The sequence below is a fragment of the Onychostruthus taczanowskii genome, unplaced genomic scaffold, assembly GCF_017590055.1.
Source record: "Onychostruthus taczanowskii isolate IOZ18803 unplaced genomic scaffold, ASM1759005v1 scaffold18, whole genome shotgun sequence".
Classification (NCBI taxonomy): domain Eukaryota; kingdom Metazoa; phylum Chordata; class Aves; order Passeriformes; family Passeridae; genus Onychostruthus; species Onychostruthus taczanowskii.
The window spans coordinates 12,238,502-12,377,169 of record NW_024499017.1 but is presented as its reverse complement, the minus strand read 5'-3'; the positions used below and the strand labels follow the sequence as shown (position 1 = coordinate 12,377,169).

The window sequence follows — 138,668 nt, the reverse complement described above, 5'->3', positions numbered from 1 at the left end:
TCAAACCCAAAATTCATTTGCTTGCGGGTTTGCTACAAAAAAAGATTCTGCAGGGAGGAAGTAAAATGAAATTTAAACCGAGTTTAACATCCTGACATCACAAGCTGTTTGTACATCTCCTTATGAGCTGTTTGTGATCATGCAGCCACTCAAAGCAAATCGTTGGTCAAATTTCAACCTGCTCTTACTCAACTCAGTACTTTAAACATATTATACTGTGAATGCAATGGAAACTTCTTATGCAATGTTGGTAAAACAGGGTAAACACTTCTTGGTTGACTCTAGTTGGTCCTGTCTTCATTTCAGTAAAACATTCTCAGTGTTACATCAGGTTCCTTGTGAAAATTCAAAAGTACAAGATAAAAAAAAAAAATCCCCAAAAGAGAAATGAAGATTTTAAAAATTATTCTAAGAGTAATTAAGAAATATGATTGTGCAGCAAGATGAAGGTCAGGATCTAAGTGACGTGTTCTGCTCCTGGCTGCCCAAGGAGGACTGGCAAAAATTAGAGCTCTTGCTTTATCTCTGTGCTTTCAGCTTTCTACAGGCTTTCCTTTTCTTCTTTAGTTTTATTTTTTGCTATGTGTTTTTTACTGGCAGCTGGAACAGAAGGAGTGATGAAGGTTTTAGCCAGTTTCATTGAGATTTCTCTGCCTCAGGCAGTATCAGGTGAATACTGAGTTCAGTTCAGTTGACCCTTTCACCATCCAAGGTGGGACTATTTTGGCCTCTTGCCATTGGGCCAGCCAAGAAAAGTAACCACAAATATTAACTTTTCATAACTTTTCCATGTGTGGCTTGGAGAGGGGACCCTGCTGCCAGGGCCACTCACCTCTGTGCAATTTTTTGTTCCTGCGTGTGAGGGAATAAACACTTTTTTGACGTTAGGGGATGCATTTGGTGTGAGGAGAAACACTTTGGTGCGAGGGAATAAATACTACTTTGGTGTGAGGGGATGCACTTTTGACGTTAGGGGATGCACTTGGTGTGAGGAGAAACACTTTGGTGTGAGGGAGTAAATACTATTTTGGTGTGAGGGGATGCACTTTTGATGTGAGGGAGTGCTTTTTTGGGTGAGATGATGCTCATTGGGTGTGAGGGGATGTACTCTTGTGAAAGAATCACTTTTGATGTGAGGGAATAAATACTCTGTGAAGGAAAGCACTTGATAAAGGAGAATCGCTTCGGTGTGAGGGAGTAAACACTATTTTGGCGTGAGGGGACGCTTTTTTGGTTGAGGCGATACTCTTTTTGAGGGGGTGTTCTCGGTGCGAAGGAATCCCTTTTGATGTGAAGGGCCACGCTTGCTGTGAGGGGACGCGCTTTTGACAGGGCCATGGGGACCACCCTGAGCACGGGAAATGCCCATCCCCACCCGGCACGGAGCTGCTCCCGCTGCTCCGGGGCTGTCACAGGCTCAGCGGCCGCCGAGGGCAGGCCCAACCCGCCTCCGGGCCATGGCGGGGAGGCCGTGCCGGAAGGGGCCGCGCCGGGCCGGGCCGGGCTGGGCGGCGGCTCCGCGATCTCCGCCGCGATGCTGCCGCTGCTCCGCCGCGCTTGGGCGGCCGCCGTCACCTCCTCCTCCTCCTCGTCGTCCTCCTCCTCACGGCGGGGCAGCCGCCGGTGCAGCCTCGGCGCCTGCTGCTCCTACCGCCTGCGAGACGCCCGTGAGTGCCGCTCTCCCTCAGCCCCCCTGCCCGCCCTGCCGCTGTCCCGCCATCGCTGCCAGCGCCCCGCGCTGCCCAACTTTGTGTGGGAAAGGGACGCCGAGCCTGGCTTTGTCCCCGGCTGAAACATCAGGAAGTGACTGTTTGAAACATAGGGAGTGTTTTGTGCCGCCTTTGCCTGAGTTGACCTTACGGAGCTCCGCAGTTTGCGCCTCACTGAGGGGAAACCGGGGCGGGAGGGAAGTTTTTCGGCCACCTCTTGTGTGAGTGGTTTGAAGGTTTAATTTTTTTTTTTTTTTCAGCTGCTCGTTTACAAGACCCTGAGCAGTCGTATTTAGTGAAGTAGCCTGTAAAGTGATGCTCGAAGCATCACGATTTGGGGCTGGGCAGAGGCACTGTGTGCGGGTCGCGGTGTGAACACAGGCGGCAGTGCTGGTTTTAAGCAGAATAAAGTCCTGTGGAAACCATTCATGTACCTGTCCTGCTTGTGCCAGTTTGAGGGACCCAAGCTGCCCCAAAATTGCTGGGTTTGGGTTTGACAGGTGTGGGATCAGCAGGAGCCGTCTGCACGAAGCAGTTTGGTCAGGATCGGTGTGGTTAGGGTCAGCTCCTGTGCAGGAGCTCTGAACCCCCCTTTGTGGAGTAACCCCTGTGCTTGTGTTTTCTTCTAGAGAATGTTTTGCTTCCCAGTGGGAATTATCCCATGTCTGGAGCGCTCCCAGCTCAGCTGATGGTGCTGGTGTGTAAAGAAAGCTGTAAAACAAAGCTGCCTTAAAGCCTGGCAATAATAGGAAAACATTCTCTCTTTCTGGCAGATAAGGGGACAATTTCTTTGCAGAGCATTCTGCAAAGGCAGAAGGTACTGACATGGTTCTAAGTCAAATTACTGCGCTTCCTTGTGTGCCTTTGAGTCATGCAGCTGGAATGTTTTATTTTTCTTTTGCTTTCCTGGGCACCAGCTGACTCGAATTAGCCTTTGGTGACACAGCACCTTCCCTTGCCAGAAAGTTCTGTATCCTGCATCAGCCTGACTCTGCCCCTCGTCTTGCAGTGCATCCGCTGTGGCAGAGCCCGCTGACAATTCCCGGAGGCACCCGCCAGTCTCCCATCAACATCCAGTGGAGGGACAGTGTTTATGATCCCTTCCTGAAGCCTCTGAAAATCAGCTACGACCCCACCACCTGTCTTCACATCTGGAACAATGGCTACTCCTTCCTGGTGGAGTTTGATGATTCTACTGACAGATCAAGTAAGTAAAAACTCAGGGAAGAAAAAGAATCTATTTAATGTCTTGTTAATGCAAGAGAGGAGAAATACTTGTGTGATGTAAGACCTGATGTTGAAAATGAAAGTACAGTAAAAATGCTGGGTTTAAAGTGGTGGGAATCACGATGAAGAAATTCCATATAGGCTTCACATTTACAGTGTTTTTATTACCATGGGCATTGTGCACAAATCCCCTGCTGTGTGTTGAAACTCCTTTCACAAGCCTCAGTGCCCTGCTGTAGGTTTTGTAATAAACTTTACCCACACGAGTCAATCTGCAGTCATTTCTATGTCTACCTACTCAATTTGAAACCTATTCCCTCACTGCTTTTTATTGAAGTAATCTGCCACTTATCTTTTCTGGTGTTAATAAAGATATTTACTGCACTTGAAATAATCAGCAGCCAAATGAGTTGCAGTTGGAAAGCACACAGGCTTATCTCCGTGGGGTTTTAGGGAATGCAATAACACTGAGCTCTGCCCTCGGGAGCAGGTGTGTGTGTCCCTGTTGTTTTAGGGGAAGCAAGAGAGCATGGAAAATCCAACCGTGCATTCCAGCAATTTCATGTGAATAAACCTCTGACCTGAGCGGCACAACCTTTTTAAAGGCTCAATAGAGTAAAAAAATTGACTTAAAATCAAGATATTGCTCCCAAATCTCAGATTTTCTGTCCACTGTTCCTTCTAAAAGCTGCCTTTTACCAAAGGCTATTGCAGAATATGAAGGTATTTCATAAGGGTGGGTGAGCTGCTAGCAATTGGTCAGAGCTGTTGTGAAGCACAGGATTGCTCAGCTTGTCCTGCAGGGCAAAACTGAAGGACCCCGAGCAAGTTTGAACCTGTTGGATTTTGGAGTAATTTATGTTTATATGGCTGCTCACCATGAGAGCTCCTCCAGCTTCCTGAGGGATTCAGCAATGCCCTTGGGGAGGGAGCCTCCAGCACACAAACAAACACTTTGTCTTCACAACACCAACATTTGTGGTTGATGTTTGGGAAGACGCTGATAAAACACTGCAGCAAAAAACGGTGGTGGTGGAATGCAGGGAGCTTGTGTGATGTTTGGGACTCGTTTTTCTTTTCTTGTTTCTAGCTGTTCACTTGGAATATCATTTGCAAGAGGGAATAATCCATTTGGAATAGGGAATATCCTTGCCCTTGCTCATTTAAGCACTGATATCATGAAAGTGCTGTTTTTTTCAATGAGGTTGGGTTAGGGGACAGACATCACTTGTTACCTCATCAGTGGTTTTAATTTACTAACTTTAGATTGGCTTTGCTTTTCATTAAACAGCCTCTTCCTTTATAAGCCACACCCCACTATCTGTTGAGGACAAGATCCTGAAAAGTGTTTAGTGGAAAGGGGAGTTGTCTGTAGAAGATTCAGAATTATGCAATATTTAATTGCACAGGCACAGTTTTTGTGCAATAAAGGCACAAGGCTGGAATCACCAGGCCTTTGAGACTGGTGCTCACCTCTGGAAGATCTTACCTGCTTTGTCTGTGAGACTTTCCTTCAGGTAAATCTTTCCCTGTGAGCATTTGCTGCCTTCTCATCATCCTCATCTTCCTTAAATGAATTAAAGTCCATCAAGGGTAGGGTGGCATCAATCAGTCAGTGACAGAGGAGCAACAGACAGTGAGGTGTTGCTGTGTAACCCCCAGTTTTCAGGTGCCTGCCTCTCTCCTCCACCTTTCTCTCTTTCTGGTTTTTCTCACTGCCAGCTTCTGTCTAACAATCATAGAAATCCAGAGGAGAAAGCTTGGGAACAAACCAAAGCACCACAGTCGAAACAGAAGATGAGAAAGACACCCAGGATAGACAGAAATGCCTGAATCCTGAGATGGGGTTTGCAAGACTTGGGCTAAAGCTGAAGGTAGAGCAGGAGGAAGAAGAGGGTGAGGGGAAGGTATGTACAGCATGTGGTCTGTCTGTCTGTGGTGCCACCAGAAACGAGGCTGAAACAGAGCCAGAGCTGCAAGAGACACCTGAAGTGGTTCTTATTGTTAGAGCCCCTTAAACTTCAGTTTTGCTTTGAAATTGTCAAGGTTGTAATTTGAGGAGAAATGCTTCCCAAGGGACTCAAGTTCCTGTTTGTTTCCTGTCACTTTCTGGTGGCTGCTACAGGAACTTGAGTCTCTCCATATGTGTGTCTGTGCCTAAAGTTATTAGTGAGGCAAATATTCAAGTGGATGTCGTTAATAACACAAATTTTTAGTCATTTGTGAGTTTGCATCATCACATACACAGGAGTGGATCGCGTTAGAACAGAAACTGCACTTCTGAGAGGCTTGGCTGTGTGACCCACATGTTTATCCCACCCCTTCTCCAGCACAGAACCCCAGCATGGTTTGGGTGGGAAGGACCTTAAAGCTGATCCCATTCCCCCCCTGCCACGGGCAGGCACCCCCTCCACTACCCCAGGCTGCTCCAAACCCTGTCCAGCCTGGCCTTGGGCACTGCCAGGGATGGGCATTGTGATTTCCCAGTGATGGTCAGCATTGCAATCATGCCCAGAGCTCAGCAGCAGGGGATGAAATTAATTCAATGTCACTCTGCACAGCTCCTTTTAATTTATTCCTTTTTCACAGACAGGCCTGTCTGGTTAGGATTTCAAATCTGCTGGCTGGCTTTCAGGAAAAAAAAAAACAAAACAAGAAAATCTCTTAATGCCCCTCATTGTTTTCTCCTTAGCATGGAAGTGATTAACTTATTTCCAAATGCAGTGTTGGGATTAGGTGCTTTATACCAAAGTTTGCTGTAGAACTTTCCCATGTCCTACAGTTCAGTAAAAATCAGCAGATGCTGATGGTTTAGTGCTGGATGAACCCTTGGAAAAGCTCTTTTCCAACCTAAATGGTTCCCTGATTCCGTAAGTGTTATTAGCCCTTGGGAAGCAATTAGGGTTTCTCATTTACCAGATGTTCTCATTTCATAATTAGCAAGATGACTTTGCAGGATGGTTTTGGTCCAGCTAGGAGGGAATGAGTGGAAGCAAAAAGCTGGGCATGGACTTCATTCATGTGTTTGCAGAAGGCTGAGAGGCCTTCTGAAATCAGGAGAGCAGACTGAAGTTTTACCTTTACTCATTGATGAAAAGGGCATTAAATCTTCCAGAAACTTGCCCAGTGGCAGTCTGGATGTTTAAATCCTTCCTGAACAGCTTGTAGGCACAACAAAACATATTTCTGGCTGACCTTTGCTTGTGCAGTCTGGAAGCTGTGCTGAAGCAGAATAAGATGTTTGGATTTTTGTAGCTTTCAGGAGGCTTGAATGTTTGACTCAATATACTGATTTGTCTGGCAATATTTGCTTTTTGAAGTCTTGTCATGAGAAATGTCAACATTTTTCACAGATCCTTGTAGGGATGTCATTGAATACATTTAATAGATGTGTCACCTGGTCAGGCAGCCCTGACACTCCTGCTCTGACAGAGGGGTGAGAACGTGACACTCATCACTGTGACTGTGCCAAACTTGTTGTCAACTGGGAAAACATTCCCTCAGGGGAGATGGATGAGGAGACTTCACTCATCTCCCGTTTGGTGCAGGGAAAACCACAATGTGTGTGCTTGATTGAGTGATTTGGTTATGGCAGAGTGTAGATAGGCACTGTTTGAGTTGCTCCACCTGACACTTTATCATGGGCAATTTTTTTTCCGAGGATTTACTTGTCTGGCCAATTCTAAATCATATTTATTAACATGTGTGTCCTGTTTTGTTTTCTAGTCATCGTTGGAGGCCCCTTGGAAAACCAGTACAGGCTAAAGCAGTTCCACTTCCACTGGGGAGCTGTCAATGACTGGGGCTCAGAGCACACAGTTGACTGTAAATTTTACCCAGCAGAGGTATGAGATGAAATCCTCAACAATGCAAATGTCTCAGGTGTCTGTGAAAACTCCCAAATTGAGGAGTTGTGGTTTATTTTGAAGCGCTACACCTCATCTGCTGTTTTATTCTATAAAAATTAATCTCCACTGTGTTTCCTGGAGAAGAACACCCTGAAAACTGGACATTGGCCCCATTGCTGAAAGTGCAAAATCACTTTGTTTATTTCTCTGAAAAATTTAGTAACAATAACATATACTCTTAAAAACATCACTTTATTTTCTGTTTGCAACTGATGAACAGTTACTAAAATAGCAAAACTTTGATGCTTAAGTAACTGCTAAGGAAGAAAACGTCAATAAAAAGGAGTAAGTCAGTGAAAATGTGAAACTGTGACAGCTTTGACCACAGCTCTTTGCCAAAGGAGAAGAATTTGTCAAGTGATGATGGGTTATTTTTAAGGAGAGTTTCTCTCCTGTTGGTGTGTTCATGGTGGTGCTGCCAGCTGGGCAAGATCCTCAGTAACAGGGAGGCTGTGACTCGGTTTTTGGGCTGGGGTATTTATTTTTCACACAAACCCCTCAATGTCTTGGCTGTCAGCAGTGCAGAGGAAGATTGTTGTATGCAGGATGTTTCTCAGGAGGACAGGGTGCTCTGCTCCTCCTGGGAAGAGAGGAAAGAGATGGAAGACTGGGCTTTGTCTGTGCCTTTGACCAGCATTCCTGGAGGCAGACTGCCACAGACGAAATCTCTTAAATGCAGTGGGTCTTAACTATTGTTTAAAGCAAAAGAGAAAAAAGGAAGGGAAGGACCATTATGCACCAAGAGCACTTTGTTCCTCATTTCTGTGGTTTCTGAGCAGCTCCCTGCAGTGCCTCACCCTGCCAAGGAGCAAGTGCAGCCAGGATCAGGAGTCAGGTGTGGTGTCTGTGCTCTGGGCAGGGGCTGATTTCTCCCTCACTCCTCTTTCAGCTGCATTTGGTGCACTGGAATGCTGTGAAGTACCCGAGTTTTGAGGAAGCTGTGATGGAAGGGAATGGCCTGGCTGTTATTGGAGTGTTCTTAAAGGTAATTTTGTTCTGTGGGACCAGCTGTGATGAGGCCTTTCTGTTTGCATTCTGTTAAAGGTCAGGGTAATTAAGGGAAGGCTGAGAGGGGATCCCATCAATCCATATCAGTGTTCCCAAGGGCTGTCAGAGGATGGTGCCAGGCTCTGTTCATTGGTGCCAGTGACAGGATGAGGAGCAATGGCCAGAAACTAAAAAATGTGAAGAACTTTCTGTTGAGGATGGAACAGCTGCCCTGGCAGGATATGGAACCTCCCTGTCTGGAGACATTCCAAACCCACCTGGATGTGTTCCACCAGCTGCCCCTGCCTTGGGCTGGATGATCTCCAGAGATCTTCCAACCCTATATATCCTGTGATTGTTGTTATGAAAAAATACTAAGGCTGATAGGTAGGTAGAACTGATTGATTATTGATCAGCTTATTGATTCTCTAATCCCTCCCTGTCCCTGCAGCTGGGAGCACGGCACGAGGGGCTGCAGACCCTGGTGGATGCCCTGCCAGCAGTCAGACACAAGGTCAGTGCTCTGAGGTGTCCCACCCATTGTCACTCAGCAGGAAGAACACTTGGAGAACCACAAAAAACCCAGAAAAGCTTTCTTCCTTAAATTTTACCCACCTTGGAAGTGGGAAGGGAAGCTGATTTTTCAGGAGGAATTGGATACTTGAAGCTTTCCAAACCTCTTGAAAAAATGCTGCTCTTGAGACTGTTTCCCTTACAAGGACATGCTTCAAGTGGGTGTTTATTTACTGTGGGATTAAGGCTTTTTGATTTGTGTCTGATCTTCGAGGAGGTTATTTGCTTTTTTATAAACACTGAATTTTCTGCGGGAGGGAATGGGATCGTTCCTGGCAGGCTCCTGCCAGGAGAGGGAGCGCTGAGTCTGACAGAAGCATGGACATTCCTTCTTCCCGTGCCCGTTCCCTTCTGAAAGTACTCTCAAAAAACCACATCGATCTCTTCAGCTTCTAATCTCATCCAGCTGAAGTCGCTGTGCCACTGCTTCTCACAGGAAGGAGTTTTTAAAATCCGAATAAAACAGGTTTTTATATCACAGCAGTGACAGCTCTGCCAGATAAACACCAAACATGTCAGTTCAGTGCCACAAGACCTCCCCAAATCTGAATGTACATCTATTGTGATAATATAGTAATTTACAGCATGTGAATTTAAAAGAGATTTAGCCAAGATCCCCCAGTATATCCTCAAACTCCCCTTGGAGCAATGTTTGTATGTCAGATCCTGGGTTTTGAAGCTCCTACATTCTGATACCCCACATGTGAATGAACATTCTGGAGATGGGACTATTTGATTTAAATAAAATTTCAGTCCTCTTCCTGCTGCCTAAAATCACATGGTGAAAAGTAAAACACTTTTTGTTTGCAGTCTTTTAAGGATCTGACACAGCTACCTGAATTTATTCCACCATTTATTCCCTCTTTTTCCTGGTTGCATCCAGCTCCCACAAAGCCTTAGGCTGTGGAATCTTCTCACTCCTTGTTTCTCCTGCACTGAATTCCTAATGGCTTGTGGGGACAGCAGAAATATTTCACTTCTGTCTGCTCAGGAGGTGCCCCTTACACCTCAACCCCAGTTTTACACTAGTTTGAGGGATTAAAATAATAAGATTATTAATATTCCCAACACCCCATTTCCCACGCACACACAACACACAGTTTTTAACCTCACTGTCAAGATCTTTTTCAACTTTCTTCTGGTTTTTTTTCCTCAAAACACCATCCTTAAACATGTTTTTTTTCCTGCTATTTAGGACACTGTGATTGAGTTTGATGTCTTTGATCCCTCATGCCTGATCCCTTCCTGCCCTGATTACTGGACCTACGCTGGCTCCTTGACCACTCCCCCCCTCACTGAATCAGTCACATGGATCATTAAGAAGAAGCCAATCGAGGTGGATGAGGATCAGGTAAATCTCAATTTTCCTTTCGGATCACACCTCTTGCTGCTACAGAGATGCTCAGAACCTCAGTTACCAGCAATTCTCTGGGAAAAGACAAAAATTCTCAGTGTTTTCAGAGATCTGTGACACTTTCAACCCAGGATTTGGGGAGGAATCCTGGCATTAACAGCCAGTAATACTGAAAGACCTAAGACCTCCCCAAGATGTTTTTCCAGCTTTATTCAACTTTTCCATCTATTCTCAAGAGTTTTATCTTGATCTGTGATACACAATTCTGGAAGCTGCCTCTTGAAAACTTGGGGAGTTTTAGGAACTTATTGGAATTCTCATAATTTTGCTCTCTTTAGCATGATGCAGCCTTTTCTGTGGAGGGAAGGGAAAAAGGGAAGATTCTGTGAGATGGAGATGGTTAACAGAGAACTGCAGGCACTGTGGCATTCCTTTAAATTGAATTTCTCTTTTTTTCTTGGCTCTTTTTACTCAGTCATAGCAGTGACTTACCTTTGGAATGGCCTTGTGAGCATTAAAAGCTGATCTCCTGCTGCTTTATTTTAATCCCAGTTATAAACCAGTGAGAGGAGAACAACTTGGGGGTTGTTGGGGTTCCCTCTTTTCTGGGTGCCAGGCAGGCTGTAAATGGAGGTTGAATGAAGTATTTGGGTGGCAATAGCTCTCTCAGGTGTGCCACATTTGGGATTTAATTTCCCTGAGGACAGCAGATGAGTGATAATCCTTCCATGCTGGTGTGGATAACGGGACAATCTTTACCAGCAGATGTGTGTGCCAAAACCCCTCAGAACTCAAACCTAGCGCTACCTTTGATTTTACCCCCCCTCTCCAAGAAGAAACTCTTGTCCTTCACCACGAATTCCCAACGTGGGGGATTCTTGGGCAGTGACCGGGGTGGCCATTTGTGGTTCCCAGCTGGAGGCCTTCCGGACGCTGCTGTTCACGTCGGACGGGGAGGAGGAGAGGAGGATGGTGGACAACTTCCGCCCGCTGCAGCCGCTGATGAACCGCACCGTGCGCTCGTCCTTCCGCCCCCAGCTCAGCCCCTAGCTGGCCCAGCACCCTCGGCATGTTCCAGCTTTTCCCCTTCTTTCTGTGCCCTCCCACTGCCGGTGCTCCTTGGCTGTCCCTAGGGAAGCTGTGGGGTTTTTTAGTGTTGGTTTTTTTATAGACGTGAGGGATATTAACCCTTAATGAATTGACTTGTTCTGAGGCAGGGAGTCAAGAAGGAATTAAGATAGTTAAAAATAAGGACAGGAGAGCTCGTCCCCTGCTCCTTGTCTGAATTGTTCTGTGGTTCTTCAGATGCTCTTTCAGTGCCTTGCGTGAATTAATAATCCTGGGTAAAAATTGTTAAGAAGGAGGAAGTGGGAAGAAAAGAAAGATATCAGTACTTTGATATCAGTACAGGACTGATCAGGTCCTTTTGGGGAATTGTTTGATGTCTGGGAAGAGAGCTAGAAGGGAACCAGCTTGTCTCAGAGACATTTTGCCTTCTTCCTTTCTCCTTGGATGAGAGGAGAAGGACAAAGATGACTTCCAGGATCTCTTTCCATTCTGTTGGCTGCACATTCTGTTTGATGTGGGTGCCACAGAATGCCCACTGTAAGGACACCAGGAGCCAGAAGACTTTTTTTCTAAAACCTTTTAACAACTGTAGAAGCTTTGGCAGCTTTTGTTTTCTGTGTTAATAATCTATCAGGAGAAGGGAGGAGATGAGAATTCACCAGTACCTCAAGATCAGCAAATTAAGTGAAAATGTTCAATTGATCCCAGGAAACTGATCACATCAAAAGAAAGAAAGATTAGATAAGGCCCAGCTGACCCTTCCAGTGGGATTAGGAGGCCAAAAACCCCAAACCAATTCCTCAAATCAGTGCTAGGAGAGTGTAGGCAAAACACAGCACTGAGAAAGGGCTTTTATTTCAGTAACTCAGAGAGCACCATTGCTCTCTTCCAAGTTTTGCCTGGAGATGTATTCTCCTATAAAAACACTTAGCCAGCTTCAGGAGCAGTGGGGACCAGTTTCTTTTTATTGCACCTTGTGGTAACAAGGTCCAGTGGGGGTTAGAATTGATTTGTGGACCAAGCAGAGCTGCTGTGAGAGCTGCCAGCTCTGAGCCTTTCCCAGGAGCTCTGTGGTCCAGCAGCCCCAGGGATCACTGACCTCTCACATCCTACTAAACCTAATTTTCTCTCAGGCACCTTTCTCTCTGGCCCTTTGTGCTCTGCTGTATTTAGCAGATTGAATTCCTGTCCCAGATTTCTGATGAGGAGCAGCTCTGCCTGTGTGATCTCCATGGGTCCAGTCTCTTTCCTCCCTCTGATTCCTGGTAGGATTCAGTGAAGCCAGGACCTGGTTTGGCAATCCAGACCTTTCCAATTGGTACTTTGGTTTTTTTTGAAGTCCAAGTATTCAGTTTCAAAGCACCTTAACACTTTTCAGTGTGACCCTGATGATTTTAAGGGTTTGAGATAATCTTGTTGAAGCAGTTGAGTGCCCAGATCCTGCCTTTCCTTCCTCAATAGCTCTACCTCAGGCTGTTGTTCTGGTGCCACAGTTGTGCCTTTGTCCCCTGCATTGTGGTCACTTCAATTGAGTGACTCTGGGTGCTGAAAGGAAGGAAATCTCCCTCCATCTCAGTGCAGGATATTTTTCCTGTGGGGAATTCAGTGGAGCTCTTTGGTTTATCCTGCCTTTCCTTCTTCAATAGCTCTACCTCAGGCTGTTGTTCTGGTGCCACAGTTGTGCCTTTGTCCCCTGCATTGTGGTCACTTCAATTGAGTGACTCTGGGTGCTGAAAGGAAGGAAATCTCTCTCCATCCCAATGCAGGATCTTTTTCCTGTTGGGAATTCAGTGGAGCTCTTTGGTTTCAGCACTTCCCCCAAGCCCTCCCTGCCTGGGGGAACATTTCCATTTTGGTTGTGCTATCTCCCTTTGGATGTGGCTGGGATCATCCTGGGACAGTGGAAGGTGTCCCTGCCATGGCAGGGGTGGCACTGGATGAGCTTTCACGTCCCCTCCCCACAAACCATTCCATGATTTTCTGATTCCATTATCTCATTTGAACTCTGCAGGCTTTGCCATCATCACACAGATTTTTAGCCACAAAACCACATGATGATTTTGCTGGAGAATGATACATTCCAAAACAAAGCTGGAAGGAATATCTACAGTTCTGGGAACAGGAAAAGAATTATTTTACTTTTTGCCTGAATATATAATAATTATGATCCTGTCATGAAGTTTGAGATATTTATTCAGTTTTTTGCAGACACTTTCTGAGGAGGACTCTGGAGTAAGATGGCAGCAACTCAGATATTTTCTACTCATTATTAGAAAAAAATTGTAGTACAAAGACATTTTAATGTTGCCTTTTATTTAAAACCAGAGCTGCCTCAGCAGCACTGGGCTGTAGGTGCATCAATCTCCTTATCATTTATGAATGAATCTTTTAAAAGCTTTTGTTTTAAAAGCTCAGTTTTTAAATTGCTTTTGTAATTTCCACTGAGTTTTTGGATTTCCCTTATCCACTGCGAAAAATCACTAGTTGATCCAGCTTTCCCAACAAACCCAAAAACCAGATTATTTTAGGGAACTGCCAGGGTTTAACTGTTCAGCTTCAGCTGCTCTGGAACTCTGTAGCAGCCTCACAGCCTCTGAGTTCTCCATGGCTTGCTCCACTCAATCAGATTTTCCTCCTGGATGTGTAAATCCCTTTTGAACCACCCTTCATCCATCAGAGGGAATGTGGGATATTCCCTTCCCAGTGATCCAGTTCAAGTTCTCAGAGAGATTTATTTAAAGTTCTCACAGAGATTTGCTTTGTTCAAGTATTGCCATGGAGGCTTTGTTAGAGAGTAGTGAATTACTCAGTGATGCAGTTAAGCTGTGTCCATATTTCCATCAAATCACACCTATTTTTACTGACAGAAAATGAAGAAAGTCCAATTTCAGCACTGATCACTTCAAATACCTGGAAACAGGGTTAATGTAGATAAAAAATACTCTGCTACAAAAAAAAAAAAAAGTTTTACAGGGGTTTTACATTTATTTTGCTGTTTCTTCTTTGAGCCCTGCATTTATGTGTAGTGTTTTAGCATCTCCTAAAGGCAGGTAGGAGCTCAGCTGCAGGGCAGATTGTTGGAATTAATCTGGAAATGAACACACTAAGGTTTGTTTGTTTGTTTTCCAGTTCTAACTCTCCTGTTACAATGACTTTATTTACCTTGTGAATGTAAACTTTAGGAAAATAATTGTGTTTAAATCAAGAGATGGGATAGAATTCCTGTGCCTTATTCTCTCAGATGTGTGTGGAAAAATTATTTGATTGTTGGGTTAGAGCTGATTTTGCACAATTAAGTTAAAAAGGCTCTTTTGGGTGGCACAGTACAAAAGGGCCAAAGCACATATTTGTATTTTCCTTGCATAAGAGTCACTTTATTAGTAAACACTGCCCTGGGAGGCATTCCTGGGGCAGCAAGTCCCAGGAACTAAAGACTGTCACAGGAATGATTCTGGGACAACTCCCTGCAAAGGCAGGAGGAGGTTTGGAGGTCTGTGCTGGTCTGATTCCAGCTGCCTTTCAGCATTCCTCTGAAATGCTGCTCTCACCTCGTCCTGGGTGACTTCACAGTGGGGACAACTTCCTCTGGTGTTGGAATGCTTGATCCCTGCTCCTGCATTCCAGAACTTTCACTCTTCACATGTTCCTGGCCACTTTTGTGCTGCCTTTTCTGTCAGGGATGACAGGAGGGTCTCCCCTGGCTTTGGAAGCTGCAGAATTGGAGTTTGCTTTCATCTCCACAGGGTTTTAGAGGACTGGAATTCTGCTTTGGATGAAGGGTCTCCTCATGCCTTAATTTGGGATGTTTTAACTTGTATTTCCTGGCACATCTTGGCTTTTTCTTTTTCTTTTTTCCTTTGTGTATCTCTTTGTTTTTGTGGCCTTTATGATGTTGTGTATTTAATGTGTGTTACCTGCCTGGCCATAACTGAAATCACTGTCTGCAGACAACACCTGGAACAGGGAATGTTTTATGTTTTCCAGGGATACAGGCCCTTCCCCAGAGTTTTTCCCTGATGTATAGAACCCTTCAGCTGCTGCATTTTACATTGTTAGTGTGCAACTACAATAAAGGAACAGAGAAACTCATGCCTCTATCTCGTCGTGTAATTAAGCTTTTCCAGTTAAAAAAATCAGATTTCCTATCAGAAAAGATTAGAACTCCTGTTTGGGAATGCCCCAGTTCATTAGGAGCAGAGTCTGATCAGCTGTCAGATGTTCTGTGATACTTCCAAGCTCTGAAAGACTCTGCTGAGCTGTGTTAGAATGAAAGCACAAAGAGCTCTCTGTGCTGCTGCAGGGTATCCCATGATTGATCACACCCAGCCAGATGCCACAGGCCATCTCCAGCAGCATTCCAGGCTTCCAGGACCTTTCCTGAACTCCTTCACTGGACACTGCCCATTGAGCTGGACCTGTCAGCTGAGCTCCTTCCTCTGTCCTGTCATGAAATGGAGCCTTGAGCTGTGTGCTGCGACTCAGCTGGTGCTTGTGGCTACAAAAATGCTATCAGATAACCCTAGAAAACCCTTTAAGTCGATTAAATTACTGATACAAATTCTAAGTTGATCTAAGAGAGTGGGTTTAGATTAGATATTGGGAAGGAATTGTTCCCTGTGAGGGTGGGAGGCCCTCACTCAGTGTGCCCAGAGCAGCTGTGGCTGCCCCATCCCTGTCAGTGCCCAAGGCCAGGCTGGACAGGGCTTGGAGCAGCCTGGGACAGTGGAAGGTGTCAGGGTTGGAGCTGGATGAGCTTTAATGTCCCTTCATCCCAAAGCATCCCATGATTCCATGAACTTTGGGTGAAATAAGTGTTAATTTGTCTCACAGCTGAACCACACTTGGAGTCCAGCTGTCAGCCAGACAGGTTTTGTTCAGCTGGATTAATTCAAAGAAGTTTCTTTTGCTAAGAAAAACAGGAGATTCCATTCCTGGTTAAGGAAACCGTCTAAAATAATTGTAGATAATGTTTCTAGAAGGTTCCCCAAGTGTGCTGGTGGGTGGGGAGCCCATTTTCTTCTGGAGAGAGAGCAGCCTGGGTTAGGAGTGAGGCCAGCTCTGCTCTTGTGGCCATTTAATGGTTCTAGAAGCTGCCACCGCTTCCATTTACGCAGGAAAAGCAGCTCTGAGGTCTTTATCAGCACAGCTGAGGTGTTTGCTGAAGAAATGGGGGATTTATGCCAGCAGGATCAAGGCAGTTTTTCCAAATAACTGGTTCAAAACATCCCCATCCCTCCTCACAAATGGCCCATTTGCTCCTGCTCCTGCTCATTGTTTGTGCTTCTGACAAATCCTTCCTTCCCTCCTCCTTTTTGATGTGCCTAACTCTGAGTGTTAGCACATGGAGAGCTGATTGGATAATCAAATAGTCTTCAAAGATCCTGCGGAAGAACTCGGGGGCCTGAGGAGAGGTAATGCTCAGGGCCGGGCTGATAACAACACCGCCATTGGCAGGTGCTTTGAAGATATCGGCTCTGGGAACACACCCCAGTGCCAGGCTGGTGTTTTCTCAGGAATACAAATGGAAAAACAGCAGAAAGAACCCCATGCAATAATTTGCAATAGAGTCAAGCACGAGGTTGGCTTGGAACAGGGCAGTTCAGTGGCTGCCGTCCCATGGCCTCTGGAGCGTGGCGTTTCCAGTCCTCAGCTGTGAGTCCAGGAAGAAATTCCCCTTTGGAAGAATTAGAACGGGATAACTCTGTCCCATTCCCGTGGGAGTTCATGGAAATGTCTGTGTGGGCTCATATCAGGTGTAAAATGCCCATGGTGGGATTCTTGGGGCCAGGAATTGGACTTGATCCCTGTGGGTCTCTTCCAGCTCAGGACATCCTGGTTCTAGGTCATTATTTGCCTTAAGGAGCTTGGCCTGGAGCACTGGAGAAGTAAATCCTTTGATAAATTATTTTATTCCCCCAAATATATAACTGAGTTTGAGTATTCATCTGGAAACACCTGAAGCAAATACTTAATTTCAATCCCTGTCCTGTCTGCTGTATCCTGATGTAACAAGGCTGACACAGGGATAATCCCATTTGTTGTAAGTATCTGGTTCTTTTCCTGATTTCACGGTCCTGGGATAAATCATGAAATGCAGTAACAAAAATGGCCTGTAATGGTAAACAAGTAAAGTAAAAAAAGGCTTTTGAGGTTACAGAAAACCTGTGATAAATGTTTTGTTGCTTATTTTTAATTAATTGTCAGAGTCTTTTCAGTCTCTTCAGGATCCCATTTCTCCTTGAAAACTGGAGGAACGTGCTTAGTGCCAAGGTAATTTCTGTTTTTGCTCTGTTCTAGAATTTGGATGTTTACCTAAAGTCAGCAGCAGATTTTTGAGCCCCTGAGCAGCCACTAGATGTCAGGTTTGGACTAGTGCTCCAAGGGTTGGGCTGGTTGGGACTCTGGAATGGCTGGAAGTGCTCATGATGGAAATGAAATGTAACTGAAATGTGCCCTTTCCCCCCAGGATGTCCATCTCACGTTTCCCTGGAATTCTCTTGGAGAAAACCTTCCAGCCCACCTCCTGCCTGTCTGAACTGTGCTCAGAGGGGGCTCCAGGAGGATGAACCAGCCTTGGGTTTGGAGCTCGGGCAGCACTCGTGGTGTGACAGCACTGCCTGGGAGGCAGCTCCTCACAGGTACCACTTCCACCCTCAGAGGGAGTGTTTGGAATCAGAGCTTCCAGGCTGGAGCCTCTGAGCTCCTCTCCTCCCACCAGGGCAAGAGGGAATCTGAGTTTGCTGAGGGATTGGCTCCTTGGGCATTACTGTAGTATCCCAGTGATTCTCCTTGGATGCAGAACCTCTGCCTTCAGTGAGGCACACATTGCCTTTTTTGCCTGCACGACTGCCAGATGGCTGAATTATTTTATATTTTCGTTTCACAAACAAGCATTTTGGTGACTTTGCCATCCGTCAGATTTGAGATTGGTGACTCATTAATGTTTCAGAGAAGCCTTTTTGGCGATTTTGGTGTCTGCCAGGAGGGGCTGATTCCCCGCAGCGCCTCTGCAGAGGTGCAGGTGATGCAACACCGGGGCCTTGCCCTGTGCTTGTGAACTGGGATGGAAAAGTACAGCAGGATGGGGCTGGGGGAGCTGGGAGAGGCAGGATATGCATACATACACGTGTGTATGTCCTGTGTATCATACATACACGTGTGTATATCCTGTATATCATACATACATGTATGTATGTCCTGTATATCATACATACATGTGTGTATGTCTTGTATATTATACATACATGTCTGTATATCCTGTATATCATACATACACATCTGTATATCATACATACACATGTGTATATCCTGTATATCATACATACATGTATGTATATCCTGTATATCATACATACATGTGTGTATGTCTTGTATATTATACATACATGTCTGTATATCCTGTATATCATACATACACATCTGTATATCATACATACACATGTGTATATCCTGTATATCATACATACATGTGTGTATATCCTCTATATCATACATACATGTGTGTATGTCCTGTATATCATACATACATGTGTGTAGACATGTATACATACACACGGACCCGCTCTCCTTTACAGGAACTCCTTTACAGAGCACACCGAACGCACAGCGCCCATGCAGGGCGGAGAAGCGCCGCTAACACCCCTCCCCTGCGGGCACCGAGTGCCACCCGGGGCCGAGCTGCGGGGTGGCACTTGCCTCCTTCTGTCCCCTTTTGGGGCTCGGGGACGGTCGGAGGGGCCCGTGCTGAGCGCCATGCGGGGCTGAGCGGGCACCCAGCGGCTGCCGCGCACCCCGGGGGCGCTGCAGCATCCCCCGCCGCTCCTGCCCTCCTCCTGCCGCTCTCCTCCTCCTCCTCCTCCTCCTCCCCCCGGAAAGCAGCCCGGCCCACCGCCGCCGGAACAAAAGGGGCGGCCGAAGGTGGCGGCGTGGCCGCGCCCGCTGCTCCCGCCGCTCCGCCACCATGTCCGCCAGCGGCGGCAGCTCCCCCGGCAATGCCGTGAAGAAGCGGAGCCCCGCCGGCTCGGCCGCCTCGCTGGCGCAGGAGGACGAGAAGCAGGCGAGGGAGAAGATGCTGGAAGGGGCGCAGGAAAACGGCTGTGCCCGCTCGCCATCGCCCTGCGGCTCGGCGGAGGGGGTGACCCTGAAGCGGAACATCACCCTGCTGAACGGCGTGGCCATCATCGTGGGCACCATCATCGGCTCCGGCATCTTCGTCACCCCCACGGGCGTGCTGCGGGAGGCCGGCTCGCCGGGGCTCTCGCTCGTGGTCTGGGCCGTGTGCGGCGCCTTCTCCATCGTGGGCGCTCTGTGCTACGCCGAGCTCGGCACCACCATCACCAAGTCCGGCGGGGACTACGCCTACATGCTGGAGGTGTACGGCTCCCTGCCCGCCTTCCTGAAGCTCTGGATAGAGCTGCTCATCATCCGGCCCTCCTCGCAGTACATCGTGGCTCTGGTGTTCGCCACCTACCTGCTCAAGCCCATCTTCCCCACCTGCCCCGTGCCCGACGAGGCTGCCAAGCTGGTGGCCTGTCTGTGTGTCCGTAAGTAGCGGCTCGTGGCGTTCGGCTGACAGGCACGAGGGGTAGATGGGGTTTAGGGAAGGAATTCCTCCCTGGGAAGGTGGGGAGGCCATGGCACACGGTGCTCACAGAAGCTGTCCTGCCCCCGGGTCCCTGAAGTGTCCAGCTTGGAGCATCCTGTTCTGGTGGAAGGTGTCCCTGCCCATGGGACGGGATGACCTTTAAATTCCCTTCCCACCCGAGCCATTCCATGACTCAGTGACCCTCTGCAGGTCCCCGCTGTCCTACTCCACGTGGTTCCTCACTCCCCATCACTTTCCCCTAAAGATCTGCACCATCTCTCCTGCGCTACGCTGGCTGCATCCTGGGGGATTTTTGGCTACTTTGAATAGCCACAGCAGAAAATGTGTCTCCACCCGTAATAAATTGAGCATAAAATTGCCCAAACCCCAGCTGTGGGCTAGTGAGGCTCCCTGATTCCCGAGCAGCGTGTGATAAATGCAGCGTGCGTTTTTCCCGGGAGCTGGAATAGGATTTCTTGTGCTTTCCCACAGGACCATGCAGGGTAAAACCCCCTGGTTCCCAGGCTCTGCAGGGCCGGTGGACGTTGGTGTGCGGCTTTGGGTGAGGATAACAATTATCTGTCACCAGCAACTGGTGCTGAACACGCCCCTGAGCTGAGCTGCTTTCAGCACCAGTTGTGACAGGAGGTATTTCCATTTCCCGGCCGTGTGCGCGCTGATACCGCGCTCAAAACCTGATGTTGTGGGGTTTCTTTTTGCAGCAAACTGTCTGTCTGTCTGTCTGTCTCTGGGGCGGTGCCTTGCAGAGAAGTTCGGTCACGATGGGGTGAATTCAGGGCCGGGGATGCCAACCTGGGCGCACATATCTCTTCTGATGCACTTTTTATCACCTCTCTGCTCTTTTGGGGTCTGCAGTTTTGCCATTCAAATCCTATTTTCATCCTATTTGCTGTTTCTTTGATGACTGCAAAGTCACCCCATCCAAATTCCCAATCCTTTAAATACAGTACCATGCCCTGCCTTTTCCCTCCTGATTTCCCATTCAATCTGTTCTGCTCCACTGGAATTTAATGCCATTATAAAGATGTTTTTTGGGAGAAGATATAATTTTTGTGAGAGCTTTATGAATCATTTATCCACTGTACAAAATCACAGCCAGGTGGTCTCTACATTTTTGCATTTTGAGTGATGAGGAGGAAGCTGCTCATTGGTGCTGCCCTTTCCTGGGATTGTGTGAGATTCCTTCCCCCTCCGAGGATCTCAGGCATCCCAAAGCTGCAGCACATGGTCGTTATGGGAAGATATATTGTCTGGAAATGTCTCAGAGCCAGCCTGACCCGGGCTTTGGGAGGTAAATTATATGGCTAATTATAGGATTGATAACAGGCATGGCACGGGGTTGTGCTTTCTTCAGGCAAGATTGAAACTTCTCAGTCCCCAGCTGAATTTTTAGGAATATAAAGGCACCTGGGCAGGCATGTGGATTTCCATCCAAATTTTTTACAGTGTGGAGAGTGTTTATTAGGGAAATCTAACAATTTTTTTAACTAAGAAAGCTGTAAGGTGGTCAGGGAATAGTCGTGCTGATGGGTGTGTTGCCTTTTGGAAATTTGATTTTCAGGCTTTGCTGCCAGTCTGCACTGTGCTTTCCTCAGGAGAGGGACTGGGATGCACGTGGCATTTGTGTTCCTTGCTGATAAACCAAGGAATTAGGATATAATTTAAGGTTTTCTTGCTGTCTTATGGCAAAGTTTTGCCGTGCAAGCACGGATGGAGGAGGCAAAGCCTTTGAGGATGTGTTTCTAACCAAAAGTGACTTTTCATCTTCAGGACCATTCCCAAAACAGGTCTCTGTTCCCAGGGCAGGGCTAAACAGACCTGCCCACCTTGGCATCTGTTCGCTGGTGGGGATTTGCAGCACGAAACTCCTTGGAGCCAGCTCTCATTCCTGTTCATGCTCCTCCAAGGAAAGTCTCCAGCCTTCCTTTGGTAGCAATTAGGGTTTCCCTGGGGCAGAATTTGTTCTTGAACCTTTCTCCTGAGCTGCCAGGGGAAGGGTTTGGAGTTCTCCAAATCTGCATCATCCCCATGTGTTTCTCCTTTAAGCTCTGTTTCCCCTTGCACTGCTGGCTCTTGGTTTGTTTATGCTTTGGGTTAAGTTTGGGGTTGTCTCCTTTGCTCCAGGAGGTTTCTTCATCCTGCAGCGCCTTCAGCAGGGCAGCTTTTGGGAACTTTGATTCTTGGAACTTTGAGTTTTGGAATCAGCTTTTCATCTCCCCGGTGCCAAAACCACACCGTGACCCAGGAACAATAAATGAAATAAATCTGCTCCAAGGGCTCAGGCAGCCACACAACACTTGTGGGGACTCACAAACAGCTTTGTTCAAACAGAAACTGCCCAGAGAGAGACTTTTTATTCTTTTCAAAAGCTCTGGAGTAGAAAAAAAATGACCTATTTGTGCGTAGGCTGTAGCACATACATGAATGAGTTACCTCAAAATGGGGGAGAGCAGCTTGGGAAGCAGCAGAGGAATTTGGGACCTGGGGCTGGAGTACAGTAGCCAAAATCCAGCCTTGCAGAACAGTCCCAGCTCTATTCCTTGCAAAGTTTGTATCTCCACACAAAATGCACTTGGCTGCACAGTTTGTAGTAAGAGGAGGAATAACTGAAGTTATTTGTTTCTACTCTGCTGCTGCTGAAGGGTTGAATAAATCATGTGTTGTTCAGAATTTGCCACCATGAACTTCAGAGAGTGAATTAATGCATTAAGAGAATCTAAATCACAGCCTTGAGTGAAAGGAAAAAATTGTTGGAAGAGGGAATTTTGTTCCCCTGGAAGGTGCTGAGGAAAACAAGGTGGGTGGTAAGGAGAATTTACCTACAAATGGGTATTTTCTGCCCTGGAGGTTGTAATCTACACACAGTTGGTGTGCAGGGCTTCTTTCATGGGCACCCGGAGTGCCTGTGGTGTTTGCCACAAATAACAGCTGGGAATCCACTCCAGGGAAGTCTTCCTGGAGCAGGAGGGGTCAGGCTGTTCATCCTTAGCCTGCCTCATTTCATATTCCCCAAAAATTTGGCTGAAGACTTTGCAGGCTGCAGGTTACTTGGGTGATTCAGAAATTGAGCATCTCTTTTTAGCTGTGAGATTGGATGGTTGATACTTTAAAACTCATAACACAAAATCCATCCGTGTTTGGTACACAAAAATTGGAAGTTCAGGAAACAGAGTTTGTGCATTTGTGTGAAAACCCAGGAATAATTTGAATTCTCTCACTTCTGAGTTAATCTCTAAACCAATTTACCCCTTCTGTCGTGGTTGGAGGGACAGTTATTAGGTGCTGAATTTGCATATTCAATGATCTACATTACAGTGTCAATATTGGACATGGCAAAGAATTTAACTTTGGATTGTGTGCTGTGTCTCAGGTGTGAGTGGCTCAGGTTTGCTTTCCATCCTGCTGCCACTTTCATGAACATTTCTTCAATTTCAAGCTGATAAATCCTAACAAAAATCAGTAAAAATGACCAGTGCCCCCTGTGTGTTCCAGAGAGGGCTCAGGGATGGAAAGTGTTAAACTGATTCATTAAAGATGCTGTGGCTATTCCTCATTTCCATTGTTAATTTGCAGATTTCCTGCTTGCACAGAGGCACCTTCCCAGGTTTGGGTTGTGGTGCAGTAAATCCATTCCCTGTGCACAGGGAGACAGGAATGAGGCTGCTGCCAGCTCTGAGCTGGTTCTGGTGTTCCACAAGTGCCTGAGCTGTTCATCCCACACATCCTCACACCCTGAGAGCCATACACAGCTTCTAGAATTCCCTGATTTCCTGACAAGAAAATGTGCTCCACAGTGGAAAACTGGGATTGGACTTGGTAATTAATCCTTATGGATCCTTTCCAGCTCAGGATATTCTGTTGTTTTAATTTTGTTCTTGCTCGGTAATTAATCCTTATGGATGCTTTCCAGCTCAGGATATTCTGTTGTTTTAATTTTGTTCTTGCTCCTCACTGTCAGATCAGCAGTTTCACAGTTTGCTTCTGAATTTGTGTCTCACTTAGAGACATTTAATTAGATATGCAAATGTGGCACTAATAACCCCAGCACAGCAATATCAAAGCCAGGGAATTTTAATCTTCCTCAAAATTTATCTAAACTTCCCTCACTGCTTCTGGGCTCTGCTGTTGGACATTCCTCCTGCAGGGCTGGAATTGCAGGGAATGCTGATGAACTCCTCATTTGTCTCTTCTGTTCTGAGCAGCCAGAGAGTGGAAGGATGAGCAGGAGGCAGGTCTGAGAGCCCTTGTCCTGTGGAAGTGCCTGATGCTCCTGAGAGAAGGAATCCAAGCAAGGGTAGCTGCCAGGTTGTCCAGGAGTGAATATCCAGTGTCAGCTTTCCACCCAGAACTCACAGATCCTGTGGGATGCAGGAGTGTCTTTATTTGACACCAAGCTTTTGCTGCCAGGCTCAGCTCTTTTACAGGTGTGTGGATTTTCACCTCATCAGATATTAACTGGTGAAGAGCAAACACAAAACACACCCAGGGCCTGTCTGCCTGAGGTGGGTTCGTTCTGCAGCATTGCTGCTTTCAATTAATCAGCCAGGACAAGCTGGGTGTGAAGCTTTGAAGATTTATTCTTCCTCCTCCAGAAAGGTGGATTAAGGGACTAAAGCTCCATCAGCAAATTGCCCTTGTTGGAGTGGAGTGGAAGGAAGGGGTCTGTGGAATCCCTGCTGGATGGCAGAGGCTGCAAGGCTGAGGTTGCTTTTTTAATCTGTGTTTAATTAGAGCAGCATTAATGAAAACAGGCTCTGACACTCGCAGGACTCTCCAGAAATCAATGAGAGCTTGGAGGGCTCTTGAAACACACAGGGAGCAGCCACTGCAATTCCAGCACCCCTCTCCTGGCTCTCACAACAATTATCCCATTAAATGTTACTGTGTTTGAATGATTTATGTTGGACTCAGAAGGATCTCAGTGATTTCTTCTCTGGCATGAACAAATTGGGAAGGCTTTTGTGGAAAACCCCTCCAGGGTCAGCCTCATATAAAGCAGCATCATTTGTTTTGAGTATTCCAAGAGTTCCATAGTCCCAGGGTCAGATGTGGCCACAGGTCCAGTCCAAGGGATGGGAAATTCAGGTTTTCCAGCCAGGATGCAGAGCTGAATTCCGTGCACATAAAATAGCAGCATGTGCTGCTCCCTGTTGGGAAGATGCTTCTGTGAGGTGAGCACGGAGGTAGTTTGGGCTGGTTAATATGCTGGGAATGGGAGAAATAGGGAGAAAGAGCTTTTCCATATCTTTCTCCCTGTATTTGGTTTGTCTTCCTGAGGTAAAGGGTCCTGTTGGTGGAATTGCTGTGTCATGTCCTCTGGAAACCTTGGCAGTAAATCACAGCCTTCTTCCTAAGGAGCCAGAATAGCAACTCCTGCCTCTAGATTGGAGCCACCTCTCCCAACACTGAGGAATTCTTTGGAGTTTTCCTGTGTCATTGTCCTGCTGTTATTATGGGATAGGGGTGTTGACCTGTTCAGGGTGCCTGGGGTTGTTTGCTGGGACATGCAGAGCTCCTGGCCTCAGTGTGGGTTTGGAGACTCCTTGGTAGGGCAAGTTTGCCTCCTCCTTTGTGGATGCACCACTCCCTGATTGCTGTTTTGGGAAGAGGAATAAAAGAGAACTGGGAAGCATTGCCAGGGATGTTGATTATTATAAGTAGATTTTAATATAGACACGTTTGCTCTGGGGCCAGGAGCTTTCCAACAGCCTCATGTGCCCCCAGGCCTTTCCATTTCCAGGACTGACTGCCCTGGGTGTTAAGTTTCTCCAGGGATTTGTCCTTGCAGAAATATCTGCAAAGATTTTTCCCTCTGCTTTTTCCCTTCCCCACCTTGCAGGGCACAAAAGTCTCCAGTCAATACCTGCCAAGTACCTGAATATCCTGAAGCATGTGCCTGTGACCTTGCCTGTCACATGTTGGAATGTGCAGTTGGAAACAGTCACCATAGATTTTTGGGAGACACTGTAACATCCTAGCTGCTGGAATACAAAATTGGTGGGGCATTCTTGCCTTGGTGAATTGATTTTCCCATGGGTTTAATCCACTCTGGTCAGTATAACTTAATTTTTCCTTTGTCCTTTGTGGATTAACTGTCACCTGCACTTCATGTGGCAGGAAAGGAGCAACTTCTGTTGTGGAGTGGGGAAAGGAAAGTTCTGGGAGTAATTGTGAGGGAAAATCAGCATCACCCAGTGGCAGATGGTAAATGGGAGCATCATCTTACAGTGGTGAGGGCCAGGCATTTTGGAAATGTGAGTTACAGAGTCATACATGATAGAACAGTTCACAGTCCTTGTTTTCCTGGCAGGGAAACTGATGGAGGGGATTTCTCTTCAATTTCCCTTCAATTTCCCTTCAATCTGTGGCTGTTTCCATAACTTCCCAACTTGCTGCATGTTATCACTGGGTCCTGTGATACCACAAACAGGAATCCCATGGGAATTAAGAGCAAGTTAATGAGTTTAGTGCCTTAAAGGCAGCTAATTCCACACACTTATCCATGTTCAGAGGTGTACATGGAATCACACTGCCAGCACCACAGGTCGGGCCCAGGAGGTGACATTAGGGACAAAAGGGACATTGTGCAAGAGTGTGTGACCCCACAGGCAGCTGTGCCAGTACCTTGGGAATTCATTCCTGTGCTCATTCCAGAGATTTCACCTGCAGAGCAGCTGAGGAGCATCTTGGGCTGAGCAAGCTCCTGTCACCCCCAGGCAGTTCCATGTGGAATTGGATCTTTGTCCATCTCCCTTGTCCTGGGAAAGCTGCAGCTGTGCCTGTGGGACAGGAGTGCTGCCAGGGCTCTTGCATCAGAAGTGGCAGCCCAGGTTCAGCTGTGTCCAGCTCCATTCCCACTGTTTGCTCTGGGCACAGCCTCAGCTCTCCCATCCTGCCTTTCCCTGGACACGCAGGAGCTGTTGTTCCATGGATGTGTTCTAGGAGGGATTGATCCATTTATCTGTCTGCAGTTTTTCCTGTTGTCCTCGAGTTGTGTCTGGGAAAGAGCTCGGGAGGCAGCTTCAAAGGGATACAGCTATAAAATGGGAATTGTGGGTAAAGTCCTGGGTCTGGTGTCACATTAATCAGTTTGTCCTTGTTCCTATCAGGAATGGGGAATTCCCTGCCTGTGCAGGTGAGTGAGTGCCAGTGGAGCAGGTTCAGTGAGATGCCTGAAGCCAGCAGGGACTGCAGGACAGAGGAAATACTGAAGCCAGACCTGCTGGTGTATTTAGAAACTCAGATTTCCCTCTGTGGTTTGAGTTGCCTCGGAATGAGGCTGGGCTGGAGCAGTCCCAGAGGTGAAGGGATGAGAGAGCAAAAACCAGGATCTTCCCTGCCAGAGTCATGAGTAATTAATAACCCCAGCTAGATTAGGTGTAGGGGAAACTTTTGTTATTGTGAGATTGGAGAGGCCCTGGCACAGGTGCCCAAAGCAGCTGTGGCTGCCCCTGGATCCTGGAAGTGTCCAAGGCTGGAGTGGACTTGGAGCAAGCTGGGATAGTGGAAGGTGTCCCTGCCCATGGGATTGGAACAAGAGGAGCTTTAATGTTCCTTCCAACCCAAACCAGTGTGGGATTCTCTGAAAAGTCACCCCCTGTCCACCTGCCATCCCTTCAGCTTTCTAACATTTATTATCCCGTTATGTAAAGCTTTGGAGAGGGGCTGCTGGCTCAGCCAGGCCGTGGCACGTCAGGTCACGCTGAAATCCTTGTTCCTCGAATGATTCCTGAGCACAGCCCTGATGGGTCACTCCAAAGCTCTGCCTGGCTGCTGGCTGACAGGGGCTGGAGCCTTAGGAAAACACTGCAGGAATTAGGGCAGCACAGCCTGCTCTCTGTGTCAGTGCCCTGATTTGTGGTGGAGCTGTGCAGCTTTGCTGTGTTTTTCCTGGAGTGATTCAGCCGAGGCGAGGGAGCGCTGCCAGGAGGATCCCACAGCCCCTGCCTGCCAGGGATCTGGGATCAAAGCAATCAAACTTGCTGCCCTAAGAAATCCCAGCCTCCTGAGAAGCTCAGCAGCCACTGGAATTTGTCCTGGAGTTTTATGGAAAAGCTTTCATCCTGTTTGTTGTCTGTAGGATTCTTCCTGATGGGCGAGACTGGGGGATTCAGTGGAGTAACTCCACTGTGCTCCTTTAGGAAAGACAAACATTATTGTAAAGAGGGAAGAGCAAAGCAGAGGAAATGTGACTGATGACCACGGCAGAAACTTCCAGCCCTGTTTACTTTCTGATCCCAAAGTGTTTTCTCATTTTTAGGGAGTCTGTTTATCTGGCACTGATGGGGCTTTGGGGCTGAACACAGACACTTGGACTGTGGAGGAGACTTTTGCCTTTTTATTTTCAACACCACCCTCCAGGGGCCTCTGTACAGAACCAGAGCAGGGAAAATAGCCCCTAAAAATGAGTGTTGAAGTGGGGGTGAAACAGTTATTGTCACAGACACAGAATGTCTAAATGGGGCAGGGAATGTCACTGTCACACCTCTCAGGGCTGTCCTCACCACGACAGCAGCGTGGTTCCAGATGGGTGAGCTCATCCTCCAAATATCCCTCCGTAAACAAGGGCAGATTTATTTTTAGCATAATCGCTGGTCAAAGGGAATCCTGCTCCAGAGGCTGCTGCCCTGAGGATTCACTGGAGGTGCTTTCACTGGCTGAGTTGGGAATTTTGCTGGGAGACATTCCCTGTGTTTCCTTGTCCCCTGTAGCACTCTAAGGTCACTTGGTTAAGCTGTGTTTCCTCCTTGCTGCTGTCTGACCGTGTCCCTTTGGCCTGTCCCCAGAGGCAGATGTGTCCCAGTGTCCCTCTGTGGGGACAGAGCAGTGACCTCACAGGACAGGGCTGCTCCAGGTTGGGAACCCTTCAGGCCTGTCCCTGTCCCATATCTCCTGGAGGGGCCTGGCGCAGGGACAGTGGTGTGGCACATTGTCACCACAGTCACTCACCCCTGCTCCTGGCCAGAGCCCAGCTCGTGCTGTCCTGTGACCCCAGCACGGCTCTGCTTCCCCAGAAACAGCTCAGGGTCATTTCAGCCTCAGCCACACTCCCAAAGGGGCTCCAAGGGCACGGTACCAAATCCCTCTCCAATCTCTGTTTGCTGCTGGCTGTCACCCATGTGGGATGGGTTGGATCATGTGCTTTCCTCCCTGACACACGCCGCTCTCACTTCTCCACACTCGAGGTGCTCCTGTGTTGGAATGGCAGCAGATCCTGGAGATGGGAGGTGGGGCAAGGAGCCAATGATCCTGGAAGCCATTGGATCCTGGGACACTGGCACAGGCTGCCCCTGGATCCCTGGCAGTGCCCAAGGCCATCTTGGAGGGGGATTGGAGCAGCCTGGGACAATGGAAGGTGTCCATGCCATGGCAGGGCTGGGACTGGACCTGTGAGATCCTTCCAACCCCACCCACCCTGGGGTCAGCTCCGGGCTCTAAAGTGGGTGTGCAGCTCCAGCTCACACCCTCAGGAGAGGCACTGGGATGTTCTGGGGAGCAGTTGCTTGGCTCTGATCAAGAGCTCCTGTGAAAAGGAGCTGCAGGCTCTGGGAAAGCTTTTGCACGGGGGCAGAGTGAGCTGGGAAAAGATCCTGCAGGGAAAAGCCTCCAGCTCCAGGAGGAGGTTTGGGATCTGCTCCTCCCTGAGCTGCTGGTGAGTGCTCAGGCTGGGGCTGGCCAGGGGACAGCCAGGGGGACAGCAAGGGGTCACTGGGCTGGAGGGAGGGCATCCAGCATGTGGGCACTGTCACCCTCAGTGTGACATTGCGTGTGTCCATAACAAGCAGCAGGCTCTGGGGAGGGAGCAGGGCACCAAAATAGTCAATGATTTGTGAGGGCAGCAGAGCTTTGCCATTATTTGCTCTGCAGCGGGTGAAGCTCAAGCAGAAGCAGAGGCTTCAAAGCCTGGTTCAGGCTGTGCCCTGCCTGGCAGGGATGTCACACTGCCAGGAGTGAGATACAGAGGAGCTGGGGGGAATGTGGCACCAAAATACCAGGAATTAATCCCCAGTAGCTGCATTAACCACAGGGCAACTTGTGGGCAGCAGGAGCTTCTCAGCAAGCAAATACTGCTGGGGAGGCAGTGCCATGCTGGGAGAGCTTCTCCTGCATCCCTAGGAGCCCTGGCACTGCCCCACAGCGTCCCTGGCACTGCTGGCTGAGCAGGGATGGGTTTTTCCCCAGCTCCTCTTCCCACCTGCCCCAGTGCCCTGCAGGTTTTTGTCTCTGGCCCACGGGCAGGGCAGGACCATGGTGGTGTGGCCTCAGAGCCTTTGGGGTGCTGCTGTTATAAAATCACCACAGATCAGTCCTGGAGGCTCAGCCTGACTTCCCTGAGGGGTTTCCACACACCGGCAGCACTAAGTTGGGCTAATGGGACAGGCACTTGGGTGCTCAGGGCTGCAGTCAGTCCTTTTATTTACAAGCCCTCAGGAGTGTTTTCCGATGGAAAAAGTGTCATTGCCACTTCTGGAGCATGGAGCAGTGCCATGCCATGTCCCAAGGACAGCAGGCATTATTCAAAGCACTTCCTGCCAAAATAAAGGTGCAATTGAGAAGTGTGAGGCTGCAGAGATCTCAGTGAGTTTTGCTTCTGGAAGAGGCTCTGGTTGGTTGTTTTAGCAAAAGGGAATCACTGAATGGTTTGGGTTGGAAGGACCTTGGAGAACATCTCATTCCACCCCCTGTCATGGCAGGGACACTACGCCAGGGTGTCCCAGGTCCCATCCAAGCTGGCTGCCCAGGGATCCAGGGGCAGCCACAGCTTCTCTGGGCACCCAGGGCCTCCCCACCCTCACAGGGAGGAGTTCCTTCCATGTATCCCACCTAAAGATTCCCTGTGATTCTTGCTGCATTTGGTGTGTCTCCCTGGGTGCTGACCTTGTCCCCGTGTGTCCCCTCAGTGCTGCTGACAGCTGTGAACTGCTACAGTGTCAAAGCTGCCACCCGTGTGCAGGACGCCTTTGCTGCGGCCAAGCTGCTGGCGCTGGCTCTCATCATCATCCTGGGCTTCGTGCAGCTGGCAAAGGGTGAGTCCTGCTCCTTTTCCTCCTTTTGGGGCTGTGCAGGTAAAGCAGGATGAGGGGCAAAGCCCAGGACTCCAACCCCAGGTGTTCCAGAGCTTTACAAACCTCCCTGTTCTCTCAGGTGCTTGGGGGATGTTCCCAGCTTGGCCAAAGGCTGGGGTTTTGTGTTTTATTTGTGTGATTTTATATTTTATATCACTGCCAGGCTTGATTTCATGCTCCTGAAAACACTTGAGGTCTTTCCCACTTACACAAAGACTGTGCCTTCTCCCTTTGGGATTGAAAATGTTGGTGCTGCTGCACTGGGAAATCTCTTTGTAACATTTTGCTCACAGAGAATTATCTGCATGTGCAAACCATTCCCAGTCATCTTAATCCTTCCACAAACTCCCCCTGCACATTTCCCTTCATCCTGTTCCAGGTGTGCAGTGGCTCAGGCCAGCTCTGGGTCACCCAGGGACACAAGAGCCCACGAGGAACAGAGGCTGGAGCTCTCAGCTGGCACTGGCACCTGGAAAAGGAGATAAAAATGGGAAGATAAAGCAGATTTTCTGGTGGTTCTGCTGGTTTGCTTCATGCACCCATAAAATCCTCTCAAAGCAGGGAGATGGTTTGTTCCAAACCCATCTGAGTTTGTTCCAAACCCATCTGAGTTTGTTCCAGACCTGATTAACTCACAGTTAAACCAAAGTGTGGCTTTTTTTGTGCAAGTTTTGTGGGAATAAATGTTTCTTGGGGAACAGTCCTGTCCTTGTTTGCTGAAAGGGGATAAATCTCCAGGGGCTCATGTCCCTGCACAGGGGTGTGTCTGTGTGTGCTCGTGGGTCTCTAATTCCTGTCTCAGCTCTGGGAGCCAGTGCTGTCTTTGCAGAATTTCTTGCTTTGTCAGAGGTTTTATTTTCTTCCAGCTCAGTGCAGACACTCAACAGGGACATTGTTTGAGGCTTATCACAAAACACACCTCCTCCCTCTGCCCAGCTCCCCAGCCTGCTCTGCTGGACCTTTTGATTCCCAGGAGGAAAAGGATAAATCATGATAAATCTCTTTTAGTTGGTTAACATTTTACCATGAAGATCTTTACAACTGGGCTTTGTTTGCAGATAGAATCTTAATTGGCATCTTCAGAATGTGCTGTTCTTTTGGCCTTTTTGGGGAAGCTGAGCCACTTTCTGCCCTGCTTCCTCAGGTGGAAATCCATGAGATTTCCCTTGACTTCTCTGTAACCTAGAAGGGATTTCTGCCCTGTTAAAATAAACCCCCCTTCCCCTTAATGTGTCCCAGGAGTTGTTTTATTTCCTTTGAAGTTTCAGGTGGCTGTGCAGACCTTGCAGGGCAGAGAATTCCGTGTGATTTATTTTACTGCTGATCCACCTGGCAGGGAGATCAAAAGCAATTCCTGGACAGTGACAGCTGTCAGCAAAGGCTTTTGTCCCTGTCTGAGCAGCCAGCCCTCAAACCTGACTGGATCAGAGTGGGATCCTCAGGATCCACAGCAGATCCTGGTTCCCACTTTGTCCCAAGTGCCCATTCCTGCTTGTCCAGAATTCCACAGCTGGGATTCTGCCTGGGCTCCAGCATGGGTTTTATTAATCTCCTTAGGGAAGTTCCAGGCTCTCTGCTAAAAGTCCTTAAGAATGTGCAAGCTCCTTTCCTGTCCCTTCCTCAGCTCCCACCTGCAGCTTGCACCTTGCTTCATTTTCCTTTCAATCATTCCAGGTCACTCTGTACTTTTAGCAGGGATACAGCAAGAAATTGTCTTTTTTCTTCATTTTTTTTAAATTCAAAAAAAAGCACCAAAATTCCCCTTTTCAGTGACAATGGGAGAGCACTGCCCTGTCCTCCAGCTTTGTCCCACATTTCCACACCCTGTGCCCATTCCAGTGTTGTTTTTTTTGGACAAAGAGGACTCTTCCCACCAGCAGCTGGGTGACCCCATCCAAACTGGCAGCACTTTTGGGGTGAGATCTGCACCCAGCTGGTTTTCAGGGGGATGGGGTTGTGTATTCCTGGGAGGTTCTGGACAATGAACTGGTTTTACTGGTTCCTGTCCCACTGCTGGTTTGTGTTCCCAGTATCCATAAACAGACCAGAGGAGCAGCACCACATTTTTTGCTCAAATGTGGAAATTTCTGTGATTTCACAGAAATCTCTCTGCATTAACCTCCCACCTTCAGCCTTTGGCTTTTTCTCTTTTTATCCTCTGCTTGGCTCTTTTCCTGGTTTGCAGAAGAGCAGGGATCTCTCAAGGACAAAGGACTCTGTGGCAATTTTGCCCCACAAAAGAACATTTCCCTGTCAGCAGCTGTTTCCCATCACTCCTTCCCTGCCTTTCCAAAGGAGCAGGCTGGAAGTTGGTTTCCTACTCAGCCTTTCAAGTGCTTGGAGGTTGACTCAGTGGAACTCAGCTACTTGGGATGAAATTATTTTATTAATCCAAGAATGAAACTTTCAAAAGCCTTTTTGGGGCTGGAGATGCGTGGTTTGAAAAGTCCTGGATTTGGGTATTGGTTTTTAAAATCTTCTGTATGGCCCCCAGATTATAGCCTGCAAATAATAGGAATTAATTAATTAAATTTAAATAAATAACTTATTTAAATAGCTTGCTTATAGAAATAACTTACTCAAATAATAGAAATAGCTTAAAACATAGAATCAGAGTTTTTTTCTCTCCAGTATTATGAAAACAAGATTTATTTTGGTTCTCTTATTTTACCAACTCTCTCAGTTTGCTTTCTGTCCAGCTGGGTATTTTTTGGCCATATTCCTCAGCTGGGGAGTGGGATACCTGGGACTGGATCATGAAGAAGGTTTGGACAGCAGGTTTGAGGGATATTTTTGCCCTGGGTGTGACACAGAGGTCTGTGGTTCTGTCCTCTCCATACCCACACCTTAAAATTTCCCTTAAAACTGACTGAAATGGTCAAAAAATCTGTGTATTTCTTAAGGACACCCTCGTACTTTTTACAGTGAGGAAGTTCAGGAACGGTTTTGTTGTCAAAAAACTGGAAACAAACATATCACTGACATGTTTGACATCTATTTATTCCTGTGGATGATGCCTCAGGGTTTCTGGAATGTTTCTGTGCCCTCAGGCAGCTGGAGCAGGGATGCAGCTGTGATCTCTCACCAGCAGCTCTGCTTAAAAACCTGGAATTGGGCCTTTGGGACTTAGAGAAATAGAATTTAACACTGATTTTATTGCTTTTATTGGATTTATTGTCACTTTATTTATTGTCCCTTTTCTTTATCCTGGCTATGAAATTCCTGGTCTGTGGTGCCTCCAGGAGCTTTTTGGTGGCAGCAGCATTTTTCTCCCTGCCTCCCTTCCTTGGGCTGTCAGGGATGCAGAGCTGCATCTGCCAGAGCAGCTCGGGGTCACTTAAGGACAGAGCAGGCAGGTTTAACTCCAGAGCAGAGCTTAGGCTGGGCAGGAGGTTTGGGTTTAATTTGGGCTTTTTTTTCGTTGTTGTTTTTGGGGTTTTTTGGTTTTTTTTTTTTTTTTTTTTTTTTTTTTTTTTTTTTTTTTTTTTTTTTTTTTTGTTTTTTTTTTAAATTGTTGTTGGGTTTTTGGTTTTTTGTTTTTTTTTTTTTTTTTTTTTTGTGTGTTTGTTTGTTTGTAGAATGATGGAATAATTTGGGTAGGAAGGGACCTCAAAGCTCCTCCAGTCCCACCCCTGCCATAGGCAGGGACACCTTCCCCTGTCCTAGGATGCTCCAAACCTGGGAGGAAAGGAAGAGAGACTCAATTTTCCTTCCTTCTCTCTCAATCATGGGATTCTTCACACCAAAAAAAAAAAAAAAAAAAAAAAAAAAAAAAAAAAAGCAGGGAAAAAAATGTGGACTGGAAACTACTGAAAAAAAAAACCCAGGGAGAAATACAGAGGCCAAAGGGGTGTTTTGCAGCAAAAGGGATTTGGTAAGTGAAAGCAGCACCCAGATGTCTCAACCCCACAGTGCCAGACGTTTCCTTGCACCTGGAGTACTAAAAATGGCATTTTAAGAGCCAAGCTCTGCTCACTGAAGGTCTGAATCATCCTTCTGGTACTTTCAGAACCCTCCCAGCAGTGTTCAGGATTTCCAGCCACAATATTACCTTTAAAGAGCTTTTTACAAGCAATATTGGGGTGGGGGTGGCAGAGCTGGCTGGGGTTGTGCCCTGGGGCAGGGGTGTCCAGGGAAGCTGTGGCTGCCCCTGGATCCCTGGCAGTGCCCAAGGCCAGGCTGGACAGGGCTGGGAGCATCTGGGACAGTGGAAGTTGTCCCTGCCACGGCAGGGGTGGGATGGGAGGAACTTGGAGGTGCCGTCAACCCAAAGCAGTCCAGGATTTCCATGGTCAGCCAGGGCTCCTGGCACAAGGCTGGAGCTGGGACAGGAATCTGAAGCCCTGAGCAGGGGGATGTCCCCACTCAGCCCAGCCTGGCTCCCACCAGGGATCCTCCCTGGACCAAACCCGACGGATGGGGAACATCCCTGCCCGAGGAGGGCACAGGAGGATGGCAGGGACAGCCCTCCCTGCTGCTGCTGTGCCCCTGGCATCCCAAATGCCACCGCCTGCCATGCTTCTCCAGCAGGGAGCTTGGCAGGGAGGCTCCTTCCTCATCCTCCCCTGGCAGCAGGGATGGGACAAGGAAAGCAGGGACAGCTGCCACACCCTGCCCCTGTAAATCACGGCAGCCTCCTGCTGCAGATCGATCAGGTGTCAGACGTTTCTTTTCCTGATTCAGTTCCCTGAACTGTCCCTGTTTTTCCTCCTCCTTTGGGGCTCTGGGTGCAGACACCCCGTGCTGAGGGCCCCCTCTCCCCATGGCCGTGTTCCCTCTCCTCGCTGTTGGGGCAAGTTGAAAAATATTTAATTATCCTGCAATGCTTTGTGCAGGGGAAGATCGCTGCGCTATTAAAACCAGACTAGACATGACTGGGGAGCAAATGAACATTTCTGAAGTTAGGGCCCGGCACAGACACGCAGCGCCTCAGCCGGGCCCTCCCTCAGCCCTCCCGCAGCAGGGCCCCGGCTGACCCGGCACAATTACCGCAGGCTTGGCAGCTGGAGGAGCCGCAAATGGGCTTTGTGTCACAGCTCGTTACCTTAATTTGGTTAATTGTAGAGCAGAGTGCGGTGGAACAGCCGGTTCAAACCAGGTTCCGGCTCTCCGGGGTGCCGGGCACGGGCAGGGCAGTGCCTGGAGGCCGGGATGAGCTGGGGATGCCCCGAGGCCGTGCTTGGCAGCCTCACCTGCACATTTGTAACTCTTCATTTCAGCCAGATCCAAAAGCCTGGGGCTGGAATTGTCGAGGCTTGAAGGATGGAGTGCCTGGGAGCTTGTGTGGATGGTGCAGCACAGCCACTCTCCATCCTCCCCCTGCACACCCCGGCTTCACTAGGTGGGGTTGGATCAAAGGTCCAAATTAGGATCAAATCTAAATAATTCCGGGATTTTTTAGCAGGGCTTGTTGAGGGCATAAGGTTTTAAAGTGGCAGGTTTAGATTAGATACAAGGAAGAATTCTTTTATGCTGTGGATGGTGAGATACAGGTACTCCTCTGGTTATTTCGTTGTGTCCTGACACGTTGCTAAAATCCATTTGACCCTGGGGCACAGAAATGGGAAATTTAACAACTCACTGGGAGGTTTTGGGAAGCTCCAGCTCTCCTAAGGTGAGGTGGGAAGGGCAGTGAGGTGTTGGCTGCCTCAGGAGAAGGAACATTTGGCCTGAGAGGGTTTTGCCTGTGACAGATCAGGAGGATTTTGGAAGAGCTCTGGACCAGAAATGGAGTGCTGCTCCCAAGATGGGAGCATCCTCCTGGGTGGTGAAGGTGATGGTCCATGGATCAGGATGGGAACATGGAGAGTCTGAAACCTTTGAGAAGAGATATCCTGAGGGCTGTTTGAAATGCTGGAGAGCCTCCTGCTCTCCCAGTCCATCCATGTGCTGTTGCAGTAGCTAATTGCAGGCACTGTGAACAAAATGTGTCTCTTATTCCCATAACAAAAGGCCTGGAAAGAACCAGACTGGTAATTATTCAGGAAGGGCAGAAGATGAGGTGGGGAAAGCTGAGCTCGAGGGATGCAGGGGATCATATTCCACCCCTCCTGCTCAGCCCTCTGATTCGCCTGGGCTAAACTGGGATTCTGTGCAGAACCTGCAAGGCAGGAATTGAGGTTAAACTCAGCCTTTTATCAGTCTCTGCATTGCCTGGCTCTCCTCTTGCACTCTCATTTGTTTTTCAAAAGGATTGGTGCATTTTGCTGAGGAGGATCAAATACATCCAGCACATCCCAAGGGAGATGCAGGGAAGACCTTTCTGATGCAAGGAGCTGCTGGGAAAGAGGTGCCTCCAGCAGAGAGCAGTTGGGATTGGGATCTGGGCAGGAGGAACCTTGCACACCTGAGCTTTGTTGCAGCATCCCTGAGCCTTTCCAGCAGCACCTCCTGGGTGCCCAGTGCTGAGGGATGAAGGGTTAAGCTGCAGGCCCTGCTGACTGCCTTGTGATGCAGTTGCTGAGGTGATTAGGAGAGCTCTGTGCCCTAAGAGGAATCACATGGGCTCCCCCTGGGTGGAGAGGTGCCCCTCTGGATCCCACCACATTCCCTGCACTCCCTCTGCCATCCCTGTCCCACAGCCAGCCCCTCCATCAAAGACAGGGAACAAAACAACTGCAGAGCATTTGAAAGCAAAATAAATAAACCTGGGGCTGCTCGGGGAGAGCTGGGACCAGAGGCACAATCAAATCTTCTATTTCTGGCGTTTTCTTTCAAAAGCAGATCCACAACAGGAACTTTTGATCATCAGGCCCTAAAGAAGGTGACTTCTGATATCCAAACCCCCAGAACCTGACTTCCCTCAATCAAAGGGATTGCCACAGGCCTCTGCTTTATCAGGTGGCTGGTGGGACTGGAGGAAATCCTGGGTTTCTGGGGGTTTGGGTGGCTGGTGGAAGTGCAGGAAATCCTGGGGCTTTATCGAAGGCCAGCAGCCTGGAGTTGAGAGGACAATGTGACAATCTCTGTTTGCAAAGCATCTTCCAGCAGGAAGGTCCCCGGGATGTCCCTGGGACATCACCTTGGTGACAGCACGTCGCAGCGTGAGAAAGTTTGGAGGAGTCAGTCCTTGCTTGAGATGAGTTTTTGGGGTCATCATGTGGGGGTGAACCCAGCTGGACTGATCCCTGGAAAACTGGAGGGAAAACGAGCCCGTGCTCAACATAACCCAAACAGCAGCGGGGTGATAATTAAAATAATTTCATCCTAAGAGCAGCTCTTGCCTCCAGGTTTCTCCGGAGGCCTCTGGGGTTCAGAGCCCATGGCACTGAGCAGGGTTTGTGTCCTGCAGGTGATGTGGAAAACCTGACCCCTGCGAAATCCTTCGAGGGCACCAAGGTGGGCGTTGGGAACATCGTGCTGGCTCTGTACAGCGGCCTCTTTGCCTATGGAGGATGGTAAGGCACAGCCCTCTCTTCCTTCCACACTGAGCTCAATTCCAACCACAGTTCCAACCTGAAGCTCCTGCAGGGCTCCTTTGTCAGTCCTCTGAGCACCTGCTCTCAATTTGCTGTGAAAAGAGGACACTTGTAGCCATCCTCATTATGCAATGATTTGGGTTTTGGGAGGGACCTTCAAGATCATCCAATGGGCAGGGACACCTCCCACCATCCCAGGCTGCTCCAAGCCCTGTGCAGCCTGGCCTTGGACATCAGCCATCCTAAGTTTTCCCACAGGATCAGTGTCTGTGCCCCTCCTGGAATCCCTGTGCAGATGAGTTAACCTGGAGGGGTTTATTTAACCAGAATTAACCCCTGTCCTTTTGAAATTACAGGAATTACTTGAATTTTGTGACAGAAGAGATGATAAATCCCTACAGGTAGGCATGAGTCCTGGCATGGCTTCCCTGGGGGAAAAGCTGCTGTTTTGGGGAAGCCCCTTCCTTGTGTGTTTAACAGAGGAGGAAGCCAAGGCCTTCATCTGGAAAAAGAGAAAACAAGATGAGTTAATGACCTTCCACCTCCCTGGAATCAGGGAAAGGGAACAATAATCCCTGCAGGAGCAGGGCTGTTGTTTTCCCTGCTCTCCCGTGCCGTGTTATCAGCGCTGGGAGAAATCTCTGCTTCCTTGGCCTGACACCTCTGTGAGTTATGGGCCAGGAAAGAGCACTCAGGGCTTTATTGCTGCCTTGGTTCAACTCCCACTGGGCATTTGTGCTGCTGTCCATGTGTTTGTGCTGCTCTCCATGTGTTTGTCCCGTGCTCTTCCCATCCTGTTGAGCAAGAGCTGCTTCCTGCTCTGCCCGTGCCTCTCGGGGTTATTTGGGGCCCTCAGCAGAGCAGGACAGTGCTGAGAAATCCTTTCTGGGATCCTGGGAAGGTGCCTGGGAGCTGCTGGGAGCTGAGCCTCGGGGGCACTTGTGCAAGAGCCCATCCTGGCTGACCCTGGGGGTGCTTTGGTCCTGCTGGGAAGCACGGGGCTGGATCCCCCCCTTCCCAGAGAAACAGCAAAAGGGGGGCTGCATTTTGCAATTATTTTCATGTCTGCTGGATGCAGTTGTGGTATTTGACTCTGCTCCTGCAGCTTGGAGCTCTGCTGGAGCAATTAGAGTGGCACCAAGCAGGGTTTCCTTTTGCACTTTCCCTTCACAAATGAAATTAAACTGTTGGGAAAGGCAAGTTTGTACCAACACAGGCTGTTCACAGACCTATTTAGGCTGTGCCTGAGCTCCTTTTCTCTGAGTTCCCTGAGTCCAGACAGCTGAGTTTAGGTAGAGCCTAAAACTGCCCAGTGCATCCCTGAGATTCCCATCTCCCCCCAGGAATCCCCCCAGCACAAGGGAGCTCCTTTGCCGAGGGAGAATCCCTGTGCTGGTGCCACTGGGTATTTCTAATTAAAAGTGATCTTGGATTCCTGCTTGCCCAGGCAGCCAGGGCCTCTCCATGCAAAAAATCCCTTCTGCCAGCATCCTTCCCTCTCCATCTGCAGCCTCCAGGCTGTCCAGGGGCCATGCAGTCCTTGAGGCTGGAAAAAACTTTACGGCTGTGAACCAGCACCAGGTTCACCACTAACCATGGCCTCAAGAGTGCCCAACTGTGCCACATCCACGTGTTTTTAGGGATGGGGAGTGCCCCACTCCTTGGGCAGCCTGTTCCCTTGTGGATATCCCCTGTCCCATGGGAGCAGTGTGTGCCTGGAGTGCTGCACACCAGCAAAGCCAGAGAGCAGAGCGGCTCAAAGCGAGCTCAGGCGGCTGGCAATCCCTGGGACCAGCAGCTCCCTCCTGCGAGCTGCTCCAGGACAATGGATGTTTTTTTCCTAGAAACCTGCCCCTGGCTATCATCATCTCCCTGCCTGTCGTCACGCTGGTGTATGTGCTGACAAACTTGGCTTACTTCACCACGCTGAGCACCGAGCAGATGCTGACGTCCGAGGCCGTGGCTGTGGTAAGACCCCGCTGCTCCAGCCTGACTCATCCCAGGGCAGGTGAAATCAGCCTTGGAATCGCTGCACACGTCTCCTGATTTGTTCCAGGCTGCTCAGGGCTGCTTGCAGAATCCCTGATGTTGAGCAGGAGATAAAGAGCAGGGAAGAACAGCGTGATCCTGAGGGGATTATCCTGGGCAGCAGTGAGGGTGGCACTCAGTGCTGCTCTTCATTCTGAGCTAGGGAAGGTTGCTGCTGGCCTTGTGACTGCCCATCAGTTCCCAGAGCTTGATATTTATGGGGAAAGGTCACTCAGTCAACACTGAACTGGATTGTTCTCTCTCTGTGTCTTCCTTGTTTTAATTAAGAGAGAAAAGTAATACTTCTATTAGTTAAAATGCCAGTGTGGTCAGGAACCCTGATGGCTTCAGAATGGAGCAGACCTTGCAGGCTGAGCCTGACCAGGGTTGTTCAGGGTTTCAGGGGGAATCTCCCAGCCCAGGATGAGCTGAGCCCCTCAGGTGACACTGCTCCATCCTTTGGGTTGGGACTGAGGCCCTGCTCCAGCCACAGCCTGTGCTGCAGGGACTCCTGGAATGGTTTGGGTGGGAAGGGACCTGAAAGCTCATCCCATCCCACCCCCTGCCACAGGCAGGGACACCTTCCACTATCCCAGGTTCTCCGAGCCCTGTGCAGCCTGGTCTGGAGCAGCAGGGGCTGGAAATCAATCCCGTATTGCTGGTGCAAGCCCGCAGTGGAGCAGCACAGGCTCAGCCTGCGACAAAAAGCTGCAGGGCCAGGTCCCTGCGTGTCCCCAGGGCTGGGTCCCAGCTCCTGACTCAGCACTTGGCAGGAGCTGCTGTCTGAGTTTCCTCCCAGTTTCCCTTTGGTCTTGAACTTTCCGATAGCTGGTGGATAAATGTCGTGTCCTGGCCCCGAGGGAAGGGCTGGCTGCTGATGTGTTTTAGCAATTCCACAGTCTGCTTTTTCAGGAAAAGGGAGCAGCATGTGGGAATATGGGAAACTGTCACAGCTCCAGCACTGAGCTGTGGCATTTGTTGAGATTTCTCCAAATACTCTTTGTAGGCAGCTCTGAGTTTTTTGGGACATTGTGAATGTGAAATGTCTCTTGTTGTCCCCCATTTAGGATTTTGGGAACTACCACCTCGGTGTCATGTCCTGGATCATCCCTGTCTTTGTTGGGCTCTCGTGCTTTGGGTCTGTCAATGGATCTCTTTTCACTTCTTCCCGGTAGGTTCCTTGCTCAATCCTGTGGGTTTTGTTTACAAGCTGTGCTCAGTTCCTCACCCTTTGGAGTTTTCCTCCAGAGAGTGGCTGTGGGCAGACACAAAGTCTGGAGGGCCTGGAGGCCACGTGGGGAATGCAGGAAGACAAAGTCAGACTTAAAACCAGATTAAAGGCAACCTTTCAGTGCTGTCAATCTTCTGTTCCTCAGGCAAAGTCCTGGTGAGGTCAATAAACAGAACCAGACACAGGCTCAGGGCTCGGGGCTGCTGAGAAAGTGCCTTTCATGAGAAGCAGAAAGTTGGGAAACTTCAGGGATGAGAATCCCTCGGGAAGGGGTGAAAGGCTGGGCAGGGGCAGGACTGAGATGGTTCCGGCTCTGACACATCCCTGGGTTGCCTGAGGAGTCACTTAATTGCTGTCCCTGGAGAGCAGGGTAGAAATCCATCCTTCCTGCATTCCTTGGCCATGTCCAGCCTCCCTGGTGAGCAGGGACTGCTGTTCCAGTCCTGCCTCGGGGCCACCAGGGCTGAGCTGGGGCTGGCCCCACTTGTCCTGTGCTGAGCACAGAGCCCTGCAGGGCTGTGACTGGACTGTGTCCCCTCTCTGTGTCCTCTCCCAGGCTGTTCTTCGTGGGATCCCGAGAGGGGCACCTGCCTTCCATCCTGTCCATGATCCACCCCCGGCTGCTCACCCCCGTCCCGTCCCTCGTGTTCACGGTGAGCCCTGGGGCCGGGCAGGGGATGGAGCAGGGCTGGGATCCCACTGCAATGGAGCCACAGCCATTCCTGCATGTGCCCACAGGAGATGGACCCTTCCCATCATGTCCTCACTGTCCACTTCTGTCTTGAATTCTTCCCATCCCTGGACGTGTCCAAGGCCAGGCTGGACAGGGCTTGGAGGAACCTGGGATAGGGAAAGGTGTCCCTGCCCATGGCAGGAGGTTGGAATTAGAGGTCCTTTAAGCTTTGAGGTCCTTCCAACCCAAACCATTGCATGATCCTATGAAATGGTTCCAGGCACCAATTGAAAATAGCTTAAATAAGTAAAAAATAGTCAGTGTGATCCCTTTCCTGGCAGGTATTTCCCCTAAATACCCCCATTTAGGCAGCCCAAACCATTGCATGACCCTATGAAATGCACCAATTGAAAATAGCTTAAATAAGTAAAAAATAGTCAGTGTGATCCCTTTCCTGGCAGGTATTTCCCCTAAATACCCCCATTTAGTGTTGTAACATAGATGGTTTTGTCTGCTGCCTTTCCTAATGGCCTTTTCCCTGGATTCAGTGTGTCATGACCCTGCTCTATGCCTTCTCCAACAACATCTTCTCAGTCATCAACTTCTTCAGCTTCTTCAACTGGCTGTGTGTGGCCCTGGCCATCATCGGGATGATGTGGCTGCGCTACAAGAAGCCGGAGCTGGAGAGGCCCATCAAGGTGAGAACGGGATGGGCACTGCCAGGGGACCCCTTCCCAGCACCAGGGGAGGCTCAACTGCTGATCCTGCATGGAAAAGGGGCTGGGATTGCAGGGCAGTGTTGTGTTGTAGCTAAAGGAGGTGTCCCTGCTGCTGAATCCATGCAGAAGCACAAAGAGCAGCACAGTGAGGGAGCTCTGGGGGACAGGGACAGGGTGGGATTACTCTCCATGAGTGCCAGGACAGATCCTGGGCTGTGGCTCTCAGTGTAACACTCTGTTCCCCCGTGGAATTCCCCTAAAATAGTTTCCTGCTAAAGCAGCCGAGCTCTGTCCCTGGTGTCCTTGGCCAGCTTGGCAGCCCCGTGTCCCATCTGGGGGGAGGCCAAGGTCCTGTCAGCCCCTGGTGCCTCTTCCCCAAAAGCTGTTTTTCCCTCATCCCATGGCACACTCAGGTCCATGCCAGGCAGCAGCACCCACAGGGAGACAAACCCACAGGCCTGGACTGGTGCTTTCCCAAAGGGAATCTTTGGTGGCTCTTCCCTTAGGTTTTGGGGTTTTCTTCTCAAAGCTGGGCTGCTCTGGTGGGTGCCCTGCTTGGAGTCCCCTGGGAAACAGCCCCAGCTTGTGCTGTGCCTCTGCTGGCTGTGGTGTTTGGTGCTGATGATTTGGATCCGGAATTATGGAACTGAGATCCAAAAAGGTGCTGAGAAAGGCTCTTGGCCATGGGGGAACAATAATTCTGTCCCTCCCAGGCTGGATAAACTCCTGGAAAGCCTCCCCTGGCACATCTCCTAAGCTGTCCCTTGCTCCCTGCTCAGGTGAACATCTGCCTGCCCATCTTCTTCATCCTGGCCTGCCTGTTCCTCATCGCCGTTTCCTTCTGGATGACGCCCAAGGAATGTGGGATCGGCTTTGCCATCATCCTCAGTGGGATCCCCATTTACTTCTTCGGGGTCTGGTGGCAAAACAAGCCCAAGTGGGTTCTCCAAGGCATCTGTGAGTATCTCCAGGGAGGAGGAGCAGCTTTGGCTCCCAAAAAGTTTCCCAGTGCTGTGCTGTAGCTGGCAGTGCAGGCTCTCCTCCTCTGGAGGAGCTTCCAGAATCCTGGCCCTGCTCCATTCTTCTTTCATGGGAACAAGTTTATCCTGATGATTGCCATGTGTGCCAAGCATCCAGAATGCAGTAATGTGCAGTAATGGCAAAGTCTGGGACCAATACTGTGTTTTTGGGGGGTTTTAATCCTGCCAAAGAGGTTGTTAGCAGCAGAGCAAAATTCCCTGCTCCTGGAAGAGCTCAGGGCCAAGCTTGTACTCAGCAAAGAATCCCTTCCAGTGGTGTAGGAAGGATTGAGCACAGCTGGCTTCAGTTTGACAGCTGAAAATCCACAATTTGTCCCAACCCATGGCTTAGGCAGTGCTGACATTTGGGATCCAGGCAAAGCTTTCCTTGGCATCCCCCTGTGGCAGCAGAGCAGAGGGAAGGGAAGCTCCCCTGGATGCTTTCTCTCAGGTTTATTTTTAAGGTATCTGCTCCAAGGTTTTCCCCCAGCTGCCACAAGGCCAGGGTGTGTTTGGAGGGATGGAGAGGCTGTGCTTGGCACACAGAACCTCAGCTGAGCCCAGAAAGTCAGTCCCTGCTGCCCAAGTAACTGAGCTCAGCAGCTGCCTCCCTGCTCTGCTGCAAGGGGCTGACCTAGAAAAGCAGGCAAGGAGAAGTGCCCAGCCTTAGCTGGGTGTTTCATGAGGAAGACAAAAGCTTTCAGCAGCACTCAGCACTTGTTATTCTTCTTTTCCCCTGTCTCTCTCTGTCCCTCTGTCCCACACTCATTTTTTTATCCTGGGTATTAGGCTCAGTTCCTGGAAAAGTCATTTTTGCAATGCCTGGGTGGTAAATTACCATATTCATTGTTTTCCTCCACCAAAGGATTGTAAGGAGAATATTTTCAATATTCTGGGAACAGACAGTGATAATTTTGCAAATGTCCAGGGGGAGAAACACAGGAACTTTTAAAAGTGATTTATTGATACATTGCAGATAATCTGATCACCTCTAACTGATCTGAGCCTCACTTGGTTGTGCTTAGGATTAGTTTTGCCATGCAGGAATATTTGTGATCTCCAGGCAGGGTGGAGCAGCAGGGAGCAGAGGAGTCAGGGTGGGGAGGCAGAGGGCTCAGCCCTTCCCTCATGGACCCAGCTTTCTGCTGGGGGTGATCCCTGACCTTTCCTTTGCTTTCTCTGCAGTCTCCACCACCGTGCTGTGCCAGAAGCTGATGGAAGTGGTTCCTCAGGAATCCTAGGCAGGAAAAGCAGGGACTCTGAGCTCGAGGAAACGCACAACGTTATTCTGAGATGACACAAGGATCCCACCCCTCACTCCCCAGTCCCAGGCACCGGAGCTGCCTCCTGCTGCCACCACTGCCCCGAGGCTCTGCTCACCTCCTGCAGCCCCTCCAGCCCCTCCCAGCCCTGCAGAGCAGCCAGAAGTCCTTGGTACGAGCCAGGAGGAGGAATTCCAAAGGGCACTTCCAGGGGGGTGCTGCCAGTGCCCTCTGTGTGTGTGTGAGGGCTGTGCCAGGCTCTGGGAGGCTCCTTTGCTTTGGCTCTGGGATCTGCTGGAGCCTGGTTTGAGTGTTCAGAGTGCCTGGGGGGGGGCTGGGGCTGCCACAGAGCCCTGGGGGGGTTCTGAGCTGCCTTACCTGGCCCGGGTGGGGGTGGGAAGCAGAGGTTGGCTGGTGTTGTCTCACTCCCCCAAACCCACACCCCCATGTGCTGCTGGACACTGGACATGGGGGGGCCTCATGTGAGTGTCACTGTGCTCCTCACTCGGGGCCCTGCCACCCTTTGGGTTTGGATCACCACTCTCAGATCCAAGCCAGCTCCCTGCTGCTGAGCCAGTCCTCCAGGATGCTCTTCCCCACAGTGCCCATCCCTGGGAATGAGCACTGAGGGGGGAGTTCCTGCTGGGAAACCCAGGAGCTGCAGTCAGCTGAGGCCAAGTCCTTGGCTTGCTCATTCCATGCTTTTCTGTGCCAGGCTTTCATCCAGCATGGGATGAGCAGCTCTGTGCTCTCTCTCCTCATGGCCCTGCTCAGGGAGCCATGTTTGCCCCTAAACCATCAGCAGAGAGAAATAAAGGGTGGGGGTTGCCCTGGCACATTCCCTGGGGTCTCTCCGTGCACTGCCTGGCGCTGTTCCCTTTGTCCTGCTGTGTTTCCTCTGGAATGTGCCACGGAGATGGGACCCACTGGCTCTGGGCTGTGGAGAAGGGCAGATGTTCTGGCTGGCTGGAGCCACCTCGGGCTGCTGGAGATCATGGACTGGTTGGGTGGGAAGGGACCTTACAGCCCACCCAGTGCCACCCCTGCCATGGCAGGGACACCTTCCACTATCCCAGGCTGCTCCCAGCCCTGTCCAGCCTGGCCTTGGGCAGTTCCAGGGATCCAGGGGCAGCCACAGCTGCTCTGGGCACCTGTGCCAGGGCCTGCCCACCTCTGAGTAAGGAAAGTGAGCTCTGCTCTAAGGAGCAGGGCCTGGGCCTGATCCTCCTTCGTGCATCGGGTCTGGCTTGATGAGATCCCAGCACCACCCTCCCGTTCCAGGAGCAATCCCTGAGCACAATCCATGATCTGCATGTGAAATCCTGGTTTGCTGCTGTGGGTGGTGCCATCCCATCCCTGAGCACCCCCAGAATTCCTGTAGTTCCTGACTAGTCAGCACTGTCCCCTTAGGGACACGTTGCTTTCTTTGGTCCAAAGTGTCACCTTTTGGAAAAGCTGCAGTTCCTGAACCATTTGCTCATTGTGTCTCTGTGCTCTGACATCACCTGGAATTCATTCTCACCTGGAATTCCGATCTTTCCCCACTGGAGCTGCTTTGCTGTCTCTGTTGCAGATCTTTGTGCTTGTGCTTTGTGCAGGTGGCTTGGTGAACTATTTCCCATTTTTTTAAAATCTTGGCCGTTGGGAAGCCGGGGTGCTCCGGGAGCTGTCGCTTCCCGTGGATTCTCCTTGTAGCAGAGTTCTTTGGGGTGAAGGGGCATTAAGGACACCATGGTACTCCTCAGGCTTTGTCCTGGGAAGTTCTGCAGCACTGCAGGTGTGTTGGGGCAGGGGCAGCTCCTGCCCAGCTGTGTGGCCGTGTCCAGGTGCAGCTCCACACTCCCACTTTGCCAGCCCCGTGTCCTGCTCTGAGGCAGGAAAAGGGGAGACAATCAGCTCTTTATTCCATGGCAGCTGGGGTGGAGATTCCCAATCCAGCTCAGTGACAGTGTGGAGATTCCCAATCCAGCTCTGTGACAGTGGACATTCCCAGTGACAGTGTGGAGATTCCCAACGCAGCTTTCTGGGAGCTGAGTTAATCCATGAGGATTTGCAGCTGCTTTGGGAATATCCAGAAGGCAGACCCCAAGGTTTTTGGCCAGTGCAATGAGTTGGAGCATCTCAGATCCAATGCCAGTGGAGAGGCTTTGGCATAAATAAGGTCATGAACCACAAAACCTGAACTTGAGTTTTGGCTTCTTCCAGCTGAAGGCTGAGATGGTTTTGAGCAGTGATGGGAGATCACAGCCCCTGCTGGACCTGCTCCATGGAGAGGGGACCTCAGTGTGTCCTGCAGCCACTCATGCTGCAGGATTTTTTGCCTGTGAGGTCTCAGGGCAGCTCCTGCAGGGCCTGGGTTCAGCATGGGGGCTCTCAGTGCAAAAACCCACCAGCAGAATTCCTTGGGATGCAAAGCAAAGGCATTGGAATCTCAGCCACCTCCACCCAAAATCAGCTGGCAGTCAGCTCTCTCCACAGTGAGCTCAGGACTGGGGCCAGACCTCCCAAAGGCTGGCTTGGACACTGTCCATCAGGTGATGACCATCCCAGTGTCCTGGTGACCCTTTCACACTGCTTTGAAAGAGGAGCTGTCACACTAAAAACTATTTTTTAAGTAATCAATGGATTTTCATTAAATCCTTAACTGGCTTGCTTTGCTTTTTGTGGGTTTCCATGATTTCTCACTTGCTCTTGAAGATTTTCTCTTGTACTAACCTGAGGCTCTGGCACTGATCCCACCTTTGTGGGGATCTCATCAGCATCTCCTTGGCAATAGAGGTTTAGGAAGAAACTGAACCAGGTACCAGCACAGAGCCACAAAAAGGCTGAATTTGGTCAGCCACAGCTCATATCTCAAAGTTGATCTGCCAAAAAGCTGATTTCTCTCACCCTGGAGTCATTGATCCCCCGTAGCTGCCCTCCACCAGAGCTTGGTGGCACAGCTGGAAGAGCTTGGGTTGGATTTTCCTGGAGGTTTGGGAGGTAATGAGGGAAGGGGTAAAACTGAATTTCATTTTAGAAAGAAAAGACAACAAGTAGTTTCTGCAATCATGGAAACGGCTGCCACAGCCTCTGCTGTCTGGTGTGGCAGCTTTTCCCTTGGATCAGCAACATCTGCCCCCATCTTGTGCTGTTCTGATGGGTTTGGGTATGGAAAAGGGAGAATTCACCCCGGGGAAAGACATCCTTGCTGCTTGTTTTCCTCAAACATGGAGTGAGATGTCAGGGAGGGCAGAGGAGCGACAGTTCCCCCTTTCCCATCCTTCCCAGCACTGGAGCTGGGATTTTTCCTGTTGTTTCTCTGTTGTGCTCTTTGGAGCCTGTGGTCAGACAGGGAGGGAGCTGAACCCTCCCCACAAGGACCTTGCAAGCACAGTGACCTACAGGAGGTTCCACAGGAATCTGCTCCTTTGACAGCTCCCTGCAAGCCCAGCTGGAGCTGTTCTGTCCGTGGAATTGAGGTTGGAAAACAGCTTGAAGGTCACGGTGCCATGGCTGTGCCATGATCCCGTGCTCCTGAACTGACCCCAGCTTCCAATTCCTGCTCCTCTCCAGTTGTTTGTGAGTTCAGGCTCCCAGGCTGGCAGCTGTTTGGGTGTTCACAGAATTGCATCCCGCAGGGATTGCTAAACAGCAGGAGCTGCTGGCCAGGCACTTCCATACCCGTTGGGTTCCTCTTTCTAAATGAACCCTTCCTCCAGCTGGGAGGGGAACCAGCCCTGCAAGAACCAGGGGGATTTATGTCATCCTGATGGACTTTTAATGATTTTTTTTTAAACTTCCTGCAGAATTTGCAGTGGTTTCCATCTCAGACACCGTGTTCTGGTAAACAGGCTTTTGTTTGGAACGGCCCCTCGGTGGCCACGGAGTTCAAAGGGACTCTGGCACAGTTGAACAAACTTTAAAGGCCCTTCAGCTGGGTTGGAACTCCTGGGAAGTGGCTTTGTTGTTGTCCAAGTCCTCTCCCAGTGGGTGGCTCAGGCAAGGGAATAAGTTGGGCTCCTCCAGGGGCTGCTCCGTGGTGGGTCTGGGCAGGGGCAGTGGGGCTGTTCCCTGGAGCTGTGACTTCCCAAGCCCGGAGAGATATTCCCAGTGGCAGAGCCCTGGTGTGGCTGCAGGGAATCCCAGGGAATGTTTCCACCCAGGCTGGGAAGGTACCTGTGCCTTCAGCCGAGGCCACGGCGCTCTCAGGTTCTAACAGAAAATCAAATTACAAAACAAACCCTTGAGGAAACTGCCAGACATTGTCCTTACACAACTTGGGCTGCTCCCGTGGGATGCCAGCTCTTCCTCCATCCACTCTGCAACCTCATGACATGAAATTGGGAAAGGGCTGGAACAAAGCAGCTCCTGGAGCTTGGGAAAGGGCAGCCCCAGGGCAGGGTGGCTCCAGGCTGGTGCCGAGCTCTGGCTGGGATTGAATCCCAGCCTGGGAGCATCCCCAGCCACGCCTGGCTGCCAGGGAGGGAGATCCTGCAGGGATGGGAATCTGCTCCTCCATCCCTGCAGGGCTGGGAATCTGCTCCTCATCCCTGCAGGGATGGGAGTCTGCTCCTCATCCCTGCAGGAATGGGAATCTGCTCCTCATCCCTGCAGGGATGGGAATCTGCTCCTCATCCCTGCAGGAATGGGAATCTGCTCTTCCATCCCTGCAGGGGTGGGAATCTGCTCCTCATCCCTGCAGGAATGGGAATCTGCTTCCTCATCCCTGCCAGGACATCCTGGAGACCTCGGTGCTGAGGGAAGCTCCAGGGGTTCCTCATTCTGGGTGTCTCCTTGAGGAGTTACACCCAGGATTGTGCTGGCTTTGCCTGGGCTCGAGTTCTTCCCAGCTGGAACTGGAACTGGGTTGGGAATGTGTGGGGGATGCTGCTGGTGCAACCCAGAGCTCCCAGTTTGATGGTGCAGTGGTAGGAAACGTGGCTCGGGGTCCCTGATCCCAAAGGATCCCATATCCAGAGGATTATTCCTTGCCTGAGAAGGGGTGTTGCTTTCTCCAGCTGTGGAAGTGGTAATGAGGTGGTCCCAAAGGATCCCATATTATTCCTTGCCTGAGAAGGGGTGTTGCTTTCTCCAGCTGTGGAAATGGTAATGAGTAAAAATAAAAAGTATTTTTTTAAACACTGAATTAATTTCTAGACTGCCTAAAAGAGACTTTATAGCTACACCTGAGTTCTTCCCCAGGGCTGAGGTTCAGCCCAGCACAGGGGCTCTCCCTCATGCCGGGCTCTGGCTGTGCTGGGATCAACGGCAGGCACGGGAAAAACCTCCTGCTGTGTTCAGAGAACGGGGAGCTCCACCAAAATCCTTGGAGAGGGAGGATCTTGGGTGGTTCCCAGACCTGGCTCCCACCCTCAGAACAAAGGGAGGGTGACCTTCACTCCTGGGGGAGAATCTGACTTTTCAGAGACACTTTGCTTTGTATTTTTGTTGGTTTTTTTAAACACAGAAAAAAAAAAGGCTCTTAACATACACAAGAAAACCTGAACCTGATTTACGATTTTGTTATATTTGGTTGCTTTAAAAAACCTGTTTTACTAATTTAAATATATCTGTAGATGACACTATATTTATTTGAAAGGGGTAAATATCTTTTAGTCTTAATTCTTCTCCAGTAAGCGCTGTGTATTCCCAATGTTTGTGTTCCTGGCAGCACAGCAATTCCACTGACTGAGGGCTGGGCAGCCAGCAGCTCCTGAATCCAATGGCCTTGGACAACAAGATGTCTCTTGCAATGTAATTTTTTTTTTTTTGTAGTATTTCTTGATTCTTTTATGTCTGTGGTTTAACAAATCTGTTCAATGTTTGGGTTGTTCTATGTTCTGGGTTGTTTTGTTTTGTTTTTTTAACAAAGAAAGCTGAATTACAACACTCTGGTTGCCGGTCTTTGCCTCAAAAAGTTTTCTTTTTCCATGATTATCCCACATCCATCAGCACCTGGGTTTCCAAATACTCCTCTTGCAGCTGGATTTAGGAGCAATGAGAGCATCCATGCCTCCATCTCCATCCTCCTTTTTAAATTCTAGGTCATTTTCCTGCAGTTAAAACTAAGGGAATGGGGAAGTGGGAGAACTTTGGACACGAGGAGGGAGCAGAGGAGGAATATCCCAATTCCCAGGGTGTGTCCATAGTTCTGTGCAGCAAAAGGAATGTTCAGCAGTAGGAAGGAACCAAGTTTTTGTGGGAGAAATGCTGCAGTTCCTCTTCCCTGTCCATTCCAGGCTGGAGAAGAGGAGTTTCAGTGGGAAAGGAGCAGGGCAGGGATGCTCAGGCTCCCAGGGCTTGGTGGAGGATTTGATTTTGGGTAGAAAGAGGGGAGAAATCCAAGGTTTTCCTTCCTAAAGGAGAGGGTGGTGCTGGGGCTGTTCCCCTGGGACACAAACACATCCCAGAGGAAGAAATGGGCAGGAAAAGCTGTGGAGAAATCCCAGTGAAGTGGGACTTCAGTGGTGCCACATGGGCTGAGCAAATGTCACACAAATTCCACAGCCAGTTCAGGAGTGACAAGGAGGGACTCACTGAGCTTCCCACGGGGGTTGGAAAAGGGAATTCTTCTTTGGGAGAGAGGGAGCACTGACAGAAGTAGTTACTAACAGAGGGAGATCTGCAGGGCTCACCCAGGGATCATCTCCTGCACACGGGGCCTGGAAAAGGACATGGACAGGCTGGCAGGGCCTGGAGAACGAGGAAATACAAAGCCAGGGAGCGAAATCCCACTGGATCTGGGCAATCCCCTTGGATCTGTGGGATGCTGCTCCTGCCCCACCAGTGACCCCTCCAGGGCTGGGCTCTGGGTGGGAGCAGGAGAGGACCCGGACACCCAACAAAGGCAGGAAGCGTCTGCACACCCTGGGGCTGGGGATGTGCTCAGACCACTTTGCTTTGTGCACTGAAGCTCCCACAGCACAGACAAAAGGGTTTTTTATCTGGGGGACACTGTGAGTCCAGGGCAGACCTGGGGTGGGATCACACTCCTGCTCCACACATTCCCTCCAGATCATGGTTGGTCACCAGACAGGGCCCTTTGGCTCCTGGCTCCCCCCAGCTGACCTTTCCCTGGTGCCACCGTGCCCTCACAGAGCCACGGAATGCTTTGGGTGGGAAATGACCTTAAAGCTCATCTTGGAGGGTGCTCCAAGCCCCTTGAACACCCCCAGGGATGGAGCAGCCACAGCTGGAAACGCCTCCAGAGAATGGATGTGGATCCATCAGTGGTGCCGGCGTGGCAGAGGAAGGCTCCTGGAAGGTTTTTCCTGGGAAGGACTCCTGGAATGGGAGCCACATGTGGCCCCAGACACGTCCCCAGCTCTGCTCTTGTGGCTGCTGGGTTTGTCCTGGGGGCTGGAGGTGCTGGGAGAGGGCGGGCATGGGAACACATCCCTCTGGAAAACACACAGGGAGCCAGGCTGACATTTTCCCACCCTCAGACCAAACCCAGGATATTTTTCCCCCCAAACCCAGGAGCTCCTGTGTGGGAGGACACAGGGAATGCCACCAAGGAAGGGTGAGCCCTTGGAGCAGCAGGTGGGAATGTCCCAGGACTGGAGGGAATTGCAAAACACATAAAAACTGTTGTTCCTTTGAAGATTTGTGTGGAAGATGAAAGGCCCTAAATCTGTTTGGGTTGGGAAGAAGCCACTGAAGGGCGGGGTGTGACACGGGCCGGGAACAGCTTCAAGGGTGCTCAGATAAATCAAAACAACGAGCTGACAGGGAATTGTGGCTGGAACTAATAAAGGGATCCTCGGAGGGAAATAAATTCATACAGTGAGAACGAGCTCCAGGTATGAGGGAAACTGGAGACAAGGAGCATTGATGTTGACAAACTTCCTTGCAGCAAAATAACACCCAGTAACAAAATTGTTCCTTTAACACTGAGGCAATGGAACTGCCTGAAGGAGTTTTTTTACCATTTTTTAAAGGATTTGCTGATTTTAACCTGCAAAGCCATGAAATAAAGGTGTCTTTCCAGCTGATTTTGCTGGAGATTTATTTTTATTTAATTAGATTATTTTTTAGGTGTCAGAGCTCAGCAGCACAGGATTTTTTGAAAAATGGGTGTTAAAGATCTTTAACAAAAGGATCTATTCAACTCCCTGATTCCAGACCTTGGAATGTAACAGGGATTTTTCAGAGATCCCTGTATGGTTTTCCCCCTGCAGAATTCCTGGAGATGCAAATTTCCTGCCTGTCTTGGACTGCAATTCTCCCAGCTGGGAATGGGTGGCACAGGAAGCAGCAGGGTGGGCAGGAGGGACCTGGAAATCCACGGAAACCACGGTTGTTCCTGGCTGTGCCTCAGTTTCCCCCACTGAGAAAGCCTTGCTCATCCTCCCAGAACAGACTGAAAGGTCTGTCTCAATCAGTTGGAACAATAAATGCTGGAAATTCCCCTGCTCTTCATCCAAGCTGCACAGCAGGAAAGGCAAATCCACATTTGGATCCCTCCATCGAATCAGAGACCAGGGCAGCAAGAAATGGCAATTCCTGCTGCCTGAGCCTCTTTCCTGATTTAATTAATGTGTCCTTCAGCCGCTGTCCTGGGGTGGCCATGCAGGACCCTGTCCCCAAAAACCAGTTTGCAGGCAGGGTTTGCTGGGAAAATGTCCCTGTTGCCTTAGGCCAGTGCAATCCATGCCTTGGAGAGCCTGTTCCTGGATTTGGGGGAGCTGAGCCCAATTCCCAATTATCCACATGTGCACCTGGAGCTGTGGGAGCCAGCAAAGAGCTGGGATGGAGCTGGGGAGGCAGCAGGAGTGAGGGACGGTGCCCAAGAGATGGGAACAGGCAGGATCATGGGCACGTTATGTAGGGAAAATAATTCATTTTTTTAAATTAAGAGCTCTTTCCAGCACCTCCTTTTGGCAGTGATTGCCTGTCTGCCTCTGCAGCCAGGGCAGGAGCACAGCAGTGTCCAGCTCCAGGGTGCCACCCTGCTCTCCCAGTTTTTCTGCATGAGTTGGCATCACTTGTCACTGTGTTTGTCCCTCAGGGTGACAGAGACACCCACAGGTCACAGAGCCACCAGGGGGGTGGGAGTGCATTTGGCCATGCTGCCTGCCTTCAGAACCATGGAATGGCTGGGGCTGGAGGTTAAAGCTCACCCAAATCCACCCCCACGTGTCTGCATCGTGCCAGCACCACCAGGGACCTCTCCAGGGACTGTCACAGCATCAGGTGGCAAATCCTGCAGCCTCCAGAGCAGCCCAGAATCATCCCAAAATGAGTGAGAGGAATGAAAGGCACGGAGCCCTGAGCCTAAGCAAACCCTCGGGATGTTGCAATACCCCAGGAGTGTGGTGAGCTCCACTTTGGAGCCATTTCCTGGCTGGTTTGGTCAACACCTCCAGGAGCCTGGCTCTGGATCTCAGTGAGGTCATTTCTGCTCTGACTTGCCCAGAAAAGCAGGGGCTGCCCCTCTGCTCACGCAGCTCCTGCACTTGTGTAACCAGCTGGGAGCCTCATCCCTTGGGCTGCACAGAAATCAGGTCTGGGCACCTCAGGAATTCGGGAGCTTTGTGCTGCAATGAGCTGCTGCATGTCGGATCTGGGAGCAAAAAGCCATCAGCTCAGCTAAAAGACAATTCAGATGTTTGGAGGGGCCGTGGTGCCTGTGCCAGGAGCAGGGTGGGGGTGAAGCTCCTGCTCAGTCACTGGGATTTCAGCCCTGCCAGGCCCTCTGTGGTGGACAATATTCCAAACACTCCTGGAGCCTGTGAGGACCTGAAGGAGATTCCTGATGGCCCCAGCTCCCAAAAGCAGCCAAAAGGCACCAGGGCAAAAATGACTCTTGCTGGTCACAATTTTTTCTTGAGCAAGAACATTTGGGGATGGAAAAATCCTTTTTCCTTTTATGTTTTTTTTTTTTTCTTAATGTACCTCTAATATTTTCTAGAAAAACCAGAAACCTGGTATCACCTGGTGGCTCTAAAGCCAGCAGCCCATGGAATATTTCTGGGGAAGATGAAGCTGAAGGTTCTGGGGTAATCCCAGCTTTTTCTGCATGTTTGGAGGCAGCTGGATCTTTGAATGGTGGATCTTCCCTGGTGGACTGCAGGAATTGCAGGGCTGGGAATGCTGGGCTGAGCTCCCTGCTGGTGGCTGCAGTCTCCTGGCTGTCTGTCTGTCTGTCTGTCCACAGCCTTGCTCCTCCTAAATGGGATTTGTCCCTGGGTTTGCATTAGGGGTAAAAAACCCCCATAATCCACACTGACAGAGCTGCCTGCAAGAGGCTTTCCAAGAGGCACTGGCTCCCCGCAATGTAAGGAGTTTAAGCTCTCACATGATGGCTCGGGCTGTGCAAGTGCTGCAGCAATCGGCTCTGGGCAGCCCATTCCCAGGGGAGAGCAGGATCCTGGGGGAGCAGCTGCATGGAGAGCTCTGGGCTGTGTTAATTGGGGAGTCCTGCCACAGGCAGAGGAAATAAAGTATCCAAAATAAAAATTCCAGCTCACAGAAGAAAGTCATTTAGAGCCACATTAATCCCGGTGTATGCCAGATCCTCTGATTAATCAAAAGTTACTCTTGCTGGTGACAATTTTTTTCTTGAGGAGGAGCATTTGGGGATGGAAAATCCTTCTGTCCCTTGTTTATGTTTGTTTTCTTCATGTACCTGTAATATTTTCTAGAAAAAACCAGAAGCCTGGTATTACCTAGTCAGATATCCTGCAAGCCTCAAACCACTCTCTCTTCATCTTCCACATTTAATTAAAATCAATAGAAATTGAAGCAAAATTAGCCTTTTTCCTAGTACCCCGTGGAATTTCTGAGCAGGTGCTATCACTGCTGAGCAAAGGTTAAACAGGTTTTTGTCTGTCTTATTCACGAAACCAAATCCGAGAGGAGCTCCTGTACCCAAGGCAAACAAGATAAACCCACAAATCCTGCAAAATATTCTCCCTGGGATTTGCTTCTTGCTGTGTGGGCCAAATACCATCTGGATTTCTCTCCTGCCCTCCACACAGAAAAATCAGCCTGAAAAGCACTTTGACACTCTCCTCATTCTGGCCATGGGCTTGCAGCATCCTCAGGGACTGTTGCATCAGAAAAAAACCAGCAGGAAACAGTTGGTTCTGCCCCGTTTTCCCCCAAAATTGCAGATTCTTCTGATTCTTCTTCCTTTTTTTTTTTTTTTTTTTTTTTATTTTGAGGAGAGGGACTTAGAGCCACGAGGCTGCTGAGTGCAGAGCTGTCTCAGGAAAGGGAAGTTGTGCTGCAGAAGAAGATTCCCTCAGGAACAGAATTTATGGCAACTCTTGGACTTTCCCAGCTGCCTGTTGTGGCCTGCTCTCCACTGGGAAAAAGGCTCCAGCCTGGAGCCTTTGGATGCTGCAGCTCTGTTGATTCATGCAGGGGATTAGGCAGGGAAAGAGGCTTTCATTTGATTTTCCTTGGCTTTATTAAATGAATTCCAGCTTTTCTGTGGAGCTGCACGCGCTGCTTTGTGTGCCACAGCCTCGCAGGCGCCAGGCCTGACCCTGCAAGGATCACTGAGGGCTGATCTGCTCCAGCCCCATTCCTAAATCCTGCTGGGATGGGGATCCACCCCCCTGATGCACATGGGGGAGACTGAGAACACAGCAAGGACAAAATGGATCTCAGAGGGGGTTGGCTCCAGCCAGGTGTGACAGAAACAGAGCCTGGGAAGAGATGTGGAACTGGAGACAAAGAGGAAAATTGGCCTGGAAGCAAAAAGGGATTTGATCCTACAAAGAGGAAAAGGAAGTTCAGGAGGAGATTCCCTGCTGGTGGTTCGGTGTTGGGAAGGAGGAAGAAATCCCTGCACAGAGAAGCCCAAGGAGTGATGGCAAGCACTGGGCCACAACCTTTGGATTGCAGCGCCTGGGGAAGGGAAGGCTCTGGATACAGCTGCTCTGAGGCCAGCCCAGGCTGCCTGCAGCACCTGGGTGAAGTTGCCATGTTTTCACCTGGGGCTGAAGGGATTTGTGAGGGTGCAGGCAGAGCTTTGGCTGGGCCTGACTCACTGCCTCTCCCCAGTAAAAATGCACTGCCTGTTCAAACCCTGCTTCCCTCGGGCTGCAGGGGACAAAGGTGAGGGATTTGGGAGGAATGAGGCCAGCACCAGCCCATGCCTGCCTCCAGCTGAGCCCTTCTCCAGGCAAGTCTGTGCCTGGGCAGAGCTGCAGCCCCTCCTCACAGCTGCTCTGCACTTCAGAGCATCCCTGCTCCATGTGTTTGTGTGATATTCACCAATTCCTGAAGAACTGCCAATGCCAATCCCAATGCCAATCCCAATCCCAATCCCTCCTGGGCTGCTTCTCCCCAGAATGTGCCAGTTTACCCTGTGGGGAGAGTGAAGCTGTGCTGGGTGCCAGGAGCCACCATAGAAACTCCGTTTGCACTCCAAGAAAAGCCAGGCAGAGCTGCCCAGCAGGGAGCTGAGTAAATATTGGTTTTGCAATGGGATCTAATTCCCACCTGCCTCATCAGTGGGATGGATGGATGGAGTGTGGTGGGTCAGGCTGTTGTTCACGTGGTCATCATGCAACCTCTGCTTTCCGTGCAGGCAGCACAGAAAACCCCAGCTGTGACGTGTCCCTGACACCTGGGGCTGGCCTTCCTGTGTGACTCTGTCTTTTCTAGCAACAGAAATGACAGATCAGGAAACCAAGGTGGTTATTTTCAGAGAGAACAGGATGGAAACACTTAACTGAGGCTGCAGGTTAAAATTAGACCTTTTCTTCAAAATCCGAGTCAGTGATAGAGAGATATGGGACAATCACCTGTTACATCATGTCTGTAAAAACACCCTGAGACGTGTTCATGATGTCTTCTTTTAAAATCTAAATTGCTGCAGCTGAATCCATGCGGGCAGTCATGCAGGAGCAGTGTTGGGAGGAGGTGGGGGGCTCTGTAGATGACACTCCGTGTCCTGCTGGAAGGAAAAGCAAAGTTTTATTTACATTGCACAGTCCCTAAATTGCCACCCATCCTTAGAGGTTCTGCTGAGATTTTGGGGCTTCACAGGGAGGAGTGAGAAAGGAAATTCAACATCATTTTAACCACGGGGAAGAGCTCTCCCATGTCTCCTGCACTGACCCCAGCACAGCAGCTCCTCGTCCTGCAGGTTACTGCTTTAGGAGAACATTCCTGCTCAGAGAGTGGTTAACACACCCACTTGTACCTTCTTAAGCTGCTGAGAATGAACAAATATTTTCTTTCCTTTTGCAAAACCACAAGGAATCTTGCCAGGGTCATCGTTTCCTGAGGCTAAATGCTGAGCAAGATAAGAGAGGTAAGGAGTTATCTCCACTGAGGGGCTCGGGAACCAGACTGAACTGGAGCAGAACTCACCAAACCCTCCCCAGCCTTGCTCTGACTGGTAAAGCCTTGTCAAGTGCCTTGACAGCAGCACTAGGGCAGGAAATCCATCTGATCCCAAAGGCTGTCACAGCACCACCGGGAAAAGCAATGCCAATCAGATGTGGGAAAACCTGCTCACCCATCAGGCCAGGGGCACTGGGTTTCTGTGGGGATAAATCAGAAATAATGGCATCAGTGGCACTGTTGTCAGGGCTGAGGGAGGTAAAAATCAAACCCTGAGGGTCAGGCCCTGTCCTTTACCTCTTCAGCTGGGCATGGCAGGACAGGGAGAAATGATCCAGATCCAGCCTTTCCACAGAACAGCTTGATTCCCTCCAACCCTCTTTGACAGGGGCTTGGACACAGCTCTGAAAATTCCACAATCAGTCTCTTCTCATGTCTCACTGTGCTAGAACTCATTGATTTTTCTGTGAGGTTTAAATGAAACCTTTTTTCTGATAAAATATAAGAAATCCTCCTCACCCTCCCTGCCATGAGATTGCTCCCCCTGAACACAGGTAAGCCAGTGAGCCCAGGTTCCTAAGGCTCCCTCAGCAAGTGACAGAGGAAAATTGGTATTGGAGAACACCTGGATGAGGGCATTTTTTCCTGGATTGTAACAAAAGCCAGCAGGACACTAAGCCCTGCCCTAGCCAGGCTGTCTCTCACTGCTGATTTCATCTGCCCCCAGCATTTCCTTCCCCATCTGAGAGAAACATCTCTAAAACATTCTCAGCCCTGTGAGGAAGGGTTTGTGCTGGGAACTGAGTGTTGGCTGTAAGATAACTGGATGTCCATACAGAATTTAAGGTTATCTTTAAGTGAATTTGTATCTGCTTTTTGAGGGCAAACAGTGCTGAGGATTGTGGCCAGTCCTGTGCAGCACCCACTGCAGGCTCTGCACTGGAGATGGTGTATCCCAAAAACCAGCCCTGAGCTCTCTGGAGATGGTGTATCCCAAAAACCAGCTCTGGGCTCTCTGGAGATGGTGTATCCCAAAAACCAGCCCTGGGCTGTGCAGGCACCTCATGGCAGAGGAGGTGTCCCCAAATGTGCTTGGACACATTCTCAGCAGAGCAATGGGATTAATAGTGGAAATATTTTCTCCACTGCCAAATTCCCGAGAATGTCCTGAAGCTGGAGAAACTGAAATACAAAGGATTTCTCCATCTGAACATCCTTTGCTCACTGGAGAACATTTCCCTGCCAGTCTCCTGGAACTGGGATATCCACATCCTTGAATCCAGGGGATATTCACATCCCTGAATCCAGGCTGTGCCTGGAGCTGGGATATCCTCATCCCTGAATCCAGGCGATATTCACATCCCTGAATCCAGGCTGTGCCTGGAGCTGGGATATCCACATCCATGAATCCAGGCTGTGCCTGAATCCAGGCTGTGCCTGGAGCCGGGATATCCTCATCCCTGAATCCAGGATGTGCCTGGAGCTGGGATATCCACATCCCCGAATCCAGGCGATATTCACATCCCTGAATCCAGGCTGTGCCTGGAGCTGGGATATCCTCATCCCTGAACCCAGGATGTGCCTGGAGCCGGGACATCTGCATCCCTGAATCCAGGCTGTGTCCGGAGCTGGGATATCCACATCCCTGAGTCCAGGCTGTGTCCGGAGCTGGGATATTCACATCCCTGAATCCAGGCTGTGCCCGGAGCTGGAATATCCACATCCCCGAATCCAGGCGATATTCACATCCCTGAATCCAGGCTGTGCCTGGAGCTGGGATATCCTCATCCCTGAATCCAGGCTGTGTCCGGAGCTGGGATATCGCATCCCTGAACGCCGACCCTGCTCGGAGCTGATGCAAGGCCGGGGCGGGTGTTGCAGCAGCAGCAGCAGCAGCAGCAGCGGGGCTGCACTGGCGCTGACACCTCGTGGGGCTCCGCAGCCACTGCAGCCTGACTCCACTCCAGCCCGGGTTGCATCAGACTCCGAATTTGAATATTGGTGAGGAAAAAATGGTCCTTTGCAGAAGGGGAGTGGATTTTAAGGTATTATTGGCTGGTTTGTTTTCTGAGCAATATATCTCTCTGGCCAGGACTCATTTGTCATCCTCACCCCTGATTTTCCAGGGTTTCCTTTTACTCACTTAATTTCTCTCAGGTTCACTCAATTATTTATAAATCTCAAAGTGGATTCAGAGATACGGGGTTGAGCCCCAAGTTGTGCCCCTACAAACCCCTGACCCCAGGGACCTGTGTAATGACGCTGGCATTAAAGTGCTTCTGGGTCAGCTTGGGACATAAATGAGTGGAAAAATATCAAAACTTGTTCATCAGCAAATTGGGAATAGAGCAAAACAAGGCTGGTGACAGGTAAGGAAAAGCAGTTTCAGCTGGTGTCAGCTGGATCCATCCCTGATATTGTGAGCCCTGCTTGCCCAGGAAGATTAAGCATCTCTAAAGCTTAGGTAGCCTAATTAATGGTTCACCAGCCTAATTAAAGAAGATCCGGGACAGACATAAAGACAGTGTAAGATTTCTGCTTTCTCATGGCTGTTGTGGTGCTGGCACAGGGCAGGAGCTGATTGATGGGGGTCAGTGTTCTGGAAAACGTGACAAGAGCTGGACAGAGCCTTTGGGAGCAGCTGCTGGAACGTTTCAGTCAGAAGCACTTCGGTTCTGGACTGGTGAATCCTGTCACAGCTCAGTGACACCACCAGAAACACCCCAAAGCTGCCCTGATGAAACAACGGCACCAAAGCCCTGCTGCAACCCCTGCTGTCTGAGAAAGGACAAGCAAAGGAGGGCAGTGACACAGGCAGAGAAATCTGGCTGCTCGGATGTTTGGCTGGAGCAGCATGGGAACAGCCATTCCTCCAAGAGCTCTGTCCTCCTGTGCTTGCTCAGATGTGAGCACACACGTGTGCTGGGATTGAGCCACCAGAGCCTTTCCCTGAAGGAATTTTGGGGTTTGGGTGCTTTAGAGGGTGGGGATAAGCCAGTGAACAGTGGGAGCAGAACCTTCTCTTGTGGCAGCTGCTCCTGGTGAAGAGCTGAAATAATTCCACAATCTCCCTGCTCTGGCACAGAAGGTGCTCCATGCAGGATCCCAGCACAGTCAGACAGGGTCTGCTTTACTCAAACCAGTAATTCTGGTTTTCTGCCAACCCATAACCAGTTAAAACCAGAGATCAGAGATGGGGGAGTCTCAGACTCCTTTGCTCCAACATTCTTATTTATTTGCTCCGATTTTTCTCTCAAAAAGTGCAGAAACCTCAAGGAAATCCTACTGGAATGGCAAAAGTAAGGGCTTCCACAGCTTCATGGGGAATTTTTGGCCTCAAGCCTGGCACTTTGCTGATGGATTTAGATGGATGTCCCTTGGGACATGTATCTGGATAGAGCCACGCTTTGTACTTCCCTCAAGGGAAGCCTCTGCCTTCCTTGGCTTCCTCTGTTCTCCAGATATTAAAGCACCGATTTCCAAACAGAAAATCCAGGAAGCCAATTCAATGGCTGGGAGATGTTATCAGCTCCTGGTTATAAATGAGTCTTGAATGGAGCAGCAGCCACCTGCCAGCTCCCAATCCAGCTCCAGGTTCTCCGGCATAAGCAGGGAATGAGGGGCCTCTGCTGGACTGTCAGCACAGCCAGGAGAGAAAACAATTCCCAACTTTTTCAAAGTGAACCCTGGTTATGGACAGCCTTTGTCCCTCAGCTGGATTTGCCTTTGGAGATGACTGATTCTGGCTGCCACCACAGCCTGGAGGGCACATTTTGGGTGGTTTTCTCCCTATTTTATCTGTGTGGAGGAGGAAAATGGCAGCCTGAGCCTTGAGAAAAAAGGTTATTTTGATTCATTTTGTGAAGTTTTACTGCATGAAGCTGCTTCCAGCGACAGGACAAGAGGAAATGACCTCAGGATTTGCCAGGGGTGGTTTAGATTGGATATCAGGGGCATTTTTTCCTGGAAAGGGTCAGGTACAGACTGGCACAGACTGCCCTGGGCAGTGTTGGAGTCCTTATACCTGTAACTGTGTAAAAACCACGTAGATGTGGCACCTGGGGACACGGCTGGGAGTGAATGCAGTGCTGCTTTGATGATCCTAAAGGCCTGCTCCAACCCTAATGATTCCATGATTTTCTGGGTTTTTCACCACACAGCAGTGAAAGAAAATCATTTCTCCTGGGCATGCTGGCATGTCCCAGGGCACTCTGAGCCCTGGCTCTGCTGAACTTCTCTGACACCCCCGTGTTCCCAGGTGTCACTGCTGGGAGTTTGTGTTCCCTGGCAGTGCTCCCCATTCCCACTGCGGTGCATCCACCAGCATCACTTGACTCCCCATCCCTGGAACTGCCCAAGGCCAGGCTGGGCAGGGCTTGGAGCAACCTGGGACAGTGGAAGGTGTCCCTGCTATGGCAGGGGGAGGGATGGGATGGTTTTTAAGATCTCTTCCAACAAAACCATTCCATGATTCTATAAAACACTCGCCATCAGCAGCCCCACAGCTCTCTCTGTTTGCAGGGCTTATCTTTATCCTCCCCTTTCCATACAGACAGAGGCAGAACTCTCCAACACCAGCAATTCCAACCATTGCAATGCTTTTTTGGTTGATTTAGTTCCTGTTCTGTCAGCATGTCCTCCCGCTTAATCTGTGGCATTAATTCCTTCCTTGCTACTGGCTTCAGAAAGCATTAACAAGGGAAAAATAAATCAAGTGTTAGAGCACAAAGAAGACTTGTGGGAAAAAGCTTTTGAGCCTTTTCTGAGGCTCTCATGCCTGTTATTCTTTACTTTGCTGATACAGCTGGATTTACCATCCTGTTGAATGAGCATATTCCAGACTATAAAAAAATAACAAAGTCGAACCACGTGGGCTTTGTATAGGTCAGAGCTGGAGAGGGGCTGCCAGAGACAACAGCACAGGACGACTTCAGAGCACGAAATGTGCAAACGCAGCCAAAGTGCAGCCTGTGTTCCTCCAAACAAAGCAGGGACCAAACCTGAGACACCGCAGAAAACGAGCGTGGGACATCTGGGCATGGGAGCTCCATGTGTGTGTGTGCCCCAGCTCGGAGCCACAGCTGTCTGCCAGCTGTGTGCAGATGTTGGTGAGACTGTGGGAACGTGGAGTGGCCTTTCCCATCCTGGGTGATGGGAAGCTTGTGGAAAGAGCTCACCTAAGTCAGTGCTGGAGTGTTAAATTGATGTTTTAGGGAAGGTTGATGCTCTCAGGTATTCAGTCTCATCTTTACCCTCGTCCTTCTGAGGAAAACTCATCCCTGAAGTCACCATTGTGGACACAGCAATCCTCAGTAGTGGAGCAGGGCTGAATTCCCAGAGGAATTCCTGCCCTGTTTCACGCTCCTGTTGTGCTTTGCATTTTCAAAGCAGAGCTTTGGTTGTCCCCCCATCCTCCTTTCTCACATCCCCCGTGAGAAGCCGGACTGGGGAGTTCAAGAGATCAGAGAACTCACACCAGGCAATGTCCTGCCTCACGTGGGAGCCAGCTCCAAATGACCCCACATCCCAAACTGCACCAGAAACATGGAAAATAAAGGGGTGAGAAAGCAATCTGAGCTCAGAGAATCTCTGAACTTATGGAAATAACCACGAATGATGAAGCACCAAAAGGGGGTGAGTGGAGCTGGGTGTGCGGGAGGTGAAAAACTTCTCACTCCCTCAGCAGGTGAAGCCTTTAAGGCTTAATTTCCTAAAAATGCAGCTTTTTCATTTCAAAGCCTCCCTAAAAAGCGCTGCAAGATCTGGACCCAGAGGAATTGTTGACCTGTAGACACCAGGAGGGGATGTGTTTTCACACACTGATGTCTCTTTGAGGTTGAAGCCCAAGGAGCAGCGGGGAAACTTCCGAGCCCGTTTGCAGCGCCAGGGAACTCGTCAGAGCTCCCACATCTGGGAATTGCAATTGTCCCATCCCCGGTGCCTCTGGGATTTCTGTTCCCCTTCCTGCACATAAACACGCTGCAGCTCGAGCTGGAACCACAATGTTTTCAGAACAAACAGAAAAACAAAGTGCTGCCCACGGTGAGCATTGTCTGCAACCTCAAAATAACTTTCCCAGCTCTTCCCTCTGTGCTCCGGGGCTGTGTTTTTCCCTGATCCCAGGTTCAAGTGTAGGTGGATGTTCCCAGCAAAGGATCCATCCTGCAATTCCATGGCACGTGCTGGATGTTTGGGATAAATCAGTGGGTGTTGAACTGTACCTTAGTGGAGATCCTCGCTGGATTGGGGTGGTAATAACCCCTCTGCTTCGAGGAAATTAGGGGTTTTGTGGGAATTCGGTGAAAAATAGAATGATTTTATTCCTTCTCCTTCACAAGAAATGATCATGGTCGCAATTTTGATACACAGTGGGATGAACTTGCAGCTAAAAGATGCATTTCAACCCCTATTTGCACCCTTAGGTGTTCAAAGTAGGTGTTTTCCCAGGAATTTTTCCCTGGGCTCAGCATTTCTGCATGAAATACCACATAAATGATCATTATTCCTTCTCCACCATGGAGGGAAAAAGCAGCTGCCTGGCATTGCCTGACAGTGCCTATACTTCTTTTGGCTCTCCAACAACTCAGGATTTGGAGAGTGGCCTGGATAAACCCCATTCCCAAAGGTCTGCAGCTGGAAATGAAAACACTCGCACAGTGCCCCAAGCCCTGGGGAATTCTGCCCGTGGTTTAATTTCATTTTATTTCTGCACAGGGCCTCCCCCAGGCCTGGCTCATGTCTCAGGTGATGAAATTACAGAATCCCAGGATTGCTGAGGTCGGAAAAGAGCTCCAGGATCACTGAATCCAACTTGTGACTGATCCCCACTTTGTCCCCAGCCCAGAGCACTGAGTGCCACGTCCAGGAATTCCTTGGACACCCCCAGGGATGCGGACCCCAAACCTCCCTGAGCAGCCCTGCCAAAGTTTAACCACCCTTTCTGTGAAGAAATTCCTCCTAATCACAGAATCATGGAATATTTAGGGTTGGCAGGGACCTCTGGAGATCATCCACCCCAAGGCAGGGCCACGTGCAGCAGGTGACACAGGAACGTGTCCAGGTGGGTTTGGAATGGCTCCGAAGATGGAGACTCCATAACCTCCCTGGGCAGCTGTGCCAGTGCTCTGCCACCCTCACGCTGAGGTGGAACTTGCGGTTTAGTTTATGGCCATTGTCCTGTCCTGGGCACCACTGAACAGAGCCTCACCCTCCCCTCGAGACACGTCCTCCCCTCCCCTGAGGGGGGGCCATTTTGTGTGAGGGGAGGGGGCCATTTTGTGGGCTCCACGTTCTCCTCAGGGCGAGCATCAACCCCGCCGTGTTCAAGCCGTGCCAGGGCTGTGCCAGCGGGTGTGCGGGGCTGCATGAACCCCTCTCCCCGGCCCTGCGGGGCTCCTGACGCCGGCTCGCAGCGGCCGCAGCCCGCGGAGCTCCCGCAGCACGCCCTGAGCGCCATCAGTCCTCCAAGCCGGCAGGAGGCGCTGCCGCGCGACACCGGGAGCGGCCCCATCCGGGGCCTTCCGGGGTATCCCGGCCCGGCGTGATCCCGGGGTATCCGCGCCCTGAGCGCCATCAGTCCTCCAGGCCGGCAGGGGGAGCTGCCGCGCAACACCGGGAGCGGCCCCATGCCGGGGCCTTCCGGGGTATCCCGGCCCGGCGTGATCCCGGGGTATCCCGGTGTGATCCCGCCGCAGTCCCGGGGTATCCCGGGGTGTCCCGGCCCGTCGCTCTGTGATCCCGGGATATCGCGGCCCGGTCCGTTGTGATGCCGTTGTGATCCCGGGGTATCCCGGCCCCGTCGCGCTCTGATCCCGCTGGAATCCCGGTGCGATCCCGGGATATCTCGGCGTGACCCCGGTGTTATCCCGCTGGAATCCCGCTGTGATCTCGTCCCGGCCCCGTCCCGCTGTGATCCCGCCGTGATCCCGGCGTATCCCGGCCCCGTCCCGCTGTGATCCCGCTGGAATCCCGGTGCGATCCCGGGATATCTCGGTGTGACCCCACAGGAATTCCGCTGTGATCTCGTCCCGGCCCCGTCCCGCTGTGATCCCGCCGTGATCCCGGCGTATCCCGGCCCCGTCCCGCTGTGATCCCGCTGGAATCCCGGCGTATCCCGGCACCGCCGCCATGGGGAAGAAGGGGAAGCGCGACAAGAAGGGGAAAGGCGCCGAGAAGACGCTGGCGACATCCCGGCCCCGCCGCCATGGGGAAGAAGGGGAAGCGCGACAAGAAGGGGAAAGGCGCCGAGAAGACGCTGGCGAAGATGGAGAAGAAGGTGTCCCGCCGAGCCAAGAAGGACGAGGTGACGGGCGCCGGGGAGGGGCCGCTCTGGGCTTGAGGGGAAGGCTGAGGACAGCGCTGGGAGCAAAGGAGCGAATCCAAAGGGAAGCTGGGCTGCCCAGGGAAAGTGAAGGATGTAATGGGCTGGAAGATCCACGTGGATCATCCCGGCCCTGCGGAGATACCGCAGCAATCCCAGTGTGCCTGAGAACTTTGTCCAAACCTCCTTGAAGCTGGACTTCAGGGGTGCCCCTGGATCCCTGGGGATGCTCAAGGCCAGGCTGGACGGGGTTTGGAGCCAGCTGGGATTGTGGAAGGTGTCCCTGCCCCTGGGTGGGATTTAAGGTCCCTCATTCTCCGATTCCAAGCAGAATTTTGCTTAAATCCCCTCTGATTCCTTGTGTGTGACAGCAGGTGTGAAAGGAGAGGAAAACACAGTTTAAGGCTCCTTTTTGCTTTTCCATCTCCTTCATCCTTCTGGTCCTAAAAGCAGATGAGAGCCTTTGTTTCTCGCACTCCTAGAGGAGCTGCTTGTGTTTAAGGCTCAAAGCAGTGACTTTTCCCTGGTAAAAAGTGCTGTTAATGGCCTCATTCAAAGCTCCAAGGCTTGGAAGGTGCCCCTGTGGAGACTCCTGGCTGCAGGGACAGCTGATTCCATGCTCCAAAATTCCCAGGCTTTGGAGAGTTCTGCTTGGAGGACACCTTCAGCAAGGTGACCTGGAATGGGGTGGTAGGAGAGACCCTGGCTCAGAACCTCCCATTGCTGCAGTCCTGCTTCTGCCCTTGCCCTGTCAGCAGTTTTGGGAGGCACATTTTGATTTTAATCGAGTGAAGTTGAAAGGGAATAAAGGTGCACGAGGTTTCTCTGGAGATAAAAGAGTTTCCAGTTACATTTGGGCGGTTATTTTTCTTTTTAAAAAAGGGAAACTCTGGGAGTGAGTGCTGCTTTCATGTGTGCTGCTGTGCATGTCAAGCTGCTCATGTCTGGCTTTTTCTTTCCAGGAGGATCTTGAAGCCCTGATAGCAGAATTCCAGAGTTTGGATGCTAAAAAGACCCAAGTAATTGAGTCTTCCTGCCCACCCCCCTCACCCAGGTGAGAGATTGTGTGAGGCTTTGGCTGCCACTTGCAGAGCAGCTGGGAGTGCTTTTAATGTAATTTCTTTATGTTAAGTTATTTCCCAAGAGTGGAAGATATAGATGATATCTGGAGTTATGGAACAGCTGGAATACTGAATTCTTGGTTAAAAAGAGACCACAAGCCTGGTTTTGGGCATCAAAATCAATATTTTAACCATCACATCAGCACAAAAGAGGCAAAGCAGGATTAGATTTCGGGGCTTTGAGGGAAAATGAAAGTGAAGAGGAAGTTTTGGGTTTGGACTAGAGGGCTGAAGGGAATTCAGAGGCAAAAGGACGTGTCATGAGGTGAAAACCTCTTTGTTAAGTGGGGCTCACAGACTTGGGGTGTTCAGGAGAGCAGTGACCAGCAGCAAGTGCAGAATAATGACACAGATAAATGGAGAGGAGACAGCCCAGAGTTCTGTGCCCTCATAAAAGTCATTTTTGTTCCTGCCACCCCAGCATTAAAATTCAGGAGCTCACGTCAAAGGGGGAGTTAAATCACAGAGTAACGTGTGCTCCTGAAATAGGAGAGCCTCTCAGACAGTGCCCCATTCATCTTGCTGGAAGTTTTGGAAGAAATTAATTTCTTTGGAGAAGTTCTTAGCCCTGGGGTGAACATCACAGCAGAGTAATTTGGCAGATGATGGAGAGACCTTTGGGGCTGGAGGGCAGAGGTGCTGCTGCCTGAGTTAAAGGCTCCAAGACTCAGGGTTTTAAGGACTTTCACATATTTTTTTATTTTTTTCCATCCTCTTTTTTTTCAGGCTGAACTGCTCCCTCTGTGCTCACCCTGAGAGAGACGAGCTGATCCTTTTTGGAGGTGAATATTTCAATGGCCAAAAAGTAATGTATACTTCATTTTCTTCTTCTTTATCTCCCCCCTCCCTCCTTTTCCTGTAATTTGCACGGGTCTCATTTGAAGGGAAATTCAAGGCAGAGTCATAAAATATGCATTTGTCCCTGAATGAGAGCAAAATAGCCTTTTAATTCTGCCATGGCTCTGTCTCATGGCTGAGCAGTTGGCAGGAAGGAGACACGCTGGAACCCATTAAGGAGTCAGAGTGATTGTCTCAGCATCAATATTTCAGGGCTTCATAATTTCTCCAGACTTAATTGCAGCCATATCTGCCCCTCATTTGGGATAACTAGTGAAGAATCTCTTGCCCTTCTCAAAACAAGATATTTCTGCACCTTTGCTGCTGGCTGGCTGCCTTAGAGATGGGAGCAGCAGCAAATTATTGCACTCAGGAACACTGTTTTTTCCTGAATTTCTGCAGGTTGCAAGTGGTTATTTTTCTCCTGGAGACAAACTGCTCTGGAAAACTCCAGCCTGGCAGTGATATTTGGCCACCTCAGAGTTGCCCAGTGTGATGAGCTGAGCTAATTCTGCTTTTTTACCACCTGGAGCTGTTCTTTGCTCAGGAGTTGGACAGCTTTAACCTGAACATCTGCGTTAAGCTCCAGCTTTTTAAGTCCTCTTATCTCAAGCTGTCACCAAGGGCTTGGGAAGGAACATTCCAGTGGAAGAGTTGCTGCTTCCCAGTGCAGTGCAGGAGCTGGCTGTCCTCCTTCCCTGCCCTCTGAGGAGGTTGTGTTTGCAATCTTCACCCCAAATCCCCTCTGCAGAGCTGAGCTGGGCTGAGCTGCTCTTTCCTCTCCCTGTCTCACAGACCTACCTGTACAATGAGCTGTACATTTACCACATCAGGAAGAACAGCTGGGCCAAGCTGGACATCCCCAACCCACCTCCGAGGCGTTGTGCTCACCAGGTAAAGCTCTGGCTGCCCGAGCAGCAGCTGGGATTGTTCTGAACGTGATTTTTGGGAGGAGGGTGTGAATTTTTGCACCTCCTGGGGGTTTCTTGCCTCTCTTTGTTCTCCTCATAATGGGCTGCCAGTGGTGTCACTTCAGCTTTTCTGTCCGAGGTGCTCTGGTCACTGGGTGTCTCCTGGCAGTGTTCAGTGTGGAATGAAGATTTGGGGTTGTGTCTGTTGATTTGGCAGAACGATTCTTCTTCAGAAATTAATTCTTTGCTGTATTGTACAAGGACCAGCTCAAATCCACAATGCCAGGGGCCCTGAATTTCCAAACTGGAATTTGGCCAAAATCCATTGTTCCCTTCATGGCCACAACCCTCATCCATGAACATCCCACTGCTGCCAGCAGGGAGCACTTGGGCTCTTCTCCACCTCTCTGCAAATCCAGGTCACTGGCTGCTTGTGAGGATGAGGAATTTGGGTTTGTTTACTTTATGTGAACACCTGCACAGCAGAACCTGGACCAAAGACTTGTATTTTTTGCAGGTCTTTGGCCCTCACCAGCTGATAGATTTTCTTACCTGCTGCAGCCAGTGGGTGACTGTTGCCTTCCCAAAGCTGCCATACAGGATGTGAATGTCCTTTTCCTACCCATCCCAAAGCTCCCTGGTAAGATCCAACCCCCCAGTTAGGTTCATCTCCCTTTGTTATGTTACTAAGTGCCAGTGTTGCTCTGAGCTGTGTATCCTTGAATTGAAGGGTTCTGCCTTGATTTTTGGGCTCCTTTGTGCTGTTTAAAATAGAGCTTGGTTTCAGAGGCCACATTCCAGCAGCCAGCAGGTGGCTGTCGAGCAGCTCAGTCCAAAGGGAGCAGATCAGGAGCTGCAGCTGGATTGCAACAACAATAAACTGAGGAGTCCTGCTTCAGCAGTGCTTCTGTCTGATAATTAATTATGGTTTCACAGGATTCAGCCTCATGAGCTGACTGGTTTGTCTTCCTTGTGGCTTTATATTTAATGCATAGCTCAGAGCTAAACAGAAGTGTGCCTGTGGGTGCCAGGTGCATGTTTTTAGTTTTATTTGTCATCCCTGGTCTCTGACACACAATCCACTGTTGGAGTTGAGGTGAGAGGAGCTATGGGCAGGTTTTGGCAGTTGTTCAAGGAAAAAGGTTTGGTTTTGTCATGAATTTCAAGCCAGCTCTTGGAAAGGTCACCCACAAGTATGAGCATAAACCTTCCCTTTAAGCTTTTAAGCACTGGATGCCCATGGAATTCAGGCACACATCCTCTTTGTTTAAGAAACTTCATGTTCCCACAAATCCTGCCTGAAAGGACACCCTGGATTTTCTTCATTAATCATTAATCATAATGTTTGGGCTTATGCCAATGTTGAGCTGTGATGGGTACCCTGGAGAAAACACAAATCAAAATTTGCACAGCCACAATTTCCTCCTTGGGATTCCTTCTTCTTTGGTCCTAACACAGATAACTTCATTGAAGTGGAGTCTTGCTCTTCTCCCTGCTTTTAACTGGCACCTTGCATGCCAGAGGTGTTTTGGTGCTGCTCTGTGCAAAAAAAATATAAAAAAATCCCTCTCTGCTATGGCACAATCACAGCAGTAACAGTCTCTCCTCTTGTCCAAATGCTGCACATTTCCTTCTGCATTTGGTTTTTTTTTTTTTTTTTTGTTTTCTTTCTTTTGTTTGGTTTTGAACAGAGAGAGTTGAACAGTTTTTGTTACATTAATCCCAAGATGTTTCCTAGGAAACTTTGAACTTCCCACAGGAGGTGGGAAGAGCCCAGCTCCTAGGCCAGCTTTCCCTTGCTCTAGAGAAGATGTGCTAAACACTTTTGATCCAAATTCTCCTTCCTTCAGCCCCAGAGAGCTGCTGCTGCTGTTCCCTGGGATTTGGAGCTGTGTGTTCCACACAGGGGGAAGTTCTGTGCCTGGTTTGGAGCCCTGCTCTGACCCAGCTGTCCCTTGTCCTGCAGGCAGCTGTGGTGCCCACGGCTGGGGGGCAGCTCTGGATCTTCGGCGGCGAGTTTGCCTCTCCCAACGGGGAGCAGTTCTACCACTACAAAGATCTCTGGGTCCTGCATTTGGCCACCAAGACCTGGGAGCAGATCAAGTAAGTGCTGGGCCCTCGTGTCTGGACCTTTCTTTTGCCAAGAAATTTGGATTTCTGATCGCTGAGATCCTGGTGTTCAGTAACTCTTCGGTGTTGGCCTCATGAGGAGTTGTGCCAGTGTGATCCAAGTTTGATTCCTGGTTCAGTGCTGTGATTTCCCAGCTCTCCCTTATGCCCATGCTCAAAGGGGTGGAGAAGACACCCCCAGAAAGAAGTGGGAATGAGAGATGTGTTCCAAGTCTGTTGAGACCAAAGCTGGTTTATTTCATACCTGATTTTTGGGGTGTGGGTGTGTCTTGGTGTTGCTTAACTGAAGGGAACAGTATCACGAGCAGCTCTCTGTTCCCAGCCCTGGCAGGTGCAGATGTCCAAAAGTGGTGCTTTGTTTTCCTGGGCTCCTCCAGTGGGGGCTGTACAAGGCCAGTGCAAGGATCTCCCAATTTTAGCACCACTGGAGAAGGCAGTTTGTACCCACCCAGCTTCACTCCTGGCATTTGCTGCCTTGAGATTCCTCAGGATAAACACACCAGTAATTCAGGCCTGTCAAAGGAAACAGGTGCCAAAAGTTTTTGACAGGAGTGAAAGTGTAAATATTTTCAGTGGATCTGGCCCAAAGTCCTCTGTTGATGTTTCTTTAACCTTTGACTCCTTGCTTTGGCTGTTCCTGTTTGTATTTGCATGAAAAAGGAGTTTTATATATATATCAAGTGATATCCAGTGGACTGAGAGGCAGGAGATTGGCTTTGGGTCTGAGTTTGGCATTGGCTTTCTCTTGGACTTTGGGATTGTCTTGTACCAGGACACAGCTTTGGGTGGGCTGGAGCTCCAGATCACCCTCAAATTGCAGCAGAAAAGCAGCAGCTTTTGATCACTTAGGAGCTCCATGTTTTTTCCTTTGGGTGGGAACACCAGGTTGATCCCATTTCAACCCCTATTTACACCTTTATGTGTTCAAAGTAGGTGTTTTCCCAGGAATTTTTCCCTTGGCTCAGCATTAGGGGGTGTGGGGTCTGTTAGCTCTGCCTGCTCTCCTTGCACAAGTAGCTGAGGCTGTTTGGGATGAGCTGTGCAGGGATGGAGCCAGGGACTCAATCCTGAGGTCACACAGTGACTCACTGTGCCTGTCTCACCTTTTTCCCTCTCCCTGCAGGGTGGGAGCATTGATAGTGCCTGACAAGTGGGAATTTGGAGTCTACTCCATTAGAGCTTCCTGCCTTGTTTGGGTGGCCCTCTGTCCTTCAGCCCTGCTGGAATTTTGGGAACACCCATGCTCTGGTCCCTGTGTTGGAATCAGACAAAGCACATCCCCTCCCCATCCTTGGGCTGCTCCTGGAGCTGCATTAATGAGGCAAAGGGAGGGAATGGCTTTGTTTTAATGCTGACCTGGCTGAGCACAAAAATGGAGGTTTTGCTGCCTCTTTGCTTTTCCATACAGCATCTTGGTCAGGAGGCTGCTTGGAAAAGGGAAACAGGAAAGGACAGAGGTGATTGGTGAGTTCTACAAGGGATTTTATCCTGCTTCTTTTAAAACTCTGATCATGACACCTGCAGTTCACTTCCTTCAGCATTTCCCATTTTTGGGGTCATGGTGGGGAGCCATCCCTGGTGCCAAGAGCCTTCACACAGACCAAGGAATAATTCCATGTATCCAGTGTGCTGCCAGTGTTACCTGAATAAATGCCAGGTGACACACATGGGGTACAGAGTACTGTGGGGTTTAGAAAATGTCATTTTAGTGCAAATAATAAAGTAATAAAATGAATTATTCCTGAAGAAATGTCTGGACAAGAGAGGCAAAGTTTCTGTTTCTGTTCCCTTGGGAAGGATCACGAGTGCCCCGTTCCAGGTGGGTTTGATGTGTTGGTTTGTCCAAGATGACCCTGCTGTGATATAAACATGAAACTCTAGGAAATCTGGTTATTGCAGGCCCCCAGTTCAGATTCTAGACAATGAGGTTGTCCTTCCTGGCCTACAATTCCTGCCACAACCCATCCTGGTGCCGTGAGGGGCTTGATTCTGAAACACTTGGGAAGAGCAAACCTTGACTAACTCTGAAAACTTCCCTGTGCTGGGGAAGTGCAGCTCCATTTTCTCCTAGCACAGAGCACAGTGGTGCCAGGCTGCCTGACAGAGTTAAAAGTTGCTAAATTTAGCAGGATTTAGCTGTGTTTCCTTGCATTTTGCATGCACAAAGATGATCCAAACACAGCAAATCCCAGCCCCTTAGAAGCCGTGCCAGCAGCTGACTTTGACTTAGTGCAGCCACCTTATCTTGTGTGTGATGCTCGAGGTTTCCTCAGTCCATGAACTGTTTGTTACCCTGCCTTGGAGCAGCAATATTTTAACCTAATTGCCTCATTCCTTCCTAGAGAGAACATTCCCAGTCAGCTCTCTGAGTCCCAGTGCCCTCCCTCAGGGAGAGACAGGGAGCATCCCTGGGGCTTGTGCTTGGGAATTGCCACATTCCTCCTCTGCAGCTCCCTTCACTGAGGTTCTGGAATGCTGGTGATGCTTCCTGTGGGATTTGGTGTAAATTTCCCAGTTTCACCAGTGTCTGTTTGACTGGAGCAGTCCCTGCAGTGGAGGATGGCCCAGCACAGGGTTGGGTCTGATGGATGCCTCTCCTTGCTCACCAGAAAAATCAGCTCCTGCCACAGCAGGTGGGAGGTGCTTAAAGAAAAGGGTGTTTTGGTGTAAATCAAGTAGATGGTCAGGCCACAAATGAGTTTGTTCTTTGGTAGATCAGGATCCAGGTGTACAACTGTGGATTGACTTTGCAGGGGGCTGGAATTGAGGATTTTGGGCCCTGTGCCAGTTGTGTTTTCCTTTCTCTACTTCCACCTGAGTGTCCAGACACAAAGGGACAGGATCTGTGTGTGTCACTGACCCCAACACTGGGACATTGCCAGGGAAAGGTGTAAAACATCACAAATCCTGAGTTCAGATTCCTCTGCAGGATAAAAGTGCTCTGTCCTCAAGTGCCCCTGTGATGGAATGTTCTCTTCATCCCATTTTTGTTATTACTGAGCATTCCCAAGCTTCACCTGAGCATCCTGTGGATGAAGAGGCAACTCCTGCAGCCTGTAGCCACTGGGACAAGTAATTCATGAATCTGGGGGCTGAATTCAGCTTTGGTTTGTTACTACAAATCCCAGAGTAGCTCCACAGGCAAAAGAAAATTCCTTTTGGAGCAGCTCAGATCGGCCTCATGCTGTACATGTGCAGAGCCAGTCCTTAGCCAGAGTTTTTAATCTATTTTTAAAAAAAGTCTGGAGAATTTACAGCTCCCTCCTACATGTCTGCCTTCTGGTGTCAACCCCATGAAATAGAGCATTAATCACAAAGTCTGGGAAGCCATTTCCAAAATGTTTGGGACCAGGAGCACTGGAACAGGTAAAAGGAAATAGTTTGTGTTTGGGAAACAAGTTGCAGGAAGATCCTCCTGGAGTGGGAATGAGGTTCTGCATCACTGCCAGTCCTGCCTGACTGTGCCATTTGTGCCTTGGAGTTAAATCTACATTGGTGGGAGCTTTATTAAAACACATCAATGAATAAACTTTTATTGATTTTGAACTCAGAGGAAACCTGTTTGAGAAACAAGGCACAATATATTCTCTGAGAACAGGATTTTAATGCTCATGTTGGGTTTAATTCATCCTCCCCTTAAAAAAATAAAAAGATGATTTTAAAAGTGCCATCTTTGGGAGTAATGACACGGGAGCTTTGTTACAGCAAGAGAAAATTATGATTTCAGGTCTTGATGAAATTAATACCAGAGGTGCTGTTCTGCAGGGTGATACTTAAAGATCCAGTAAATGCTTGGAAAAACCTCGTCTCTGTTAGAATAAAGAGTCCAAGCAATCAATATTAATTCAGTCTTCCCCAAACGCTGCTGTTCTGGTGGAGTTTCTCATTATCACCAGGGTGAGGTTGTCATTTTCCATGGTGAATAAGGGCCCTCATTTTCTCTCTCCACAGAAATCCATCATCACATTCCCAGCTCCCTGCTGCCACTCCAAGTGTGGCTGGGGGGTTATGGCTTTGGGTTTTGCGTTTTCATCTTTATTTATTTAGGCCCTGCTTGTGCAGTCACTTCCGCACCTTAGGGCTGCCTGTTGGAGGAGTCTTGCTGGGCTCAGTGGTGCCAGCTGGGAGCTTTGGGAGACTCCTCAGTGAGGGAAAGCAGGATGGATTCATCACAGCAAACCCTCTTTGGTCTAGAGTTGGCTGTGTTGGGAAGTTGTTGGCGTTGTTTTTGTTGTCTCTTGTTGGATGCTGGGGGTGAAGGAGGAGGAAGGAGGGTGGATCCATGTTGGAATGGTGTTCAGCTGCCCAGCTCCTCAGGAGCCTTATGGATGGGACAGATAGAGGGGGTGTTGCTTGTTCCTGGAAATGGAAGCTGCACATTTAACTGAAAGGTCAGGAAAGGTTGGAAGAGCACAACAGGCATGTGTGACTGCTTTTGAGTGTGTAGGATCATGGAGTGAGTCACACAGTCATGGAATGGTTTGGGTTGGAAGGGACCTTAAATCCCATCCCATTCCTCCCCCTGCATGAGCAGGGACACCTTCCACCATCCCAGGCTGCTCCAAGCCCTGTCCAGCCTGGCCTTGGGCACTTCAGGGATCCAGGGGCAGCCACAGCTTCTCTGGGCACCCTGTGCCAGGAAGAATTCCTTCCCAACATCCCATCTATGCCTGCCCTCCTTCAGTGGGATAATGCTGATAATGACGACTTGTTTTGCTGCAGTGCCTTTGTTCTTGAGGAAATCTGGGTAATTCATGAAGTGTTTTCACTGGTTTGGAGTCATACCCAAACTGCAGGTGGATGAGTGAAGGTGGTGTTGATTTCCTGAGACACTGAGGGAGGGGGATGTCAGAGCCAGGCTTTGTCTCTTGGTGCTTGGAGAAAACATCTCCGTTTGGAGTGTCTTCCCTGCAATTGTGAAGTGCTGTTCATTAAACTCTCCTGAAGAATCAGCTCCTGAGTCATCATGAAAAGGCTCTGGGTGCTCTTAGGGTGGTTTATCTCTAGGAATAGAACTGCCTGTGCTGCAGTCCCCAGAGTTCCAGGAAGAGCACCCATCCTGTCCTGGGGAAGAGCAGCCATGGACTGAGTCCACCACGTTCCCAGTGGTGCCCGTTTCCAGGAGAGGCTGAGCTCAGCCAGCTCAGCTGCCAATGGCTGCAGTAAAAATGGCCTGAGGCACTATTAGGGCAGGGGATTTTGATAAATGGAATTTCTTTGTGTTTCAGGGCACCAGGAGGGCCCTCTGGACGAAGTGGACATCGGATGGTTGTGTGCAAAAGGCAGCTGATCATCTTTGGAGGTTTCCATGAGAGTGCAAGGTGGGTTGCTGGGGTGGCTGGAATTTTAAGTCCTCCTTAAAAAGGCAACAAAATTTCACCAGTAACAGAAATCTGGGTGTGAATGGGAGAGCTGTCCTCAGCAGGACTGGGACTGAACTGGATTTTTGTGTTAGAAAGACAAGGGATCTTGATTTAAAGTCTTCAGGTGTGGGAGAAACCATTGAAGCAGCTGCCCATCCTTGTAGCCAAAGCTCAGTCCAGCACTTTTGGTCTCTCAGTCTTGTCAGATCCTTGTCTTGTAGAAATGGGGGCTGTGAGCAGAGCTCTGAAATGCTGTTTTATCCTGTCCTGAGCGTCCCCATCACAACATGTGCTGTGCCCATGTGCTCTCTGCAGAGATTTCATCTACTACAACGATGTGTATGCCTTCAACCTGGACTCCTTCACCTGGAGCAAGCTGGCTCCTGCAGGGATGGGGCCTGCTCCAAGGTCTGGCTGTCAAATGACTCCCACCCCTGAGGGCAACATCATCATCTATGGGGGCTACTCCAAGCAGGTAGGGGACACTCTGTTGTTCCACAGGCTGGGAACCAAAACAGGCATCTTCTCATTCTGCCTTTTTTTCATGCAGTTCTGCTGATTGAGGGACTAATCTTGGTTCAGATGATTTCTTTATTTTCCCTGATGTTCTTATCCAACAGAAGGAATTGATGTCACTGAGGGAGGAATAAGCAACTGGGAGAAATGACATTTTTTTGGCAACTTAAAGCATTCTCAGGTATTCCTTTGTGCTTCAGCACTTGCAGGTTAAAAGCAGCAGTTGCCAGGAGACTTCTATTTTGTGCCATCAGTGGCAGAGGTGAGAGAGCAAACTCAATAAGCCAAAAAAGACTTTTGACAAGCACCAGGCTCCCCCAGCTCTGCTCCTTGCTCCATTAATCCTGGGATTTTATACCAGAGAGCGCATTCCTCACTGAGCAGGTATCCCTGTGTCCATGGTGGGCTGCAGGAAGGAAGTGTTTCATTGAGCAGAAGGCTCCTGCAGAAGCTTTTCATGTTGGGAATGCAGGCAGAGGCCCTGGATCCTGCTGCTCCCGTGGAAAGGCAGCAGGGGAGGAGGACGCCTTGTTCTTCTGAGGGGAATACATGAACAAAGGAGGGAAGCAGGGAGAGGGGAGACAAGGGAGTTGGTCTCTCTGTATATTTAGAAGCATTTGTGCCTCCTCAGGGCCTGAGCTTTGGGCTCTGCTTCATGGGATGTGCCTTGGATTCGGCAGCAGTAACGACACAGAGCCTTCTCCACCTGAAGGGCTTTGTCCTCTTCCCTTCCCTGTGCTGTGTCCTCACTCCTGAGGGTGGGGAGGGAGCAGGAGCCTGCATGCTCTGCTGGGTGTGGAGCTCTCCTGGAAGCAGCTGGGCTCCAGGTGCCCCATGGGAATATAAAAGTCACACATGTTTGCAGTTGGGTCTGTTCCACTCCTGCTCTGGGTTGCTGTGAGCTGGTGAAAATGGAGGAGGAGGGATGGGGGAATGCAAAGCTGCTCTCAGCCTTTGGCAGGGCACTGGGCAAGGATGGGAGCTGGGAGAAGTTCTCTGCAGCTTGGAAAACAGCTTTTCCATTAGAACAGGCACTCCATTAAAGCAAAACAGGCATTCCATTAAAACAAGACATTTTTCACAGATGTTAAAAATCTCCTTCCTTTGTCATGTGGAGAGCTCTGTGTGCTTCTCTCTGATGGGCCATTCCTGCCAGGCTCTGCTTTTGTAGCACAAACTGACCAAAGCTCTGAACAGAATTTTCTCTGCAGCCTTCAGCATGCTCCTGAAAATTAAATTCAGCAGGATATGGCCCCTCCAGGAGAGACCCACTTCTGTTAATGTGTGGCTATTTAATTCTCATTGTGTCTTCACTTAGAGCTGATTGTGGAGCTGAGTGTCTGGGTTTGCTTTGAAGTGAAGAAAATGTGTTTGCCTGGGATACTCTTGGGAGAAGGTAGACATGGAGAAAACAAAACTTAATTGGTGTTGGGCAGCTACAGGAGAGGACTTACTCTTGTCTCCAGTTACAGGGTCAGGATACTCCTGTCAGGGTTGCTATGAAGACATTTTGGGAGGTTTGAAGACATTTTCACATCTGAAACCAGGCAAATATCCAAGGAAAGCACCATTCATCAAATGCAGAGTATTCCAAGGAGAGGCAGGACTAAGTCACACATGGGATGGGAAATTTTGAAGGGAAGAGGGGAGGAAAATCATAATAGCTCTTCTTTTTGAATAGGGACATAATTTGGCTGTCACTGCAGGACCTGCAGAGCCAGGGCCAGGACCTTGGTCCCCACACACCTTTGCTGTGGATTTTCTGAGCAAACCAGGCTGCAGATGATGAAAAAGGAGCTTTCCAACCCTGGGTGTGACTGAGATGCTGGTGCTTGGTATTTTAAAGAGCAGGACTCTCAGCACAGTGGTGTCTCTGTTCCTGTTTCATCAGCAGCCTGGAGATGATAAAGACAATTTCTGTCACCTCCTGCAGAAGGGGATGTTGTGGGTGCTGCCAGCTCTGCCTAGAACAGACCTCACAATGCCCAGAGGAGCTCAGACCTGCTCTCCTGCTGATCCTAAAGATGTCCTCAGCCCTTTCCTGCGCTGGGGATGGGGCTTGCTGCAGCGAGCTGCATTTTGGGCTGTCTGAAGCTCCATTGCTAGGCAACAGAGGGGCTGGAGCTGCTGCTGCTCCACCTTGCAGGTGCAGCCTACAGGCCAGGGGAGGGCTGGAGTTACACGTGGGCAGGGCTTTGGGATGCCAGACATGGCTGGGGTGTGGGATCTTGTTGTTGTTTTGGTTTTTTATTGGTGGCAGTCATCACAAAGCTGAAGTGGATTCTGCTGGGAGATGTGGAGTGCCTGGATTGTAAGGTCTGCTGGGACTGGTTCCCTCTGTGTTCTGCCTGCTGAACACTTTTGATTTTTGGATGTTTTTGAACACTGTTGATCTCCTATCAGGCAATTTTAGCACATGGAGAATCCTGATTCCACCTTTCAAGCTCTCTGTGCCTCGATTCCTTTGCAGGCTGGCAGCAGAGTTGGAATTTTCAGCTGATGCCTCCTGTAAAGCTCTTGTACCTCCCCACTGTGCCTGCATGTGCAAAGCACAGCCTGTCCACTGTGGGTATCCCAGCCAGTTTTGTGCTGGAAAACAAAACACTTGGAACTGGAAAGCACCAAGGACTAGGGGGGAGCAGGAACCTCTTGTGAGTGATGGAATGATTTGCTCAGGGCTGACTTGTCCTGCCTGGGAGGGGATGGATCTCTCCAGCAGCTGGAAGTGCCTGTGACAACAAAAACTTGACTCCCACTCCACCTCATGGGGGTTTTCTGAGCCCAGGGAGCTTTGTCATGTTGCACACACAGTGTGTTTACTACAGGGAGCTTTTCAGGAGAAAGGAATGTGGATTTTCCACACAGCTTGGATGGCTGTGCAGCTAGCTGCTCTCTCTGTGTTTGCTCTCCTGCCTCTCAGGCAGTGCTGTGCTCCTCACACTTCACCTGGGTGGGGTTGTGCTGTGCCTGGAGCACACTTCCCTCTCTTCTCCCTAAGAAATGAACACCAGTCCCAGGAATTGGGTACCAGGCCCTGCAGCAACAACAAAACCTGCCAGGTACAGGTGTGCAGCAGGAGAGGGCTGGACCCACTTGGTTTTAATCCCCTGTGACAATTTATTTCTCTTCTCTGGGTGCTAAAATTCCTGCATCCTGTAGTTTCCATAGAGCTTGTCTTCCTGAGGGCTGGACCCTGGGGTGCACTGCTGGGATGCACTGCTGGCATCCTGGGAGCAGAGTTCCTCATCCCAGGAGGAAGGGAATGACAAGGAAGCAGGAAGGATGGCTGGTAATGACATTATTAACACAGCTCCCTTGTGGTGTGGCACAGAGCTGCCTTGGGATGCTGTGTTGCCATGAGCACTGGAATCCAGGGCTTCCAGGGAGAGGAGCAGGGAAATCACACTGAAAACCAGGCATTTCATGGCTTCTGCTGAGCTTTCACGTTGTCCTTGCTGCTGCCTTTTGTAGGGATGGGAGTGGAGTTTCTGCATCTGTTTAGGGGGATGAACATGTTGCTCAGGGCTGTGTGGGACACATGGCACAGCTGCCAGCTGCAGGGGGACAGAGCTGTCACCTCTGCCCCTCCTGTGCTGGCTCAGGGGGGTGACAGGGACCCACAGCCTGGGCTGGTCACAGGGGTGGGCCCCATGAGGTCACTGCAGGTCAGAGCTGCTCAACATCCAGGGCAGAATCCCAGGGGGCCTATTGCAAGCCCTGGAAATTTGTCATGTCCTACTCTGGGGAATGGGAATTGCTCCTTTTACAGGAGTTAAATCAGCCCTGAGAGCACCTGGTCCTGTCTGGGGCAGAGTAAAAGGCAGGACCTTGGCTCTTCTGTTCCCTCAGTGCTGCCCACCCTTCCTTTGTTTGCAAACCACTTGGTTTTACTCTCCTGTGACAATTTCTTCTGCTCTGGGTGCCAAAATTCCTGCATCCCATAGTCTCCATACAGCCACAAATCCCCAGAAATCCGTGCTGCAGCCTGGAGAGCCCTTCCTGCTGCCACAGGCAGGAATTCTGGCACATCCCAGGGAGTATCCCTGCCTTGAATGCCATGGTTTGGAGCTGCCTGATGCTCCAGAGGGGCCTCTCCTTGCCCAGTGCCAGTGTTTGCATTTCCAGTTGGATCCCTCTGTGGTTTGGCCACTGAAGCTGTTTCCTGAGCATCCTTGTGTTTCCCTTCCCTGCAGAGGATCAAGAAAGATGTGGACAAAGGCACCCTGCACACGGATATGTTCCTGCTGAAGGCTGAAGGGACAGGCAAGGAGGAAGGTGAGCACTGCCCTGGGAATGTAAATCCTCTCCCTTCCTTGGAATAACACACCAAAAAACCTGGAACCAAATTCCCCTCTCAGTGATAACCTCTGTGCCCCAGTGTTGGCTCAGGAAGAAATGGTGGAAAAGAGATTTTGGTGATTTTTTTTTATCAGTTTGTATGTGGGAGGGAATTAAAACAACATTTCCAAATTCCTGTTTCTGGGACATTTTGATCATTCACAACAGAAAATCTTTGGGATTGCAGAATTTTCCTACGGTGGGGTATTCTTGGGTGGATGCCAGGGACCTGCTAAAGCTGCTCCATCCCTCCCTCCCCAGCTGGAGAAGGGAGAGAAAATCCAATGGGAGACTCATGGATTGAGATCAGGACAGGGAGAATCACTCAGCTCTTTCCCTGCTCCAGGCTGGGCCCATTCCATGGGGTACAGTCCTTCTGGGACAGATTGATCCATGGTGGCTCTTTGGTTATCTTGGATTGAAATAGGAATTCCATCACTTTCCTTAGGAGATTTTCTCCTTGACTCAGGCAGTGGGACAATTTTCTTGGAGCTGAATTTCTAAAATGTTAAAATTGTGATTGATTTCTCCAAACCTGACTGTCTGGGATGGGATTTGGGGAGGAGGGTTGGTCACCAGCACTGTCTGGACTCCAGGCCCTGTTTGCATTATTCCTATTTATAGTTTTACCTTGCTGGGATTGCAGTTCCTTTGGAAGCACAGGGCCTGGCAGTGCTTCTCCCAGCCTGCATTTCAGGGATTTGCTCTGAAGTCAGAGTAGAAGGGATTGGAGAAAAGCAGAGGGATAGAGCACAAGTCTTGTCCTGCTGCTGAGCCCTCTTTTAAAGCCTGGTTGGGGCTTTTTGGGATGATCTGTGTTTATTTTTGGGGGTAAGGCTGTGGTGCAGGCTGGCAGAAGAGCAGGAGAGAACTGATGGAAGGTGGGAGGGCTCCATGGGATAACTGAGGGACGTTTTTTGGTGCTTGGTGGCTGCATCTGACCAGGCCTTATCTGAGCTCCACACTCCAGTAAAGGTGCAGACAGTTTCTAGAGTCTCCTTGCTCCAGAAAGCTCTGGAAATACCCTGAAGATGCCATGAGAATATCCAAAACAGGGCATGGAATTGATGCCTCAGGTTTTACCTTTTCTGTTTTTCAGGTTCTGTGCTGCTTTAGTGTGTGGGTCTGAGTTCACATCAGGGCATGGTGAGCTCTGTGCACAGAGCAGGGACACAAAACAATTCCTGCTCCAGCTGGGCACCAAGGACAAATGGTCCAAATCTCAGCCCAAGAGCACAAACCCCGTGGGCTGGAGAGAGAAAAACAAGCAGGATGGGAGTGCAGGGGCTGAGCTGGAATTGGACAATGGACAAATCTGCAAATGGAGCAGAACTGATAAAAGTGGGAGATCTTGTGACCAGTTGCCCATTTTATGACCATTTTGGTTCATCTTGGATTCAGTTTGGGACCATTTTGGTTCATCTTGGGTGCAGCCCTGGCTGGCCTCTTGTGCTGCCCAAGGTGGATCCACTGAGGAGATCCTGTTAATAAATCCCTGCTTTATTCCTTAGCTCTGCCCAGCCTCTGCTCTAGCTCAGCCTTCCAAGGCATCAGAATTCTTTGCTGGAATTCTGAGAGCCTTGGAATACACAAACCAGGCAGGATTCTCCTCTGCTGGTGCTCACATTTCTTCTCTCCATTCAGACAGGTGGAGCTGGAGCAGGCTCAGCCCCTCTGGAGTGAAGCCCAGCCCCAGGTCTGGCTTTGCCGTGGCCGCTGCTCCCAACAACCGCTGCCTCCTTTTTGGGGGGGTGCACGATGAGGAGGAGGAGGAGAGCCTTGAGGGGGACTTCTTCAATGACATTTATTTCTATGACATCGGGAAGAACCGCTGGTTCCCTGCACAGCTCAAGGTCTGGGGTTCAATAATTCAGTCATTTCATCACCTGGCACATCATTTATGGCTGGTTTGGCCTCTTTGGGATTTCACAGATTGTTTGGGTGGGAAGGGACCCTGAAGATTCTCTTATTCCACCCCTGCCATGGGCAAGGACACCTTCCATGAGCTCCAAGCTGGCCTTGGACATTGCCAGGGATGGAGCAAGGTTTTTTCTCTCTTTGAAGGAATTCTGTATTTCTGGTAGCTCAGGGTGCACCTGAGCAATCCCTCTCCTCCAGGAATCAGGCTGCCCCATTATTGTGGAATGCAAAACGAAGCAAAGCAGCTTGAAAACCTATTTCTGGTGTTTTGCTGAAAATCCTATCCAGGCCAGATGAGTCTGACATAAGGAGAGTTCACTCAAAGCTGTTGTGAAAAGATTTTGGGATCAAGCCCCTCCCTTTTCTCCCCAGTGCTGATGAGCTACCAGAAGAGATGAAATATTAACCTTGAAATATTAACCAAGAGCTTCAGAGCTCAGCTCAGCTCTTTGATTTTGTTTGAACCACTCTCACAGGCCAAGGGAGGTGCAAACCTGGTTCAGCTTCTCCTTCCCCCTGCCCCTTCCTGGCTTTGTTCTCCAAATGGAGAAGTCAATCCCATAATAACAGGCAAACAGCCACTCAGCTGGTTGCTTCAGCCTTCCCAAACTGATTGTTTCCCAGCCCTTTCAGAGAGTTCTTCCAAGACCTGGAGTGCTGCCTGGTAATGGGCTGTAATTTAGCACCCAGCAATTGTTGTGATTTCGGGAAATCGTGGTTTACTTTCCCTTGTCACAGAACAGTGGCCTCTGTGTGTTTGTGGCACCTGGGAGCAGGAGAGCTGCTCCTCTCTTAACAGAGGGAGCAATTCCACACCCTGGATTCTCCAGGATTTTCACTGTTCCTTGTTGTAGGCTGGGAGAAGCTCATGCTGTAGGAGGAACTGCACTGCTCACTCGAGACTTTAAATTGTGATGAAAAATAGGAATTGTCCCTTCCCTCTGTGTATGAATACGTTAGGTGCATGCAATCCCACAAAATGTCCTTCAATTCCTGTTCTCAGGGCCCAAAATCAGAGAGGAGGAAGCGCAGGCGTGGCAGACAGGCTGAGGCAGAGGCTGCTGGAGGGGAGGAGCTGCAGCTGCCACCTCCCCAGGGCCCCCTGGAGATCGTCAAGGAGGTGGTGGCAGAAGATGGCACCGTCATGACCATCAAGCAGGTGATCCCTGGAGCTGCAGAAGACAAGGACAGGTCTTGCTCAGAGGAGGAGGAGGAGGAGGAGGAAGGTGGAGCCGTGGGCCAGCCCGTGGAGCCGTGCCCACGCTCCAGTGCCATGGTGGCAGTGAAGCACGGGGTGCTCTACGTTTATGGGGGCATGTTCGAGGTGGGTGACCGCCAGGTGACCCTCAGTGACCTGCACAGCATCGACCTGCACAGGATGGACCAGTGGAAGGTGCTGCTGGAGATGGATCCAAGTAAGCTCTGCTGCTGGGAGCTCTCCCTGTGCCTTCAGGGCAGCAACACTGGGGGAAAAAAACAACTGTGGGGTTTCCTCAGGGGTGGTGGAGAGCCTTTGAGTGGAGGTTTTCTCTGGATAGGGAAAAGTGTCTTACCTGTGTGGCCCAGAGCTTTGGGGTCACTGCAGAGTTAGCTCTGCCCTGTGACTTGGAAATCCAAGAGCTGTAAACGAGTTGTGGTGGCATGAGCCATCCTGGGAATCCTGCTGTGCCAGCCTTGTCCACTCCTCCAGGGAACTGGGATGCTCCTGCCTGTCCCCACTGTCTCAGGGCAGTGAAGGGCTTGGGTCCTGCAGAGCATGTGGGGTAACCTGGGGTTATCTCTTTGTACCTTAATTCCCTCTTTGTGCCTCTCTTCTCTTTCCTTTGTCATCAAAGAAACCCAGGAATGGCTGGAGGAGTCAGAGTCAGGTGAAGAGGAGGATGATGATGTGGAAGGTGCAGAGGGAGGGGAGGAAGAAGAGGAGAGCTCTGAAGAGGAGAGTGAAGATGAGGAAGGTAATTACTAATAAATGCTGTCTCCATACTAATCTGAAGTGGGGTTAGTGCAGTGCCTGGTTGTGCTGTGAGCCTGGAAGGGTCTCCCTGGCATCCAGGTGAGTTTCCAGCAGAAGCAGCTTTCCTAACACATTGCTCTTGGAATAAAAGAGGAAATTTCCTGCTGGTAGATTTTCAGGCTGTTACGTTCAGCCTCACGTGGTCCTGGTGAGCTGTGTGTGACCTCTGTGTGCCTCTCTTTGCCCAGGGGAGCAGCAGCACCCAGCAGTGCAGCCTGGGGAGGCCCAGGCCCAGTACCTGGCCAGGACAGAGCAGTACTGGCTCGGGCTGGCCCGCAGCCACATGGGCCCCGAGGCCAAGGACAAGAAGGTGCTCAAGGTGGCTCATGCCATGGCCAAGACTTTCTATGAAGATCCCATCCAGATGTCCTGAGGCTGCTCCTGGAGTGAAGGAACGTGCTGGGAGCAGTGGCCAGCCCTGCTGAGCTCAGCCCCATGTCCTTGCTGGCTCCAGCCTTGCCCAGCTCTGGGCTGACTGTCCTGGATGGATGCTCTGGATGTGCTGGTACTCCTGGAAATGCTGTGGGAGGCTCTTGAGGAACAGGATTGCTGTCCAAGCACTTGTTCTGCTTGTTCTGGGCTGTACAACACTGACTTTGTTGTTGCAAAGTTGTTTGGGGTCTTTCAGAACAACTGTGCACATGACAATGGTTCACTGGTCCCAGATTCCTGACTGGGGTCAGGACATGTCTCCAGGTTTTCCTACAATAAACTCACTTGGTTATATCACCTTGTTTTGCTCAGTAAATCCCATCCCAGCTTTTGTTCTTGTTTTCCTCCTGGTGTGGAAGAGGGATTGCAGTTCCTGCTGTGACATCTGCAGGCAGTGTAAAGTGCACCAGCAGCTCTGAGATGCCTGGAAAAACCTGGGAATCCTTTCCTGCCTTACCTGTGAGATGCACTCACAGAAACCTCTTCCTTTTCCATGTTCACTGTAGTTTTGCCTTTGTGGAATGTCCCAGTTCAGTTCTTCCCCCTGTTGGCCCAGTTGTCCTGCAGGTGACCTCTTGATGACCAGTGAAATGTCCACCTGCAGACCTCACTGAGGCCAGGAAGGAGTGAGCTGCTCCAAGGCTTTGGTTTTCAACCCCTCTCCTCAAGGCATCCTTTCCTTCCCAGCAGAGCAGTGCTGTGTCCTTGGGGACAACAGATGGGATCCAAGTGTGTGCTGCTGCAGCCAAGTGATGCCTGGAGGTGCCACCAGGACTGGCTGTCCTTGTGCAGGGAATTCCAGGTGCCCTGGGTATTGCTGTGGCAGGGCCATCCCTGGGGATGCAGCTCTCCAGAGAGCAGGGCTGGGATCTGCCAGGCTAATTAGAAGGAAGATTAAATAGAGCTGACAGGGAGCTTTAATTGGTGAGATAAAAACATGGCTGGCAGGGAGGGACCTTCCCCATGAAATAACAGGTGAGAGGTGAAAACAAACCATTTACTCATAACCTGGGAGAAGCATTTATTGATGATTTGGGAAAAGTGAAAACAAAGCATTTATTGATGATCTCGGAAAGGTGAAAAAGCATTTCTTGTTAATCCAGGAAGGAATCCCTCAGCTTGCTCAGTCACTCACCCTGTTCTTTCACTTGGGTAAGTTCACATCTTTCTGTGCAAAGTTTTGGGGAGGGTGGGGAGGCCCTGGCACAGGTACCCAGAGGAGCTGTGGCTGCCCCTGGATTCCTGGCAGTGCCCAAGGCCAGGCTGGATGGGGCTTGGAGCAGCCTGGGACAGTGGAAGGTGCCCATGGAAGGGGTGGGACAGGATGAGCTTTAAGATTCCTTCCAACCCAACCCATTCCATGATTCGATGATCCCACAGCTGCTGCAGTCATTCAGGAGCTGTGCAAGGAGCTGAGCTGTTCCCTAAAGCAGGAAAAGCTGTCAGGATTCTTTTCTCTGCAAACCCCTCACCCCCAGCTCAGGAGATCCCATCCCATTCCTGCTCCATCCTTGCCTCAGCACAGCCCTCTGGAGCCACCCCGTTCTGGGTGACAGCTTCCAAAAATCCCTGCTTTCCATCCTCCTTGGACTTCCAAGCTGCCGTGTGTAATTAGTCCTTAGGTCTCAATTAAGCCCTTCGCCGTGGGTCCCACCCTGTTTCTGCTGTCGCTCCTCCCCTTCCGATGCAGTCTGGCTGTTTTCCTGGCAGGGATGCTGCCACAGCTCGGGATCTCTGCAAGCTGGGGCTCTGGGGAGTGCTGGAATCTGGGTCTTGGGTACAACCACCCAGACACCAGATGGGCTGGGAGCAGCTGACGTGGCACAGAGCGTTTGTCTTCCTTCTTGCTTTTCCCAAGGATGCAGTGCTGGAGCAGCCCCTCTCACACAGGTGGGATCCAAATCTCCCTTCCCAAATTCCCCCTTCCCAATGGGTCTGCTGTGCCAGCCCCTTCTCGTGCTGGCAGAACATAAAAATTCCAGTGCAGCCTTAAAAAATGATCCAAACCTTCAACTGACCAAGTGCAGCTGCCAGCCTGGACATAAAGCAGCAGGGCTGGATAATTTCCCTGGATTTATGGCCCACCTTGATGGGCATTTTTATGGGCCTTAGGTAGATCTGCAGGAGCCAGGCTCATAAGACAGGGAAATACACTGAATTACCTCTCTCTCTGGGCTACTTCTCAGGAATATTTCTGGCCTTGGGCAAATGTGAAAAGCCCAGAACTGAGACAAATTGCTCAGCTCCCCGGGATTAAGAAAGGAATCATTATTTTGGACCGTGTGGATTGGAAGCCAATTAATATTAGTCTGTGGCTGTCTTTCCTACTGAGCAAACTTCAGCTTGACTGAGTGGAACAGAGCTGAAAAATCCTGTGCTGGTCCAGGGGCAAGAGCAGGAATAACTGGGCAGGCAGCAGGGGGAAAAATCCAGTCAGGAAACCACCAGTGCTTTTATTTGATGGATAACGAGAGGCATTTTGGTGCTGTTTTACAGATATCTAAATATCTGTGTCTGCAGGGCTCTGTTTAACCTGCTCCTGACAGGACCTTTGTGCCCTGCACTCAAATGCACCAAAAAAAAAAAAAGTCCTCGAGAGTCTTTCCAAAGAGTAGGAGCAGAATTCCAAATCCCAGGGGTGAATTCCCAAGGCTGCAATCCCAATATATGGGTTTTTTTGGTTCAAGTGTGCAGCAAGCCTTGAGGAGGGGAAAAAAAATTATGACTAAGGACCCAAAAGGAAAATCCAAAACAACACAAAAAAAGGAAGAGGTGGGAAGATGATGGACAGTTACTGTGGAAAATGGAATTTCAAAATTATCCTTTCCCCTGTCCACCCATAGCCTTGTGCCTGGAAAGGAAAAGGAAGGAGAAGAGGAAGCAAAACTGCGACAGGAGGGAATCAGACCATGTAAGGAAAAGAACTGAATTTAACTGGCACATGCTCTAATCCTTAGTTTATTTCTGGTTAAAAATATAGCAATCCAGTGCAGTGTAATAAGAAATCTGCTGAAAAGGTAGCAGAGAAACAGCTAAAACAGAAGCAAAGCAAAGCTGAGTCCACGAGTCCGGGCTGGATCCAACAACTCTGGACGTGAATGTCGGGGAGGGCTTTTCCCTCCTTCCCCACCCCCAAAATCTCCTGGGAGGGTCTCACCCCCCTCGGGAGCTGCCACCCTCCTGCACCCTTCTCCTGCTGCAGCTGCAGGGGGGGATGAGGGTGGGATTTGGTCCCTGGTCCTGCCAAATCCCAAAGGAGCCGTGGGAGCTGCTGGTGGGGGAGCACCGAGGGGAGGGATGGGAGCTCTGGGAACGCCGCTGCCCAGGGCTGGAGCTGGGAGCACGCTGTGATCGGCACCAGGACAGCTCAGAACAGGGATACGCATCTTTAATGAGTATGCAGATTATCCGTGGGGACAGGGAGGGGACAAAAATCAAGGCAGGCATAGTACAAAGATGGTAGAAACGAACAAATTAAGTGACATAGAAAAAAAAAGAAAAAGAAAGAAAATACATCTTTAGAGGCTGCCATTGCCAATGACGTTTGGTTTGATTTTCTTTTTTTTTTCCTTTTTTTTTTTCTTCTTTTTTTTTTTTTTTTTTTTTTTTTTTTTTAATACAGGGACATGTTGGAAGCTGGAATATACATCTTGCATTACAAAGTGCAAAATACTACATGCTCAGAGCCCAAGCATGATGTCTGAAACAGTCCACAGCAAGATGTAAGAGACAAACCCACCACCCTCTCCCTCCTCTCTGGGACATGCTCCAGGTGCTCCTCCCCAGGTGCCTTTGAGAAACAGTTGGATTTTTGCTTGGTTTTGTTTTATTGTCATCCTCAGTGGATTGGAATTGAGCCCTCTGTCCCCTGGACCTCCCCACCCTGCTCCCTGTGCACATTTTTTGGGATGGGCTGGATGCTCCTCACCAGCACGGCACCACCAGCCACTCCGTCTGTGCTGCTGGAGGTGCCTCCAAGGTTTTTTTTGGAGGAATTTTTAGCCAGGAGAAATTGGCTGTGAATTAAAAGTAGCTCTGGGTGGTTTTCCTGCCTTGCCATGGGTGAGGAGCAGCCTGGGGAGGAGGAGTGAAGGCAGGAGGGTGCTGGGGCTGCTGCTCACACCTCGTGTTCCCTATTCCCCCCTTGCCCCGAAGAATTCTGCAAAAAGCCAATTTTTGTTTTAAAAACAAGGATCAGAACAGGGCCTGTTCTGCCATTTTCCCATCCAGACAGGGTTCATTCCTTCCCTGTGCTCCTTCTCTCCTCCTTCTCACAGCAGCATTCCTCCATTTCCAAAAGGTGAAAAGCCTGATTTTGCTTTTCTCTCCCATTTATCATTAAAGCTGTTGTGCATTTTCCTGGGAAACTCAGCCTGGAGCATCCCAGAACCCGTGCCCACTCCACCCAAACTCTCCCCATAGTCCCCTCGTCTCATCTCCATTTTGGGGTTCATTGCTGTTGTTACAAAGACAATTATTTCCTTTTGGGGGGGGGGGTGAAGGGAAGGGAAACGAGGTTTTTTCTTTTGTTGGGATTCCTTCTCATCCTTCCCAGTGTTGGGGGGGGCAGAGTGTTGATAGCATTTTGCCATGCCACACAGCATAGTGTTATACAAGCAAAGAATTTTGGCTAAAATCCAAAAAACATTACCCAGGAAAAAAGGCAAACTGTGAGTGAGACTCGATCATTTGTTGTTCTTCTGTGAAAAGACTTGGAAATTGTCAGAGGACAGTTCGAGTTACGATTTTTCCCTTTGTTTGTTTTTTTGTTTTGTTTTGTTTTGTTGTTGTTGTTGTTTGGTTCTGGTTTTTTTTTTTGTTTGTTTTGTTTTTGTTTTTTTTTTCCCCCATTCATACATCAAACTGTTATTTTTGCAAACAAGACAGTCTTGAATTAGATGAAAAAGTTAATAAACAAAATGGCGACTCCAATATTTAGTAAGATCACCATGACTACCAGGATGGGAGCTGAACCCTGCAAGAGAAAGAGAAGGACAGGAGTTAGATGGATCCTTGGAATTCTGCAGGGATTCCAGGAGAATCTGGGGAGAATCCAGGAGAATCTGCTCTGGGGAGTCCAGGCGGCTCTGGGGATGAACAGATCCCAAGTGACACCTCCCAAAGTGTCCAGGAACCCTTGGAGGATTTTTGAAGCTGCCAAACAAACACTTGGCTGTACCCCCTGATGGATCATGGTTCATCACATGCCACTCCCATAGGAATTCTGGCCTTAAAAACACAACTAAAATTGATTGTTTATTAGGTGGTCAATGAAAAGGAAAAAAAAAAAAAAACAACAACAAAAAAAAAGCAGGTTATATGGGATCTTAGAGTGGTTTGGGGATGGCTTGAAGTGTCCAGGATATTTCCCAGTAAACACAGTTGTTTTCCAGGTATCCTGGACATCAGGCCAGCACATGGGGGTCCATGTTCAGGCAGTATTTTGGGAATGCTCTAATAACCTTTCCTGAGTTTATATGGACCGAATGAAGTTCCTGGGAACCACCTGGCAGTGTCCAAGGCCAGGCTGGACGGGGCTTGGAGCACCCTGGGATGGTGGACGATGTCCCTGCCATGGCAGGGGTGGGATGGGATGGGCTTTAAGGTCCTTCCAACCCAAATCATCCCAGGATTCTGTGATTTCACCTGGAAAGCATTGCAGGAGCCCCACTGCAGCTGCCCTGTGCACACCCCCACCCCAGCTGGGCTGGACATCCCAGGAATGGTTCAATCCCTTGGGGAACATCCATTGCTTCCCCTGGAGCACGTGCTGGACAATCCCGTGGGACCCCACCAACATCCCAGGAACATCAGGGCACTGCAGCCAACCCTGCAACACATCCTTCTGCAGGACACCGGTCAGGAAAACATCCCTGGCACCTCATCCATCCTGGCACCTCATCCAGCCTGGCACCTTATCCAGCCTGGCACCTCATCCCTGGTGCCACGGTGTGAGCGTGGCTCGCACAGGGCGGGTGCTGCTGGCAGCAGGTGGGTGGTTGCTTTTTCTTGGAGCCGCTGGGATCCTCAGCTATTCCTGCTGCATCCCAGCCCTGGCATGCTCCAAACGCTTTTCCCCAGGCTCCTGCCCCCTCCTGGCGCTCCCCACGTCGCTGGGATGGAGCGGGGACAGGGCTGGGCACCCCCTGGGAGCTTTTCCTGGGTGGCTCTGCGGAGCTGCTGGAAAAGGAACGGGAAAAAGTAGCTCCCGGCTGCCCGGGGATGATTTCTGTTCCGAGCAGCCTGATTCAGCTGGCGTTTGGGAGTGGGTGGGAGCGAGGATGCTGGAGCCTGCTGGAAAGGCATATTTGTAGCTTAGCAACAGGGTCAAAGGCAGCCAAGCCAAGGCAGGGATTGCGGAGAGCAGCCAGGTACCCATCCAGGGCTGGTTGCTCCCGGCAAACCTCTCCTCCTGTGCCACGAAAAGCTTCCAAAGGCAGCAACCACCCCCTGCTCGCTGCTCCTTCCCTTCCCCAGCCCGGCCGTGCCAAGCCCAGCCTTGCTGGCGCTGGGAGGGATTAGCTGCATTTCAGAAGATTATTGGGTTTTAGGGTTTTTGAGCTGCTGGTAATATAATAACAGATTGCAGGCGATTATCAGTGTCATTGTTTGCCTTGGCACGGCCCCGCCGAGGCACGGAACGAGCTCCTGCCCCGGCCCTGCAGCCAGGGAGGGCTCAGCCCCATTCCTGGGCTGCTCCATGGAGGAATTCCCTGCCAAAACAGCACAGACAGCGCTGCCCCTGCTCCAATTCCCTGTTCCCTCACTTTGGGATGCAGCCGAGGTCCAGCCCTTTGGGGAGCAAGCTCAGCCTTCACTGCTCACTTCTCCCAAGAAACAGCAGCAGGACAAGAGGAACCAGCCTCGAGTTGTACCAGGGAGGTTCAGATTGGATATTCGGGAGTAATTCTTCACCCAGGGCAGTGGTGGAGTCCCCATCCCTGGAGCCACGTGGATGTGGCTCTTGGGGACATAGAGCAGCGCTGGGGGAATGGTGGGACTCAATTCCAGAGCATTTTCCAGGTAAATGATCCCGTGGTTCTGTGATTTACACACAGGGCATCAAAGCTGTGCCTTCAGCTGGAAAACTGGGGGGATCCAACACCTGCTCACAGCAGCACGCCTGGATCCCCGTGCACAGAGGTTCTGCTCAGGCTGGGATCCTCATCCCAGCATCCTGCAGCCCTGGGAAGGGCAGGGGCAGGAGAAAATCCTTCCTTTGCCACTGCAGCCATGGGATCTGCCACATTTCCCATCCCAGGAACAGGATGACCAGGCTGGGGTGGGAACCAACCAACTCAAATTCAGCACACAAATTCTGCCTCCTTTTTACAGCTCCCTGTTTTTAACCCCCTCTTCCCTGTGCTGCTGTCCAGGTGGGAATGGCAGGGAATGGCAGCTGCAGTTTTGCCCCTCCAAAGCTTCTGTTTTAGCTCCAATTATGGATCCTGCTGCACTTCTCAATGCTTCTGTCTGCCTGATTTCTGTCTCATGAGGTCTCACTGCCTTTCCCTCTGCTCAGGGGGAAGGTTTGCCCTTCTCCCCTCCCATGGCAGGGATGGCCTGGCAGATGTGACAGCACTGAGCATCATTCCTGCTCCGTGCCTGGGCAGGAGATGGATCAGTGCTGGAGCTGAGCTTTGGGGAGAGGCTTTGCTGAGCCCAGCCTGGCTGCAGGGCACTGAACTTCCTTTTGCTGCAGCAAAGAACCAGTGCTTTAAAACCAGTGGCTTTTAAACCCTTCCCACTGTGTTCCAACCTCCAACAGGAGCCTTTAAAAAGAGGAGACACAGCCCCTGATTTGCAGCTTTGCTTGTTGCTGTCACAGTTTGGTGGGGCCAAATTTCAATTTTTTTTTACAATAATATCCCTGGAGTCCTTCACAGGAGGAGGAAAACATCTGCCAAGAATGAGAATCTACACCAATATCAGCTGGGCAAAAGGATCCTTCTCTATCAACAGGTTGGATCTTCAAGGATTTTTAATCTTTGTTTCCAACCTTAAAGAACAGAAACTTAGACCTTAACCCCATGGAAACACTAAAATAGGAATAAGCCATGGTTATGGCCCAGGAGTAATAACGGTAATTGTAGCTGTAGAGTAATTCCTGCCCCTCTGCCTTGTTTGTTTTTATCCTGGAACTGTTGTGTAGCAACTCCGGAGTTTTTCTGGGAATACGATGGACAGCTGGTTTACAAATGCAATTGTGGCATAATTAATTTAAGCATTAGCAATCCATTATTATCTGTTATCACAGGGTACAAGCTCTGCCTCTCTGCCATGGAAACCAGAGTGCAGGTTACCTAGGAATCCCTCTGGGATCTATTAAGTGTAATTACTAAGGACTTGGATCAGCAAAAAAAAAAAAAAAAAAAAAAAAAAAAAAAAAAAAGAAAGCACCTTTTGATATGCACCATTTTCCAGCCTCAGCACTGCAGAAAGGGCTGCAAACTTAGCAGCTTGGTGACATTTGTGCTGAATTGTCACATCCTTGCCAGGAACAGGCTCTGTGAAATAGTTAAGAAGCATTTAGCAAAGGAAACATCAGGGAGCCACTTGGCTTTCTCCAGCGGATTGCAGCAGCTCCCGTGGCTCCAGGAAGGGGCCCAGGAGATGCTAGAAGTGCTTGTGTGAGTGAAAGTGAGTTGGGTGGGATGGAAAACCTGCTTCTAGGGGGAAAAAAGGCTAAAAAATGAGAGGTTATCCTCTTAGAGATCCTTTAGCCTCTTAAAGAACTGATTTGTCACCCCTGGTTCAGTCCTCACCTTCCAGGTGCTGGGACTGAGCTCAGTGTTTGTTCAGGTATGTTTGAAGCTCTCATTTTAAGATTTTTATTCTAAAAACAGCAGTCAAAATTTGGTTCTAATGCAGTCAAAAGCTAGTGTTTGGCCCCAAATTTTCCAAGCTAAGGTATGGAATTGGGCTCAACCCTCATATCCAGTGATAGGAGCAGAGCCAGGAAGGTGCTCCCAAGTACATCAAAGGCCCTGGAGATGAAAAGGCTTTGAAAAGGACCCTGTCGAGTTGAACATACCATTTCTCTCTGAAGATTATTTACCTCAGGTTGTCTGAACACGAAAGGGATTAGAGGAGGAACAGTTTGTGATTATCATTTGTCTTAAGAAGAGACAACCCCTGCAGCAATGCTCAGCCCTGCCCCATTCCAGAGCCGTGATGGCAACAGGACTCCTCTTCCTCCTTACTGCCATGAAGTCTTGGCTTCTGTTTGTCTGGGCACACGGCTGCCAGCTGGGATTGAGGTGAATCTGGTTGGCTGAGAGGTATAAGGAAAACCCAGGAATGATTGTGCTGGGATACCTGGGGATGGCTCCCAATGGGGAAAGAAATAAATGGGAAAACCTGAAAGGCCACAGGGATAAATCACAGGGTTTAATCCCAGGGAGGTTAATGCCAAACAAGTCCCTAGGTCCCTTGATCCCAAAGCAGCCAAACGGGAACACCTCCATGCATAAGGAAGCTTCACACCCCAAACAGGTTGGGGTGGAGAAAACACCCAGGTTTTATTTCTAACTCATTTTACGACCTTTAGGGCTAAAGGTGCCTAAAAAAGGGAAATTCATCTCCACCTGGGATGAATCCCTCCAGGAATAACCTGGCAGCTCTGGCAAGGATGTCACCCTGTTCTTCTAAAGTTCTTCTAAGCCTTCTGATATTTACATTTTTGTAATGGAGTTTCTCACGCACTTTTCATGTAAATAATGATTGTTTTGCTTTCCTTTCTGGAGGAAAAGAGAACTGATAGGCTGTTGGTTTGACCAGTGTGGTTGGAAAGGTAGCAATTTCATCCTCTAATCCACGGTCACTTTTGGAATTCTCTAAACACCCAAGTCAGAAATAAACGTGCCTTTTTTTTTGTCTTAGACATCTCAGCGTGTGAGCGTCGTTCATTTCGTGTCGTATTGCAACAACAAGGGGAGATCCAGCGGGGAGGTGCCGGTGCCGGGCTCCATCCCTTTTCCCGTGCCGGGGGAGGCTGTGCCGAGCCCTCTGCCCGCACCCCCGGCTCCGGCAGCTCGGCAGCTCCCTGCAGATTGGCTGCTTGCTCCTGCCTTCCCCAGCGACAGCGAAACCTGCCCGCAATAGCTGCTGGCAAATCCGCCCCTCTGCCGCTCGCTGCCGGAGGAGGGAGGGAGGGAGGGAGGGAGCGAGAGGCTGCCGGAATCCCTCCCCGCCACCCCCGCCGGGGCACGGGGGGCTCTCGGAGATCCCTCAGCCGGGAGATGCCTTTAGAGCCTCTGCTGCGTTTCTTTCCCCGGGAATTTTTGCATTTGTGCTGGGGTTTGCTCCGTGTGATGCTGCGGGGAGCAGCCGGGGCTGGCTTTGAGCTGCTGCCCTCGCGTCCCTGCGGTGCCATGGGACAGGGCACCGTGAGGGGCAGGGCCTGGAGCCCCCTCACCCCCGGTGCCCTCAGCCAGATCAGGGCGGTCCCTGAAGGCTCTGGGCTGCTGCCCTCGCATCCCTGCGGTGCAGTGAGACAGAGCACCATGAGGGCCGGGTGTAGGGCCCCCTCACAGCCCCGGTGCCCTCAGCCAGAGCAGGGAGGTCCCTGGAAGGCTCTGGGCTGCTGCCCTCGCGTCCCTGCGGTGCCATGGGACAGGGCACCGTGAGGGGCAGTGTGTAGGGCCCCCTCACAGCCCCGGTGCCCTCAGCCAGAGCAGAGCGGTCCCTGAGGGCTCTGGGCTGCTGCCTTCGTGTTCCTGCGGTGCAGTGAGACAGAGCACCGTGAGGGGCAGGGTGTAGGGCCCCCTCACACCCCCGGTGCCCTCAGCCCGAGCAGAGCGCTCCCTGAGGGCTCTGGGCTGCTGCCTTCGTGTTCCTGCGGTGCAGTGAGACAGAGCACCGTGAGGGGCCGGACCTGGAGCCCCCTCACAGCCCCGGTGCCCTCAGTCAGAGTCCGTGAAGGACTCTGTCCCCTGGCCGCTGCTGCGCGGGGACAGGGGACGATGGATCAGGCGGTGCCCGAGCCCGGCCCTTCCCACTGAGCTGCTCCGTGCCCAAAGCGCTTCTCCTCCCTTCCAGAAGCAGCAGATGTGCAGCACCTGAAGGAAAGCAGAATCTGCTCCCTTCCCTTCCTCCCCAGCCCTGCCACGGGCTGTGGTTTGTGGGTAAAATGCTCACTGGCGTTTTAGGAAGCTCCTTTCCCTTTCCAGTCTCTCAATTCCTTTTTTCCTTTCCCGTTTAGTTCTCAAAGAAACCATCCAGGCCCAGGCTTTGTGTCTTGTGGACCTTTAAGGCCGGGAAGGATGGGGACATTCCTATAAATCCCTAAATCCCACAACACCGGCACCGGTCCTGGCATATTGGCTCCTGTTTTCCTCTGTCCCAGTGCTGACAATTGCTGAGTTTGTCCTCTGGGTGCTGGGGTCAGTGCCCACAGTGACACAGAGAGATTAGGTGGCCTTAAATGTCTTTTAAAGCATTTGTGTGGCTCAGTGACCCCATAACCCCCAAATCCCCTGAGAGCCAACACGAAGCAGTGCTGAATTTCATTGACGTTACTGAGCCGTGGCCTCAAGAAATGACCTTTATGCGAGGGTTTTTCAATTCCTGGTGTGCAACCCCAACAAAGGGGAGTGGTTCTGGGAGCTTCTTTTAAAGGACTGGGGAAAAGTGACAGAGGAGAACAAAGTTCCTACAGACTCTTCTGTGGAGTCTACATCCCCGACTGTGTAGCTTTGGAAAAGCTTGGATTCAAGGCCCCGTGGCTCCCAGCTTGTTTTTCAGACAGGAATGAGGAGCAGTGATTTTTTTGGGGTGTGTTTTTGTGAGACCTGCACCCCGCACCCATTCCAGCACTGACAGAGGTGTGCTGCCTCTGGAAGCTGGAGCTGCCACTCCAACACAGAGCCAAGCCCATGGCTCATGGATAGCTTGTGCAGAGCTGGTTTAGGGCAGATTATTTTTAAAACAAGCTAAGCTGTGAGGGCGACCTCACTTCTGCTCAGGGATACCTCAGGTAGGGCAAAAATAGCCACGCTCAGCTCCGAGCATCCCTCCTGCTCATGGCAGCTCCTTTCTCTGGGAGCCCAGCTGGTGGGAGCTGCCCTTTGAGCCCCTCCTTTTGGGGGAGCTGGCACTGCTGGCACCCAGAGGAGAGGCAGTGAGCAGGCTGGAGCAGTGTGGGCTCTCACACAGCTGCCCACAGCTGTCTTGCCCTTCCAGGCCACAGGGAAGGGATATTTCAGGCCAGCATGGGGAACTGGGCTTTTGGGAGGATTGGGGAGCCTTGATTTGCTGTGGGGGGATGTGGAGCTGGAGCAGGATGCAGGGGGGGGTTGCAGGATGGAGTGTGTGAGTGTCCTGTGCTGCGTGGAGATGGATGTGGGGTCTGTGGGATTAATCCTTCCCCCTCAGCCTTCCCCTCCTCCTCCTCAGGGATTCACCACTCCCTGAAGTCTGAAATGCTTCTGATGTCAGGTGAGGGCACAGGTTTGGGCAGGAGGTTGGAGCACAGATCCTGAACCTCCCGTTCCTCCCCTACACCTTCCCCTGCTCCTGTCCAGCCACCCCCTCTCTGCCAGGGCACTGGAACAAAACCCTGCTAGCACTGTGCAATTCCTGCTAGAACAAATTGTTGCTGGCATTGTGGGTTATTTAAATCCACATATTATCTCTTCCTCTGTATTACATTAGCTTCCTCCCAAACCTTCGCCATCTGTTCCACCCTCGGTTATGAATGTGAGAAAACTGAACATGCTGCTCCACAGCTCCAGCACTTCCAAAGTAGGATGTGCATCCTAATGGCTTTTCCATGCACTTCTCCACGCAGGCTGGGCCCTTCCTTAGTGGCCAGGACTCACTGGGAATAGCCAGGAATGTGTTGGTGGCAGTTTGCCTCCAGCCATGTGGAGAGAGGTTTACTGTGACAGCTCTGAGGTGGGAGCACATCTGATGGGCTGGATGGGGACACAGCCCAGGACTGCTTGTGCCACTGATCTCCCCAAAATCACGTGGCTGTCAGCGAGGAGAAACTGTGGTTTCATCCCTCCTGGGGACCCTCTGTCTCCCAGGTTGTGTTGTCAAAGGTGCTGGAACATCTGCGCATCCCACAGCCCTGCCAGGGCTGTGTCTGTGCAATTACTGCTGCTGCTCTTCCCCTCTGGGAGCCTGTCAGGCTCCTAATGCTGCCTGTCATGTCTCCAGTGCTTCCCAGGCAGGCAAGGACAGCCTGCATGGTTCTGGTTTTCCAGGGCTGCAGGATGTGTTCTGTGGAGCCCCCGTGCTCAGCTTCCCCTCGGTGCTGGGTGGGAGCTGCTGAGCCTGAGCCCAGGGACGGGGAGGCAGAGAGCTCCAGGGCTGCTGGGGGGGATTTATCAGCAGGGAAGCTGGGGCAGATCCATCCTTGCTGCATCCCAGACTGCTCTGGGGGGGATTTATCCACAGCTCCAGCAGGGAAGCTGGGGCAGATCCATCCTTGCTGCATTCTAGGCTGCTCTGGGGGGGATTTATCCATTGCTCCAGCCAGGGCAGATCCATCTTTCCTGCAACCCAGGCTGTTCTGTGGGGGATTTATCCACAGCTCCAGCAGGGAAGATGGGGCAGATCCATCCTTCCTGCATCCCGAGCTGCTCCCTCCTCTCTCTGCACCTCGGCTCTGCTGGCAGGTGCTGGAGGAGCAGGGACACTGCAGCCATGGCAAATGTCACCACACCTCACACACCTCGATGCCTCTCGCCTGAATTTTCGGCCTGACTGACAAATTCATTTCAGTTTCGTGACCAGACACCATCCTGTGCTCCCCTGACAGGGAGATTTAGCTCCTTGCTGCTGAAATGTCACCTCCTGAGCATGACAGGTTTTCCATTTCTCCTGGGTAGGTCTGGGGCATCCTCATGGGACACCTCCAGCCCTGCCCTGTGTTTGGCACTGACTCGACAAGGGACAATTTGGGGCAGTGGTGGCTTCCCCAGGGCTCCCAGCAGACCCTATCACCTCTCCTGTCAATGCCAAACCTACAGGGACAACAAGTGAGGAAGCTTCTAATGGGAAATCCAGGAATCCTCAAAAAACAAGATTGCAAAAAACCTAAAACCCACTCAGCCTTCTCCTGAGGAGGTTCAGCTCTGTCCAGGTCCTGTCTGAGCTGGTGATGTCCAACCTCAGACCCCCCCTCTCCAGGCAGTTCATTACAGCCCTCACCTCATTAGCCATGGTTAATGGCTCACCCTCCTTGACTTTAAGCCCATTAATTCTGTTCGTGGAGAACAGATTATTCCCTTCCACTCTGCAACAGCTTTTAAGATCACTCTGTCTTCTCTCCTGAGCACCTTCCCAGCAGCCACTTCATGCCCAAAGTGTCCTTATCTCCCCCAAAATGAGGAGCCCGGGGTGGGATGTGTCACAAGGAGCTGGAGCAGCAGGAAGGTCTGTGTCCATAACCATAACCCAAGGAACATCACCAATGCCTTGCCTGCTCCTGCAGCTTTCCCACCAAATTCCCAGCAATAACGGATTTTTTATTGCTGGCCCAGGGGCTGGGCTGCCAAACTCCATCCTCCAGGGAAAACCCTGCTGCTCCCACCACAGTCTGCAGGGAACACCCCACACCAACATCCAGCAGGATGGAAGAAGGGAGGAAAGGGGATTCAAGGCACAAACCCATGATAATCCACATTTTCCGAATTTCCCTCCCATCCCGCTCCACTCAGCCCCACAACAGCCCGAGCCTTTCAGGCCAGAATTCCACACCCAGTCCCCTCACTCACCGTACTGGATTTGAGCGCATCCCCACTGTCCTCTTCAGATTCTAGTGCAACAGGTAAAGATTTCTGTGGCGGGGAGAAGGTTAAGTCCCACCTCAGTAGCCGAGGTTCAGCTTTGTCCCCGAATCTCAGGTTTTCCAGTTTCTGCACTGTGGGCTCAGCAGAGGAAGCTGGCCTGAAATTCTCTTTGTTCTGGGACTTAGACCTCAGTCTCTGAACCCCGAAGCCCCGCTCTTCCCCGCGGTGCTCGTCAGCCACGCTCCTGCAGCCTCCCCCTTTGCTGTAGTGTCTTTTTTGGGTGTGAATCTCTTGCATATAAGAATCCATCCTCATGAGGGGCTTCATCTCCATCTCGTAATTGCTCATCTTCTCCTCGTCCAGCTCAAGCAGCTTGGAGCTCCCTGAGCTGTGGTTGTGGGACCTGTGGTGGGAAGTCCATGAAACCGTGGCTGGGGAATCTGTCCACCTCTCTCTCGGCTTGTGGTTGGAGGCCGAATGTTTGTGTCCCCCGCTCCGACCTCTGTAGTCTTCGGGGCCAGCGGTGGAGCCCAGCTGCCCGCTGCGCATCGTCCCGCTCCTCCCGGCGCGGCTCCCGCCCACCTTCTCTTCGCTCCAGCTGTTGGGGCGCAGGTAATCCCCGCCACGCCCCTCCAGCAACATCTGGATCTCGCCGCCCCTCTCTTCGTCCACCGAGACCTGCCTGGAGAAGTGGGCGCTCTTGTTCCTGCAGGAGGGGCCGAGGGGCGGCGTGGAGCAGGGGCTGGCGGGGAAGCTCTGCAGCGGGCTGTCCTCGGGGGTCAGGTCGGACGGGGTGGTCCCTTTGCGGTACAGCTCGGGGCTCTCTTGCTGCAGGGGCGTCCCGGTGGACAGGACCTCGATGTCATCGCTCGAGTTCTGCCGCTTCGGCCGCTGGCATTCGAGCCCTTCGGGGGCAGTCGTGGAGAGGAGAGAAGGGAGAGGGGAAAACAACAGGATTATTTCTGGCGCGTGGATGCCCCGAGGGTTTTTCGTGGCATGGAACAGGGAGCAGAGGTTTGGGTAGTGGGGAGCAGCGGGGTGGCATTGGGACAGCAGTGTCACACTGCTGGCAGCACTGGTGTGACACCAAAGCTGCCCTCAGCCCTGCCCTGCAGCAATGGTTTTCCAACCCCAGAGGTGTGGAGAAGCCACCAGAAATGCAGAGCTGCTGGGAAGAGGTTCTGATGGTTTTTTGGGATCCATCTGAGCACATTTCCTATCAGTTCCCAGTGTGGAAGCATGGGAAGGGAAATGTGTGATGTGGCTGGTGGCACACCCTATGCTCTGTGTTTGTGTGCGCTGGATGACTTTGGGACCACCCTGGGTGTGCTGGGTGTCACCAGGATCACCCTGGGTGTCACTGGGATCACTCCACACCAACAGCCCTCACTGCACTCCTACATGGGAGCCACCTCAGTTGTCATCTGCTAGGTGCAGGAGGGAAATGGCCACATCTAGGCAGGTGTACAAGAAAAACCCCACAAACCTCACATCTGAGAGCTTTCCTGCCCCACACAACCCCAGCAGGACATGCAGATTTCCATGCTCAGACCCAGGATGGGATGGAAGGACTGGGCTGGTTGTTCAGGGCCACATGAGGCCAGCACCCCCCATCCTCCTCATCCCACTGGAGGCTCCTCATTCCTTCAGCTCAGAGACTTCCCAGACAGGGTCACCCTGGGATGGGCACCTCAGGAGAGGCTGAATGTCTTCTGCTGCTGGAGGAACACGGAACAAAAACCTCCAACGTGTTCATCACTGATGAAACACCAAACGATTTCAAGCGAGCTAATAGTGGTTAATTCTCCTTTTCCCCACTCCAGTCATTCCCAGCTAAAGCCATGCTAAATTAGGTGAATAATTTGATAAATATATTAAGTGCCTAATGCCCCTGAAATGCATCTAATTGTGATTGCTATGGTGAGACAAGAAACAAGTCTTGAAAAGGGAGAGCTCAGTTTTCGTGCCATCGTTAAAAATAAATGCTCAGGAGTGCCTGCTCGGGTCTCTCCACTTCTGCTGAGCAATTTTCTCTCTTGGATCTTTTTGGGGAGCTGCTGGGATGTGTCTTCACCCCTGCCAGGATTGGGATACACACAGAGAATGCTGGAGTTTCCATTGGAGCACTGGCAGGGAGAGAAACAGTAAAAAAAACTGCTTGGAAATCTACCCAAGCAATTTATGGGAAATGGTCTCCTAATGACTCGAGTTTTTGGGATGATACTCACATAGTCCAGCCTTCATTTTTTCCCTGTTTGTATGTGGGAGACTGAATCTCCTGGGATTTATCCAGAGCCCCTGGAAAATCCTGGTATTGGTGGGAAATTGCTGAGGAGAAAGGTGGAGCTCACCCCTCTGTTTTTCTGCAGAATATCTGTCTTTGGGATAAAAGACAAGATTTTTGGTGGCTCTTTCCCAGTCATTCCTGTCCCAGCCACCTTCCAAGATCCCAAATGGGAAGCTGAGGCACAGAGGGAATAAAGGATTTAATGTGAGAAAGCTGGAAAGTCACCTGTGGAAACAGGCTCACCCAGGACTTGGGGTGTCCCTGGTTTTTGGGCTTTATCTTCCCCAGTTCAGGGATTTTGCTGGAGTTCCAGGGAGTTGCAGGCTTCCCACCAGCTCCAAGGCCTGATGTCCAGCCCCACAACCAGCCACAGCCTGGCTACACCCACTGCTGCTGTTCCCAGAGCCCCAGAGGGGGGACAAGAAGCCCCAGAGATGCTCCCCACAGCCACACCAGGGAGATGTCATCAAATCCCCCTCACCCCAAACCTTCCCCAGCCCCAATCCGCAGGGGGCTCTGCCTTTCCTGGGTTAATCCCTGAGGGCTGGGGCTCTGGGAGGAGCAGGACCGGGGGTGCTGGGGCACAGCTGGGGCACAGCTGGGGCACAGCTGGGGCACAGCTGGGGCACTGCTGCCCCCCAGCCCCACAGCCCGCAGGGATGGAGGCGTTTCCTTGCGCAGGAACTCCGCGGATGCACCGGGGCCCTTTCGGCACCCGAGGATGTGCAACAATTATCCGGAGCTAAAATTAGCCCCGGGCACGTGATGTTCCTGGAAGAAGGGTTGTGAGAGCGAAGGAGGATGCAGAGCACCGAATGTGGATTTCCAGCGGGATGGAGGCAGCCGAGCCCGGCCTCCGAGGCTTCAAAGCCAAAGCCGAGGAACCTCAGTTTGGGATTTGGGAACCTCTGGCTCTGTGTGCTGCTGTCTCCAGGGGGGACTCGGTTCTGCAGCACCACCCAAGCCTGTGATCCTGCTGTGTTCAGGAATTGGGATTGATGGGCAGCTGGAGATGCCCACAGCTGATGGGCATGGGAACTGTGGGCGAGAGGGCGTTGCAGGATGCAAAACAGGAATAGTTTTGGTTTTACTTTCCCGGATACAAAACAGGAATAGTTTTGTTTTTACTTTCCAGGAGATGCAGCTGCCCAGGGGTGCCCAGGGCTGATGGTGAGGTGGGCACAGACCCCTCTGTGGTGTCCCACAGCACCCACAAACCCCTCCGAGGGGGGGCACCCAGCACCCCTGGCACTCGCTGTGCCAGGTGGGTGGTACCTACACCCACCTCCCTGCCAGGAACACATCCAGCACCCAGCATCCCGTGGAAAGGGAGCACAGCCAGCACCCAGGGGGTGGGTGGCACTCAGCACCCACCACAGCACTCTGTGGGTGGCACTTGGAACCTGCAGCACCCTGCAAGGGAGCACAGCCACCACCCAGGGTCCTGAACGAGGAGGGCACGTCCAGAACCAACAATTCTGAATATGGGGGGCACAGCCAGCACCCACAATCCTGTACAAGGGTGACAAATCCAGCACCACAATCCTGAACAAGGGGAGCACATCCAGCACCCACAATTCTGTATAAGGGGGGCACATCCAGCGCCCATAATTCTGAATATGGGGGCACATCAAGCACCCATAATCCTGTGGCAGGGAACACATCCAGCACTCAAAATTTTGAAAAATGGGGGCACACCCAGCACCCACGATCCTGTGCAGGGTGGGCACGCAGAGCCCCTGCAATGCTCGCAGTGTGGTGGCAGCTCCCTCATCCCCGCCCCGGCTGTCCCCAGCCCGAGGTGGCGGCTCTGTGGGTGACACAGCCACTCGCACCCATCACCTGCCCGAGCGGCTCCGCGGGCGCTGCCAGCTCTCCCGGCACATCTGGGATGCTGTGCTTGTTTTTAATGCACTCTAAGTGGAACCGCCTTCCTTCCCTCCTCTCACCTCTCACACAACCCCCCAGACAGAGCTCCAACCACACAAACCCCAGCACGAGTGAAGCGCCGCGGCCCCGTCCAGGAGCTAGTAAAAAATGTATTACCTAAAAATATCTTTCCAAGAGGTGATTTAAACCAGCAAAGTCTCCTGGCAGGAGGAAATGGAGATGAGGAACATCTCAGGGCTGGAGAAGCCCCTGGGAGCACGCAGCCCTGCGAGAAAGCTCAGATCTGCCGTGTACAGAAGGGGCTGGGCAGGAGGAGGGATGGGCGGGTGTGGAGCGGGCTGAGCCTCCTCCCGCAGCCAGGAGATGCGGGGGATGCAGGGGATGCTCGGAACGGCCCTGCCTGGGGATGTGCCCCGGCTCAGGCTGCTGCAGCCCCCAAAGCTGAGCCATGGGATACCCCCGGCCGCCCCCGCAGCGCGGTGAGGCGAGCACCGGCCCGGGCTGGGCCAGCAGAGCCGATGGTCCCTTGTCCCCGAGCTCGGGAGCAGCCCTGAGTCACCGCGGCAGCCGCTGGAGCAATTAAAGCCAGTGAGTAATCCTCGCTGAGCTGGGAGGGGGAGAACGATGACAGCCGCCTCCCGAGGAGGGCTCGGGGCTGGAAAACTTCTCTATAAACCCAGCCACACTTTAATTATGATGTTAATTATTGCTGGGGGGGCTGGAGCGTCCCATTCCCAGTCAGCTGCAGACCCCGGCCCGACCCCGGCTCGGCTTGGGCTCTGTCCACCCCGAGCCTTTGGTGAGCAAAAATGAGTGAATAAATGAACAAGGAATGGTGAAAATGATGGGAGGAAAGAAGGAAAGAGGGAAGGAGGGAGGGAGGGAGGATGGAAGGAAGGAAGGAAGGAAGGAAGGAAGGAAGGAAGGAAGGAAGGCATATCAAATGTGGACTTTCCCAGTGACTGATTTGCATGGCCGAGGGAAGGGTGAGGTCCCACGGGATCCAAATTTTCCAAAGCAATCAGGAACTGCACAAGCCATGGGTGTAAAGTCATTGGTGACCTCTGGGATCATCTGTTTTGCATCCAGAGCCCTTGTTGGGCTCTTTCTTTGCAACCATCAAGGGCTATGAACTAAAAACTTGGGGAGAAAGAGAAAACACTGGGAAAAAAAGTATTGAACAAGGTGGAACTGCTGGATATTGACAGCCCTGCCCTAAATCTCCCAAACCCTGGTGTTCCATGGAGCTTTCCCCCTCCAGGAGCTCCGGTGGGGATGGGGAGCTGCGGGCACAGGCTGAGCCTCCAGCCAGGGCAATTTGGAGGGCTTGGGGCGTGTGAGGGCTGCGAGGGCAGGGCCTGGCAGGGACTGACCGTTCTCCCTGTGCTGGAAGGAAGGTGAGAACTCTTTGGCAGTGATCCTGGCGATCCGCGCTTCCTCCTGCGCTTTCTGCGCCGCCGTCACAGCCGCCTCCGCCTTGGCCCTGGAGTGAGAGGTCCTGCAAGGCAACAGAGACACCAGCACCCCGTTAGGCAGCTCCTCTCTGCCACAGGAAACCCCAAATTTCCCCCACGGGTTCATCCAAAACCCTTTGGCTTTGAGGGAGGAGCTGCCAGCAGAGCTTGGGGCTGGCTGGGGAATGGGGGATTTTCCAACACCTTCACGAGCTGCTCCTCAGCCTGGAAATCACCCAGGAAATTCAGATTTATTCCCCCAGGGTCCCTCCATCCCATTTCCCACCCCATCCCAGCAGCCTCTCCATGCATCTCCCACGAGCCTCCAGGGTTGAATTTAAAGCTGGTTTGGTTGTTTTTTTAACCAAACCCGTTTTTTTGGGGATTAAAAAAAAAAAAAAGAACATTTCCACGCCCACCCCCAGGTTTTGCGTAAAATGCTGGATGTAAATAAATACTGGGAGCAGAGGTAGGAGCGGGGGGTTCGGCTCTGGAGCCGCCTCCACCATCCCTTCACACATTTTGATCAGGGCACTTTTCCCTCTGGATCAACAACTGTCCCCTGCACTCGCTGATGATTCCCCAAAGGCTTTTTTTGGATGGCATTTCATCCCATCACTCAGGATTTACAGCTTCTCTGAGAGCATCCTCCGGAGGTTGCTTTTCCCCCTTTTCCCCTTATCCGAGCTATCCAGGCACTTTCAAAAATTCCTGCTCCCACCCTAGTGCAGGCAGGGTTATAAATAACTCCGCTGATTTCTTTTCCCTCCAAAATCAGGCCCTCCATCTCCTTTAATCATTTTTTTCTGCCTCTCTCTGAATTCCCTCTAATTTCTCAACATCTGCGTGGAGAGGGAGTGCCATTTCTGACAGGCTCCTAAAAATGGAAAACAGGGCCAGGAATGTGCCTGCTTTGGTTGGAAGCATCACCAGGGCTGGGGAACAGGGTGTGAGTGTGGCTGTGCTGTCACCTGTGTTCGCTCCTGACACTTCTCAGGTCTCTTTGCTCTAATAAATGCTTTATTCCCAGCCATTGGCTGCTTTGGAGTAGCCCTGGAAGAAAATCTGAGCTGTTTTCCAGAGTTATTGGGGGTGGTGGAGGGGCTGTGGTGATGCTGCTGCAGGTCCTGAGGGTTATCTGTGATTAATGCACTCAAAAATTTGGTTTAAATGGGTTTTTACCCAGCTGGAGTCCAGAGCTCTCCCTGCCCAGCACTCGGTGGGGTCAGAGGAGGGGACAAAGGTGTCACAGCCCATTCCCTGTCAGGTATCCCAGTCCTGCTCTTTGAGGAGGAGCAGAGATGCCCCAAGGAGGAGCTGCAGAAAAGTGCTGGGAGAGGAGGTGCAGACTGCTCCCGTTTTTCATGGAATCATGGAATGGTTTGGGTTGGAAAATACTTTAAGATCCATCTCATTCCAACCCCTGATGTGGGCAGGGACAGCTTCCACTAGTTCAGGTAACTCCAGCCTGGCCTTGGACACTTCCAGGGATCCGAGGGCAGCCACAGCTTCTCTGGACACCTGTGCCGGGGGCCTCAGCACTCTCACCGATATTGGGAATTTCTTCCCAATATCCCATCTAAATCCACCCCTTTTCAGCTTCAAGCCATTCTCCCTTTTCCTGTCCCTCCATGCCCTCTCACAGTCCCTCTCCACGTCTCTTTCCAGCCACATTTTTGGCACCAGCATGCTCTATGGGAAACACTGGGGCATCAAACCTGTGCATTAAACCATCTGAGCCACCAGGAGGTTAAAATTCACATTCTGCCTCTCTGAGCTCCTTAAACCTCTGGCATCTTCCAGGGCAGCTTCTCGGGGACGCGGATTTGCAGCTCCTCCATCCATTTATCCCCTGGCCTGGGAGCTGCCCGGGCTGGGGCTGTCCCTGCCTCCCTGCATCCCTTCCCCAGGTCCCTGCTGGCCCAGCTGAGGATGAACAGCTCTGGGAGTGCCTGGCCTGTGCTCAGCAGCCGGGATTACACTCTGCTCCCCACACCCTCCCTGCAGAGGCGGCTGGAGCCGCTCAGCCCTCTCTGCCTGCCAGGGAAGGAGGCTGGAGCAGCAGCCTGTGCTGTTCCAGGGGCTGGGGCACACGGGGGCGGTGGCAGAGCAGGAGGTGACGCTGGAGGAGCCCACACGGAGTCACCGCCTTGGGCTGGGCACCTGGGATGGCCCAGACTCTGCTCCTCCCTGCGGCATTCAGCACTCCTTGATGGAATCACGGGGTCATTGAGGGTGGAGAAGGGCTCCAGGATCATCAAATCCAGCCTGTGCCCCATCCCCACCTTGTCCCCAGCCCAGAGCACTGAGTGCCACCTCCAGGAATTCCTGGGACACCTCCAGGGATGGACACTCCAACCCTCCCTGCGCAGTTCCAGTGCCTTGCCACCCCTTCCAGGAAGAAATTCCTGCTGATGTCCAACCTAAATGGATTAAAATCACCATCCCTGGGGGATGGATGCATTTGCACCCCTGGAAAACTCACTCCAAAGACTCCTGGATCTGCTCATCCCCACAGACTCCCAGGATCAGCCCAGGAAGTGCAGGGAATTTAGAAAATGAAAACTTGGGGCTTTGGCTCAGAAAAGGTTAAAAATCAATCCCATCAATGAAGGGGTGATCCAAATACACTGGGGGAGGGATGGATTCCCTGGAGCAGAGGGGACACACTGATTACCCAGAGCAGATGGGACACACTGGATTCCCCGGAGCGTCACCAATTAATTGTTTGTAAAGCTCCCTGAGACGCTGGCAGGAGTGAAAAGCAGAATTATGGAGATCCATACATTGCATAATAAAATCCATAAGTATTCCCAAATAAATGCCAGTAATCCAGTTAGTGCTCGCATGACTTTGTCACATCCTAAATTTACCAGCTGTCTTCTTTCTCCACGCCTGCTGCTCGTGGCGTGTGCTAAATCTTAATTCCCACTTAATTGCCTGGAGTTTATTTCCCTGGAAAAGTGGGGTTTTTTTCCTCCCTGACACATGGACAGGGCCTGATCTCATTGCTCTGTTCCTCCTTCCCTAAGCACTGCCATAAATTTTTTCTGGGATGGAGACGCCAAACTGGAGACCACAGTGAAAATAAGGCTGAGGCCTTCCCCATAAAACAGAATTATGGGATGGTTTGGGTTGGAAGGGACCTTAAAGATCATCCTGTTCCTGTGGGCTCATGAGGGGATGGAGGGAAGAGTGATGCAAGAGGAGCTGTTTAATTCCTCCCACCTCTGAGCATCCCCAGCCTCCTCCTCCAGCTGGGATGAATCCAAGAGCCTGGGATAGTGGAAGGTGTCCCTGCCCATGGCAGGGGGGGAATGGGATGGGCTTTAAACTCCTTCCAACCAAACCATTCCATGATTCCAGGATTTTAGTGCATTTCACCATCAAAGCTGAGGTGGAGGAGGGTGTTGAGGCAAAGATTGGGATTGGGAAGAGCCAGAGGGAGGGAAGACCAGGATGCTTTGTGGCTTTTGAGACCCCATTTTGGGTCTGAGGGCAGGGAGTCCCTGCTGGGGCTGGCCTGGAATATTTTATTTATTAATTTTTTGCCAAGCTGACTCACTCTTCTCGGAGGATGAACGGGCAAGTGGTCAAACTGGCAAGGGGAGCTGGCAGGAGGCAGGGAAAAATCCCAACCAACCAGATTCCCGGAAATCTTTGCAGATCTCCTGTGATTTGGCCAGAGCTGGGAGGGGAAGGGATAATACCTGGGCCTGCTTCCTGATGCCAAGTTTATCAGCTCCAGATAATCTATAAGAAGCTGGAATCAACTGATTTGCAAGGAAGAACTTGGCTTTTTAGGAATTCTAACAGTGGCTCCAGGCTGGCTTGGAGTGAGCAAGGAGTGGATCCAAGGATTCTGCTGCAAAGCCACTGCGGGGCTGGTTTAGCCAAAAAGGGGTGAACTCCCAGCAAAACCCTCAGGGATTCAGGAAGGAAGGAAGAAAAATTCAAACCAGGTGAGGCTTGAGAGGTGTTTTGGTTCCAGGAAGGCTTTGGCAGGAGAACAAGTGGGACAAAGTGCTTTAAAATTAGTCTGGAAATTAGAGCGAGTTTGCAGAAGCCCAGAAAGGTTTCAGAGCTGTGAATGTGACACCTGGAATTGCCAGGATGGCACCCGAAGCCACAAAAAACCTGGATCACTGGTGAGTCCTTCCCCATTTGCTGTTTGAATCCAGCCAGGGGAGGGACTTGCCCCCTTTATTCCTATTTTCCAGCGTTTTTGTACGGAAAATACATTCCAATAAAAACCAGGCAGCAGACACTGAGCAAACTCATGCTTGGGGTCAAAGGGAGCTCTGTGCTGAACACAGAGAGAAATACACATTATTGGGAATGTTAAAAAGCATCCTATGGGTAAGATTTCTGGGAAAGAAGGTCTGTTTCCCAAAATTCACACGGCATCTCTGGCTGTTCTTTTCCAAGCAAACTTCTCGCTTCCCTGACCCCAAAGCCTGGCTGAGGGAAGTTTGAAATTCCTGCTTTATTGCCGGGATCCTGTGCAGGGATGGAGATGCTCAGCTCTCCTCCCCCCCACACCCAGAGCTCTCCCATTATCCCAACTCCTGGAGCACCACCAGGCTGCAACAAGTCCCAAAACCTTTCCAGCCCACGAAAGGACCCCGTGATCCCTATTTTCATGGAAAACCTGGAAGGTGGCATGTTTCCCACAGGCTTCTCTGGGAGTGGTGAGGATGGAGTTAAGCTGGCAGTGAGCTCATCCCTAATGAACAGCCTCAAGTTCTCCTAAGGGGCCAGGTTGGCTCCATCTGAACCACTTTGTCTCCAGGTCAATACTTCATCAGGCAGCTTTGGGGCTGTTTTTTTTTTTTTTTTTTCTCTTTAGATGCATCTTTATCTTCCTATAGGAGGGAATGTTTTCTCTCCCTCCATTACAGAGCTTCATGTATTTTTCAAATGGCAAAATTCAATTAAAACACACGCCAGCTGCAAGGAAATACTTCAGGAAAAATTCAGAGAGAGCATTTGCAGGGTGTTTGAGACTCACTCATCCAAACCCCGGGGTCAGGAAAGCCTTGGGATGCACCTTGTCCTGGGAAGGGATGAAGGAGGAAAAGGAGATTTTCTGGAAAACCCAGGCTGGGAAGGGATGGCTGGATGAGGTGAGGAAAAGGAGATTTTCAGTGCAGCCTCCCCAGCGGGAATCCCTCGGCTGTGTGGGCTCCACGGGGGTTTTTTTCCAGTCCCTGTGGCACAGCAGGATCCAGCCCTGACTGCATCCAGCGAGGAACACAAAGCACCATCCCCGGGGGACGGATGCCGGCCACCAGCCCGAGCCCTGGGGACGCTGGTGCGGCTCTGCCGAGGATCTGGGATCGCTCGGGGATGGGGCAGGACAGGCGAGCCCAGCTCCCAAAGCCTGGAATCGATCGCTGCGACAGCCCCGGGAGGCTCTGCCTGCTCCGGGCAGCCAGGAGGGGAGGCTTGGCTGGGCTTCGTGCTCTCCTAGATGGGACAAATTGGGACTGAATTATTAATAACCACTGCAGACTGTCTGGTTTCCACCTCTGCGGGAGCCTCTCTGATTTAGGGCACAGCTGCAGTGCCCATCCTGCCTCTCTTTCCCATGCCAGGGGCTTCTCCGGGCACCGCATCCCGCATCCATCCCCCTCCGGAGGGTCGGGATGAGCGCAGCCCGGAGCCAGGCTCTGTCTAGACACGGCCCCGAGGGAACGAGGAGATGGCAGCAATTAACAACCTGTTTGTTATTTTCCCTATCTGGCGCTTATTACCCTGATCAAACCCTCTCCTAATTCCAGCTTGGCTCTTCCCACAGCTCTCCCGGTTTCCCTGTTATTGCACCAGGCTCTCCGGGAGTGATTTGTGCAGGCAGCAGCACCGCGCTGGTCCTCAGGGGGTGCAATATTAGACACACCAATTAGCTGGCTGTGGAGAAATTCCCATTTACCTGCTCAGCGCAGGCATTTTTCCCAGCCTGCTCCCTCCATCTGCTTTCCCCTCTGTTTCCCCCTCTCCCCCCTGCCCCATCATGGCTGGAATTCTTAATTAAGGGAAAAAAAAAAAAAGCTGCTTAATGTGACCTCTGACATGACGTAATGCAGCCCCGAACGTCTGCTGGGGCTCTTTGCAGCCAGACACGGAGCAGGTGCTGTGCATAGCAAAGAGAGAGGCAGCCTTGGCAGCTCCAGATGGAGATTTGGGTTTGGGAGCATGGATGGATCACCCCTGGGCTCTGGGGAGCAGCAGCAGGGAAGGGTGGGATGGCTGGGATGGATGGAATGGTGATGGCACGCTCCGAAAAAATGGCTCTGGAAGCCACAACTCAAGAGAATTAAGGAAAAATAAAGACTCAAACCCTTTAATCCTGGGCAAAAAAAATCCCCTTACTGCGTTTCTTGCTGCCCAAGAAAGCAAATTAGAGAGAAGCACAGCAAATGTTGTGGTCAGGAGGCCAAATCCAAGTTTCCCTGTAGTTTTTTACAGCAGGAAATGTCACGTTAGGGGGGGAATCATTCCCAAGGCAGCTGGGAGATCTCGTGGACAGCTGGGACATGGAATGATCCAGGTCTCCCAAATTTATGGGGACAGGGCTGGAGCCAGGTCCTGTTTAGGTCATTGCTCCAGGCACTTGTGCCACAGCCTTCCCCACCTTTATATTTTTGGAGTTACAAATGGGGAGTGAATTCACCAAGGAATCTTTTGCCACTTTACACTGAAATTTCATTTTTAATCCAAGTAAAGGGAAAAAAAGTATCCCAGGCTGTGTCCTTGTGTCCTGTGTCTTGCCTTGGAGTGGCCAAAAGGAATTTTGCTGGAGAACTGAATTCACAACATGGAAAGATGCAAAGTCTCAGTGACTGGGGGGACAGGGATGGGCCAAGTCCCCAAAATTCTGGGAGAAACAGCTCAAACCACATCCCTGAGCTGGGTCATTCCCAGTGGAGAAAGATGAGAGCATCAAATGCCAGGATTGTCTCCAGCTCACATTATTCCCACCATCCCAAAAAGGATTTCTGTATTTTATCTCTGTTTTTTGCTGAAAAAAAAAAAAAAAAAAAAAAAAAAAACCCAAAGACAAGAAAATCCAAATCCATCGACTTTAAAAGGCTGGGCCAGGTGGAGCTGGTACCCAGAGGCACATCTGGCACCAGGATGCTCCCAGCATCTCCCTGGCCAAGGAACACATGGAATAAGCAGGGCCAGGCAAATTCCTGCATTTCTCTTCCTTTGAACTTTGTGCCCCCAGCAAGGACAGAGCTGATGGGCTTTGCAGGGAGATGCTGCCCTGGGTGTTATCTACAGCTGGCCAGAAAATCAACATCTGGAGAGGGAGCCTCATCTCTGGCCATCTGTCACTTGGAGTGGAGCTCTGCAGGAGGCAGATGGGTGAAAACACCGGGAGTGGCCTTGGGAAAGGGTGGCTTTGAGGGCTGCAGCAAAGGAAGCTGCCCACCATGGAAAAAGGGGGGTGGAGAGGGGCCAAAATTGAGAAGTAGGTGCCACCAGAGGAATTGGGACTTTCTCAGTCACAACAATAAAGGGATAATCAGTCCGATCCATGGGTTAAATCCCCGTGGGATTTTCAGGGGGGAAATTTGCTTAGCGGGGTCTACAGTCAAATCCTTTAATTTCCTGGATTAGGAAGCCAGGGCAGCTTGTCATTTGTCCTGTGGGAAGGAGGTGACAGAAACCTCATTGCCTGGGGCTTTTCAGACCTGAATAAGAGCAAGGAGAGCCTGGAATACCACAGCCCATTCCCTGTGCTGCCTCCAGCATCCCAAACTCAGGGGAAGGAAAACCAGCAAGGAAAATACCCAATAATTTGGCTCAGCTCTGTGTTTTCCTCTTGCTTGTGCTCCTGATATTAATTTTGCCTCTCCCTGGGGAGGAAAAGGTGTGGGGAGGGACAAGGATGGTGTTGGGAATGTTGCTGAAGGGAAAAGGGTGGGAACAACCAGGAAACCCAAAATGGGAGCTGGGAGAAGAAAAAAAGCACGGAGACCTCTCTCAGGAGCTGGGAAAGCAGCAGAGAGACCCCAGCCCTTCCTCTTGGTTCTTCTCCACCCTCAAATTTTGGGATGCAGCATCCCTGGGACACGGCAGGGGGTTTGGGGGGGGGGGTGGGACACGGCATCTCCCCTCCCAGCCCTGGGCCCGGCTGGGGGACTGGTTATCCCAGCACTCCCCCCACCCCTGGGAGGGTGAGGATGAGGATGGAGAGGGCGGCCAGGGGGAGGGAGATCTCCTTCCCTGCCCAAAATCCCAGGGAAAAGCAGCTCTGCAGTTTCGTTGAGCAGGAAAAGCAGCAGAAAGGAAAAGCAGCAGAAAGGAAAAACAGCAGAAAGGAAAAGCAGTTTGTGTTGTGTTGTGTTTTTTGGTGTATTTTGTGTTTGTGTTGTGGTTTTGGTGTATTTTGCTTTCCCTCCCCGTGTGCTGGGTGCTCCACCCAAAGCAGCAGGAAGATGCTCCATCACTTTGTGCCGGGCAGGCAGGAGGTTCCTGGGGGATCTCCGGGCGCTGGAATGGTCCCGTTCCCCTCCGGGAAGGGCTGGATTAAATTAATTCGGATGATCCGCACTGCGATGGGCTGCGGTGCGATGCCAGGGATGAGGAGGAGGAGGAGGAGGAGAAAGAGGAGAAGGAAGAGGAGGAGGAGGAAGAGGAGGAGGAGGAAGAGGAGCCGGCAGCTTCTCCTTTCCCCGCGCTGCCCTCCCTCCTGCCCGGCGCTCCGGGGCAGCCCCTTCCCATGGAAGCGCTGCCTGCCAGCCCTGAATCACCTCCCGTGCTCCCCGCCTCGCTGCCAGCCCGTGCCACCCCTCCCTGTCCCCTCCATCTGCTGGCCCCGCACAGGTGACCGCTGCTGGCACCGCTCCCCCATCCCGGCTCTCCCCTCCTGCATCCCAAATCCCTTTCCTGCTCCGTCCTCTGGCTCAGCCGTCCCTCCGGCATCCCAAATGCCCCTCCTGCATCCCAAATGCCCCTCCTACATCCCAAATCCCCTTCCCGCTCCATTCTCGGGCTCAGCCGTCCCTCCTGCATCCCAAATACCCCTCCTGCATCCCAAATCCCCTTTCCTGCCCCATTCTCTGTCTGAGCCGTCCCTCCCAGCTGTGTCTGGCTGCGGGACTGGCACTGCTCAGAGCACCGGGTTTGGGAGAACTCTCCTGGCGGGGACAGGGACAGAACCGCGGGGACAGCGAGAATCCGAGGGGCTGGGAATGTCTGTGCGGCTTCAGCAGAGCCCGCAAAGCTGGGAATGGCTTTGGGAATGTTTGTCACACACCGGGGCCGTGGGTACGGGATGTTCTGGCTCACGTTTAGCTTGCTGGAGAGGGAAGGGGTGGGAATGGCCAAGATGGGATCAAAGGTGGTGGGTGAGGGATGGGAAAACCAAAACCCCACTGAGCCGCTCTGCCAGGAGTACAAATGATCTGCTGAGGTTTTTTCCAGCTGGATTACCTCGCAAATCTTCATCCCTACAATAGGCACTTCATTGTCCAGCCTGGCCCTGCCCTGGAGGCTGTCCCCCGTGGCGGGGTGGCTGTTGGGGACACACCGAGCTGGCCCTGCGCAAGCCTGGAGGCTGCTCCTGACTTTTGACACGGCCACAAAAGGGTTTAAGGCTGCAAATCCCGTCTGAGCAGGAAGTTATTAAATTGGCATGGCTGGAGCACGTCAACAACCACGGTGCTCACGTCGCATCGCATCCCGCAGGAGCCGGACCTGGGGAGGGAGGGATGGACGGGACACTCCGGGATGGCCGAGCCCGGGCTGGAGGTGGGAATGTGCCTGCCGTGAGCCAGGCGTGTCCTTGTCATCCCGGCTGAATCCCAGAGGGAACGACAGCTGATCCTAATGGGATCCCCTGACCCCTGGCAGCACGGCAGAGCAGGGAGGGAGGCGGCAGGGAAGTGGCAGGGAAGGAGGGAATGCTCAGTTCCAGCAGCAGCAGAGCCCAGTGGAGGCTGCCAGCCCAGGCTCTGCTCCTCTTGCATTGCACAGGGGAGGTTTGGGGCAGAGAGGGCTGGGGGAAGAAGGAAACGCTGCTGTGAGGAGAATCACCTCCTGCCCCAGCTGCTGTCAGCCTTGGAGTCACCCCCTGAGTGTTTCCCTCCCTGACCCTTTGTATCCCTCAAGGATGGGGAGACCAGGAAGGGGTGGAGGAAGGATGGGGAGACCACACGAGGCCTGGGGGCTCCAGGTGATGCCCTCAGTGACCCCATCAGTGCCCAGCTCATGGGCAGAGGTGACTCCTGCAAATCCCCAGCTCCAGCTGCTAGCAGGGCCCTTGCAGGGAGCAGCAGCACTTCTGCAGAGGGCCATGAGCAGAGGAATCCTCCCTGGACTCAAAATTACCCACAGAGGGGCTGGTGATAGTCCCTGCCTCACCTGGGCATCAGCTCAGCCCATCCTTGCAGCCAGCTCAGCTCTGCCCCATGCTGGCTTTGTGTGTCCCTGCTGCCCTGACCCAAGGAAGGGGACACAAAACCCTTCGGGGGCCCTTAACTCCCACCCCTCCTCCTTCTCCTTGTCCCTCTCCATCCACAGCAGGAGCCCCTGGGGCAGCACGAGGCAGGGTTGGGATCAGCAGCCAGCACCCCCAGGCACCCAAAAAGCAGCAGCAACAACCCGAAATCAAAGGCAGCGCAGACAATGGCAGAGCTGCGGGCTCAGGCCTGGCAGAGCATTAAGCAGCAGCATTACCGGGACCGGGAGAGCCGGTGGGGACATTACCGGGGCTGGGGACAGCCGGTGGGGACATTACCGGGGCTGGGGACAGCCGGTGGGGACATTACTGAGCACAAGAACACTTTCACGTGTATTATTTTACAGACTCCTGTGACTCTCAGAGCACGGCTGCAGCAGCTTTGCTATTCTCTGGGTTTTGCCTGAGCTGTATTTCCATTTTTCTCACAAAAATACCTGTTTGGCTCTAAGAACCTCCTGCACTTTGCTGCTCAGCTCTCGGGGGCTTTTCCTGCCCCACGTCAGCCCTGGCTGCAGCACCCCCAGGGAGCATCCAGGATGGGTCCAAACATGCCCCTTGTCCCCTCCTCACTGCAAAGGTTGTCTTTATTTCCTTCCTTTTCCTATTTCCCTCCAGTTTCCCTGTCTAGAGTTGAATGACACTGTGCTAATTTGTGGCCCAGCTCCTCCTGAGACAGTGGAGCTTTAATTATATTTTTCTCCTGGTTGGTGCAAGGCTGGGCTATAATTATGCCAGGGAGAGCATTACTTAGGAGTGACCTGGGAGCAGCATTCCCTCTGGGAGCTGGGGCACTGGCTGCTCCCAGGAATTCTGATTTAAGGTGCTGGGCAGCAGATCCCCCATGCTGGAGAGGAGTGAAGTGTCTGCCACGTGCCACCCATCCCTGGGACTCATCCAGGGACAGTCCCTCCTCCCATAGCCAGCCCAGCCACTAGTTCCAAACCCCTGAACTGTGGAAGCAGGACAGATGTAGGGTCTGTCTGAGCTGCCATCACCCATCCTGGAGAGCAGGAGTCAACCCTGATCTCCCCTGACATTCCCTGTGCACCCATCTCCCCCCAGCAGATGGCTGTGCCAAAAACCAGGGGCTGGGCTGAGCTCCCTGGCCCACCTTTGTTGCCTGCATATTTTATTTTAGTGGATGATGACACACCAGAGCCTACAGATAATTTGCCTGAAGTGTCAATTAGCACTAATGAGATGGGGCTCAGGGTGTCCAGTGCATCCTTTGTCCTTCCAGGGTGGCAGCAGAAAGAGTGCAGGCTCTTGACTGATTTGAGAGGGAATGAAAATCTCCCAGGGCACTCAGAGAACACCCTGAACATTCTTTCTACACAGGCTGGGGAAGAGTTCCCTCTTTGTCTCCCTCTGAAAACTGGCCATGGAATCATGGAAAGATTTGGGTGGGAAGGGACATTAAAGTTCATCCAGTCCCACCCCTGCCATGGGCAGGGACTCCTTCCCTACCCCAGGCTGCTCCAAACTTTCTCCTGGCCTTGAACCCTCCCAGGGATGGGCCAGCTGCTATCAACAGGAGCTCCTCACCCTCATTCACATCCCTTCCTCCCCGCTCACTTCACTGAACAATTCCAGAGAATCAGAGGGAATTGTGTGTTCTCCCATTTAAATTACAGCAAAGAACATTTAGGAGAATCTCCTCTCGACCCTAAAAGAAATCCCTTAAAGGTGCAGATATCACTGTGCTCTACTCAGTCCCCAACAACTTTGGGAAAGCAATTTCCTTGTCTCCAGCACACTGTGTTTTTAGCCTACTTTCCTCAGGAAATGGGGCTCACTCCTGTGATTGTGCTGTTTATATATCTATATGCCATCACTCCCACACTAATAACTTTTGAACGTGTTGGCCAATTCCAACCAAATCTGACAGAGCGGCAGAGTTTTCAAAAATACTGAATTCTTACAAATTTAATGAAAGCCGTGGGTGGGCACATATTTTTTTTTTTTTTTTCCCCCACCAAGGGAAAGGCTGCAGAGTGAACTCAGACAGAAAAGAATACACACACACAGGCACAGCCACGCCAGGTGCTGGGAAATTGGAGTTTATGTTGGCATTAGAGGGGGATATTCCAACCCTGAGCCCCAAAACCTCGGGAATGAGCACCAGGATTCTCCCCTAGCTCTGCTTTTGGCATTTGGACGATGCAGTTTGGTGTGGGCACTGCAGGGGAGGGTTCCTTCATTAGGAAGCTTTAAAATGAAATCGGACTAAGATTAATAAGAAAGCTTTTCCAGCTGGATCTCGGTATGTAAAACCTTGCTGTGCTCTGGTTCTGCAGGCTCAGGGACTCTGCCAAAAGCCTCGCGAGGGGGGAGAGCTCGAGCTGAGGGATTGGAGGTTTCAGACAAAGCGGTTTAAGGTAAAAGAGCAGAGATTTACATGGGATATTGGAAAGGAATCCTTCCCTGGACCCACCTAATCCCATCCATCTCCACTCTCCATCCTCCACCCTCCACTGCCCAGCCTCCCTGGACTCCTCCAGCAGAGCCCTGGACCACCCAGTCAGTGCAGGGCAGGGAGCTGTTCACAACTGGCATTCCTGACTCGATTTTCCCCCCCTTCTCTCCCATAATTAGAGGTGGAATATTACATGTCAAGAACTCATTAAGCATCTCTTCCAATCCCACTCTCATGGTATTCCAGAATCATCACCACTGGGGGATTGAGGATGCTCAGGTTCTCAGACCCAGCATCCCACAGCACCCTGGAGCTCCACATTTCCAGGATCCATCCCACAGCACCCTGGAGCTCCACATTTCCAGGATCCATCCCACAGCACCCTGGAGCTCCACATTTCCAGGATCCATCCCACAGCACCCTGGAGCTCCACATTTCCAGGATCCATCCCACAGCACCCTGGAGCTCCACATTTCCAGGATCCATCCCACAGCACCCTGGAGCTCCACATTTCCAGGATCCATCCCACAGCACCCTGGAGCTCCACATTTCCAGGATCCATCCCACAGCACCCTGGAGCTCCACATTTCCAGGATCCATCCCACAGCACCCTGGAGCTCCACATTTCCAGGATCCATCCCACAGCACCCTGGAGCTCCACATTTCCAGGATCCATCCCACAGCACCCTGGAGCTCCACATTTCCAGGATCCATCCCACAGCACCCTGGAGCTCCACATTTCCAGGATCCATCCCACAGCACCCTGGAGCTCCACATTTCCAGGATCCATCCCACAGCACCCTGGAGCTCCACATTTCCAGGATCCATCCCACAGCACCCTGGAGCTCCACATTTCCAGGATCCATCCCACAGCACCCTGGAGCTCCACATTTCCAGGATCCATCCCACAGCACCCTGGAGCTCCACATTTCCAGGATCCATCCCACAGCACCCTGGAGCTCCACATTTCCAGGATCCATCCCACAGCACCCTGGAGCTCCACATTTCCAGGATCCATCCCACAGCACCCTGGAGCTCCACATTTCCAGGATCCATCCCACAGCACCCTGGAGCTCCACATTTCCAGGATCCATCCCACAGCACCCTGGAGCTCCACATTTCCAGGATCCATCCCACAGCACCCTGGAGCTCCACATTTCCAGGATCCATCCCACAGCACCCTGGAGCTCCACATTTCCAGGATCCATCCCACAGCACCCTGGAGCTCCACATTTCCAGGATCCATCCCACAGCACCCTGGAGCTCCACATTTCCAGGATCCATCCCACAGCACCCTGGAGCTCCACATTTCCAGGATCCATCCCACAGCACCCTGGAGCTCCACATTTCCAGGATCCATCCCACAGCACCCTGGAGCTCCACATTTCCAGGATCCATCCCACAGCACCCTGGAGCTCCACATTTCCAGGATCCATCCCACAGCACCCTGGAGCTCCACATTTCCAGGATCCATCCCACAGCACCCTGGAGCTCCACATTTCCAGGATCCATCCCACAGCACCCTGGAGCTCCACATTTCCAGGATCCATCCCACAGCACCCTGGAGCTCCACATTTCCAGGATCCATCCCACAGCACCCTGGAGCTCCACATTTCCAGGATCCATCCCACAGCACCCTGGAGCTCCACATTTCCAGGATCCATCCCACAGCACCCTGGAGCTCCACATTTCCAGGATCCATCCCACAGCACCCTGGAGCTCCACATTTCCAGGATCCATCCCACAGCACCCTGGAGCTCCACATTTCCAGGATCCATCCCACAGCACCCTGGAGCTCCACATTTCCAGGATCCATCCCACAGCACCCTGGAGCTCCACATTTCCAGGATCCATCCCACAGCACCCTGGAGCTCCACATTTCCAGGATCCATCCCACAGCACCCTGGAGCTCCACATTTCCAGGATCCATCCCACAGCACCCTGGAGCTCCACATTTCCAGGATCCATCCCACAGCACCCTGGAGCTCCACATTTCCAGGATCCATCCCACGGCCCACTGGAACTCCACATTTCCAGGATCCATTCCACAGCACCCTGGAGCTCCACATTTCCAGGATCGCAGCCTTTCGAGGCATTCCCATCCATCCCCAGACCACAGGGAAAGATCTGGCCTTCCCACTCCTCTGCAGTCTGCTTCCTACCTGATGTTCTAGAGGGACTTTTCATTTTTTTTCCAACCATCAGCTCAAAAACATCATCAAGCCCAAATGTGCTCCCAAAGCAGGCCCGGGAGGCTCATTCATATTGCAGATAAGCCCTTGGCAGACTTGCTGATAAAGATTTCAAGTGTGACTCTGCATACAAATATTCCAGACCCAACAATTAATCCAGCACAGGAGGCTGAGGATACCTGGGTTTTTCCCCTAACCCCAGCCCTTTTTCCCAGCCTGGCTGCTAAATATAGCCCTTGCTCAGAAAACAGAAAGGAATGACATGCTCTAATAAACCACCCCAAAATGTGATACAAAGAGCCCTGAATTCTCCAGAGGAGCTTTTCCTCCTCACCTCACTGCTGCTCTGGGAGCTTCCTGCAAGGCACAGGGCTCCAGGTGCCTTTGGGAGCCAGCTACAGGGTGCTTGAGCTGGTCCTGCTTTGAGCTGGGACCTTATTTCAATTTAAATTAGTCATGGCTCGTTTCCCCCTCCCCTCCTGCTGGTTTTCAGCAGATCCCAGCTCTGGATCTCTGAGCAGTTCCATGAGAGCTGCCCAGGGAGAAGGGGCATTGTAGGGCACCCAGATCTGCTGTTTTCCAGCAGAGCCTCCCCAGGGCTGAAGGCACATATTTGACCGGTTTTCCACTCAAAAAAACCCTTTTGGGAATGGAAATGGCTGGGAATCCTCCCAGCTCAGGCCAGCCTTTGGCTGTGAGTCAGGCAGAGGATTTGGGCAAACTCAGGAGCTCTTCTGCTCATCCAAGAGGAGAGGGAAAAATGGGATAAACAACCCAGCATCCCCTAAGTGACAACGCTCAGCCTGTGACAGCCACCAAGGTGCCACCACCCCCTGCCCAGGCTGCCCCGCTCTGGTGACCCTCCGTGGCCTCCCTGCCTCACTTGGGGAGGTTGTCCATCCCCAGCCCACTGGGAATTACCAGAGGGACAACCGGGCTTGGATCCACCCTGTTTTGAACAGCACTGCAAGGCTTGGGCAAGTGAGGTCCACGTAACACCAACCTGCAGATGCTCACCACGGGCTGCTTTCCTCCAGAAGCACCCCTCCTCACTCTCACCCCCACCACGGGCTGCTTTCCTCCAGCAGCACCCCTCCTAACTCTCACCCCACTTATCCCAAGCCCCTAGGGCGGGATCCCAGCTCAGACACACCAGGATGGGCAGGAACACCCCATTTATCCCAAGCCCCTAGGGCGGGATCCCAGCTCAGACACACCAGGATGGGCAGGAACCCCCTTACCTGGACGCCGCGATCTCCGCTTTCTGCTTGGCGATGGTGGCCGCCCTCTCGGCCGCCTCCACGGCCCGATCCACCTTCTCCCGGATCTTGCTGGCGCGCAGCGGGATGAGGTTCTTCCTCTTGCCGCTGACCAGGATGTTCTGCTTGTACTTGCCCTCCTCCTTGGTGCCGTCGGGGAAGGTCATGCAGCCGTAGCCGTGGCGCTTGTTGTTGGCCCACTCGCCCTCGTACTTGAGCCCGTCCGAACGCTGGCTGACGCCCGAGCCCGAGCGCTTGTCGTTCTTCCACTCGCCCACGTAGATCTCGGTGGTGGTGGCGTCGATGTCGTCTTCGATGACCGAGAGCTCGGCCTCGCCCTCGCCCAGGCTGATGGTGGAGTTGATGTCGCTGGCGGTGGAGCTGACCGTGCTCATGCCGGCCTCGCTCCGGAACGAGCTCTGCTTGCTCCGCTGGCTGGCCAAGGAGCTCTTGGACTCGGACTTGCGGAGCTTGAGCCCGCTCAGCAGCGAGCGCCGGAAGATTCCCTTCTTCTTGCTCTTGAGGATCTCGGCGTCGCTGTGGGCCATGAGGACGAAGCCGCCGCGGGACACGGCGGGGCTGCCGGCCACGGCGGGCGAGGCGTCGGGGTGCAGCGCCGTGCCGTTGGTGTGCTCGCTGCGCAGGGAGTTGATGGATGTCCTCAGGGGTGACCTGATGACCGCAGCCATGCCGTAGGGAACGCTCTGCCGGACGCCGTAACCCTGGCGCATCCCCCCGACCCACTGGCCCTGGTACGTCCCTGCGGAGGGGAGACAAAAGCAAACGGAGAGGGTGGGTCATGGCGTCAAACTCCTCCGGGAGCAGCTCTGGGATCCCAGTCCCAGCTCCAGGATGGGGATTGTAATGTCAGGTTGTGGAGGGAAAAATTGATTGGATTCACAGAATTCACAGAGTCACCAGGTTGGAAGAGACCTTAAAGATTATCGAGTCCAACTAAACCCTGGCAGCCAGTGCCACATCCAGGCTTTGTTAAACACACCCAGGGATGGTGACTCCACCACCTCCCCGGGCAGCCATTCCAGATTGCAGGCTTGCATGGGGGTGTTAGAAACCAGCCAAGGCATCAAGGAACTGCCCCTTGGATCAATCCCTAACGTGAAAGGGAGGGAGCAGGGGTGTGGAATGGGGGAATGGTTATCCAGGAGCACACTCTGATCCTGTCCATGCTGCTGGCATCTCACAGTGGATGGATAATGCATAACAATACATTTATTTATACACACAGAGCCTTCATCCGGGGTGCTGGGGAAGGAAGCAGCTCCATAGAAATAAAGGCCTCACGGGGAGAGATCCATTTGGATATTCCCCTTGGAATTGTGCCCCTGTTGGAGCTCCTACATTTGCGTGGGCACTTCCTGGAGTTTCTTAACTGGTTGTTGGTGGCACGAAACACACACAGGCCTCCAGCACAGCACTGGAACAGGGGGACAAGGAGCCCACCCAGCCCGGGGGGCACAGCTGGACCTCAGCACCCTCCCTGTGCACTGAAATGTGGGGTGGGTGGTAATCTGCTCAGGGTTCCTAATCCCATCTCCTCCTGGAGCTCAGAGGTTGGCACAATTCCAGGCTTTATCCCAGCCCATTGAAGTGAAGGGCTTGTTTTTATTCTTAGGTTGGTTTAATCTTCTCCAGACCAGCTCGAGATGCAGTGATCCACTGTGAGCCCTGCTGAGGCAGGCTGAGGAGCCCGAGGATGCCTCTGAGCCGGGCTCTGGAGCTGCTGGAATGCTGGGAGCAGTCCCAGCCCCAGGATGTGAGGAGCTGGGATGGGCACAGGCAGATGGGCACAGCAGTGGGACCTCCCTTTGTGCCCGGCTCCCACATGCCCAGGGAACCTCAAAATAGACCTGCTGAAAGAGTGAACCCTGCGAGAATCCGGCCAGTCCTACCCCAGCACTCCCTGAGGAATTTCCCTGCCCAGTTCTGGGTGGGGCTCGGCAGTGGAGAAGGGATCTGGGCTGGAGCAGCTCATGCTGAGCACAGGAACTGCTTCCTGAGAGCGTGAAACCAGCACCTGGCCACATTTTGGGGTGTACTTTGGGGTTCTTCAACTGTCTTTTAGCTGCCAGTGCTTTGAACAAACTCCCCAGGATTTGGGCACCCTTCCCTGTGCTCCAATGGCATTACATTATTGGGGTGACAGCTTTGTGCACCCCAAAAAACCAGCAGACCCAAGGTGGGGACCCCACAGAGCCTGCCCTGGGGAAGGGACATGGAGAGGCAGGGACAGGCAGGATTTACTGAGGGTTTATAGGATTAGCACCGGGATTAGGGCAGGCACTGGCAAGGCAGGGAGAAGGGAGAAGGATGGGGGACAACCTGTGAGATGCAGCTCAGGGGACACAGCAGAAATGTCCTGTGTGGAGGTTTGAGCCTGCCTTGTCCCCTGCGGTGTCCCCAAGAATGGGGAACAACCAGTGCCATGCACCCACAGCTCTCCCACACCTGGGATGGTGGCTGTGGCAGGGGAGAGCCTGCCAAGGTGTCCCTGCGTTCCCTGGGCACCTGGCAGCACCTCTCTTCCCTTCCTGGCTCCATCCCAGAGTGTCTCACCAGGACAATGGAGCAACTTGGGGAAAGATTCCCCCCCAAAGCCCCAAGTGTCCCTGCCAAGGAGCCCCCAGGGTGGCTTGGGATGTCCTCACACCGTGCTCCTGCCTCCCTGGAGATGGATACAGTGGGTTCCAGGGAAAGATGCCAGTGTGGGCAGGGGCACAGGGAGAACAGTTCCTGCATGAGATCCACCAGATCCCACCCTGCCCAAATCCTGATCTCCCTCTCCCTTGGTGAATCCCTTCATTCGATCTCTGACCCACAGGTCCCTCGGCCTCCTCATCTCCTGGCAAAAGTGCAGCTGAAAAACCTCCCTGGATTCAGCTGGAGCAGCGTGAAGGATCACAGCCCTGTGCTGAAACCAGAGGGACCGGCAGGGAGCAGAACAAAGCGCTGAGGGCTGGAGCACCGGCGGCAAATCGGTCACAGCAGGTCACAGCTGCAGCCCGTGCCTGTCCCCAGGCAGGCTCAGGTGCCCGGGATGCTGCCATCCCATCCCTGCTCCTGGAATGGCACAGCTGCCAGGAGTGGCATTTCCTTGGCAAGGTGGATTTTCCAGCCACTCCATCCTGCTTGTCCTCCCCCAGCACCGTGCAGCACCTCCCCACCCCCAGCTCTGCTTTCGTGGGTGTCGTTTCTTCCCTGCAGGAGGCAGCGGCATGGATTATCCCTAGGGATTGCCCCAGAGGCCACCAAGGCATCTGGGCAGCTTCATGGCCACCAGCAGATCAAAGAGCTTCCTGTCAGGGAGCTGAGCCCTTCCTCAGCCAGCAGCTCTCCTTCCTTCCCTGACTTCATGATGTTTTAAAGCCTGGATCTCCAGGATTTGGCAGGAGCCATCTGATCTGCATTGCTAAGCCACCTCCTCCCCGAGCCCTGCTCAGCTTAACCTCTGCCCCAACATTTGCAGATATGTGCACAAAGCTTGGTCTCACAAGGAGCCCAGAGACTCCTTGTCCCTGCAGAGCAAACAGGATTTCACAACATTCCCCCTCACGTGCCAGGATGGACCGGCTGCAGCGGCTCCAAGCTCTGGACACGGAAAGGGAAGGTGCAGCAGGAATCTGGCACGGTGGGGACAGCAGGGTGGGGCTGGGAGGGGTGGAACGAGCATTTCTGATGGAGCAGAACCATCTGCTGAGGTGCTGAAGGGAGAATTCCAAGGATTTTGGTTCTGAGCACCTCACAGGGTCAGGATGCAGGAGGGGAAGGTGCTTCCCTCAGGATGGGAGGCAGAGAGCAATCCAGGGCAATCCTGGCCACAAACCCATTGTACTGCCCAAGCCAGAGAAGAGCCAAAGCCTCTGTGATGGAAGAGAATGCCCGGGAAGGAAAATGTCCCAGCCTCTTCCCTCAGCCATGCAGGGCACTCCTGTGGATGCCTCCAAGATGCCACAAATATCCATCCCACTTCTGTGTGATTGTTTTTGCATGGGGCAAAAAGGACAGAGAGAGAGAAGAAAGCCTTGGACATGGAAAGTCAAGATAAAGGTGCTTGTCCATGCCAAGCAGAGCTGAGGAGAAGGCACAGCCTGAAGCTACGAGAAAACAACTGGAGTCATCCCAAAAGATGGACTGGAGAGAAAAACCCTAATTCAGAAATAACAAAGTGCAAGAAAGGGAACAGGCTCATGGGAAAGACAGGGATCGATGGAAACACGGAGAGAAGACAAGGGGCAGTGCTGTTGGACAGATTCACCGGTGTTCCTAATGCTGAATTTGGGGTTTTTTTGGCTCATTCCCCTTGGAGCAGGGCTGGCTTGTTTCCAGAGCTCCTGCAGGAATTGCCATGGCCTTGAGGAGCGTGCAGAGCCCCATCCTTGGCCAGAGGCAGCGGGGCTGAGAGCAGACAGCAGGAAGTCCCTGGCTTGGGCAGCATCATTCCTGGTTCTCCAGCATGTCAGGGAGCAGCACTGCCTCAGCATTTGGCTAAAACCCATCCTGGGAAGAGAGCTGAGAGCCTGCAGGGCAGCTCCTGGTGGCCCCATAACGCCAAAATCCCCCAAAATCAGGGCTGGGCTGGGTTTGCAACTTGCAGCAAACCAGGAGAGGGGAGTTGAGCAGGACCCTGCAGCTCCATGTTCCCTGCTGGGAACAGGGATAAGGCAGCAGCATTCCAGCAGTTCAACTGGGCTGGGGACTCTGATGCAGCTCCTGCTTGCAAAGCTCTCCATGGGGATCAGAGGCATTGCAGGAGCAGTGACTCCGTGTGTTTCCCTTCCTCTGCCACAGAGATTTTGGGGAATTTGCTGGGGAGGGGAGGAGCTCTGGCTCATCCCTCTGGGATACAGAACTGTGGGGAGCCAGGACTGCTCCCTCATGCTGACAAGGTCTTTCTTCTCCATGGTTGGGAAGGGACAACCAAGCCATGGCTTGCTGTCCCAAACGGAGGAATTTCCTGGACCTGGAATCCTTTCCTGCTTATGGAGAGATGGTGAAACCTCACAGTGATGCCCAGCCACTGGATAAAGGGGCTGTGAAGCATCCATTCCAGTGAAATCCAGCTTTATAACAAATAAACATCCCAAGGAGCTCCCCCAGGAATAGCTGGAATTTGAACAGCACAGGAGGAAGCCCAAAGGGAGGATGTTGGGCTGCTCAGGTATGTGGGGCTTCCTCTGGCTTAAGGCAACATCATGCACTTGGATATAAACCTGGTCCATGATGTTGGAAGGAGATAAAAATAAGGATTTTTTTGGGTTGGAATGACTGCGTTTTCTTTCCCCCCTCTGCCCATACCCAAGATTTGGCATTTTGTAGTCACTGAGCCCTCTGGCCCCACTCCAGGAACACCATTAAGGAGAAGCTTTATGGCTGCTCCCAGGCTTTTCCCAAACCCACAGGGCTGGTTCTGTGTCCTGCAGGATGAACCCTTTGGCAAACACATGGAAAAAGCCCACGGGAGGTTTGCACAGACCTGCCCTCTTCCCCTTCCTCACATGGAGACATCCAGGCAGGAATCTGGGATGTTGTGAAGCACTTTGAGGGCAGCAGACACACTCGTGTCATTATCACAACCTGACCTCAGAAAAAGACAAACGTTTGGAAAAAATTCCTTTTCCATCCCTAACACTGAGCTAAAACCCAAGCACGCTGGGTCAATATTCCCAGGTCAGATAAAATCATCAGCAACAGGGACACAGCTTCCCAGCTTTGCCTGGAAAAGGGGAGCAGCAGGCTCCAAAGGGCAGGAGCTCTGTCCCATCCCAGCCAGGTCCTCCTGGTGCAGGGACTGTGCTGGGCAGCAGCAGCATTCCCAGCTCCCAGCTCTCCTTCCCCAAAATCCCAGCCAGGAGGGGGAAGTGGTCCAAAGTGCCCCTCCACTTTTCCAAGCCAGAGTAATTAGGTTTTACAAATTGCTGATTTATCTCGCAAAGGATCCTTCCTGGCGTGCTCAGCCCCCCTCTTATCTCTGGCCTCTGCAGCATATTAATTAAAGATGTCCAATGGCAATAATTAGGCCGGGCTCTTGAATTCCAACCAGAGGAGGGAGTTTTACAGATATCCTCTTCCAGCTGCTCAATATCACAGAGCCCAGGAGGATTCACACACAAATCATGCCAGGAACCCATCCCAAAGGGAAGAAGTCTGGGAGAAAAGAGAGGGCTGGAGGGTGCTCACCCAGCCTCAGCTCTGAGGGTGTGACAATGGGGACACCCTTGCTGGCCATCCCAGGGAATTGCTGGGAAAAATGTGTCCCCAAATGTTCTGCCTGACTCTATGGGGACTCCTGAGCACAGCAGCACAGAATCCCAGAATGGTTTGGGTGGGAAGGGAACTTAAAATTCCTGTTGTTCGCCCTCCCTGCCATGGCACGGACACCCCCCACTGTCCCAGGGTGCCCCAAGCCCTGTCCAGCCTGGCCTTAGGCACTGCCAGGGATCCAGGGGCAGACACAGCTGCCCTGGGCACCTGTGCCAGAGCCTCACCGCCCTCCCAAGGAACAATTCCTAATTCCCAATCTCCCATCCATCCCTGCCCTCTGGCAGTGGGAGCCATTCCCTGTGTCCTGTCCCTCCATCCCTGTCCCCAGTCCCTCTCCAGCTCTCCTGGAGCCCCTTCAGGCCCTGGAAGGGCTCTGAGCTCTCCCTGGAGCCTTCTCCTCTCCAGGTGAGCACCCCCAGCTCTCCCAGCCTGGCTCCAGCCCTGGAGCAGCTCCGTGCTCCCCTCTGGAATTGCTCCAGCAGCTCCACATCTGGGAAGCCCCAGAGCTGGAAAAGCACTTCAGGTGGGGTTTCAGAGGGGGAGAATCCCCTCCCTCAACCCCCTGGTCACTGCATGGACGTGGGGACACATTTTTTGCCAGGACCCCCCTCCTGCACTGTCCCTCGTGGCACCAGGACACCGTGTCCAGCTGGTTGACTTCCACGCCCTGCCCTGTGCCCAGCTCCTTCTCTCATCCCCCAAACCCTGCCCTAAACCCCCCCCAGGCATGGCATGGATGGCTGGGAGGTGCCACCTGCACTGCCCACCTTGGAAGGTGGGAATGCTGCCTGTGTCCAGCACCACAGGGATTGGGAATCCACAGCACCGATCCCCCTGCAGCCCTGCCAAGGCTTTCCAGCACCAAGCCACGCTAAAAACACAGTCAGATGCTTCTGCTGTGGCTGCTAATTTGCCAAAAATATGCTCTGGTAACTGCTTACACAGGGGAAGGAATAAAGTATGGATTTTTGAGTATGCAAATCTAATCTGCAGGCAGGAGCACGTGATGGGTGTTAGTCATAGTGCTAATGCTGGGTGCATCCAGACATGGTGGGCACAGCCAGGCCTGGGCAGCCAGGGAGGCACGGAGGGCAAGGAGGAGAGGATGAGGAGGATGAGGGCTGCCAGGGGCTGCTGTGCTCCTGCCTGGGAGAAGAATGAAATCTGGTTTGGGGGCCAACAAATGAGAAGGAATTACAGCTCGTGTCAGCGTGGTCAGCTCGTACTTCTAAGGGCAGGGAGCCTCCATCTAAAGTGAACAAGCAGTGGAGGTGCCGGGTTTGGATGAGGTTTGGAAGGAAGTGGATTTAGAAGGGGTAGAGATGGGAGCAGGGATGGGTTTGGAACAGCCAGAAGCTCTGCAGGAGCCGGGGGCTGCAGGGAGGAGATGGATTTCTACAGCCTCACGCCTCATCCTCCTCCTCCTCCTTCTCCTCCTCCTTCTCCTGCTTCTCCTCCTCCTCCTCTGGATGCAAATAACAACAAAAGTATTTCTGGCTGAAATCCCATGGAACAGGGATTGCTGAGCCCTTCTCCTTGGGGAAAATCACTGGGAAATCACAGGTGGCAAGAATGTTCCTCTGGGGGGGACGAGCCCCATCCCAAACGTGGGGACACATTTATGTCCTCATTGCCTGTCCCAGGGATACTCTGCAAGCAGCAGGTGAAGGCTCCTCCTTCACTGGAAACATTAAAAAAAAAAAATCTTGTGTGGAAATGAATGTTTTCCAAGGCATTTCAGCTATTTGCTTCAAGGGGAAAAACTCTGTTCCTCAGGAAGAACCAAGCCTGTCCTGAGCATCCCCTCCCTCTTCTCGCTGCTGCTGCATCTCCTGCTTCCCCAAACCTGCTTGGGAAGTGCCTTTTCCAGCCAGAATTGAAGGAAAGTCTTCAAAATCCCACAATAAAGGCAATCAAATTTTGGCTTCACTGATTCTGATGGGGTTCATGGTGCCTCTCAGGCCAGTTGTGATTCCTCCTAAAGCTCCAGGTCCTGCAGTCAGGGGAAATACAACTTTTAAAAGGAAACAACCAAAGAAAGACATTTCTTGTTGCCTGTCCAGGGAGTGGGAAGGGCTGGGTTTGTCAGACACAGGGGAAGCCAAGGAGGCATCATCCCCATCATCCCCTGGTGAAATGGGGCCACGGTTTTCCCAGGGCAGCTGAACCCCTGCAGATTCAGCTGGGGTCAAAAGCAGGACAAGGTTTTATCCCCAGGGATGCAAACCACGTCAGGATATTGCTCAGCACCTTTGTTAAGGCCAATGTGCCTCTCTCAGAAGGCAGAGTGAAATCAGGCTAATGCTGATCCCCTTCATCCCCCCGTGCTCTAATCCTGCCCCAAACTCTGGCATCTCTCCTGCTCCCAGCAGAGATCCAGGAGCAAGGGCTGATTCCCAGCCTCTCCCAGCCTGATGGGTTTGGGGGCTGCACCCCCCCGAGTGTGGGAGGTGCTCAGAGGGCTGGGATGAGGCTCAGCTCCCCCTGGATCAGGGCTGGGAGGCTGCTCCAGGAGGGATGAGGCAAGAACAGGGTTTATTTATTCCCTGTGAAATAAATCATGGAATCACCGAGTGGTTTGGGTTGGAAGGGACCTTAAATCTCATCTGATTCCATCTCTGCCATGGGCAGGGACACCTTCCACTGTCCCAGATTGCTCCAAACCCCTCCAGCCTGGCCTTGGACACTTCCAGACCCTTATTCATGCCAGGGAAACACCTTGCAGGCCACAAGTGATGCCCTGAGCAGGAAATAATACCTTTGTAGAGATCATCTTCTTGTGGAAATCAGCAAAATGAGGGGCCTTGCTCTGGCTGTTCACTCATTCATGAAAATTCATGATGCTCTGTGCTGAGAGTGAGTGGAACCTCTTCAGGGAATAATGTTGGGAAAGCAGTGGCTGTTCTTGGGGAATGCTCATGCATCCAATGCAATTTGTAAGGATTTTTGATGCAAAGGCCAGAATCTGTCTTTGAAAAGCCAATATCAAGCCCCAAAATATAAACATTTGCCTTTCAAGTTTTGTTTTCTGCAAGCTCATTAATTTTTAATTTTTTTTTTTGTTAAAAATACTTTAATTGTGAGTTAAAGAGCTGAATCTAGGGGCAAATGACCATCAGGACTCTCCTGTAACTCCTAAAAACTCCTGCAAAAAAATCCTTTCCTGCTCAGGAGTTCAATCAATGCCAAAACCAGACCCAAAGAGACAAAAAATCTCACAAGGCAGATGCTAAACCCCAGAGTTCACCCCTAAGAGACCATCCCCAAGCTCACCCTGCCCAGCTCCTCCATCTCCCAGTCACGCCTGCTTTAATACAGCTCATTCATCTACGTCAGCGTTACCTGACTCAAAGCATTCAAAATTCATCAGGTTCATTTTAAAATCGAGGCATTTTTAAACAGAAGGCATTTTTAGCTCTTGTCTGCTGCTTCCCAAGCCTGGAAGAATGACTTTTCTGCAATAGCCTGGGTGGAAACCTTGCTTCCAAACCGAAGCTGAAAAATCTTGCAAAATCACATGATTCCACAAGCTGGAGCTTCTAAAGGGAAAAAAAAAATGTTCAGCTCCAGGAGCAGATGTCACCCAACCACGAGGAGCCCCATGGGATATCAAATCACATGCAAATATCCTGAGATTTGCATTCAAAGCCATGAGAACCCACCCCAGTGAAATGGCATGAGCACTGAGCTTCAGGCCTGAGGTCAGCCTCTGCTGTGGGTCAGGGAGAGGGGCTTGATGGGCTGCCCAAGGCTGGGGTCCTGCACAATTCCCTGGAGAATCTCAGCCTGGATAAAAGGCTCGGGAAGATGGACTGAGGGTCTGAGGCCTGTCTGGCAATTTCTGTCTCATGTTCTTTTCTCTGAGGTCAAAATCCTTTTTCCTCTGTCCTGAGCTGTACCTGAAACTAAGCAGCATGTTCCAGTGAGAGAAGTAATTACCATGAGTTCATAGCATTTATTTTTAATGAGGCTGGTCAGAATCTTCATTTAGTATTTTGATTCATTTTTCTGCGCTCGGCAGCTCCTGACGTCTCCGGTTTTGCTCTCCTAGAACCACTGCAAGCAGCTTCTAGACCCAGCCCAGACAGCGAGATGCTCCATCACCAAAATCTTGACTTTTTAAATTGATTATCAGGTTCTGGGGGGCTGTTAGGAGCAGCTCTGGGTGCTGCAGGAACGGGAGGATCGAGGATCAGGGCGCTCTTGTATTTGCTTGTTTCCGCCCACTGTTTAAAGTGCATCAACAATTCCTTCCCGGCAGCAAAACAAGGGAAGAGCTGGTACTTTTAAGGTAATTCTGACATCTGTGCTATGAATAGATCCTGAGGGAAATTTGCCCTCTCTCCTGGGTTCCCCTGTGCAGGAGCTCAGGGGAAGGCAGGGCTGGGGAGAGGCACCAGGCACTGTGGAATGTGGGAATGGCTTGGGGTGGAAGGGACCTTAAAGATGTCCCATTCCAACCCTCCTGGCTGGTGGTGGCTCATCCCAAATCATGGCTGAGCTCAGGTGAGGGGATGCAGCCCCCTCCAAGGCAGGTAGGTCCTGCCCAGCGTTCCTGCTCCATCCCCCCGGAGCAGCCCTTTATGCTGGCTTTTGGGAAATATTCCATGCTTTTCCCCTCCTCAACCACTCCCCAGCCATTTGGTGGGTAGCTCCTGGTGCACCTGCTAGGAGAGGTGTCACCAGTGCCACTGCAGGGGTGGGAAAGTGGGACATGGAGCAGGACAGGATGGCAGGGCAGCTCCCAGCGCTCCGCTTCCCTCTCCCCACGGCAGGAATATTTCCCAGCCCGGGCCAAGAAAACCCACTTGCCTACTCAGCCAGTGCTAACAATGCAAACACTAATTATATTTCCCTCACCTATCAAAGGATGATTCATTTTAGGTGAGTGGGCACGGAGATTACACAAGATGAGCACCACCATGCCACCGCCCGGCCCTTTCGGGGTAGCCCTCCCGAGAAACAAGGATTTAGGATTTAGGGAGCGTGGGACATTCAGGATGGGAGAGGACTGGCAACAGGGTGAGGCTGGCTCACAGAAGGCACCCCTAGCCTGTCCCATTCCCTCAGGGACGCTGGGCATTGGGTGCCCAGGATGGGGCTGCTCCCATGCCAGAGCCCCTGTCTGGTTTAGGATCCCAGTTGTTCAGCTGGGAAGAGGTGGGAGGAGGAGGAAAACAGCATTGCTAGGGATGGAAAGGGCAAAAACAGACTGGGGGCTCCCTTCAGCCACCCCGCCTCACCCACTCCCACAGCCATGATGGTTTCAGCAGCTTAACCCTAACCCAATACAGAGGATTCCCATGGGAAGCCTGGAGCTCCAGCTCCAGCTGTCCCCGGGGTGAAATCGCTGCGATCCCCAAACATCCCAGGCAGGAAGCAGCTGCGATGCCTCCTGATCTCCAGACCTGATCAGAAGAGGGTCTCCAACCCTCTGCCCCAGGTGCCCCCAGCTGCAGTGCCAGCATCCCCAGCCCCACACAGCTGCTGGTCCAGGTGGATGCAGCCCCTTTCCCTGGAGCAAGGGAGCAATTCCAGCTCCCACTCCGGAGCTGGGGTGAATCAGACAAGTGCCTCAACTCCAGCACCCGACCAAGCAACCCTTGGGAGCTGCTTTATGTAATATCAGGAGCTCTGGAGGGGGGCAGGAGGTTTTTTGGCAGCAAGACGAGGCTGTAGCAGCGGTGCTGGGGGTGTCTGAGTGCGTGAGGCCGGGGGGACAGCGGGACGGCGCCGAGGCCGCGTGCCAGCCGTGCCAGGGCCATCGGCGACGCGCGGGCTCCTGGGGGAGCGGCACGGATGGACACAAATCCCCCTGGCCGGGGGAGCAGGATTTGCTCTCCCCGGGGGTCAGGGAGAGCGTGGGAAGGCCGTGGGGGGCCGGTGGGCGTGGGGGGACGGGCGTGGGGCACGCGGCGTGCGCGGCGTGGGAGGCGCGAGCTCGGCAAGCCGCGCGTGGGGACGGCGCTGGCGGGAGCGCCCGGGCCACCGTGTGCCACCCACGGCACCCAACGCGCCCAAAAGCCCGGCGGTGACACCAACACCCCTCCCAGCACAGCGCTGGGGCACGGGGAGCGTGCCCTTCCCCGCTGCCGTGCCAAGGAATGGGAAAACGGGAGAAAATCCGTGGATTCTGGGGCTCCCCGAGCCTCGCTGCGCATTTAGGGCCTCATCCCCAAGCCAGGGCTGGGGAGCTAAAAAAAAAAAAAAAAAGATGTGCAAGGGATGAATATTTATCTGTGGGTGGCAAGTGACAGATGCTGGGGCGAGGATTCTTGGATACTTCAGTTTGCTGGAGGTAATAACTGGAATAGATTAATGAGAAACATCCTTCCCTACAGTTGCCTCCCCGGTGCCACCGCTCCCGCACGCAGCGGCCTCTGGGACACAAACACACAAAGTTCAGCGAGGCTTGGTGTCCAAGAAGGCTGGAGATGCCCGGCTTTGGTGGTTTCCACCAAAAATAGAGCCAGGCAACCGGGAAAGGGAGGTGGCCTCTGGGTGCTGGGAGCTGAGTTGGTGGAAGTGGCCTTGGGGGTGTTGGGGCCCAGCTGAGGTGGGGGAAGCTGGTGTGGAGCAGCATCCACAGTTACCAGCACTCTGCATTTCCCGTTTTCCCATTCCCTGGCATTCCTTCCTCCTTGGAAGGTTTGCAGAGTCCCAGGGGGAGCATTTTGCCACAGATCCTGCCCTTTCCCAGCACTGCTCCTCTTCCCTTCTCCTGAAATCACAAACACACGACGACGTCGCTTTCGGGTCCCTGAGCACAGGGAAGCTGGGCTGGCCTGGCAAGATGGAAGGAAAAGCTCTTTGCTTCTGGTAGCTTCTCAGAAAACGCTGAAAGTGCTGCTAAGCCACCCCAGGGTGGGGATGCTGCCCAGTTTCCCTAAAAAACGCTGCGCTGCAGAGGATGGGGAGTGTGCCGGGGCGGGGGCACGTGCGAGGCCGGGGACTGGGCCAGCCCTGCAACACTCAGCCCTCAGAGACCTGTAGTTAGTCCAGACTTGGGTCTGTCCTCCCTCAAACCTCCCAGGCAGGGGCTGGGTGCCAGGAGGAGACAGCACCCACGTTGGGAGCAAGCAGAAATCCCCCCCCAGCCCCTCCTGAGCGCCTTGGATGTGGGAGACGGCGACGATTCCCTGCCCAAGCTTTATTTATGACTGAAGGACTGCTGGGATTTATCCATGGCTTCCAAACACACAGCCGGCACATCCCAGCTCAGTCCCCAGCATCCTTCCAGGCAGCCGAAACAAAAGGTTGCAGCTCTCTTTTTCTCTGGCAGAAAACAACCGGCACCAAATTATCATTAAAAATCCCGAGGTGGTTCTGCCTCTCCCTGCGAGAGCACAAAAAAAAAGCAGCTGCAGGTGAGGTTTAACCTCCCCTCCCTGTGCAACCACAAAGCAGCAAACTGGCTTTTCCAGAGCAAGGTCTTGCAGCACCTTTCGGCAGGGCTGCGATGGAGCTCCCCGACGCTGCAATTTCCTCACCGGAGCCGTATGGAAAACCATAACATCCTAAAAATAACCCCGGAGCCTGCTTCAGGAGGCCACCATTCCCGGGAAAAGCAGGGGCCAGCGGAGCCCAGTGCCCCTGGCTGCCGGCAGGTAGGCCTGCCTCGGATTATGGTGGCAATTCCGATTGTGGAAGTAGCCCCAGCCCAGGAGAGAGGATGATACAGCCACTTACAGCACAGCACCAGCTGTTTCTCCCAGTTCAGCCCTAAAGCTTGTTAGCCCAGCAATTTTTTTGGGGGTTGATCGCTCCAGTTGGGTTTTCTTGTTTTTCCTCTAATCCCAGTTTCCCCTCAGCATCTCGTTAAGCCGTGTTGACGGCAGAGAAGAGCTCTGGTGATCCCTCTGAGCCCCTACGCTAAGCATTAAGCCGTAAACTAGGAATGTAAGGCTCTTGTCTGAATTAAAGTCTTTTCCCTGGCATGGCTGAGCGTGGGGCTGCCTTTGGAGGGGCTGGAGGAGGAGCAGAGCCCCCCGGCGCTGGCTGGAGCTGCCCCATCCGCCCCGGATCCCCCCACACACACGCTCGCCTCCATCCTGCCCCGCGTCGTTCCCATGCAAATCCTACAGGTTCCAGTGGTGCAGTCAGAAGTGCCAATCCCATGTGCAACTTGGGTTGTGTCCCCAAGGCCTGGCCCACCCCGTGCTCCCCTCTGGGCCGGAGCTGGGCGTCCCCCCAGCAGCACAGCCCCTTCCACATCCCAAAATCCTGCTCGAGGAGAGGAAGGAGGGAGGACCCAGCGCCCAGAGACCCCACGGAACATATGGGGCTACCTGTGGCAAAGAGCTGGGCCGCTGCCACGCTGGGCTGGCTCCTTCTCTCCTGCAGGGTGGGAGCATCCCTTGATCCAAGGCAGCAGGTTACAAACTCCCAGAGTCCAACCCAAACCCCGCTGGGAGGTTCTCCCCACCACCCTCCAGCCCACCAGGAAGGGATCAATGCATCACCTACCTCCATCCGAGTAGGTCTCTGTCCCGTAGCCATCCTGTAATCCATTGCTCCAGGTGCCTTCGTACTTGGCCCCGTTTCCAGTGCATTCCCGGACCCCGTACCGTCCCTTAAATCCATGGGTCCACTCTCCTTTGTACACCCACTTCCCTTTGCTCTCCATGCCAATGCCATGGCGCTTGCCCTGCGCCCAGGTGCCCTGGTAAGTGTTGCCACTGGGCCAAGTGTAGACCCCCAGCACCTCAAAGCCGTGACTCCAGGAGCCCGAATATTCACCTTGACCCTTCGGGCCGGTACAGATTCCATGGCCATGAGCCTTTCCGTCCTCCCAGCCTCCACAGTACGACCCTCCATCGTCAAAATTAAACCTTCCCCCACTGGACATGCATGTAATTCGGTTTGCAAATCTCCCGAAAGGTGAAAAAAAAAAAAAAAAAAGGGGAAAAAAAAAAAAAAGAATAGGAAGAAATGCAGGAAATAAAATGTGAACGATGACTTGGGGAAAAAGAAATAAATAAAAATTTAAAAATTTAAATCAAATTGAACTCAATTGAAATCATGCACCAGATCCAGGGAGCTGCTTAAGCCAGTTTCTTGTGATTATTCATTCTCTGGGAGTATGTTGAGGATCAGTTCTCTCTTCCCCTGCTGTGGAAACAGGATCATTAAAAAAAAAAAAAAATAGCAGCAAGAACAGCAGCAGCTATTGGATTTTGGTGCAAACGACTCCACCTAAAAACCATCCAAGGCAGGGAACGGGGGTGGGGGAAAAGGAGAAAAAAAAAAAAAAAGAAAAAAAAAAAAAAAAAGCGAGAGCTGGGCAGCCCCGGGGGGAGGATGCTCAGAGCCCCCGCGGAGCCCCCCGCCGCCGGCCGGGCTGGCTGGGGCGCAGGGCCGGGGGCAGCGGCGGGCGCGGCGGCATCGCGGGGCTCGGCAGCAGCGGCAGCGGCAGCGGCAGCAGCAGCAGCAATGCGGAGCCTCCTCCGCCGCCCTCCCGCACGGCTCCCGGCCGCTCCCGCACCGCGCACGCCCCGCGCCCCCTCCCGCCGCCTCCCCCGCGCCGCAAACCTCAGAGCCGGGGGGCCGCGCCCGGCCGAGCCCGCATCCCGGCCCGAGGATGCTCACGGCGAGCCCGGCTGCCGGCCCCGGGGGCTGCGGGGTGCTGGGGGGGCCTCCC

At 51.7% G+C, this 138,668-nt stretch overlaps 4 protein-coding genes and 2 long non-coding RNA genes across 10 annotated transcripts in view; 5 read left to right on the top strand and 1 right to left on the bottom strand.

The window, feature by feature from the left end:
* Positions 1 to 17,340, top strand: part of CA5A (carbonic anhydrase 5A) — a 20,463-nt gene extending 3,123 nt beyond the window's left edge. Inside the window, exons 1-8 of one of the 3 annotated variants that reach the window (XM_041400526.1) lie at positions 1,497 to 1,667; positions 2,719 to 2,916; positions 6,663 to 6,781; positions 7,734 to 7,829; positions 8,283 to 8,345; positions 9,600 to 9,755; positions 17,042 to 17,096; positions 17,293 to 17,340. In XM_041400526.1, the coding sequence (XP_041256460.1) occupies positions 1,535 to 1,667; positions 2,719 to 2,916; positions 6,663 to 6,781; positions 7,734 to 7,829; positions 8,283 to 8,345; positions 9,600 to 9,755; positions 17,042 to 17,068 (792 nt within the window). In that variant the 5' untranslated portion in view covers positions 1,497 to 1,534 and the 3' untranslated portion in view covers positions 17,069 to 17,096; positions 17,293 to 17,340. Of the gene's footprint in view, positions 1 to 1,496; positions 1,668 to 2,718; positions 2,917 to 6,662; positions 6,782 to 7,733; positions 7,830 to 8,282; positions 8,346 to 9,599; positions 9,756 to 10,673; positions 12,443 to 17,041; positions 17,097 to 17,292 lie in introns of those variants that run through there. The other 2 variants (XM_041400524.1, XM_041400525.1) reach the window with 2 other exon arrangements.
* Positions 17,334 to 49,357, top strand: SLC7A5 (solute carrier family 7 member 5). Its single transcript, XM_041400523.1, has 11 exons — positions 17,334 to 17,464; positions 18,401 to 19,369; positions 30,333 to 30,458; positions 37,789 to 37,894; positions 38,272 to 38,316; positions 39,760 to 39,883; positions 41,011 to 41,114; positions 41,731 to 41,827; positions 42,396 to 42,545; positions 43,346 to 43,523; positions 44,771 to 49,357. Exons 2-11 carry the CDS (start codon positions 18,787 to 18,789, stop codon positions 44,824 to 44,826), a joined length of 1,569 nt encoding a protein of 522 aa, XP_041256457.1. The 5' UTR covers positions 17,334 to 17,464; positions 18,401 to 18,786; the 3' UTR covers positions 44,827 to 49,357.
* A 131-nt stretch (positions 49,358 to 49,488) lies between these two features.
* On the top strand, positions 49,489 to 50,716 carry LOC121333918. Its single transcript, XR_005952383.1, has 2 exons — positions 49,489 to 49,866; positions 49,944 to 50,716. It is a non-coding gene; the product is annotated as an uncharacterized LOC121333918 (long non-coding RNA).
* A 15,042-nt stretch (positions 50,717 to 65,758) lies between these two features.
* On the top strand, positions 65,759 to 86,324 carry KLHDC4 (kelch domain containing 4). Of its 3 annotated transcripts, none has more exons than XM_041400924.1 (13): positions 65,759 to 66,244; positions 66,321 to 66,436; positions 67,417 to 67,508; positions 68,302 to 68,380; positions 69,208 to 69,306; positions 71,290 to 71,426; positions 76,682 to 76,774; positions 77,132 to 77,291; positions 81,526 to 81,607; positions 83,315 to 83,523; positions 84,594 to 85,005; positions 85,426 to 85,545; positions 85,793 to 86,324. In XM_041400924.1, exons 2-13 carry the CDS (start codon positions 66,338 to 66,340, stop codon positions 85,975 to 85,977), a joined length of 1,767 nt encoding a protein of 588 aa, XP_041256858.1. In that variant the 5' UTR covers positions 65,759 to 66,244; positions 66,321 to 66,337; the 3' UTR covers positions 85,978 to 86,324. The 3 variants fall into 3 exon arrangements, with proteins under 3 accessions (XP_041256858.1, XP_041256859.1, XP_041256860.1); XM_041400925.1 differs by having other exon boundaries at positions 65,759 to 66,298; positions 66,375 to 66,436; XM_041400926.1 differs by lacking the exons at positions 65,759 to 66,244; positions 66,321 to 66,436; positions 67,417 to 67,508; positions 68,302 to 68,380; positions 69,208 to 69,306 and adding an exon at positions 69,845 to 69,963.
* A 1,319-nt stretch (positions 86,325 to 87,643) lies between these two features.
* LOC121334065 lies at positions 87,644 to 90,862 on the top strand. The gene is made up of 3 exons (XR_005952394.1): positions 87,644 to 87,926; positions 88,880 to 88,947; positions 89,659 to 90,862. It is a non-coding gene; the product is annotated as an uncharacterized LOC121334065 (long non-coding RNA).
* On the bottom strand, positions 90,856 to 137,876 carry JPH3 (junctophilin 3). Its single transcript, XM_041400946.1, has 5 exons — positions 137,495 to 137,876; positions 122,732 to 123,509; positions 106,328 to 106,452; positions 100,763 to 101,682; positions 90,856 to 91,011 (listed from the first exon to the last, which is right to left on the bottom strand). The coding sequence occupies exons 1-5, from the start codon at positions 137,874 to 137,876 to the stop codon at positions 90,931 to 90,933; spliced, it is 2,286 nt and encodes a 761-aa protein (XP_041256880.1). The 3' UTR covers positions 90,856 to 90,930.
* Between the last annotated feature and the right edge of the window lie 792 nt (positions 137,877 to 138,668).

Coding starts and splice junctions, on each gene's coding strand:
- SLC7A5 (XM_041400523.1), top strand. CDS start 18,787: ATGTCCGCCAGCGGCGGCAGCTCCCCCGGCAATGCCGTGAAGAAGCGG. Junction 41,828..42,395: donor TCCCGTCCCTCGTGTTCACG/GTGAGCCCTGGG, acceptor CCCTGGATTCAG/TGTGTCATGACCCTGCTCTA. Junction 42,546..43,345: donor AGCTGGAGAGGCCCATCAAG/GTGAGAACGGGA, acceptor CTCCCTGCTCAG/GTGAACATCTGCCTGCCCAT.
- KLHDC4 (XM_041400924.1), top strand. CDS start 66,338: ATGGGGAAGAAGGGGAAGCGCGACAAGAAGGGGAAAGGCGCCGAGAAG. Junction 69,307..71,289: donor CGAGGCGTTGTGCTCACCAG/GTAAAGCTCTGG, acceptor CTTGTCCTGCAG/GCAGCTGTGGTGCCCACGGC. Junction 76,775..77,131: donor GGTTTCCATGAGAGTGCAAG/GTGGGTTGCTGG, acceptor TGCTCTCTGCAG/AGATTTCATCTACTACAACG.
- JPH3 (XM_041400946.1), bottom strand. CDS start 137,876: ATGTCCAGTGGGGGAAGGTTTAATTTTGACGATGGAGGGTCGTACTGT. Junction 123,510..137,494: donor AGAGACCTACTCGGATGGAG/GTAGGTGATGCA, acceptor TCCCCTCCGCAG/GGACGTACCAGGGCCAGTGG. Junction 91,012..100,762: donor ATGCGCTCAAATCCAGTACG/GTGAGTGAGGGG, acceptor TTTCTCTTGCAG/GGTTCAGCTCCCATCCTGGT.